This window comes from Chlorocebus sabaeus, chromosome 1, assembly GCF_047675955.1.
Source record: "Chlorocebus sabaeus isolate Y175 chromosome 1, mChlSab1.0.hap1, whole genome shotgun sequence".
Taxonomy (NCBI): Eukaryota; Metazoa; Chordata; class Mammalia; order Primates; family Cercopithecidae; genus Chlorocebus; species Chlorocebus sabaeus.
In genome coordinates this window covers 51,066,062-51,210,240 of record NC_132904.1, presented here as the reverse complement: position 1 = coordinate 51,210,240, position 144,179 = coordinate 51,066,062, and the positions used below count along the sequence as shown (strand labels likewise).

General features: G+C 38.1%; 1 protein-coding gene, 1 non-coding gene and 1 pseudogene across 3 annotated transcripts; 1 reads left to right on the top strand and 2 right to left on the bottom strand.

Moving 5' to 3' along the window:
* Positions 1 to 6,975: 6,975 nt before the first annotated feature.
* Positions 6,976 to 7,372, bottom strand: LOC140712197 (non-histone chromosomal protein HMG-17 pseudogene; annotated as a pseudogene).
* Positions 7,373 to 58,454: 51,082 nt separating this feature from the next.
* On the top strand, positions 58,455 to 121,916 carry FAR1 (fatty acyl-CoA reductase 1). 2 transcript variants are annotated; one of them, XM_008006197.3, is made up of 12 exons: positions 58,455 to 58,587; positions 84,399 to 84,594; positions 89,948 to 90,123; positions 97,690 to 97,869; positions 100,495 to 100,672; positions 101,562 to 101,606; positions 101,722 to 101,840; positions 102,808 to 102,875; positions 104,346 to 104,517; positions 111,561 to 111,690; positions 117,569 to 117,696; positions 119,022 to 121,916. In XM_008006197.3, the coding sequence occupies exons 2-12, from the start codon at positions 84,406 to 84,408 to the stop codon at positions 119,182 to 119,184; spliced, it is 1,548 nt and encodes a 515-aa protein (XP_008004388.1). In that variant the 5' UTR covers positions 58,455 to 58,587; positions 84,399 to 84,405; the 3' UTR covers positions 119,185 to 121,916. The 2 variants fall into 2 exon arrangements, with proteins under 2 accessions (XP_008004388.1, XP_072874230.1); XM_073018129.1 differs by lacking the exon at positions 58,455 to 58,587 and adding an exon at positions 58,813 to 58,832 and having other exon boundaries at positions 119,022 to 120,314.
* LOC119624529 (U6 spliceosomal RNA) lies at positions 97,333 to 97,439 on the bottom strand. Its single transcript, XR_005240695.2, has one exon. It is a non-coding gene; the product is annotated as a U6 spliceosomal RNA (small nuclear RNA).
* Positions 121,917 to 144,179: the final 22,263 nt, after the last annotated feature.

The window sequence follows — 144,179 nt, the reverse complement described above, 5'->3', positions numbered from 1 at the left end:
CCTATGAGTGAATGGTAGAGATAGGATGCAAACCCATTTAGCCTGTTGTCAGCCAGTCTGTGATTTCACAACTGACTATACTGTCTCTTGAGGAAGCTGAGGTGTGTTATGAGCTCAAGATGCAAATCCCTAGCATTCTTCTCACCACTGCAGGTCTCTTGCAAGAATCGCCCTTTTTGTTTGAAATTCTGCTTTAAATTAGTCATCAGAATGAGGAACAGACATATCTGAGGCTAAAAAGAATCATTGTTCCTATTCCAATTGGTTGGCTTGGGTTGAACAAAGAAAATAACATCTACATACAATTGCCTAGAAGACTATTGTCTTCTAGACAATCTTACTCTGTCCCTTGGATTTATCTTTTTGATAAGAATGTAGCACCAGTAATGAACACATAAGAGCACAGTTCTTTGAGCTGCCCTAGAAGTGAACCAAATACCATGTGTAAGCCAACTACAAGCCATCCAGTATTTCTAGGGCATAAAGTGCCAGAGAGCCCTGGTGCTAGATGAGGCCAGAGAGATCCACGGGACCCAGGCCAAGGATGGGCCACAGGACTTGCCAAGAGCGTCATACGGAATAGGGAGCCAAGTTCCCTCCCTCCGTCATGCTTGAGGAATGGGAGTCTCTTAGTGATTGCCCAGTGGCTACTACATAAACAGTCATTTGGATTACCCAACATATAGGGAAAACTTTTTTATGATACTAATAAAACTTAATATCCAGCATTTGACAGGCATTACTATTTTATTTTCAATTACTGCCTTGGGCCAATTCCCAGAATAAGATTGAGTCAAAGAAAATTATTATTGATTGTACTCATTACTTTTAATCTTTTTAACTTCCAAATTGCTTTCACCAAGCCCATCATTGTACATAATATACAGAGACCTGCCAGCATTGTTATGCCATGTATATTTATGCTGTTACCCTACGTTCTCTGAAAATCATGTTCACCCTTCTCCATCTTCAAATCCTCAACATCCCCTTCCCTTTTCTTACTCTCAACTGATCATCATGTAACTGCCCATCACAAATTTACCAAACCTCTAACATTTACATTCATTTACTCCATTGTCCCTTGGATTACAATGAATGGGATTGCCATTCTCTTATCTATGGACAAATCCTTACTTGTGCATCCATCTCTTCTCCTCTGCTCAGAATTCTGTTCTCCTCTCTTTTCTGAATGTCCCATGACTTTAGCGAGCTTACAGGTCTCCCCTGAGCTTAAAGCTTGTCAAACAGGCATTTCAAATGTAGCATATCCAGAGTAAGACTCTGTTTCCTCCATCTCCCAAATCTGCTTCTCCTCCAGACTTCATCTCAGATAATGCCACAGTCATTTATTCAGTTGTTCAGACCCCAGACTTGAAGTTATCCTTGATCCTTTCTTTTTAAAAATTTTTAAATTATTTTTTAAAATTTTTGTGGGTACATAGTAGATATATATATTTATGGGGTACATGAGATGTTTTGATACAGGCATGTAATGTGAAATAAACATGTCATGGAGAATGTGTTATCCATCCCCTCAGGTACTTATCTTTTAAATTATAAATAATCCAATTATATTCTTTAAGTTAGTTAAAAATATGCAATTAAGTTATTATTGAGTATACTCACCCTATTGTGCTATCAAATAGTAGGCATTTTTTTGTACGCATTAACCATTCCCACCTTTCCCTCAACTATCCACGACCCTTCCCGGCCTCTGGTAACCATCCTTCTACTCTTTATCTCCGTGAGTTCAATTGATTTGATTTTTTATTACACAAATAAGTGAGAACATGCTGTTTGTGTTTTTCTGCCTGGCTTATTTCACTTAACATAATGATCTCCAGTTCTATCCATGTTGTTGCAAATGACTGGATCTCACTCTTTTATGGCTGAATAGTACTCCATTGTGTATATGTACCATATTTTCTTCATCCATTCATCTGTTGAGGGACACTTAGGTTGCTTCCAAATCTTAGCTATTATAAACAGTGCTGCAACAAATATAGGAGTGCAGATATCTCTTTGATATACTGATTTCCTTTCCTTTGGGTTATACCCAGCAGTGGGAATCCTGGATCATATGGTAGCTCAATTTTTAGTTTATCTGAGGAAACTCTGAACTGTTCTCCATAGTGGTTGTACTAATTAACATTCTCACCAAAAGTGTATGAGGGCTCCCTTTTCTCCATATCCTTGCCAGCATTTATAATTACCTATCTTTTGGATAAAAACTGTTTTAAACTGGAGTAAGATGATATCTCATTGTAGTTTTGATTTGCACTTCTCTGATGATCAATAATGTTGACCACCTTTTTATATGCCTGTTTGTCATCTGTATGTTTTCTTTTGAGAAATGTCTATTCAAATATTTTGCCCATTTTTGATGAGATTATTAGATCAATTAGATTAGCAGATTATTCCTGTAGAGTTATTTGAGCTCCTTATATATTCTGGCTATTAATCCCTTGTCAGAGGGATAGTTTGCAAATATGTTCTCCCATTCTGTCACTTGTGTCTTCACTTTGTTGATTGTGTCCTTTGCTGTGCAGAAGCTTTTTAACTTGATGTGATCCCGTTTGTTTGTTTGCTTTGGTTACCTATGCTTGTGGGATGTTGCTCAAGAAGTCTTTGCCCAGAACAATGTCCTGGAGATTAGATTTCCCCCAAAGCTTCATAATTTGAGATTTTAGATTTAAACGTTTAATTCATTTTGATTTGACTTTTGTATATGGCAAAAGGTAGGGGTCTGGTTTTATTCTTCTGCATACGGATATTCAGTTCTCCCAGCACCATTTGTTGATGAGACGGTTTTTTCCCCAATGTATGTTCTTGGCACATTTGTTGAAAATGAGTAGGTGTGTGGATTTGTTTCTGGATTCTCTATTCTGTTCCGTCACTCTATGTGTCTGTTTTTATGCCAGTAGCATGCTGTTTTGGTTACTATAGTTCTGTAGTATAATTTGAAGTCAGGTATTGTGATTCCTCTAGTTTTGTTCTTTTGCTTAGGATAGCTTTGGCTATTCTGGGTCTTTTGTTGTTCCATATAAATTGTAGGATTGTTTTTTTCTCTGTTTCTGTGAAGAAGTCATTTTTTAAAAAATTCTTTTATGCTCTCATGTCCTACATCTAATCTATGTGCAATTTCTGCTACCTGTATCATCAGAATATATTCCAAATCCAGGCATTCCTCACCTTCTCCCGCACTGTCTTCTCAGCCCTAGTCACCCTCATTCCACATCTGGCTGTTGCAATAACCACCTACCTAGTCTTTCTGCTTTCACCCTTACCTTCTATATAGTGGCCAAAGTATTTCACAATATAAATCAGATTATATCACTGCCCTTATCTTAGAGCTCAAATGACTTGCCATGTCCCTACATTATCTGCCCTCTGATTGCCTCTCCAGCCCTGCCTCCTCCTTCTCTTTCTCTGCTTACTCCATTCCAGCCACAGCATTCCTGCTGGTCTTCAATACATCAAGCTTGTTCCCATCTCATGGTATTTGTGCCTGTTGGGTTTCCTCTCCCAGAAATGCTTCCAGTTGGCTCACATGACCTGCTATCTCACTTCAGCAGAGTCTTCTTTTATCACCTCCTTAGAATGACCTTCCCTGTCCATCTTATCTGAATAGCCTCTTGCCCCTCTCCGCTCTGCAATCGCTCACTCAGCAATATCTGTGTTTTTGCTTATTCATTTATTTTCTGCACCCTTACCCCCACCTTCCAGACCCTAGAACATAAGTGCAATGAGAAAAGGGATTTAATTTGTTCACTTCTATAGCCAGTGCCAGGAACATAATATTTGTTGAGTTATGGGTAAATAATTTAATAAAAGGAATCAACAAGGTAGTTTGCATTTTTAAGAAATCTAATAGGATGTATTGATAGAAATGCAATCTTGGAGAGTTCAGATTCTGTTCATGAGTGGCATTACCCTTCAGCCCATTTGCAAAAGGGGTGTGGCCAGATGAATTAGGATCGTTATCTTCCCACATATGTCTAGTTGTATCTGCAATTTAACAGAGGCATAAAGATATTGAAAGATGTCTGATGGACCAGAGTAGGCCTGACCAAAGTCTAAATAAAAGATAGGGGGACAATGCCTGTAAAAATATACTCCCCATGAGAATCAAATTTGTATGGATCAGTGGGTCAGCTTTCACATTCAGGCCAGAGGGGAGCACTCCTTACGGAGACTGTTTCTGCTTTCCCACACTGAAGCTATGGGTTGTTAGGTGAAAAATTGTTTTTATGTGTGAATTGAAAGAGCTGTACCACTCAAGAAATGTACCATGTGGAACTCAGACTGTTTCTGTCACGGGAGATTGTGTCAGAGATTGTTATTTGTCCCCAATAGCCCTTCTTTCTGTTTTTTTTTTAAAAGCAAATCCAGCAAACTTTTTCTGTGAAGGGACAGATAGTAATTATTTTTGGCTTTGAGGGTCATGTAATACATACACAATTGGGCAGGCTCTGTTCCAATAACTTCATTTACAAAAATAGGTGCTAGTGGAAGTTGGTCTCTAGCCATAGTATGGCAACCCTTGTTATATATAACAGTAAAATTTTTAGCTGAGTATATGGCTGCCTAGCTAAAGGCTATGTTTTATAGTCTACCTTGTAGCTATCTGTAGCGAAGTGACTGCATTTAGCATGTATTTGAATCAGAGTTTCCTTTTTCTTTCTTTCTTTTCTTTTCTTTTTTTTTTGAGAAAGAGTCTCACTCTGTCGCCCAGGCTAGAGTGCAGTGGTGCAATGCAGCTTCACCTTCCTGGGCTCAAGTGATTCTCCCACCTCGGCCTCCCAAGTAGCTGGGACTACAGTCACATGCCAGTATCCATAACTAATTTTTATACTTTTTTTGTAGAGACAGGGTTTTGCCATGTTGCCCAGTCTGGTCTTGAACTCCTAAGATCAAGTGATCTGCCCACCTTAACTTCCCAAAGTGCTAGAATTATAGGCATGAGCCACTGAGCCTGGCCCAGACAGGATTTCTTAATTTTCAATACTATTGACATTTTAGGCCATATAATTCTTACTTATTTTTATTGATATATATTTATACTGTAAAAAATTGCACTGTTTTAAAGTCTACAATTCAGTGGCTTTTTAGTATGTTCACAAGTTTGTGTTCAAGAATCACTATTATCTATTTCAGTACATTTTTTTTTACCCCAAAAAGAAACCCTGTAACTATTAGCAGCCATTCCTCATTCCTATTCCCACCCACAAGCCCCTGGCAGCCACTTACTTACTTTCTGTCTCTATGGATTTGCCTATTCTGGACATTTCATATAAATGGAATCATAATATATGCCCTTTTGTGTCTGGCTTCTTTTACTTAGTGTAATGTTTTCAATGTTCATCCGTGTTGTAGTGTGTATCAACAGTCCATTCTTTTTCCATGGATGAATAAATAATATGCCATTGTATAAATATATTATATTTTGTTTACCCGTGCATCAGCTGATGAACATTTGAGTTTTTTCCGCTTTTTGGCTGCTATGAAAAATACTTTTGTGAACATCATATACTAGCTGGCCATATGGTAACTCTATGTTTAACCTTTGAAAAATTGCCACACTGTTTTCCAAAGCAGCTGCACCACTTTACATGCTCTCTAGCAATGCATGAGGGTTCCAGTTTCTTTACATCCTCACCAACACTTGTTTACATTTGCTTTTTGATTATAGCCATGCTAGTGGATATGAAATGGTATCTCATTGTAACTTCAATCTGGAAATACTGCAATTTATTTATCCATTCTACTACAATAGCTTTTGGGTGATAGTTGGTTTGAGCCATAATGAATACTGTTCTGTGAACATTCTGTTACATGTCTTCGGATATGCATATTCATTCATTTCCTATATCAAGGACTGAAATTAGTTGCATCATTATGCATTTCCACTAGCAGTGTTTTGAGAGATACCGTTGCTTCACAACTTCCCAGTAATGGCATTTTCACTGTTTTTTAGTTTTCATTGTTCTGGTGAGTGCAAAGTAGTATTGCAGTGTGATTTTACTTTGTATTTCTCTAATAACTGTGCACCTTTTCAAATGTGTATTGGCCACTTGATATCCTCTTAAGTGCCTGATCAACTCTCTTGCCCATTTCTAAAATTGAGTTTTCAATTTTTTCTTCTTGATGTATAGGCATTCTTTATGGATTCCAGATACAAAGCTTTGATTAGGTACAGTAATTTATGCATAGAAAGACACATATAATAATATCTTCTCAAAGCTTTTACTCTCTCTTTTTTTCTCAAGCCAAACTGTATCCAGCTTTATTAAAGATACTTTCTATAAACAATCAGGCAGGATATGGGCAGAAATTGTTAATAGTATACCACAACTTTCAAACTCCCTTCTTCAATGGATTATCAAAGATTAGAAAGCCACTGTGAAACAGAATAAAGTCTTCATCTGATGCTCTGAATGGGGGAAGTTTAGAGTGAGAGTTGACATTTCATATTCAGCATGTTGTTTAACAACTTTTCATGAGCCGACCCTGACTCTCAGGAACTGGAAAAACAATGGCAGAATTTATCTGAAGATCCACAATCTAGAAACAGAACCACTGCTCTTTTGAAGGGCACCATCTCAGTGGCATCACTGGAAAGTCCAGATTGCCTGACACACTGGTAACCAATGACTGGGGGTCAGGTCCCAACAGGCGTCTGGATTTAAGGAAGTTAAGTCTATGTTGAAAGGTGGAAAGGGAGAAGATGACATAAAAAATGAATCTCTTTTTTCATACCACAAAATATTTGTGCCAAGGTGGCCATGTGTCTCAAAGTCATGGAATCCCTCCTCCTGGGAGCCAAAAGGAAGTCTGTCAAATCTGGAATGGAAAGGTGTTTTCCCGACATCAATCCAACTTTGGAGACATTCTATAAGTGACATATGTCCCTTCCCTCAAAAACAAGTGTTCTGTGTGCTAACAGCATAACTTAAAAAAAAAGTAAAACAGAATTTTGCATTTTTGTAAAACATGATAAAAATAATATTTCAAACTGTACAGTCACCAGGAGTGCACAGTTTTAAAAAATGCACATACTTCACTTGGCATCTCCAGTGCCTTCAGCTTTCTGTGCCTGGTCTGTTTTGGTCTCTCCATTTTCTGCACGGTTATTCCCCTCCTTGCCAGCATCACCTTTTTCCTTTTTCCCTTTGAGTACCTTCTCTCCATTCTTTGCAGGGCCCTTTTTAGGCTTGGACCCTGGCTTTGGAGGAGCAGGTTAAGCAGTCAACCTCACAGATCTTCTCTGTGGTTTGTCTTTCACCTTGGCTTTAACTCCTTTAGCATCCCCTTTAGCCTTTCTTCTTGGGCATGGTGTCGGAGATGGTGGTGGGTGGTAGGCGCTGGGCATGGGTTGCAGTGGCCGCAGGATGCAGTGGCTGTGGTTGGTCTGGGAGTCATTCTCACCTCTTCTTCACTCTAAAGCTTTTTCTCCTAATGGTGTCTTTTCATGAACTATATTTCTTAATTTTAACCTAATTCAATTTATCAAATAATTTTGTATATTCTAAAATCATGAGTACATGTGCAGGTTTGTTACATGGGTAAATTGCATGTTACAGGGGTTTGGTATACAGATTATTTCATCACCCAGTTAATGAATGTAGTACCTGAGAGTTAGTTTTTTATTTTCACTCTCCTCCTACCCTCCAACCTCAAGTAGGCCCTGGTGTCTATTGTTTCTTTCTTTGCATCTGTATGTACTCAATGTTTAGCTCCCACTTAGAAGTGAGAACATGCAAAGTTTGATTTTCTGTTCCTGCATTAATTTGCTTAGGATAATGGCCTGCAGCTATATCTATGTTCCTGCAAAGGACATAATTTCATTCTTTTTTTATGACTGTGTAGTATCCCATTGTGTGTATATATATATATCACATTTTATAAACACAATCCACCATTGATGGGCGCCTAGGTTGTTTACATGTTTTGCTATTGTGAATAGCACTGCAATAAACATATGAGTGAAGGTGCCTTTTTGGTAGAACAATTTATTTTCCTTTGGGTATATATCTAGTAATGGGATTGCTGGGACATGTGGTTGTTCTATTTTTAGTTCTTTGAGAAATATCCAAACTACTTTCCACAGTGACTGAACTAATTTACATTCCCAGCAGCAGTGTATAAAAATTCCCTTTTCTCTGTACCCTCACCAACACCTGTGGTTTTTTTTTTTTTTTTTTTGCTTTTTTTTTTTTTTTTTTACTTTTTAGTAATAACCATTCTGACTAATGTGAGATGGTATCTCATTGTGGTTTTGATTTGCATTTCTCTGATGATTAGTGATGTAGAGCATTTTTTATAAGCTTGTTTTATAAGCTTGTTGGCTGTGCATATGTCTTCTTTTGAGAAGTGTCTATTCATGTCCTTTGCCCATTTTTTAATGGGGTTGCTAGTTTTTTGCTTATTAATTTGTTTAAGTTCCTTATAGATTCTAGATATTAGACCTTTGTGAGGTGCATAGTTGGCAAATATTTTATCTGATTCTATGGGTTGTCTATTTACTCTATTGATAGTTTCTTTTGCTGTGCAGAAGCTCTTTATTTAATTAAGTCCCATTTGACAACTTTTGTTTTTGTTGCAATTGCTTTTGGAGTCTTCATCATGAAATCTTTGCCAAGTCTTATGTCCAAAATGATCTTTCCTAGGTTTTCTTCCTGGGCTTTTATAGTTTTAGGTTTTACATTTAAGTCTTTAACCAATCCTCAGTTAATTTTTGTATATGGTGAAAGGAAGGAGTCCAGTTTCAATCTTCTGCATATGCCTAGTCAGTTATCCCAGGACCATTTATTGAATAGACAATCCTTTCTCTATTACTTGTTTTTATTGACTTTGTCAGAGATCAGATGGTTGTAGGTGTGCAGCTTTATTTCTGGGTTTTCTAATTTGTTTAATTGTTCTATGTGTCTATTTTTGTACCAATACCATCTTGTTTTGGTTACTGTAGCCTTGTAGTATAAGTCTGGTCAGGTAGTGTTATGCTTCCAGCTTTGCTCTTTTTGCTCAGGATTGCTTTGGCTATTCAAGCTCTTGTTTTGGTTCTATATGAATTTTAGAATAGTTTTTTCCTAATTCTACGAAAAATGTCTGGCAATTTGATAGAAATAGCACTGAATTTGTACATTGCCTTGAGCAATATGGCCATTTTAACAATATTGATTCTTCGAATTCATGAGCCTGGAATGTTTTTCCGTTTATTTGTGTAGTCTGTGATTTCTTTCTGCAGTGTTTTGTAATTCTCTTTGCAGAGATATTTCACCTCCCTAGTTAACTATATTCCTAGCTATTTTATTTTGGTGTGTGTGGCTATTGTGAATGGGATTGCATTCCTGATTTGGCTCTGACCTTGGAAGTTATTCATGTATAGAAGTTTTATATTAATATTTGTAATTGATTTTGTATTCTGAAATTTTGCTGAAGTTGTTTATCAGCTCTAGGAGCCTTTGGGCAGAGACTATGGAGCTTTCTAGGTACAGGATCATATTGTTTATGAAGAGAGATAGTTTGACTTCTTTTCTTCCTATTTGGATGGCTTTTATCTCTTTCTCTTGCCTGATTGCTCTGGCTAGGATTTCCAGTATTACGTTGAATGGAAGTGGTGAGAATGGACATCCTTATCTTGTTCAAGTTCTCAAGGGGAATGCTTCCAGCTTACACATGTTCAGTATGATGTTGGCTGTGAGTTTGTCATAAATGGCTCTTATTATTTTGTGATATGTTCCTTCAGTGCCTAGTTTGTTAAGGGGCTTTAACATGAAGGGATATTAAATTTTATTGTAAGTCTTTTCTGCATCTATTGAGATGATCATGTAATTTTTGTTTTTAGTTCTGTTTAAACAATGAATCACATTTCTTAATTGGCATAGGCTAAACCAACTTTGCATCCCAGCAGTAAAGCCTACTTGATCATGTGGATTAACTTTTTGGTGTGCTGCTGAAATCGATTTGCTTGCATTTTGTTGAGCAGTTTTATGCCTATGTTCATTGGGGATATTGACCTGAGTTTTCCTTTTTCATTATATCTCTGCCAGGTTTTGATATCACAGTGATGCTGGTCTTATAGAATGAGTTAAGAAGAAGTCTCTCCTCCTCAATTTTTTGCAACAGTTTCAGTAGGATTGGTACCAGCTCTTCTTTGTGTGTCTAGTAGAATTTGACTGTGAATCAATCTGGTCAGGACTTTTTCTGGTTGGTAGATTTTTTTTATTATTTAATCAGTTTTGAACCTTGTTATTGGTTTACTCAGGATTTCAGTTTCTTCCTGATTCAATTTTGGGAGATTATATATTTCCAGGAATTTGTCCACTTTTCTAGTTTGTGTGTATAGAGGTGTTTAAAATAGCCTCTGAGGGTTTTATGGATTTCTATGGGGTTTGTGGTAATGTCCCCTTTGTCATTTCCAATTGGGTTTATTTGGATTCTCTTTTTCTCTTTATTAGTCTAGGTGTGGATCTATCAATCTTATTTATTCCTTCAAACAACCAAATATTTTTTTCATTGGTCTTTTGTATGGTTTTTCATGTCTCAGTTTCATTCAGTTCAGCTCTGATTTTGGTTATTTATTTTCTTGTGCTAGTTTTGGGGTTAGTTTGCTCTTGATTTTCTAGTTCCTCTAGTTGTGATGTTAGGTTGTTAATTTAATATCTTTCCAACTTTTTGATCTGGGTATTTAGGGCTACAAAATTTCCTCTTAACACTATGTTAGCTGTGCCCCAGAGATTCTGGCATGTTGTATCTTTGTTTTCATTACTTTCAAGGAATTTATTCATTTCTGCCTCAATTTCATTGTTTACCCAAAAGTCATTCAGAAGCATGTTGTTTAATTTCCATGTAATTGTATGGTTTTGCAAGATCTTAGTATTGATTTCTATTTTTATTGTGCTGTGTGGTCTGAGAATATGGTTGGTATGATTTGGGGTTTTTTGAATTTGTTGAGAATTGCTTTACAGCTGAGTATGTGGTGGATTTTAGAGTATCTGCCATTGGCAAATGAAAAGAATGTATATTCTGTTATTGTTGGGTGGAGTGTTCTATAGATATCTGTTAGGTCCATTTGATCAAGTGTTGAATTAGGTCCTGAATATTGTTCGTTTGTTTTCTGCCCCAGTGATTTCTCTAATACTGCCAGTGGGGGTGTTAAAGTCTATCATTTTTATTGCGTGTTTATCTAAGTCTCTTCTCAGGTCTCTAAGAACTTGTTTTATGAATCTGGGTGCTCCAGTGTTGAGTGCATATATATTTAGGATAATTAAGTCTTCTCATTGAATTGAACCCCTTATCATTATGTAGTATCCTTCTTTGTTCTTTTTGATCATTGTTGGTTTAAAGTCTATTTTGTCCACTCTACAGACATACCACCCTGAATGCTCCCTATCTTGTCTGATCTTGGAAGCTAAGCAAGATTAGGCCTGTTACTACTTGGATGGGACAAACTCTATTTTGTCTGAAATTAGAACAGTAACTCTTGGCCTTTTTTTGTTTTCCCTTTGCTTGGTAGATTTTTCTCCATCCGTTTACTTTCAGCCTATGGGTGTCATTGCATGTGAAATGGGTCTCTTTAAGATACCACATAGTTGGGTCTTGCTTCTTTATCCAATTTGCCACTCTGGAACTTTTAAGTGGAGCATTTAGCCCATTTGCATTCAAGGTTAATATCAACATCTGTAGTATCATCCTGTCATTGTGTTGTTAGCTGGTTGTTATGTAGACTTGATTGTATAGGTGTTTTATAGCGTCAATGGTCTGTGTACCTAAGTGTGTTTTTGTGGTGGCTGGTAACAGTTTTTCGTTTCCATATTTAGCACTTCCTTAAGAACCTCTTATAAGGCATGTCTGATGGTAATAAATTCCTTTAGCATTTGCTTGTCTGAAATGGATTTTATTTCTCCTTTGCTTGTGAACTTAGTTTGTCTAGATATGAAATTCTCAGTTGGACTTTCTTTTCTTTAAGAATGTTGAATATAGGCCTCCAGTCTCTTCTAGCTTGTAGAATTTCTCCTGAAAGGTCCACTGTTAGTCTGATGGGGTTCCCTTTGTAGGTGACCTGCCCCTTCTCTCTGGTTGCCTTTAATATGCTCTCTTTCACATTGACTTTAGAGAATCTGGTGAGTAGGTCTCTTGGTGATAGTCATCTTGCATAGTATGTCACTGGGGTTCTCTTAATTTCCTGAATTTGAATGTGACCTCACTAGCAAGGTTGGGGAAATTTTTGTGGACAGTATCTCCAAATATGTTTTCCAAGTTGCTTCCTCTCTCTCTCTTTCAGGGACACCAATGAGTTGTAAATTTGGTCTTTTTATCTAATCCCATATCTCCCAGAGGTTTCATCCATTCTTTTTCATTCTTTTTAAATTATTTTTGTCTGACTGAGTTGATTCAAAGAACTAGTCTTTGTGTTCTGTGATTCTTTCCTCAATTTGGTCTTTTCTCCTGTTAATACTTTTAATTATATTATGAAATTCCTGTAATGAGTTTTCTAGCAGTATCAAATCAGTTTGGCAGTTTGGTTCTTTCTTAAAATGACTATTTCATCTTTCATCACTTGTATCATTTTATTGTATTCCTTAGATTCCTTGAATTGGAAAGTTTCAGTTTTCTCCCGAATCTTGATAATCTTCATTTCTATCCAGATTCTGAATTCTAAGTCTGTCATTTCGGCCTGATTAAGAACCATTGCTGGCTGGGCACGGTGGTTCATGCCTGTAATTCCAGCACTTTGGGAGGCCAAGATGGGTGGATCACGAGGTCCGGAGTTCGAGACCAACCTGACCAACATGGTGAAACCTCATCTTTACTAAAAATACAAAAATTAGCCAGGTGTGGTCGTGTGCACCTGTAATCCCAGCTACTCAGGAGGCTGGGGCAGGAGAATCACTTGAACCTGGGAGCCGGAGGTTGCAGTGAGCTGAGAATGTGCCATTGCACTCCAGCCTGGGCAGCAGAGCAAGACTCCATCCCAAACAAACAAACAAAAACAAAAAACCAAAAAAACCCACAAACCATTGCCGGGGAGCTAGGGCAATCATTTGGAGATTTGGAGGTAGGAATACACTCTTGCTTTTTGAGCTGCCAGTTCTCACACTGTTTCTTCTCATCTGTGTGGGCTGATGTTCCTTTAATCTTTGAAGTTGCTGCCTTCAACTGAGGGGCTCAGATCAGACTGGCCCCAACCCATGGACAAGATAGCCCTGTTCTGACCAGGTCTGACAGTCAACAAAAGCCAAATCTTTGAAGTTGCTGAAGTTCCTTTGGGGAGGGGTTTTTACTTTAATATTCTTTGATGCCCTCGAGGGTTTGACTATGGTGTAATTTGGGTTCAGTTGACTGGCTTCATTTCTGAAGGACTTCAGGGTACCCAACCTCATCTCAGCACTCCCAGGCTATGTGCTCTAATCCCAGGGGCCTAGGACCAGGCCCACAGCTTTGTTCTCTGGCCCCCAAAGTTAAGCGCCTGCTGTGCTAGAGAGGTCAAGATGCTTCCAGTCTGCTGGCAGCAACACTCTGATGGTGGGTGCCAGCTAAAGTGCTTCATCAGGACGCTGGCAACAAGGTCTATGTTCATGTGCTGGCAGCAGCTTGGCAGTGGCATAGCAGGCTCTGCATGCACATGTGCCAATGGTGGCTGTGCAGCAGGGTCCATGTGCACCAGTAGAAACAGGGTGGCAACACAGTGAGGTCCACACACACGTCAGCAGCAGCAGGGCAGTGAGGTCCCTACACATAACACATACACACACATGGAAACCAATAGGGGTAGGCTGTGGCCAGGTACATGCAGGCAAAGTGGTAGGGGGAAGCTGCTGGTGGGTTCACATTGGCAGGGACCCGTCTGCTGAAGCTCTCCAATGTTATACAGGGTTTGCTGGTGAAGAAGCTATGATGGCAGCCACCAGGAAGTGCCCTGGTTGGGCCTCCAAGGCTGAGCTGCAAGCAGGCATGGCTAAGGGGGGACCCCAGGAGAGATGTAGACAGGGGGATGCTCAGATCAGACTGGTCCCATCCCATGGACAAGATAGCCCTGTTCTGACCAGGCCTGACAGTCAACAAAGGCCAAAGCCATCTAAATAAGCACAGTGAACTGTGGGGAATGGGTGTCCCTGGCCATCCTCCACTTCAGCTGTTTCCATACCAAACCCTCTGGGCCCCACACAGGCTGGAGTCCCGTCCCTGCCACTTCTCCAAGCAGCTCTCCCTTCCAGCTTAAATGTCCCTGGGGAGTCATGGGGTCTCCTGCAGTTAGGATTCTGGAGGTTTGTGGTAACGGTGGGCCACTCTTTGCCTATTTAACTCACACTGTTTTCAGGAGCCATTAGGGGCCAGGAACAAGTCCTGGTACTTGGCCGCTCCATACAGTGTTCCCAGCTTCCTACCCCTTCAGCCTAGGGTCTGCATCCACTCTCAATGCCTTCCTTCTGAAGATCTGTTCAGAGTGTGCCAGTATTCTTCATGGTCTGGTCTCTCAGTTGGAGATACTCTTCATGGCTCTATCTAGTCAACCATCTTGGCTCAACTTGCCCATAATTTTAAAATAATTAAATGTATGTCTTAGATTTAAGTAAGAGGGATTTTTTTCCTCTTCTCATCTTGCCTCTGGAATCAGAAAATGCAAACTCTTCTTTAATGGTGTTAATTATAAATGTAATGATATTTTAACCTTGAAGAAGAAAGGGGCCTTAAAAAGGGAGAAAACAATCTCATGGTCTTTTGCTTATTAACATACAGTGCAGTGATATATATATATGTGTGTGTATATATATATATATTTCTCACATTTAGTTTCTATGTGAGATATATAACATAGTAGTGTCTTTAAGAAAATATACTAATGTATTATATATTTTAATACATTAAAATAAAGACACTAACGTATGAATAAAGAGCTAACATTTATTGAGGGCTCAATATGTGCTAGATGCTGTTCTAAGAAACATTTATTTCCTTCTTTCACTGCCTAACAGTTTTACATATTGGGCACTTTTCTTAAGCCATTTTACTGAGGCAAGGAGAAATTAAGTAATTTTACTTAATTTCTCCAAGCCTCCATATTTGTTAAGGTGTGGAACTCACCTTTGAATCAAGGCAATCTCACCCAAGAATCCCCATTTTATTTACACTCTGCTACTGCATCACTTGAACACATAATTCTCAAAAACATCTGTTTTGGGTGCATGAGAGAGACTGATACATTTTAGTTATGTCAGTGAACCTGTGAGATAGGCATGGCTGTAGTGATATAAATGATTCAGCTGGTGATCGTAGAGCAGTTTTTCTGCAATGATCTGCAAAACATGGGCATAATCCTTGGTGATTACACTAATAGGCAAAATATAAAGAATAAAGCTGTACTGGCTTAAAATTAGTTTCTCTGGAACAAATCTGTCCCAAGCCTTTTGGCAGCTCTTCTCCTGAGGATTTTATGTTACTGAGTGGATCTCTTTCACCCCTTTCTCTTTTGAATTCTTTTGATCTTGTTACTACTTTTCAGTTTATAATGCTTTTCTCAGCAATCCAGTGAGTTATGCAAGGCAAGTATCCTTATTCTCATTTTACATGTCAGTTAAGTGTTTTGCCTAGGTCACACAACTAGAAAGTGGCGGAGTCAAACTTAGCCTATGTTATTGACTCCAGATCCTGTGCTTTTCTCATTGTGTCATAATTAGCATTCTAAAACACTGCTGCCACCTCTCTTTTGTGCAATTACCCTTTTTTTTTTTTTTTGCTTTTTAATTTGTTCCCCTCACCCCCTACCCATAGTTTATTGTACTAAATAATTATATGCAGCAACAACAGCCCTTCCATACATAGCATCTGTGTCTATATTATTAGAAAACCTTGATGACACAATTCAAGGATTTTTTTTTTTTTTTTTTTGAGATGGAATTTTGCTCTTAATGCCCAGGTTGGTGTGCAATGGTGTGATCTCGGCTCACTGCAACCTCTGCTACCCAGGTTCAAGTGATTGTCCTGCCTCAGCCTCCCTAGTAGCTGGGATTACAGGCGCCTGCCACCATGCCTAGCTAATTTTTATATTTTTAGTAGAGACAGGGTTTTACCACGTTGGCCAGGCCTGTCTCAAACTCCTGACCTCAGGTGATCCACCAGCCTCTGCCTCCCAAAGTGCTGGGATTATAGGCATGAGCCATTGCACCGGGCCCAATTCAAGGATTTTTGCAAGAGTATTCTTCCCTGATAATTTTTCAGGTTTTGGATGTTTGGAAAAACTTTTCTAATGAATTTTCAGTATAACAGAATAATTCATTCAAGTTTTTTTTCTTTTTCTTTTTTTTTTTTTTTTTTTTTTTTTTGAGACAGTCTCACTGTTACCCAGGCTGGAGTACAATGACATGATCTCAGCTCACTGCAACCTCTGCCTCCTGGATTCAAGCCATTCTGACGCCTCAGCCTCCCAAGTAGCTGGGACCACAGGTGCGTGCCACCATAACCAGCTAATTTTTGTATTTTTTGGTAGAGATGGGGTTTCACCATCTTGGCCAGGCTGGTCTCGATCTCCTGACCTCAAGTGATCTGCCTGCTTCAGCCTCCCAAAGTGTTGGGATTATGGGCATGAGCCAGTGGGCCCAGCCATATGTTCACCACTTAAATCTTGGCTTTTGAATCTAATTTTTCTTTATTATTATCATCATCCCTCCATGTAAAATATATTTTAGATAAAGCTAAAATTCTCTTTGATTACCATCAATAATCTGGATCCTTCGCCTTTCACCATGAGTAACTACTGACATTAGTTAAATTTTTGACCTTCTAGACTTCTTTCTCTGCTTTTATATACATTCATCCATATATTTCCATGGGGAATAAATAATTTTGTAAGTTAGTTTAAATGTTATATAAATTAAGAATGTTCTGAAACATGCTTTTTCTCATTCAATATTATATGTTAGAGATATTTCCATATTAACATTATTTATTTTAAGATTATGTAGTATTTATGGTGCGGCTCTACCACAATGTATTTCCCCATACTCCTTAGTCTACTTCTTATTTTTGCATACACAAACAATGCTGCAACGAACATCTTTGCATGTGCATCCTTGTGCACTTACATTGATATTTCTTTTGAGCAAATACGGGGAAGTAGAATTGCTGAATCACAGGGTGTGTATGTTTTAAAGTTTTATTAGTTTACTGCAAAATTGTGGCAATTGGCAGCATATGAGATCATCTTTTTCCCACCCTTGGCTACCCTTGATATTTTTAAACTCTTTCAGTTTTGCAGATCTACTACTATCTCATTGATAATTTGCATGTTCCTGTTTTCCAGTGAGATTCAGTCTCTTTTTGTATCTTTCTAGACTACTTCTATTTCTCTTATGAGTTGTCTTTATATCACCTACCCTTTTTCTAGACGGGCCATCTTTTTCACATTGTTAGTGTCTTGTTACTGAAAAAAAAAAATTTACAGGTTGATGAAGCAATTTATGACTTTTGATTTTTTTTTTTTTTTTTTTTTTTGAGACAGGGTCCTTCTCTCTCTCCCAGGCTGGAATGCAGTGGCACAATCTCGGCTCACTGCAGCCTCGACCTCCTGGGCTCAAGTAATCCTCCTGCCTCAGCCTCCCCAGGAGCTGGGACTACAGGTGAGTCACCATGCCTTGCCAATTTTTGTATTTTTTTAAGAAATGGGGTTTTGCCATATTGCCCAAGCTGTTCTCAAGCTCCTGGGCTCAAACCATCCACCCACCTTGACCTCCCAAAGTGCTAGAATTATAGGCATGCACCACTACACTAAACCAATTTTTAAAAATTGAGGTAAAATTTATATTAACAATTTTACCTTTGGAACCATTTAAAAATATACAATTCAGTGATTGTAATATGTTCACAATGTTGTACAACCATCATCACTAATTCCAGAACATTCTCATCACCCAAATAAGAAAGCTCCTAGCCATTAGGGTTTCATTCCACATTCCACTCCAACCCTCGTCCTCAACCTCTGACAACGAGTAACCAGCTTGTGTCTCTATGGATTTTCCTGTACTGGACATATCACACAAATGGAGTCAAACAATATGTGGCCTTTTGTGTCTGGCTTCTTTCAGTTAGCATAATGTTTTCAAGGCTCATCCATATTGTAGTATGTATCAGTACTTCATTTCTTTTTATTGCTGAATAATATTTTATTATATGGATATACCACATTTTGTTTAATTCATTCATCAGTTATGAGCATTAAATTGTTTCTACCTCTTGGCTATTATGAATAATGCTGCTATGAATATTCCTATACAAATTTTTGTCTGAACAATTTGTTTGCAATTCTCTTGTGTATATGCTTAGAAGTGGAATTGTTGGGTCTTATGGTAGTAAGTTTTGAAGTCTGGAATTATGAATCCTCCAACTTTTAAATTTTTTTCAAGATCGTTTTGGCTATTGTGGGTCCCTTGCTCTTCTACATGAATTTTAGGAGCAGCTTGTCCCTTTCCACAAAACAGGAAGTTGGAATTTTGATAAAGATTGCATTAAATCTGTAGATAAATTTGGGGAAGATTGCCATCTTAATAATAGTAAGTCTTCCACATGAATAGAGCTTCCTCTATTCACTTATTCACAAGGTCTTCTATAAAGACAGTATTACAAACAACAGTTTGTAGTCTTTAGTGTACCAATTTTGCATGCCCTGAGTTAAATTTATTCCTATTTTATTGTTTTTGATGATATTATAAACAGAATTGCTTTCTGACACAGCCTTTCAAGTAGCTGGGACTACAGGCACATGTCACCATGCCCAGCTAATTTTTGTGTTTTTGGTAGAGACGGGGTTTCGCCATGTTGGCCAGGCTGGTCTCAAACTCCTGACCTCAGGTGGTTCACCCACCTCAGCTTCCAAAAGTGCTGGGATAATAGATGTGAGCCCCCTCGCCCAGCCTTACTGTGATTTTTTTTTTTTGGTCTGACTTTGGTATTGGGTGATACCAGACTCATAGAATGAGTTATGAAGTTCTCATTTTCTCTTCTACTTTTTGGAACGGTTTGAGAAGAGCTGGTGATAATTCTTTAAATGTTTGATAAAATTCTTAGTGAGCCATGTGATCCTGGGCTTTTCTTTTTTCAAAGTTTTAACATTGTTGCGGGAAGTCAGGGACCCCGATCGGAGGGACTGGCTGAAGCCACGGTAGAAGAACATAAATTGTGATGATTTCATGGACATTTATTAGTTCCCCAAATTAATACTTTTATAATTTCTTACTCCTGTCTTTACTGCAGTCTCTGAACATAAATTGTGAAGATTTCATGGACACTTATCACTTCCCCAGTCAATACCTTTGCGATTTCCTATGCCTGTCTTTAATCTCTTAATCCTGTCATCTTCTTTGTAAGCTGAGGAGGATATATGTCACCTCAGGACCCTGTGATGATTGTGTTAACTGCACAGATTGTTTGTAGAGCATGTCTGTTTGAACAATATGAAATCTGGGCATCTTGAAAAAAGAACAGGATAACAGCAATGTTCAGGGAATAAGAGAGATAAGACTTCTGGCTGCCAGTGAGCCGGACGGAACAGAGCCATATTTCTCTTCTTTTGAAAGCAAATAGGAGAAATACCGCTGAATTCTTTTTCTCAGCAAGGAACATCCCTGATAAAGAGAAAGCACCCTGAGGGTAGGTCTATACACAGCCCCCTTGAGGCAGCCGCCTTTTACGGTCGAAGTCGAAGGGATGAAATAAGCCCCGGTCTCCTGTAGTGCTCCCAGGCTTATTAGGACAAGGAAATTCCTGCCTAATAAATTTTGGTCAGACAGGTTGTCTGCTCTCAAACCCTGTTTCCTGATAAGATGTTATCAATGACAATGCATGCCCGAGACTTCATTAGCAATTTTAATTTCACCCCATCCTGTGGTCCTGTGATCTCACCCTGCCTCCACTTGCTTTGTGATCTTCTATTACCCTGTGAAGTATGTGATCTCTGTAACCCACACCCTATTCGTGCACTCCCTCCCCTTTTGAAAATCGCTAATAAAAACTTGCTGGTTTTATGGCTCAGGGAGCATCATGGAACCTGCCAATGTGTGATGTCTCCCCTGGACACCCAGCTTTAAAATTTCTCTCTCTTGTACTCTTTCCCTTTATTTCTCAAACCAGCTGAGATGCCTAGGAAATAGAAAAGACCCCATGATAAATATCAGGGGTGGGGTTTTCCCCCAATAAATATAACTGATTCAATCTCTTGACTTGTTATAATTATATTCAGATTTTTTATTTCTTCTTCCATCAGTTTTGGCAGCTTGTATATATCTAGAAATTTATTCATTTCATTGAAGTTATCTAATTTGTTGGTGTATAACTGTTCATACTATTCTCTTATAAATCTTTTTATTTATATAAGATCTGTAGTGAGATGATCTAGGGAGGGAAGATATATAGAGAAGGGAGCTGGGCATTGAGCCCTGGTAGACTTCAACACATGTTGAGGAAGAATCAACAATGGAGCCTCTGAAGGAGCAGATTATGAGGTAGAAGGAAAAAATCAAAAGCATGTAATGTCATGGAAGCCAAGTGAAGAAATATTTCAATGAACAGTAAGCAGTCAACTGTGTCAAACACAGTTGAAAGATTAATAAAATGAAACTGAGGAATAACCATTGGATTTGGAACATGCCACCCAAAATAGGCCCTTTTGGCAAATTCATTACTTTGAGCTGCATATGTTTGTGAAACAGCAGATGCAGGAAGGGCTATTTGACTTCCCTTTTTCTACCTACAAGCAGATCATAAACTTTTCCATGAAAACAATGCCCTCCATGGACCAGGAAGATAACATTTTTATCAGAGAATGGAAGTCAATGCTGTAATGGATCTACACAAATAAACCTACCAAAATAACCTTTATCTTCCTTTAGCTTCTCTATATTTCCTAATTACTTTCTAGAAATTTCTTCACAATTTGCCACTCCTAGAAGTGGTAAATATCCTATTAATAGTAGAAATCCTATTCTGTCTTGCCACTTCTCTGCAAATTTACTGTTCTTTATTTTTAAACAAGTATATAAGCTCTCAGTCCTAACTGCTTCTTCAGGTCTTCATTTTTCCTGTGAAGGCTCCTATTAAATAAAATGCACACATTTTTCTCCTGGTAATCTATTTTATACCAGTTTAATTCTCAGGTCCAGTCACAGAACCTAAGAGGGTAGAAGAAGGGTTTTCCTTCCCTAAGGCATCATGAGTGTGTTGAGGAGAATAACTGAAAGTTTGAGTGTACAGAAACAGTGAGCTAGAGAAAAGATAAAAGGTGAAGAAATTGATTGGTGATAGAGACACAGATTTGGAGAGCAGCAGTTAGGCAAAGAGTAGCTGACCATGGTCACACTGGAGCAATGGTTCTGAATTTCTCCTGCTGAGGACCAAGGGCTGCTTTGGATTCTGCATGACCATCCAGTCTCACCGGACCCAGTCCTACCAGAGTTCCTGCCATTCATGAATGAATCTTTTTGTGGCAAACCACAGAAAATGGCTCTAACTTAGGCAGACGGGGATTTATGTAGAGGAATTAGGAATAGAACCAAATTGACAAGAGCCAGGAGAATCAGGCTCAGGAACTGGTGAGAACCAAGACAGCTCTGGAGACAATAGCCGTCTCATGGCAGGAATGGTTTAGTCAGGGTGCTGCTATGCAGAGCGAGGGGAACCTTTAGTCTCTTTATCCCTGTGCCAGAGATTCACATTCCAGTGAGGACTTATACAGTTGCCTTAGCTTGGGTCACAGACCTGCTCACAAACAATAACAAGTCAAGTCCCAAACAATAACAAGTCAAGTCCCAAACAATAGCTCTACTAATTAAAGTGGACAAGGCAATGGAAAAAAATGGAAATTGGGGTGCTGAGAAGGGGAAAAAGAGAAAAAGATGAATATTGGAAAGCTAAAGCTAGAACTGTCCACTGCCAAGCAACATGGCTTATTGTCCTTTCCTGATTTCCCACAGGCCTTCTCACATAATTGACATTTCTGTCTTTGTTCCTATAAGTATCTTACACCAGCTATCCCATAACTGTTATTTGATGATTCTCAATGTCTTGCAACAAAACAACTGAGTCAGACCACTGAGGAAAACGGTGCTGCTCTGTTTTTCTGTGTATATTTTTGACAGCAATGATTACAGCCTCTCAAAAAAGACTCCAACTTTCTTCTAGTAGTATTTGGTTCTGCTGGATTCTATTAACTTGTCTTTTCTATCAGCTTTCTCTTGGGGCATTTTCCATGTGGGAAAGGAAGGGGTCATAATATTATAGTTATTTCCTTTCTCAATTAATGCTTTAGGCTAGTATGTCTCAGAAGACCAGCGCAAACAAGGGCAATACCAGGACTCTCACACTCCCTCATTCTTTTTTTTTTTAACTGAGATATAATTCACATGCCATAAAATTTACCCTTTTAAGGAATACATTTCAGTAGTTGTTAGTATATTCATAAACTTGTGCAAACATCACCACTGTATAATTCCAGAATGTTTCCATCAGTTACTCCCCATTCTCCCCTCACCCTAACTCTTGGCAACTACTAATCTACTTTTTGTCTCCACGAATTTACTTATTCTGAACATTTCACATAAGTTGAATCATATAATATGCAGCTCTTTGTGCCTGTCTTCTTCTACTTAGCATAATGTTTTTAAGACTTATCCATGTTATAATGTGTGTCAGCACTTTATTTCTTTTAATGGCTAAATAATATTGTGTTGTATCATTATACCACAATATATTTATCCATTCATTGATATTTGGGTTATTCCCACTTTTGGCTACTGTGAACAATGATGCTACGAACATCATGTACAAGTTTTTGTGTAGACATGTTTTCAATTATTTTGGGTATATACCTAGGAGTGGAATTATGGTAATTCTATGTTGAACGTTTTGAGGAATTGCCAAACTGTTTTCCATAGTGGCTGTACCATTTTACATTCTCGAAAGCAATGCACTGGGGGTTCCACTCCACATCATCAACACTTGTCTGTCTAAATTTTATACATACTTGTCTGAATGTTAACCATCCTAGGGGGTGTGAAATTGTATCTCATTGTGTTTTGATTTCCATTTCCCTAATGGCTAATGATGATGAGCATTTTTCTCATGTGCTTATTGGTCATTTGTGTAACTTCTCTGCAGAAATATATATTCAAATTCTTTGCTTATATTTTAATTGGATTGTCTTTTCATGGTTTAGTTGAAAGGATGAAAGTATCTTTTATGTGTTCTGAATACTAGTCTTATCTGACAAATGATTTGCAAATATTTTCTTCTATTCTGTGGTTTGTTAATTTTTTTTTTTCATTTTTGAGACAGTCTCTCTGTGTTGCCCAACCTGGAGGGCAATCATGGCTCACTGCAGCCTTGACCTCCTGGGTTGAAGCAATCTTCTCATCTCAGCCTCCTAAGCAGCTAGAACTACAGTCACATGCCATCACACTTGGCCCTCTATTCTCTGGTTTGTTATCTTACTTTTCTGACATGAAAGTACAAACATTTTTAATTTTAATGTAGTTCAATCTATTTTTTCTTTGGTTACTTGTGCTTTTGGTGGCATATCTAAGAAACCATTGACTGATCCAAGATAACAAAAACACACACCTGTTTTCTTCTGAAAGTTTTATAGTTTTAGTGCTTATATTTAGGTCTTTTCTTCATTTTTAGTTTATGTTGTGTGTGGTGTGAGGTAGGGGATCCAAATTCACTCTTTCACATCTAGATATTCCATTGTCTCAGCATCATTTGTTGAAAAGATTTTTCTTTTTCCCATGAATTAATTGTCTGGCACCCTTGTTTAAAATCAAATGACTATAAATGTAAGCATTTATTTCTGGACTCTCAATTCAATTCTATTAATTCATATTTCTATCCTTATACTAGCACCATGCTGTCTTGATTACTGGGCTTTGTAACTTGTTTTAAAATAAAAATGTTTGTGTCCTTAACCTTGAATCTTTTTCAATATTCTGAGTCTCTTGCTGTTCCACGTGAATTTTAGGATTAGCTCGTTCAACTTCTGCAAAAGCAAAGCAGCTGGGATTTTGATAAGGATTACACTGAATATGTGGATTAATTTGGGGAGTACTACCATCTTAATAATATGTCTTCCAATCCATGAACATAAGATGTCTTTGCATTTACTTAGATCTTCTTTAATTTCTTTCAAAATTGTAAATAAGTTTTGTTAAATTTCTTTCTAAGCGTTTAACTTTTGTTATGCCATTATAAATTGAATTTCCTTAATTTTATTTTCTGGCTGTTTATTGCTGCTGTATAGGAATACAATGCTTGTATATTGATCTAGTATCATGCAAAACCTTGGCAAATTAATTCATTTGTTAATTTTAGTGGGTTTTAATGGATTCCTTAGGATATTCTATGTACAAGATTATGGCATTTGCAAGTAGAAGTAGTTTTACTTCTTCTTTTCTAATACAGATGCTTGTTAAATGTCTGTTTTTTGCCTAATTGCCGTGACTATACTGTCCAGTACAATGTGAAATAGAAGTGGAGTGGCAGAATGAAACATCCTTGTCTTATTCCTGATCTTATGGAGAAAGCTTTAAGTCTTTCATCATTAAGTATGATATTAGCTGTGACTTTTCATATGTGCCCTTTATAAGATTGAGGAAGTTTCCTTCAATTCCTAGTTTGTTGAACGTTTTTATCAGAAATACTGAGATGATTATATAGCTTTTTACACATTTTATTCTATGAATATGGTTGATATTAAATCAACCTTGCATTCTTGGGATAAATCTCACTTGGTCATAATACATTCCTTTGTATATTCAGTTGAATTTGGTTTGCATATGCAAAACTATGCTCTTGTATTTTGCTGAGGATTTTTGTGACTATCTTGATAAGGAATATTGGTCTGTAGTTTCTTTTTCTTTATTTGTGACATCTTTGTCTAGTTTTGGTATCAGAGTAATACTGACCTCATAGAGTGAGTCAAAATGTGTTCCCTCCTTTTATTTTTCAAAGAGTCTGAGAAGACCTGTAGTTTCAACAACTAAAGACCAAGAAAATGATAGATTCTGCTTTGTCTACTCTTCTGGGTTAAAAGAATACAAAAGTATTACAAAGATACTCTTGTGAACAAGGTACTAAACATGTAAAAGACAAAAATCTAATCATGTTGTATCCCAGAAAAAGTTTACCCCCTCCTAAATATTTCTAAAGCTAATGTATTTAAACTATATCATAAATGTATTTTTATAATGATTGTATCTATGAAGATAGAAATATAGCATATTCTTGGATAAGCATTCAATCAACATAACGACATATTAATGAGAACATAAAAAAATCAAAGTCCTACTACCTAGTAATAATCATCAAAGGTATTTGGTAAATACCATTTCCAATGATGCTTTGTATCACAGCTGTTTAATTCTATATTAAATGTATTCGTTATTTACCACCAATCTTTTTTCTTAGTTTGTCTACACTCAAATCACATGGATATATGGATTTTATTGAAAGCAGTTTTGTTCTAGAATTTCTGGGTACTGTAGTTTCTGAGTTCTTGGATGCTTAGGAATGTAAATATTCTTCTTTTATATGCGAACGACTAGGCTATGAAATATTTTCATATCACATTTTAACCTTCCAGATTTTGCTCTGTTATCTTCTGGCATTGACTGAATATTGCTAAGGAGGAGTAGAGGGTAATTTGATTTTCCCCTCTTTTCTGTACGGATGCCTGAAGAACATTCTTTAATCCTCAAAATTTAACTTAATTTGATGTGTCATCTCAGCTCAATCACTTTTTTTTCTGGAACAAGACGGCCCCTTTAATTTCAGATTTTATGGGTTTTTTTGTTTTTGTTTTTGTTTTTTTTTAAAAACACCTTTTTGTTCTGCTGCATGTTTTAGGCTTGCTCTTTCGGGGACAGTTATTAGTCTCATGCTCTATGTTGTATTTTACATTGACTAACTTATCTCCAATTGATTTAACCTTGATTTGCTTTTCCTCCACCATTGTAGTGAGTAAGCAGGCTTGCTTTTGGGTTAGAAATCTCATTTCAGTTATGTCCATTCCACGTCATGTTAATTTATTAACTGACAGTTGTTGTTACTTTGATCCTTGAATTGTTTTCTTAACTCTGCTATTCCCTTTTCCATCTTCTGTTGTTGTTTTATCTGATATTTGAGTTCTTGCTTTATTAAATGGCTATTCTTATTAAATTTTCCTAGTGTAAAGCACTCATTTACATTTTCTCCTGTTTCTTAGTACTGAATATGCACAGTATTTTAAGTTATGTTTGTTTCTTTTTATTTTCTTTCTTTATGTTTACTGTAATCCCATGACAGATTAACACTTTTTTTTCAAAGACAGAATTTTAATATTTTGCCCAGGATCGCCTGTAACTCCTAGGCTCAAGAGATTGTCCACCTCAGCCTCCTGAGTAGCAAGGACTACAGCTATAGGCATTCGCCACCACACCCAGCTTTGTTTCTTTTTAAACACCCCACACCTCTCTACACTTGTACGATTTAGGTATTTTTCAGAGAGTGGCAGAATTCTTAATATGGATCCCTAATCCTATTATGTTTTAACCCTATCTTTTAGGATGCTTTGGGCTGCAAATAACAGAATCTCTATCTAACAGTTTAAACAATAAAGACACTCTCATATACCTAATATCTAAAGGTAGTCAGTTCCAAGGTTGATTCAGTAATCTAACTATGTCATTAAGGATCTGAGGTATTCTTACCTTTTTGATCTGCCATGCCTCAGAATCAGAAGATAGTGGCTACAGCTTTATGAATTCAGTCCATCAGCGTCCAAGGCAGCAAGAAAGAAGAAGAGACTAAAAGGACTTTGTCTTTAAATTTTTTCAGAAAGGAGCATCTTCCTCAGAATTCTTTTCCTTCCTCCCCCAGCCCCTGAACAGATTTTCTCTTTCATCTTGCCAGAACTGGATCATATGCCCTTCCCTATATAAGTGCCTTATGAAAGGTCAGGGGGGAACCAGTGAGGTTCCCCACCTTTTTTTTTTTTTTTTTTTTTTTTTGCCCTTGTGCCTCCTATGATGAAAGGACACAGCAACAAGGCACCTTCTAAGAGGGCATCTTTTAGAGGCAGAGAGCCCTCAGCAGACACCAAATCTACTGACAACTTGATCTGGAACTTCTCAGCCTCCAGAAATGTAAGAAATAAATTTCTATTATTTATAAATTACCCACTCTTAGATATTTTGCTATAGCAAAGCAAATGAACTAAAATAAGCACTAAGAGTTTTCACCATTTTTCGTAGTGAGATAGGAACTAGACATTTCTGTGCGAATTCACTGTGTTTTTGTTACAGTTTGATGTATGCATTAGCCAGAGTTCCCTAGAGATCTCTAAACAGAACCAATAGGAGATTGTGTGTGTGTGTACATGTAGTTGTCCCTTGGTATACACAGTGGGTTGGTTCGAGGACTCCCCTCATTTACCAAAAGCCTCATGAGTTTGGGGGAATTGTTTCTAAATACAATTTTACCGTAAAAAGACACAGAGATAGCCTGAAAGAATTCTCAATGGCCAAAGCTGGAACAATTTGAACAACAGAATATTGATGGTGTTCTGTTATAAACCAAAGAATAAAAAATACATACATGAGCCCATATTGCTATAAATAAATGATAAATATATAGGTAAGTGCAGGAAAAGCAGAAATTTTTCTGTACAGAAGAATTTTAAACTGTTTTTGTAGATATTTGTTTCTCCAGGAGGTAGGGCTTAATGTCCCACACCTTAAGGGTGGACTGAACTGAGTGACTTTCTTCTAAAGAACAGAATATGGGAGAAAAAAATAGTAACTTTGCAGTGAAAAAAAACTGGCAGATATTACATGAACCAAGTAGATAAGGTTAGCATCATCAGTGATAATTCATGTTGATAGCATGTCCTCCCTGATATGATATGATGTAATGAAGAAGGCACTTCACCTTTGTGGTAATTTTCCCCAAAACTCATAACTTTAATATAATCATGAGAAAAACAGAAAAACCCAAACTGAAAGATATTCTACAAAGTATCTGACCAGAACTCCTCAAAACTGTCAAAGCCATGAAAAACAAAGAGAGATTGAGAAAACATCAAAGATTAGAAGGGATTAAAGAAACATATTGACTAAATGCAATGTAGGATTTTGAATTGGATCCTCAAACCGAAAAAGGACATTAGTGAAACAACTGACAAAATCTGAATGAAGTCCATAGTTACTTGCATTGCAGCAATGTTAATTTCTTAGTTTTAACAACTACACCATGATTGTATGAGATGTAGACATTAGGGGAAGCTGGGTTAAGGGTATATGGAAACTTCATAGACTGTCTTTACAACTTTTTAGTAAATCTAAAATTATTTAGAAAGTAATATTAAAATGTTTAAGCAAGTTCAGAAAAGCAAATTCTGGCAGTGTCTAGTATAAGTAAAGTATTATTTTGTAGGTCAGGAATATTTCCTCAGTCCTCTGCATGAGTTGTCTGAAAAATGCCTCAAGTCTAGATCTCTCCTTTGGCTAGAATTCCTTGTTTAACCAGCAAATTTTGGAATTCAGCAAAATGGGACTGTGGTCCTGAGAAAAGGAATGCATCAAAGAGGGTACATGAGCATCCTGTCACTAGGAAGATATATCCTGTATTAGTCAGGGTTCTCTAGAGGGACAGAATAATAGGGTAGATACATATAAAAGGGAGTTTATTAAGTGTTAACTCACATGATCACAGGATCGCACAACAGGTAGTCTGCTAGCTGAGAAGTAAGGAGAGCCAGCCTGAGTCCCAAAACTGAAGAACTTGGAGTCTGATGTTCAAGGGCAGGAAGCATCCAGAATAAGACAAAGATATAGGCTGGGAGGCGAGGCCAGTCTCTCTTTTCACATTTTTCTGCCTGCTTTATATTCTAGCTTCACTGGCAGCTGATTAGATGATGCCCACTCAGATTAAGGGTGGGTCTGCCTTTCCCAGCCCACTGACTCAAATGTTAATCTCCTTTGGCAACATCCTCACAGACATACCCAGGATCAGTACTTTGTATCCTTCAATCCAATCAAGCTGACACTCAGTATTAACCACCACATATCCTCAAATTGTAAATCAATTAACTAGCATTCAGGACAACTGCATCAGCCTCAGAAAATTTAGTTACTGAGTTTCTCTCATCCTAGGATCTAAAGTCTGCTTTCTGGACCACCAAGGCTCAAAATGAGGCCCTACAAACTGTTGGGCTACATTAGTCCGATCTCACATTGCTATAAAGAACTACCTGAGACTGGGTAATTTATAAAGAAAATAGGTTTAATTGGCTCACAGTTTCACAGGCTGTACAGGAATCATGGTTGTGGAGGGTTTGGGAAACTTACAATCATGGTGGAAGGCAAAAAGGAAGGAGGCAGGTCTTTCATGGCTGGAGCAGAAAGAAGAGGGCAAAGGAGGAGGTGCTACACATTTTTAAACAACCAGATCTCATGCGAACTCACTATCATGAGAACAGCAACGGAGTCATCTGCCCTCATGATCCAATCACCTCCCACCAGGCCCCTCCTCCAACACTGGGGATTACAATTTGACATGAGATTTGGACGGGGACACAAATCCAAATCTTATCATGGGCTTCCCCTACACACACCCATAGTCACCTCCCCGCTCTCTTACCCCTTCACTCTTTTGTCCTTGTTGCTGTTCTAGCCCATTTGTCCTGGTAGCCAGCTCTTTCAGGAATAGCCCCAGCAACACCAAAGCTGCTACATACAATCAAGCCTATTTCTTATACTTTGACATTTCTTTTACTTTCTTAAATAATAAGAACACTAATTTCTCCCATTTTCAAAAGTGTCATCCCTCTCTCCCTTGACATTTTTATTAATTAAAAGCTTTGGTCGTATTGTGGAAAATATAGAACAATAATCAAAGGCCCTAGAATCCAGTCTCAACCAGGTTTTTACTGTGTTAAAAGAAAAAAACTTGATTCACTCCCTCTTGTGTAATGAATTTTTCTTTAATCTCTGTGTACTTTCCTTGTGCTTTTAATCATTATGTGTTCGAAGGCCCATGTAACCTGAATTGCCACTTTTCTTTTCAGAGATAAAGAGAAAAGTACACATTTCATTTGTATGTCAAATGTTAGGTCCTTCCTCTTTCTCACTTTTTATGGCTTCTAAGACTTTGCCTTTAACTTCAAGTTCTTCTGACCAACATGACTGTAACCTGGTTGTCAATAATTTTTAGTACTTACGGTAACTGAGGGCTTTTCTTCCCCACCCAAAGATCACCAAATGCTACGCTGTTTTGTCAACTAGAATGTGTCAGTGAGTCAAGCATAAGGCATGCAGGGTATCTTCTTAGGTAAGCCAGAATGAAAACCAAAGTTACTGAATATTTGTTTCCTCTTCATTGTTCAAACTTTATTTCACATAACTTATTTTGATGATTCCTCATTCCACAGTTGACAGGCCTATGCAAACCTACCCCTAAAAATTCAAGGAAGCAGAGAAGCTGAAGAAAAAGGCTGACATATTCAGTTTCTCAGACAGAAACATTTAATAGAGACTTTCAAACAGAAACCATGTCTATGTCTCAGGTAGAGGTGAGGCAAGGTGATGGCTCCATCAGTCCCCAGACCCAGGGCTTATATACCACAGAGAAGGAAAATGTGGGACAACTATAGGGAAAGGCAAGAATGCTATAGGAATAGCATAAGGGCAGGATGTATGGTCAAGGTTGTTCTGATCTGAGAACAGGATCTAAAGTAAGTATGTGTTCTTACACAAGGAACAGTATGTAAAACAGAAATCTTAGAGCTATTCCTGGAACTAGGGTTAATCCAAAATCAAAATGGCAGATTAGTATTTAAGATGGAGTTGCTTTGGCCTCCACACTCCACCTCGCTAAACTGGCTTTTATAATCTCATGCACTTTCCTCTTCTGTGATGGTCCCTGAGCTTTTAGAGAGAGTGGTTAATATGGTACAGCTTTAGTAGCAGTGCACTGGCAATGGAAAACAGATCAGGCCCAGTGGGATTCCAAATAAGGGAGAATAACAGGCTCTATTGAATCATCTCTTGTCTTTGAAATACCATGGCTTCAGTTTTCTTTGAAAAAGTAAAACAATGAGATACAAAACATTAATAATTGGAATAGTAAAAATATGATGCACACAATGATTACGTCAAAAGAGAATTTGTGTGTCAGAACAATAACAAAAAGAACCTACTCCGTTAGAGAGCCACCACAGGAAGAAAATTAAAACCCTATTCTCCTTTAGAGACTTCTTGTAGCCAGGAAATAATTTGGGTATGAAATAATTTGGATATAGTATAATTTCAAGCTGTAAATAGCTTAAGAGAAAAAGGTTTTCTTTTTTTTTTTCCTTTTTTTTTTTTTTTGAGATGGAGAATTGCTGTTGTCACCCAGGCTGGAGTGTAATGGCGTGATTTCTGCTCACTGCAACCTCTGCCTCCTGAGTTCAAGTGATTCTCCTGCCTCAGCCTCCAGAGTAGTTGGGATTACATGCACCTGCCACCATGCTTGGCTAATTTTTGTATTTTTAGTAAAGACGGAGTTTCACCATGTTGGCCAGGCTTGTCTCAAACTCCTGACCTCAGGTGATCTGCCCACCTCAGCCTCCCAATGTGCTGGGATTACAGGTGTAAGCCACCTTGCCTGGCCAAAAAAGGTTTTCTTGACTCTTCTTCAATCAGAGTAGCAGACTTCCAAACAAGATGTTGTTTTTTCACTTTACAGCTGCCATCCACAAACCACGCAGCTCTTTGTCAGTCCAGTAAGAGCTGTTTATCAGTCTCCCTAGAATCCAGCAGCTCCTCACACAGTTGCAGAGTTAGTCCCAGGGGAAAAAGAGGTTCCCTGCTCATGCATATCTCTGCATGCCTTAGGTAGCAAAACGCTATATAAACCATTTCAACTTTATCATGGAACTCTTTTGGGCACTGCTATCTCCATGAAAGTGGTTCCCTGACATCACTCCGTGAGTCCAATAAATGTTCCACTAAGGACCATTGAGTGGAGAATTTGTCCTTACCAGCACTCCAGCTTCTACTCTACACTGTGTGGGCTTGGGCAACCTTACTGGTTCCCATTTAGCATGCCCAATTAATACTGCTCAAAGAACAGAATTACATGCTTCTCTTTTGAAGTACTAGGTAGGGAAAACATTCCCCAGTTAAACATAAGATTCACTTTCATAAAACATTTAGGTAAAAGATACACAACTACTCTACATAAAGCTTTTTTAAACTTTTCAACTTTCATAATGCTGTCAACCTTTACATTTTCTGTTCTGGTCCCAGAAACTTCATATTTCCACCTTCATGACATTTTACCCTCTCTTGCGAAAAAGGATTTGGGTTCCCAGCACAGGGTGGAGCCTTTTGGTCCATATTTGCTTCAAGTAACTCGCCTCAACATTGCCCCAGGCAATTGGTCAGGATTCTCATTGTAACCTTTGCCTTCCGATATTTTTTTTTCGATCTGGAGTAAATATAGAAAACTCATTTGGGGCTCCCTTTGGTTCACTCAACTTTTGATAGTGTTGTATTAAAATCTTTGCTCTAACCTCATCAATTTCTATTTTACTCATTTCATTTCTTAATAACCATCTACAGATTTCCATCCTGTTGGAATGAGTCCCATGACTTCTTTTTCTCATAGTTTCACCCCATCAATGTTTTCTTTCCTTTTTTTTCTTTTTTCTTTTTTTTTTTTCTTTTTTTTTTTTTTGGTGAGACAGAGTCTCGCTCTGTTGCTCAGACTGGAGTGCAGTGACGCGATCTCGGCTAACTACAACCACCGCCTCCCAGGTTCAAGCGAACTCTTGGGCTCAAGTGATCCTCCTGCCTTGGCCTCCCAGAGTGCTGGTATTACAGGTGTGGGCCACTGCATCCAATCCAATGTTTTCTTTATTCACCTTATTGCTTAGTAACTTTTCAAAAATTCTCACCTTCATGAGATGATTCTTTTGACTCTTCCCTCTACTCTTCACCATTTTCTTGTTAGTTAATTGAATGTTTTTATTACCATCTGTAAGACCCATGAGAGAAAGCCGTGATGGCACATTTGATAAGGTTCCTGGAACCAAACCATTATTGGATTTACAGAAGTAATGGCATCACATGGGATGCCCATGTAGAAGGAGTCTCCCAAGCCACAGTATTTATCATGACCTGGGTAATGGGCATTTTGAATGGCCCTGTGGTCATGAAGCCAGTCCCACATGGTTTGCATATGAAACGTATGAGCTGCTTCATCTGGTGATATGGTTTCGATTTGTGTCCCCACCCAAATCTCATATAGAATTGTAATTCCCAGTGTTGGAGGAGGGGCCTGGTGAGGCGATTGGGTCATGCGGGCAGACTTCCCCCCTTGCTGTTTTCATGATAGTGAGTGAGTTCTCACGAGATCTGGTTGTTTAAAAGTGTGTAGCACCTCTCTCTTCACCCTCTTCCTCCTGCTCTGGACATGTAAGATATGCCTGTTTCCCCTGTGCCTTCTGCCATGATTGAATGTTTCCTGAAGCCTCCTTAACAGTGCTTTCTGTACAGCCTGTGGAACCATAAGCCAATTAAACCTCTTTTCTTTATAAATCACCCAGTCTCAAGTAGTTCTTTATAGCAATGCAAGAACAAATTAATACAGCTGGGGTAGTTCACTGGGCATTTATAGGGGGTGTTGGGCAGGCCCCCGTCTCCGGGTAAACATATCGTACAGTGGCTTTTATCTAGTCCACCAGACTGGCTGTTCCTTCAGGTATAACCCACAGCATATCTGGATCATGTATAGTCATCTGCTATACATTGTTCAATACTGAGCTGTGGGTCCTGCATCAACCCAAACATGCTCTTTCACTCTGCAGCATTTAAAACCGAGATACTGCCCCTAAATTAGTTATTCTCACAATCCACTTTAGTAAAGGCTACTCAGGGAGCTGATGATACCTGTCTATAAAATGGAACACTTTATGCACACTGTATCCTCTGGTTTCAATAATTAACTTGGTTTTTCCTTTCCCCCACATTGACTATCTTCTTGCTGACCACAGGTCTTAAAGGTACTTTCTGTTGCCCTGGCATAATTTTGCCCCTCATGGGTAGTTTTGAGGCTGGTGACTTGAGCTCAGACAGACCACATCTGAGCTTGGTCCAGCCTCAAGACCTGATCCAGCACTCTCTTTTACTTTCATTTTAGCTATCATAGATAACAATAACCAAGGGATTGAATATATTGCTTTTTCCTTATTAGTTTGCATTTCCTTATGCATCCAGTGAACATTCCTGCAGGAGTGGAATCCATCTGTGAATTCACTGGTAACTTTTACCTTTAGTAACTGAGTGCAGCACAGCTGCAGCTCTATACCACGAATGGTGACCGCATGGCCACCTGGGAATGAAAAGTTCCTCATCCCCACCCTTTTATCCTTTCTCTCTCTCTCTCTCTTTATATAAACACACACATACACACACGTATATATGTGTATATACATATGTGTATATAAGTATACAAGTGTGTATATATGTATACATGTGTATATATGTATGTATGTGTAATATGTATATGTATGTAATATGTATTTGAATGTATATGTATTCATAAATGAACATATATATTCATAACGTGTTCATTATATATACCATATACTCATATATACATTAACTCAAGACAGGGTCTCACTCTGTCACCCAAGTTGGAGTGCAGTGGCATGATCACAGCTCACTGTACCCTTGACCTACTGGGATCAAGTGATCCTCCCACCTCAGCCTCTTGCCTCAGCAATGTGACTGGCTGAGACTACAGGGCTGGTCTCAGATTCCTGGTTTCAAATGACTCTTCTGCCTTGGCTTCCCAATGTTTTGGGATTATAGATAGTTGCCACCACACCTGGCCTATCCTTTTTTTTCTGTTAGTTTAATTTTATCTATACCATCCTTCTCCTCCTCCTTGTCCTCCTCTTTCTCCTTCTCCTCCTTCTTGGTCTTCCCCTGAGCCCATGCTGGAGTGCAGTGGAGACATCATATCTACCTGCAACCTCAAACTCCTGGGCTCAAGCAATACTCCCATCTCAGGCTCCTGAGTAGCAAGGAATACAGACATGTGTCACCTTGCCTGACTGATTTTGCTTATTTGTTTGTTTTAATAGAGATGGGGACCTGCTTTGTTACCTAGACTAGTCTCAAACTCTGGGCCTCAAGTAATCCTCCTGCCTTGACCTCTCCAAAAGCTGAGATTACAGATGTGAGCCACCACACCCAGCCTTTTCCTGCATTTTGAAACAACCTTTAACTAACATCTAAACTAAACAAAAATCACTTCTTCTTTAGCAAAAACCACATCTTTATGTCATTTTTATAAACTTCCTTACCAAAAACACATCTTTCTTTGCATACTCTCCATATAGATTGTTTCTGTTATATATAGTAGTTTTAATTACACATACTAACTACTGTTTAAACTCTTAGTAACCCTAATTTGCAGTGAAAATTCCAGGATTACTTAATTTAACATAACATGACTTTAAAATTTTAAATTACTGAAGAAAATGTTGAAACAAGTTTTATTTGTCAAAGACCACTAAAGTCATGTGAACTAAAAGGCATTTGAGTCGGTTTTTATTTTACTATAAGTGCGTCCTTTTTCTTTTTTTTTTTTTTTTTTTTTTTTTTAATTATACCTTAAGCTCTAGGGTACATGTGCATAACGTGCAGGTTTGTTACATATGTATACTTGTGCCATGTTGGTGTGCTGCACCCATCAACTCGTCAGCACCCATCAACTCATCATTTACATCAGGTATAACTCCCAGTGCAATCCCTCCCGCCTCCCCCCTCCCTGTGATAGGCCCCGGTGTGTGATGTTCCCCTTCCCGAGTTCAAGTGATCTCATTGTTCAGTTCCCACCTATGAATGAGAACATGTGGTGTTTGGTTTTCTGTTCTTGCGATAGTTTGCTGAGAATGATGGTTTCCAGCTACATCTATGTCCCTACAAAGGACACAAACTCATCCTTTTTTATGTCTGCATAGTATTCCATGGTGTATATGTGCCACATTTTCTTAATCTAGTCTGTCACTGATGGACATTTGGGTTGGTTCCAAGTCTTTGCTATTGTGAATAGTGCCGCAATAAACATACGTGTGCATGTGTCTTTATTGCAGCATGATTTATAATCCTTTGGGTATATACCCAGTAATGGGATGGCTGGGTCATATGGTACATCTAGTTCTAGATCCTTGAGGAATCGCCATACTGTTTTCCATAATGGTTAAACTAGTTTACAATCCCACCAACAGTGTACCAGTGTTCCTGTTTCTCCACATCCTCTGCAGCACCTGTTGTTTCCTGACTTTTTAATGATTGCCATTCTAACTGGTGTGAGATGGGATCTCATTGTGGTTTTGATTTGCATTTCTCTGATGGCCAGTGATGATGAGCATTTTTTCATGTGCCTGTTGGCTGTATGAATGTCCTCTTTTGAGAAATGTCTATTCATATCCTTTGCCCACTTTTTGATGGGGTTGTTTGTTTTTTTCTTGTAAATTTGTTTGAGTTCTTTGTAGGTTCTGGATATTAGCCCTTTGTCTGATAGGTAGATTGCAAAAATTTTCTCCCTTTCTGTAGGTTTCCTGTTCACTCTGATGGTAGTTTCTTTTGCTGTGCAGAAGCTCTTTAGTTTAATTAGATCCCATTTGTCAATTTTGGCTTTTGCTGCCATTGGTTTTGGTGTTGTAGACATGAAGTCCTTGCCCATGCCCTATGTCCTGAATGGTATTACCTAGGTTTTCTTCTAGGGTTTTTATGGTATTAGGTCTAACATTTAAGTCTCTAATCCATCTTGAATTAATTTTCGTTTAAGGAGTAAGGAAAGGATCCAGTTTCAGCTTTCTACTTATGGCTAGCCAATTTTCCCAGCACCATTTATTAAATAGGGAATCCTTTCCCCATTTCTTGTTTTTCTCAGGTTTATCAAAGATCAGATGGCTGTAGATGTGTGGTATTATTTCTGAGGACTCTGTTCTGTTCCATTGGTCTATATCTCTGTTTTGGTACCAGTACCATGCTGTTTTGGTTACTGTAGCCTTGTAGTATAGTTTGAAGTCAGGTAGCGTGATGCCTCCAGCTTTGTTCTTTTGACTTAGGATTGTCTTGGAGATGCGGGCTCTTTTTTGGTTCCATATGAACTTTAAAGCAGTTTTTTCCAATTCTGTGAAGAAACTCATTGGTAGCTTGATGGGGATGGCATTGAATCTATAAATAAGCTTAGGCAGTATGGCCATTTTCATGATATTGATTCTTCCTATCCATGAGCATGGTATGTTCTTCCATTTGTTTGTGTCCTCTTTTATTTCACTGAGCAGTGGTTTGTAGTTCTCCTTGAAGAGGTCCTTCACATCCCTTGTACGTTGGATTCCTAGGTATTTTATTCTCTTTGAAGCAATTGTGAATGGAAGTTCATTCATGATTTGGCTCTCTGTTTGTCTGTTACTGGAGTATAAGAATGCTTGTGATTTTTGCACATTAATTTTGTATCCTGAGACTTTGCTGAAGTTGCTTATCAGCTTAAGGAGATTTTGGGCTGAGACAATGGGGTTTTCTAAATATACAATCATGTCATCTGCAAACAGGGACAATTTGACTTCTTCTTTTCCTAACTGAATACCCTTGATTTCTTTCTCTTGCCTGATTGCCCTAAGCCAAAACTTCCAACACTATGTTGAATAGGAGTGGTGAGAGAGGGCATCCCTGTCTTGTGCCAGTTTTCAAAGGGAATTCTTCCAGTTTTTGCCCATTCAGTATGATATTGGCTGTGGGTTTGTCATAAATAGTTCTTATTATTTTGAGATACATTCCATCAATACCGAATTTATTGAGAGTTTTTAGCATGAAGGGCTGTTGAATTTTGTCAAAGGCCTTTTCTGCATCTATTGAGATAATCATGTGGTTTTTGTCTTTGGTTCTGTTTATATGCTGGATTACATATATTGATTTGCGTATGTTGAACCAGCCTTGCATCCCAGGGATGAAGCCAACTTGATCATGTTGGATAAGCTTTTTGATGTGCTGCTGGATCCGGTTTGCCAGTATTTTATTGAGGATTTTTGCATCAATGTTCATCAGGGATATTGGTCTAAAATTCTCTTTTTTTTTTTGATGTATCTGCCAGGCTTTGGTATCAGGATGATGTTGGCCTCATAAAATGAGTTAGGGAGGATTCCCTCTTTTTCTATTGATTGCAATAGTTTCAGAAGGAATGGTACCAGCTCCTCCTTGTACCTCTGGTAGAATTCAGCTGTGAATCCATCTGGTCCTGGACTTTTTTTGATTGGTAGGCTATTAATTATTGCCTCAATTTCAGAGCCTGCTATTGGTCTATTCAGGAATTCAGCTTCTTCCAGGTTTAGTCTTGGCAGAGTGTAAGTGTCCAGGAAATTATCCATTTCTTCTAGATTTTCTAGTTTATTTGCATAGAGGTGTTTATAGTATTCTCTGATGGTAGTTTGTATTTCTGTGGGGTCAGTGGTGATATCCCCTTTATCATTTTTTATTGTGTCAATTTGATTCTTCTCTCTTTTCTTCTTTATTAGTCTTGCTAGCGGTCTATCAATTTTGTGGCTCTTTTCAAAAAACCAACTCCTGGATTCATTGATTTTTTGGAGGGTTTTTTGTGTCTCTATCTCCTTCAGTTCTCCTCTGATCTTAGTTATTTCTTGCCTTCTGCTAGCTTTTGAATGTGTTTGCTCTTGCTTCTCTAGTTCTTTTAATTGTGATGTTAGAGTGTCAATTTTAGATCTTTCCAGCTTTCTCTTGTGAGCATTTAGTGCTATAAATTTCCCTCTACACACTGCTTTAAATGTGTCCCAGAGATTCTGGTATGTTGTATCTTTATTCTCATTGGTTTCAAAGAACATCTTTATTTCTGCCTTCATTTCGTTGCGTACTCAGTAGTCATTCAGGAGCAGGTTGTTCAGTTTCCATGTAGTTGAGCGGTTTTGATTGAGTTTCTTAGTCCTGAGTTCTAGTTTGATTGCACTGTGGTCTGAGAGACTGTTTGTTATAATTTCTGTTCTTGTACATTTGCTGAGGAGTGCTTTACTTCCAATTATGTGGTCAATTTTGGAAAAAGTGCGATGTGGTGCTGAGAAGAATGTATATTCTGTTGATTTGGGGTGGAGAGTTCTGTAGATGTCTATTAGGTCTGCTTGCTGCAGAGATGAGTTCAATTCCTGGATATCCTTGTTAACTTTCTGTCTCACTGATCTGTCTAATGTTGACAGTGGGGTGTTGAAGTCTCCCATTAGTATTGTGTGGGAGTCTAAGTCTCTTTGTAAGTCTCTAAGGACTTGCTCTATGAATCTGGGTGCTCCTGTATTGGGTGCATATATATTTAAGATAGTTAGCTCTTCCTGTTGAATTGATCCCTTTACCATTATGTAATGGCCTTCTTTGTCTCTTTTGATCTTTGATGGTTTAAAGTCTGTTTTATCAGAGACTAGTATTGCAACCCCTGCTTTTTTTTGTTCTCCATTTGCATTTGCTTGGTAGATCTTCCTCCATCCCTTTATTTTGAGCCTATGTATGTCTCTGCATGTGAGATGGGTTTCCTGAATACAGCAGACTGATGGGTCTTCACTCTTTATCCAATTTGCCAGTCTGTGTCTTTTAATTGGAGCATTTAGTCCATTTACATTTAAGGTTAATATTGTTATGTGTGAACTTGATCCTGCCATTATGATATTAACTGGTTATTTTGCTCATTAGTTGATGCAGTTTCTTCCTAGCCTCGATGGTCTTTACATTTTGGCATATTTTTGCAATGGCTGGTACCGGTTGTTCCTTTCCATGTTTAGTGCTTCCTTCAGGGTCTCTTGTAAGGCAGGCCTGGTGGTGACAAAATCTCTAAGCATTTGCTTATCTGTAAAGGATTTTATTTCTCCTTCACTTACAAAACTTAGTTTGGCTGGATATGAAATTCTGGGTTTAAAATTCTTTTCTTTAAGAATGTTGAATATTGGCCCCCACTCTCTTCTGGCTTGGAGAGTTTCTGCCGAGAGATCTGCTGTTAGTCTGATGGGCTTCCCTTTGTGGGTAACCCGACCTTTCTCTCTGGCTGCCCTTAAGATTTTTTCCTTCATTTCAACTTTGGTGAATCTGGCAATTATGTGTCTTGGAGTTGCTCTTCTCGGGGAATATCTTTGTGGCATTCTCTGTATTTCCTGAATTTGAATGTTGGCCTGCCCTACTAGGTTGGGGAAGTTCTCCTGGATGATATCCTGAAGAGTGTTTTCCAACTTGGTTCCATTTTCCCCCTCACTTTCAGGCGCCCCAATCAGACGTAGATTTGGTCTTTTTACATAATCCCATACTTCTTGCAGGCTTTGTTCATTTCTTTTTCTTCTTTTTTCTTTAGATTTCTCTTCTCGCTTCATTTCATTCATTTGATCCTCAATCGCTGATACTTTTTCTTCCAGTTGATCGAGTCGGTTACTGAAGCTTGTGCATTTGTCACGTATTTCTCGTGTCATGGTTTTCATCTCTGTCTGTTCGTTTATGGCCTTCTCTGCATTAATTATTCTGGTTATCAATTCTTCCACTCTTTTTTCAAGCTTTTTAGTTTCTTTGCGCTGGGTACGTAATTCCTCCTTTAACTCTGAGAAGTTTGATGGACTGAAGCCTTCTTCTCTCATCTCGTCAAAGTCATTCTCCATCCAGCTTTGATCCGTTGCTGGCGATGAGCTGTGTCCCTCAGTTGATAATGCAGAAATCACCTGTCTTCTGTGTCGCTCACGCTGGGAGCTGGAGACTGGAGCTGTTCCTATTCGGCCATCTTGCTCTGCCCCACGCGTGCTTTTTCTTTAAGCCAATCAATTAGAGTTCTTTCATATAAGTTGGTAGTAAATATCAAATACACATGACACATATAAGACATACAGGGACACAGACAGAAGCTGATCTTATAGATTTATAACATTCTTCATTTGCCAGTTTTCAAATAGTTTCTTTACCCCTGTTAGAGACTATCAGTCATTTCCAGAGACATGACTTTTAGGTTAAAAAAAAAAATAGAAAAGTTTCATTTCAGGTTGCTTCCAAGATGCCTGAATAGGAACAGCTCCAGTCTACAGCTCCCAGCGAGACTGATGCACAAGACAGGTGTTTTCTGCATTTCCAACTGAGTTACCTGGTTCATCTCATTGGGACTGGTTGGACAGTGGGTGCAGCCCAGGAGGTTGAGCTGAAGCAGGGCAGGGTATCGTCTCACCTGGGAAGTACAAGGGGTTGGGGGATTTCCCTTTCTTAGCCAAGGGAAGCTGAGAGTGAATGCACCTGGAGGAATGGTACACTTCTGCCCAAATACTGTGGTTTTTCCCATGGTATTTGTGACTGGCAAACCAGGAGATTCCCTCCCGTGCCTGGCTCGGCAAGTCCCACACCCATGGAGGCTTTCTCGATACTAGCGTGGCAGTCTAAGATTGACCTGGGATGGTGGGGCTTGGCTGGGGGAGTGGCATCTGCCATTGCTGAGGCTTGAGTAAGTGGTTCTATGCTCACAGTGTAAACAAAGCAGCAGGAAACCTCAAACTGGGTGGAGCTCACCACAGCTCAGCAAGGCCTACTGCTGCTCTAGATTCTACCTCTGGGGGCAGGGCATATGTAAACGAAAGGCAGCAGACAACTTCTGGAGACTTAAAAGTCCCTGCCTGACAGCTCTGAAGAGAGCAGTGGTTCTCCCAGCACGGAGTTCAAGCTCTGATAACGGACAGGCTGCGTACTTGAGTGGGTCCCTGACTCCCGTGTAGCCTGACTGGGAGACACCTCCCAGTAGAGACCAACAGACACTTCATACAGGTGGGTGCCCCTCTGGGATGAAGCTTCCAGAGGAAGGGTCAGGCAGCAATATTTGCTGTTCTGCATCCTCCACTGGTGATACCCAGGCAAACAGGGTCTGGAGTGGACCTCTAGCAAACTCCAACAGAACTGCACCTGAGAGGCCTGTTAGAAGGAAAACTAACAAACAGAAAGGAATAGCATCAATATCAACAAAAAGGACATCCACACCAAAACCCCATCGGTAGGTCACCAACATCAAAGACCAAAGGTAGATAAAACCGGAAAGATGGGGAGAAACCAGAGCAGAAAGACTGAAAATTCCAAAAACCAGAATTCCTCTTCTCCTCCAGAGGAACACAATGCCTCGCCAGCAAGGGAACAAAACTGGATGGAGAATGAGTTTGACGAGGTAACTTCTATTACCTTGTAATAGAAACCTTCTGAAGAAGGCTTCAGAAGGTCAGTAATCCCAAACTTCTCTGAGCTAAAGGAGTATGTTCTAACCCATTGCAAGGAAGCTAAAAACCTTGAAAAAAGGTTAGGCGAATGGCTACCTAGAATAACCAGTGTAGAGAAGAGCTTAAATGACCTGATGGAGTTGAAAACCAGAGTACAAGAACTTCGTGAAGCATGCACAAGTTTCAATAGCCAATTTGATCAAGCAAAAGAAAGGATACCAGTGATTGAAGATCAAATTAATGAAATAAAGCAAGAAGACAAGATTAGAGAAAAAAGAGTGAAAAGAAACAAAGCCTCCAAGAAATATGGGACTATTTGAAAAGACCAAATCTACATTGCATTGGTGTACTTGAAAGTGATGGAAAGAATGGAACCGAATTAGAAAACACTCTTCAGGATATTATCCAGGAGAACTTCCCCAACCTAGCAAGGCAGGCCAACATTCAAATTCAGGAAATACAGAGAACACCACAAAGATAATCCTCGAGAAGAGCAACCCCAAGACACATGATTGTCAGATTCACTAAGGTTGAAATGAAGGAAAAAATGTTAAGGACAGGCAGAGAGAAAGGTTGCATTACCCACAAAGGGAAGCCCATCAGACTAACAGCGGATCTCTCAGCAGGAACCCTACAAGCCAGAAGAGAGTGCAGACAAATATTCAACATTCTTAAAGAACTTTCAACCTAGAATTTCATATCCAGCCAAATTAAGCTTCATAAGTGAAGAAATAAAATTCTTTACATACAAGCAAATGCCAAGAGTTTTGTTAACACCAGGCCTGTCTTACAAGAGCTCCTGAAGGAAGCAGTAAACATGGAAAGGAACAACCAGTACCAGCCACTGCAAAAACATGCCAAAGTGTAAAGACCATCGATGCTGTGAAGACACTGCATCAATTAACAAGCAAAATAACCAGGTAACATAATGCTGACAGGATCCAATTCACACATAACAATATTAACCTAAAATGTAAATGGGCTACATGCCCCCAATTAAATGACACAGACAGGCAAATTGGATAAAGAGTCAAGACCCATCAGTTTGCAGTTTTCAGGGGACCCATCTCATTTGCAGAGACACACATAGGTTCAAAATAAAGGGATGGAGGAAGATGTACCAAGCAAATGGAAAGCAAAAAAGGAGCAGTGATTATAATCCTGGTCTCCGATAAAACAGACTTTAAACCAACAAAGATCAAAAGAGGCAAAGAAGGCCATTACATAATAGTAAAGGGATCAATTAAACAAGAAGAGCTAACTATCCTAAATATATAGGCATCCAATACAGGAGCACCCAGATTCATAAAGCAAGTTCCTAGAGACAACCAAGGGACTTAGACTCCTGCACAAAAATAATGGGAGAATTTAACACCCCACTGTCAATATTATCAACAAAACAGGAAGATCAACAAGACAAAAAACTTAACAAGGATATCAAGGACTTGAACTCAGCGCTGGACCAAGCAGACCTAATAGACATCTACAGAACTCTCCTCCCCAAATCAACAGAATATACATTCTTCTCAGCACCACATCACACTTACTCTAAAACTGACCACATAATTGGCAGTAAAACACTCCTCAGCAAAGGCAAAAGAAGAAAAATCACAACAGTCTCTCAGACCACAGTGCAATCAAATTAGAACTCAGGTTTAACAAACTCACTCAAAACCACCCAACTACATGGAAACTGAACAACCTGCTCCTGAATGACTACTGCATAACTAATGAAATGAAGGCAGAGATAAAAATGTTATTTGAAACCAATGAGAACAAAGACACAATGCACCAGAATCTCTGGGACACATTTAAAACAGTATATAGAGGGAAATTTATGGCACTAAATGCCCACAAGAGAAAGCAGGAGAGGTCTAAAATCGACATCCTAACATCACAATTAAAAGAACTAGAGAAGCAAAAGTGAACAAATTCAAAAGCTAGCAGAAGACAAGGAATGACTAAGATCAGAGCAGAACTGAAGGAGATAGAGACAGAAAAAAACCCTTCAAAAAATCAATGAATCCAGGAGCTGGTTTTTTGAAAAGACCAACAAAATTGATAGACCGCCAGCAAGACTAACAAAGAAGAAAAGAGAGAAGAATCAAATAGACGCAATAAAAAATGATAAAGGGGATATCACCACCAATCTCACAGAAATACAAACTACCATCAGAGAATACTATAAACACTTCTACGCAAATAAACTAGAAAATCTAGAAGAAATGGATAAATTCCTGGACACATACACCCTTCCAAGACTAAACCAGGAAGAAGTTGAATCTCTGAATAGACCAATAACAGGTTCTGAAATTGAGGCAATAATTAATAGCCTACCAACCAAAAAAAGTCCAGGACCAGACAAATTCACAGTTGAATTCTACCAGAGGTACAAAGAGAAGCTGGTACCTTTCCTTCTGAAACTATTCCAATCAATAGAAAAAGAGGGAATCCTCCCTAACTCTTTTTATGCAGCATCATCCTGATACCAAAGCCTGGCAGAGACAAAACAAAAAAAGAGGATTTTAGGCCAATATCCCTGATGAACATCAGTGCAAAAATCCTCAATAAAATACTGGCAAACCCGATCCAGCAGCACATCAAAAAGTTTATACACCACGATCAAGTTGACTTCATCCCTGGGATGCAAGGCTGGTTCAACATATGCAAATCAATAAATGTAATCCATAACATAAACAGAACCAACAACAAAAACCACATGATTATCTCAATAGATGCAGAAAAGGCCTTTGACAAAATTCAACAGCCTTTTATGCTAAAAACTCTCGATAAACTAGGTATTGATGCAACATATCTCAAAATAGTAAGAGCTATTTATGACAAACCCACAGCCAATATCATACTGAATGGGCAAAAACTGGAAGCATTCCCTTTGAAAACCAGCACAAGACAAGGATGCCCTCTCTCACCACTCCTATTCAATATAGTATTGGAAGTTCTGGCCAAGGCAATCAGGAAAGATAAATAAATAAAGGGTATTCAATTAGGAAAAGAAGAAGTCAAATTGTCTTTGTTTGTAGATGGCACGATTGTATATTTAGCAAATCCCATCATCTCAGCCCCAAATCTCCTTAAGCTGATAAGCAACTTCAGCAAAGTCTCAGGATACAAAAATCAATGTGCAAAAATCACAAGCATTCCTATACACCAAGAACAGACAAACAGAGAGCCAAATCATGAGTGACCTCCCATTCACAATTGCTACAAAGAGAATAAAATACCTAGGAATCCAACGTACAAGGGATGTGAAGGACCTCTTCAAGGAGAACTACAAACCATCGCTCAATGAAATAAAAGAGGACACAAACAAATGGAGGGAAATTCCATGCTCATGGATAGGAAGAATCAATATCGTGAAAATGGCCATACTGCCCAAGGTAATTTATAGATTCAATACCATCCCCATCAAGCTACCACTGACTTTCTTCACATAATTGGAAAAAACTACTTTAAATTTCATGTGGAGTCAAAAAGGAGCCCACATAACCAAGACAATCCTAAGCAAAAAGAACAAAGCTGGAGGCATTACACTACTTGACTTCAAACTATACTACAAGTCTACAGTAACCAAAATGCATGGTACTGGTGCCAAAACAAACACATAAACCAATGAAACATAACAGAGGCCTCAGAAATAACACCATACATCTACAACCATCTAATCTTTGACAAACCTGGCAAAAACAAGAAATGGGGAAAGGGTTCCCTATTTAATAAATGGTGCTGGGAAAACTGGCTAGCCATATGTAGAAAGCTGAAACTAGATCACTTCCTTATACAAAAATTAACTCAAGATGGATTAAAGACTTAAATTTAAGACCTAAAACCATAAAAACTCTAGAAGAAAACCTAAGCAATACCATTCAGGACATAGGCATGGGCAAAGACTTCATGAGTGAAACACCAAAAGCAATGGCAACAAAAGCCAAAATAGACAAATGAGATCAAATTGAACTAAAGAGCTTCTGCACAGCAAAAGAGACTATCATCAGAGTGAACAGGCAACATATAGAATGGGGGAAAATTTTTGTAATTTACCCATCTGACAAAGGGCTAATATCCAGAATCTAGAAAGAACTTAAACAAATTTGTAAGAGAAAAACAGACAACCCCATCAAAAAGTGGACAAAGCATATGAACAGACACTTCTCAAAGACGACATTTATGCAGACAACAGACATATGAAAAAATGCTCATGATCACTGGTTATCAGAGAAATGCAAATCAAAACCACAGTGAGATACCATCTCAACAACAGATACTGAAGAGGATTTGGAGAAATAGGAATGCTTTCACACTGTCGGTGGGAGTGTAAATTAGTTCAACCATTGTGGAAGACAGTGTGGTGATTCCTCAAGGATCTAAAACTAGAAATACCATTTGACCCAGTAATCTCATTACTGGGTATATACCCAAAGGATTAGAAATCATGCTACTATAAAGACACATGCACATGCATGTTTATTGTGGCACTATTCACAGTAGAAAGATGTGGAACCAACCCAAATGTCTATCAATAATAGACTGGATAAAGAAAATGTGGCACATATGCACCATGGAATACTATGCAGCCATAAAAATGGATGAGTTCATGTCCTTTGCAGGGACATGGATGAAGCTGGAAAACATCATTTTCAGCAAAATATCACAAGGGCAGAAAACCAAACACCATATATTCTCATTCATAAGTGGGAACTGAACAATGAGAGCACATGGACACAGGGAGAGGAACATCACAAACTGGGGTCTGTTGGGTAGTAGTGGGCTGGGGGAGGGATAGTATTAGGAGAAATACGTAATGTAAATGATGAGTTGATGTGTGCAGCAAACCAACATGGCACATGTATACCTACGTAATAAACATGCACATTGTGCACATGTACCCTAGAACTTAAAGTATTAAAAAAAAAAAAAAAAGGAAAAGTTTCATTTCAAAGGCACAGAACTTAGACCTAAACATCATTATCTGAAGATAAGATTGACAGAAAGTATCTTCTTTTTAACTTAGCTTCTTAATTAGATTACCAGCTTCAGGGTGAAGCCCTTTGTATTAACCTGTTTTCATGCTGCTAATAAAGATACACCCAGGACTGGGTAATTTATACAGGAAAAGGGTTTAATGGACTTACAGTTCCATGTGGCTGGGGAGGTGTCACATCATAGGGGAAGGCAAGGAGTATGGTGGGAGGCAAAGAGAGATTTGTGCAGGGAAACCCATTTTTAAAACCATCAGATCTCGAGACTTATTCACTATCACGAGAACAGAACAGGAAAGACCCACGCTCATGATTCAGTTATCTCTCACTGGATCCTTCCCACAACACATGGGAATTATGGGAGCTACAAGACGAGATTTGGGTGGGGACACAGAGTCAAACTATATGACCCTTCAATGAACAGAGGAAAGAAAGCATGCAGTTTTTAGGGCCTAATGTTTACTGAAAGGCAGAAGACTTAGATCCCACGAAATCAAGGATTCCATTTTATGCTGAATCCTGGGTCCTTAAAAAGAAAAACCATGACCTGGTTAATGCAATGCTACCACAGTGCACCTCCTGCAAGACCATTTCCCTGAGGCTGGTGGGCAACCCCATGCCAATCAGCCAATTCAGTGATCAGCCCATCCCCCATGGAGTTTTATCTCTCAGTATCAAGAGTTTCTGTATCCTCTAGATACATAAACCAAAGAAAAACAGGTAGTTCCTTGTGGAAATAACCATTTAGTGTAAGCAACTGTCATCAGTCACCTCTAACACTGTAGCTCTTGCCCATGACTTCCAGCCATTATACACACTGATGTCAAGTCCTCTCATAGTACAAAGTAACCTCTTATGTCCCCGTACACCTAAAATATACAAAAGATTAAACAATACAAAAGAGAGCAGTTTTAAACTTGAGTGGAATCTATCCATTTACAACTTTTAGGGTTCCATGAGGAAAAACATAGATTCCTTCCCAAAAAAGGAGTCTTTGTCACCTTTCCCTGTTTTTCCCAGAGATCTCAGGTGACATGGTTTGGACCTGTGTCCCTGCCCAAATGTCATGTTGAAATTTAATTCCCAGTGCTGGAGGTGGGGCCTGGTGGGAGGTGACTGGATCATGGGGGTGGTTTCTCATGAATGGTTTACTACCATCCACCTAGTGCTGTTCTCGTGATAGAGTTCTCACAAGATCTGATTATTTAAAAATGTGTGGCACTTCCCTCTATCTCTCTCCTTCTACTCCAACCATGGGAAGTGCTGGCTCCTCCTTCACCTTCTGCCATGATTGTAAGTTTCCTGAGACCTCCCTAGAAGCAGAAGCCGCTGTACAGTCTTCCTGTACAGCCTGCAAAATCATGAACCAATTCAACCTTTTTTCCTATAAATTACCCAGTCTCAAGTATTACACTGTAGAAGTGCAAGAATGAACTAATACAGAAAATTGGTACTGAGGAGTGATGCAGTGCTACAAAGAAATGTGGAAGTAGTTTTGGAAATGTGGAAGTAGTTTTGGAACCAAGTAATAGGCAGAGGTTGGAAGAGTTTGGAGGGCTCAGAAGAAGACAGAAAGATGAGGAAAAGTTAGGAGCTTCCTAGGGACTTGTTGAATGGTTGTGACCACAATGCAGATTGTGATATGGACAGTGAAGTCCAGGCTGATGAGGTCTCAGATGGAGATAAGGAACTTATTGGGAACTGGAGTATAGGTCACTTTTGTTACCTCTTGGCAAAGAAGCTGTCTGCACTATTTCCTGTGGCCCTGTGGATCGGCGAAAGAACTTTAGAGTGATAACATGGGGTATCTGATGGAAGAAATTTCTAAGCAGCCAAGTGTTCAAGATGTGGCCTGGCTGCTTCTAACAACCTATGCTCATATATGTGAACAAAGAAATTATGTAAAACTCAAACTTATATTTAAAAGGGAAGCAGAGTATAAAAGTTTGGAAAACTTGCAGCCTGACTATGTGTTAGAAAAGAAAAGCCCATTTTCTGGGGAGGAATTCAAATAGCTGCAGAAATTTGCATAAGTAAAAGGAAGGCAAGTACTGATAGTCAAGACAATGGGGAAAATGCTTCGAAGGCACTTCAGAGACCCTCTGTGGCAGCCCTTCCCATCACAGGCCCAGAGCCCTAGGAAAACAATAGTTTTGTGAACCATACCCAGGGCCCTGCAGCACTGTGCAGCCTCAAGACACTGATCCCTGCATACCAGTCACTCCAGCTCCAGCCGTGCCTGAAAGGAACCCAGGTATAGCTTGGGACACCACTTCAGAGGGTGCAAGCCATAAACCTTGGTGGCCTCTACATGGTGTTAAGGCTATGGGTGTGCAGAATGCAAGATTTGAGGTTTGAGAGCCTCTGCCTAGATTTCAGAGAATGAATGGAACAGCCTGGATGTCCAGGCAGAAACCTGCTGCAGGGGCAGAGCCCTCACGGAGAATTTCTATAAGGGCAGTGTGGAAGGGAAATGTGGGGTTGGAGCCCCCATACAGAATCACCACTGTGGCACTGCCTAGTGGATTTGTGGGAGAGGGCCACTTTCCTCCAGACCCTAGAATGGTAGAGCCACCAACAGCTTACAACATGCACTTGGAAAGCCATAAGCACTCAATATCAGCCCATGAGAGCAGCCATGGGGGCAGAGTTGCCTGAGGCCTTGGGAGCCCACCCCTTGCACCAGGTGCATCCTGATTGTAAGACATGAAGCCAAAGAAGATTATTTTGGAGCTTTAAGATTTAATGGCTGCCCTGCTGTGTTTCAGTCTTGCTTGGTGGCTGTAGCACCTTTCTTTTGGCTGATGTCTCTTTTGGAACAGGAGTACTTACCCAATGCCTATACCCTCATTGTATCTTAGAAGTAAATAACTTGTTTTGTATTTTACAGGATCATAGGCATAAGGAATTTGCCTTGTCTCAGATGACACTTTGGACTTCTGAGTTAATGCTGAAATGAGTTAAGATTTGGGGGGACTGTTGGGAAGGCATGATTTTATGTTGCAATGTGAGAAGGACATGAGATTTGGGAGGGATGAGGAGCAGAATGATATAATTTGGATCTGTGTCCCCACCCAATTTCATGTTGAATTGTAATCCCCAATGCTGGAGGTGGGGCCTGGTGGGAGGTGATTGGATCATGGGGGTAGTTTCTCATGAATGGTTTAGCACCTTCCCCCTAGTGCTGTTCTCGAGATAGCGTTCACATGAGATCTGGTTGTTTAAAAATGTGCGGCACTTTCGTGCCCCACTTACGCTCCAGCCATTGCAAAATGCTGGCTCCTGCTTTGTCTCCTGCCATGATTATAAATTTCCTGAGGCCTCACTAGAGGCAGAAGCGGATATGCTTCTAGTACAGCCTGCAGAACCTGAGCCAATTCAACCTATTTTCTTATAAATTACCCAGTCCCAGGTATTTTTTTATGGCAGTGTTAGAATGGACTAACATACCAAGCTATTTCAAATTCCCTTTTTCAGGTCCCTCATGTGATATCAAGGGCGTCAAGAGAAAGGAGGGACAGACAGATAGAAAAACAGAATTCAGTCAACTGAGAAGTTTTACAGAGAGAACAGAGGTCTTAAAACAGTATACATGTACTTTTGACTATAGAGCTCTTTAAAAAACACTTTTTAAAAGTGTTTCCTCAAGCCATCTTACTTTGCTTCTGCTGTTAGCTGGGCTTCCACTGTCAAATGGACAACCCACAGAAGCAGCCAACTGACTGCATCAGCTACTCACTACTCTTCCTTACAGCAGTGTGATGTGTGACAGATGGCTCACAGTTAATGATCGCTCTAAATCCATCAGCATTTTCAGGGTGTTTCTGGATTTGCCTGGTGGCCTACCAATGTCTAACAGGTAAGCCACACCACTCCACGTTGAAGTGGCTGGCTACCTTGGGATTTCCCCCATGGATGCTTTATTTCCTTTGCCCATTTCTTGGTCTCTCAGCTCCTGCCTGGCTTGCCACATATCTGTGGTGGGCAGGTCTACGCAAATCTACCCACAGAGGTCCAAGGGAGCTGAGAGGTTGAAGAAAGAGGCTGAAAAACTAAGTTTCTCAAAAACAAAACAAAAAAACATTTAATAGGGACTTATAAGCAGAAGCCATGTCTGTGTTTTGGGCAGCGCAAGACAAGAAGATGGACCCCTATAACATTACCTCCTAGACCGAGGGCTTATATACCATAGGGAGGGAATGTGTAGGGCAACTGTAGGAAAAGCCAAAAATGTTATGTGAATATGCCTAGGGCCTGATTTATGGTCAAGGTTGTTTAGACCTAAGGACAGGATTTAAGGTAAGTACATGCTCTTACACAAGGAACAGTACATAAAATGGAAATCTTTTTTTTTTTTTTTTGAGACAGAGTCTCTCTCTGTTGCCCAGGCTGGAGTGCAATGGCATGATGTCAGCTCACTGTAACCTCTGTCTCCTGGGTTCTAGCCATTCTTCTGCCACAGCTTCCCAAGTAATTGGGATTACAGGCACGTGGCACCATGCCCGGCTAATTTTTTTTTTTTTTTTTGTATTTTTCGTAGAGATGGGGTTTCACCATATTGGCCAGGCTGCTCTTGAACTGCTGACCTCAAGTGATCCACCCACCTCAGCCTCCCAAAGTGCTAGGATTACAGGCACCATGGCTCATGCCTGATCTCTAGTAAATGTTTTAAACTGAATCAAACAACGTTATGACATTGTCACTGGCAGCCCATTAAGCACCAATACCCTACTACCTGGCACCCGTATGGGCCTTCAGCATATCTGTTGAATGAACAGAAGGAAATTGTCACTCCAGCCTATGACCTAGTGGGAACACTTTCGGCCATCTGTCTTAATTCCTCTCTTTCCTTTACTTCTCCTACATGAGTTACCAGTTTTTGTCAATTCTACTTCTGAGATACTTTTTGTGGCCCTATCCTCTGCATTCCCACTACCATTGCCCAAAATTATAGTCATTTAAACTTCCTACCTTTGTTTCCTATTCTCCCACCCCAAGTCTTTTCTTCTCTTTAGTTCAACTTCCATGTGGCCACTGGAGTTACCTTTCTAAAGCTCAAAAAACATCAATCCTTTTTATTAAAAATATCAATAGTGCGTGGCTTTCATGACTTTTCATATCTTGCTTTAATCTATTTTCCCAACTTCATTTCTTACTACTTTTCAGCGAGCACCCTGCCCTCTATGCCAAACTTGAGAAACAGCAAGCTATTTTTAACGTTTCAACTTGCTAGTCACTCTTTCATGTTAATGTAACATTCTACATGCTCATCTTCTGCCTGGGAAATACGTATCAATATCCTTACTCACCCATTGGGATTCAAGTCATATATTACCTCCTCTGTGATGCCTTCCTAGAATCTCCTGCACAGTTTTTCCTCTGTGTGCCCACAATACTTTCTATTGACTTTTCCTATAGCAGTTACATTTTATTGTGTTTATCATTTTTTGCCTTTTTTTTTTTTTTTTGAGACTGAATCTTGCTCTATCGCCCAGGCTGGAGTGTACCAGCACGATCTTGGCTCACTGCAACCTCCGTCTCCCAGATTCAGGTGACTTTTGTGCCTCAGCCTCCTGAGTAGCTGGGATTACAGGTGTCTGCCACCATACCCGGCTAATTTTTGTATTTTTAGTAGAGACAAGGTTTCACTATGTTGGCCAGGCTGGTCTTGAACTCTTGACCTCAAGTGATCCACCCACCTTGGTCTCCCAAAGTGCCGGGATTACAGGAGTGAGCTACCACCCTCGGCCTTTTTTGCCATATTGACCAATGCTGTCCAACAGGAAGATAATACAAGTCACAAATAATTTATTTTTATTGTTTTTTAGAAAGAGTCTTGCTCTGTTCCCCAGGTTGTAATGCAGTGGTATGATCATAGCTCACTGTAACCTCAAACTCCTGGGCTCAAGTGATCCTCCTGACTCAGCCTTCCAAGTAGCTAGGATTATAGGCATATGCTACCATTCCTGGCTAATGGCCACATATAATTTTAACTTTTCTAGTAGCCACATAAAAAATGTAAAAAACCAGATGAAAATAATTTTAATTATATATATATATATATATATATATATATATATATATATATATATATAACTGGCTGCTCTAAGAAATACCATAATAGAATGATTGAATGGCTTTGTTTATGGAGAAACTGTAATCTGTGCACTGTTCTCTACTTTGGATAACTGGAGATTAGCAAATGAGTCAAATGTTTTATTTCCTTAGAGTCATACCTTTGTAGACACTGACAAGTTTTTTTACACATAGGTGTGGTTGGCTGTGTGAAGTTCTCCCAGTCTAGGACCTTTCTTTGCAAATCTATCCAGGAGGAGGCCTTACCTTAGAAGCCCAAGGGTGTGCTGATAGAGACTTTAGAGACTTTAGGTGCTATTCTCAAGAAGCACCACGCAAAGAACACGGCAAGTCAGAGTCTGGGGCTTACACCTTGGACATGCTATGACCTTAGATAAAAGATGTCAAATTAGTCATTCTCATTTCTGGGCATCTGTGGCAGCTCTGTTCTGACTCATGTGCAAAGGGAATAAATCCCTAAGAAAGAAAGAAAAAGAAAAGAAGACAGGAAAAAGAAGAATAATTTCCAGAGTTCTGTACAGTTACTATTGCTCCCAAATGAGCTCCAAACCATGGCAATGCTACCCACAAAAGACAGGCAGAACAATGACCATCTAATGAGATGTGGAAATAAATTGGCCAACAAGCTACTTTCTTTTCACAATGATGCTTGGGAAATTGACAACAGATGGTATCTAAAACGTGTTACAAATACTGTGCCTCTTCTTTCCAAGACCTGGGAGCTCAGTAATACCACGGCACTTTTAACAATAAACGTCTAGAGGAGATAGTTGAGAACCAGAAAGTCAACAGTCAAGACACAAAGAATAATTTAGAAGATCGAGGGACATAGCAGCTCCATTTTTGTTCCACTTAGATTAAACTTGTAGAATATCTGAGGGTCAGAGCACTCCCTTTTAGATGAAAACCAAACTTATTTCACACATCTCTGAAACACCCAGAACAGATACTGAGGAAATGAAGCCACAGGAACCTGTGTGTACTTGCCTAGACAGGCAATCGATGTACTGGCGGAAATGTTAAAACCTTAATAGACCTTAATAGGATTTTTTGTTTTTGTTTTTACTAACAGGCTTTAAGTGGACCTATTCTGGAAGTCATCTTTGGGTGCAGGGCAAGGCAGATATCATAAAATGAACTATAGAGAATACTGCTCTCATTAAAATTTAGTTCACTTGGGAAAAGTTGCCTGTAACTCTGTCTATGCTGAGAGTGAATATCTCTGGTGCATTCTAGACAGCTATGATGGGTTTTCTACAGCAACTACAAAGAAAGTTGTATTCTCATTAGTTTTATCAAAACAAATATTTTTAATGTACTATAGTTACTTTTAAATAGTTTATATTTTCTATTGTCATGCAATCTGTAAAGTAAAGCATGGTGAAAAGAAGGATTAATTTGGTGAATTCCGTGAGGGGTGTGTATATAAGATTCTGGGCCAGGCGTGGTGGCTCATGCCTGTAATCCCAGCACTTTGGGAGGCCAAGGCGGATGAATCACGAGGTCAGAAGTTCGAGACCAGCTTGGCCAACAAGGCAAAACCCTGTTTCTACCAAAAATACAAAAATTAGCCGGGCGTGGTGGCAGGTGCCTCTAATTCCAGCTACTTGGGAGGCTGAAGCAGGAGAATCGCTTGAACCCAGGAAGGTAGAGGTTACAGTGAGCCGAGATTGCATCACTGCATTCCAACCTGAGAGACAGAACAAGAACAAGACTCTGTCTCAAAAAAAAAAAAAAAAAAAAAAGGCTGAAGGCTGGGCACGGTGGCTCACATCTGTAATCCCAGCACTTTGGGAGGCCAAGGCGGGCAGATCACAAGGTCAAGAGAGTGGTGGTGAGCGCCTGTAGTCCCAGCTACTTGGCAGGCTGAGACAGGAGAATGGCATGAACCCAAGAGGCGGAGCTTGCAGTGAGCCGAGATCGCACCACTGCACTCCAGCCTGGTGACACAGCGAGACTCCGTCTCAAAAAAAAGATTGTGTACTACTCATTGTGAGGAATACAAAGATGTATAATAACAAGACATAATGACTTGGTCTGGTTTTGGAAGAGGCAAATGTAGCATGAGTAGAAAGATAATGGGGCTTGCCATCAAATCGATCTAGATTTTAATCCCACTTCTGCCACCTAACAGCTATATGTCTTTAGACAAGTTACTTGTCTCACTGAGCCTCAAGCTTGTCTTCTATAGAATTTAGATGAATAGATGAATACTTGCATAGGGTTGCTGTGAGGATAACGTGAAGACTTCATCATAACTATACGGAATAAGACATTCCCACAAAAAAAATATGTGTTAGAAAATGATACATGCCAGAAGAAAAGTGTTTCCTCAGAGCAGTATTTGCATAAAAATGCTTGAACTTGTTTTTTGTTTCTAAAAAGTTATGAAATTCTGAGAGTCATAATAGCCACATTATGGCCAATATGCTAACCACGTTAAGGGTAGCATATTGGTTTTGGTCTTTATTCCTATATATTTTCTCAATGATATATAGTATCTCAATGATATATAGTGTCTCCTTTTAGACTAGAAACTATAATAGTACATTTTTGGCTTGGTGTAATTTACCTTCATTTACAAGATATTGTTTTTATAGCATGGATCAAAAGCATAAAGAGTTGTTTCATGTTTGGATAAAATTATAATGCAGTTGATACCAATCAATATTTGGCAGCCCAATTTTCAGGGATCTTGTTGAATAAAGATGGGAAAGGCAGATGAATGAATGATTGATGTCATTACATTTTTCTAGTTTAAACTCTGGTGCAAAATCTTTCACTGCCTTTTATTTAATTACTCACTTTTTGTAGATTTGTTAATTCTCTGAATTCATTTAAGAATGATGGTATATTATGGAAGATTCAAGTCATACAACATGCCCTACCCATGAAATTGTACCATCTTGGAGAGTGATCTATTGTTTTTTAAAATGTTCCTCCAGAAAGCACTCTGTCATTTGTGTGGGTCTACTGGAGGTACACATTTCATACACATTGACTTGAATCAAATGAGATCCCTTTATGCTCTCAAGTGTACAGCTATTTTTGAGAATTATTTATTAAGTGATTACTATTTACATCATGTTTTCCTCAGAACTAAGTATTACTTTGCTTTTGTACTTATATCAATTGTTAAAATTAAGACGTATGCACAAACAACGAAAAATTTATGAAGTATTTTCTGGAAATAGTGCCTATTTTCTATAGTGATATTACCCTATCAGTATACTGATAAACCTCATCAGTGGTTAACTTAGCTACACGTGTTCTAAGATGCTCCCGAATCCCCCATGCTGAGTTACATCTTCTTTCTAGGTATTCCCTAATCCTGTATTACACTGGCATTGTTTACGTCTGTCTCTCCATTAAACCCTATGTTCTGTGGAATACTGTCCTATTCAAGTTTATATGCTTAGTGTAGTGACAAGCACTTTAAATAAAGGCATTTACCTGATTTAAACAATTTTTAATGACTAAATTCATAAATATGAATACTGTAATCTTTGTTTTGTTGCTTGTGTTCTTTTACAGGTTAGAATTTGGTCCGAAGTTCTTACGTTTGTTTTGGGAGACTATTTTGACCCACTTCTAAGAAGTGTTTCACCTGATCCTGGCTATTTATGAATTTGGCTATTGGACTGGATGGGTTCCAGGCATACAGTGTCTTGCCTAAAGTAGGAGAATGTGACATCCCTGAGGGTAAGAAAGTGTGTTAGCTTTGTGTTCTGTGCCCTCCTCCAGAAATGACAGTACTTGGTGCAAGACTGTGAGCTCATCGAGGCAGAAGCCATGGCATTCAAATTAGTTTCCTGAGCCAGAACTTAACATCTGCCACAAAGTAGGCAGCTCAGTGAGCTTTTGTAGTTTCCAACTGGATGCAGCACTATGACTGCTTTTAGCTACTAACAGGGCCAGGCACTGAAACAAGCTGTAAATCCCCACCGAAAAATCACTCTGAGCCATCCTGGCCCATCCCTAAATACCAACCTGTGCATGCTATTCACCTTGCCAAGAGTGTTCACTCATTTTTGCTTCTCACAAATCCTTTTTTTTCTTCCTATGGCTTGCCTGTTTTGAATGATAGCTAAATCCTAATGCCAACTGTTTATACAATGGAGTCCCACGGAGCCCAAAGGTTGTGGTAATATTATTACAGAATTCTTATGATCCTTTTATTATTTTTTAAAATGAACTGTATGAGTCTGGTAATACTATTAAGTGTCCGGCTCGATGAATTTTTCCATGTGTACGCAGCCCGAAACGACCACCAGGATCAACACGCAATGTTTCCAGCTTTCTATAGGTTCCCTCGTGCCCCCACCCCTCAGAAGTAAACGTTATTCTAACTCCTGTCGCTACCGGTAAGTTTTGTAGGGTATTATTTTGGAGGGAGTGGAAGATGGAATGAATGGGCCCACAGTGCCTTGGGGCTGGGCGAGATCCGTGGAGGCTCCAGGGGTCCACAGAGCTCTCCGCTCTCACCGACCCGGGCCACACCTGCCAAGCTGGTAGTTCTCCGAACGGATCCCTCACGCCCAGCATTGGCCGCAGGGCCCCCAGGCCCCACCATAATAGCGCTAAGCACGCCACAATGGCAGCCCCGCTGTCTCCCGCGCGGGCCTCGCCGCTTGCTCCCAACCTTGGGGGGTTGGCGCCCCTCCCGCGCGACGGACAGCCGGGCGTGGCCCTGGGCGCGACCCGACTGGACGCCAGCAGCCGGCGGGGGCGCTCCAGGACTCGGGATGTGGGGCGCGGGCCCATTGGCTGAGCATTCCCCCGCGAGGCGGCCGGCCGTAGGGCCCACCTCCCGGCCCTCTCTCCGCACCCCCATTGGCCGTTCGCGTTCCGCTGGCGTCCGCTCCTGCCCCGCTCCCGCCCGGAGGGAAACCGGGTTGGGGGGTGGGAAGCTAAAGCAGGGAGGAGGATGAGTGGTCCTCCTGCTAAGGGTGTGCGCGAGAGCCAATCAGAAGCGGATGTGGAAAAGAGGCGCCGCGCCAGCCACTCACATCGCGAGGTGCGGTCGGGGCCGGCTGACGCGAGTGAGGGCCTCAGCCAATGGACGTGCCACTGCCCGTCCGCTCTTCAGCAGCCGGTCGGGGGCGGTGGAAAAGCGAGTGAAGAGAGCGCGACGGCGGCGGCGGCGCAGCTATCGCTGGACAGCCAGTGGGAGAGCGAGGTCTGAGCCTCTGCGTCTAGGTGAGAGGCGGGTGCGCCAACGGGAGCGGCCGGGCTGCGGGCTCCTCCTCGCCTGGCTCGGGCAGCGGCTGCGGGAGCCGGGGCTGCAGGCCGGGCCGAGGTAGGGGCGACGACCAGCCGTCCCGCCCCCGCCCCCGCCCGGGTACGCCCAGAAGTGAGGGCGCCTGCCTCTGCGCGGGTGGTCTCTGCGCCGTTTGGCCCCGCCACCGCCCTTCACGGGGCAGGGACCGCGAGGGGGACGTACGGTGGGGCCTGGTTTGTAGCAGCTGAGCCCGGGGGGCCGCCTGGGGTGGGAGGCCTCGTAGAGGTGGCGAAGGTGGGGCGGGGTAGTTAACCGAGCAGCGGGCTCGCGTGCTTGCTGGAGGGTGGCGGCAAAGGGAGGCCTGTGATTGCAGGATTTCGGGTCTGGGGAGGAGGAAAGCGGTGGGAAATAAGATGATGCTCTGAAAAGGGTGCTCAGGGAGAAGGCACGGGGCCGGGGAGTCTGGTTGGCCTCTTAGAAGTAAGCATTGATAGGGCTTGGGGGGAGATCAGCTGGGAGTGAAGGGAGGACGGGCTTGGGGTTTGAAGGTGAAGGTTTCTGGAGAACTGGGGACACGTGGATCTGGAGTAAGAGGCACCTACTGAAACCGGAAGGTGGCCGCGAGAAGGTTTTATGTGAGGTGTGGACGGGAGGCTGTTGGACTAGAAGGCATTAGTTGGTCTGTTAGGACTAAGTATACTAGCAGCAAACGCGGTAGATTTATGTGTGGTAGGTGAAGGTTGTGAATCTTTTATGAGTAGTTGAGCAAGAACAGTTGTCTGATTCTGCAGTGTGGGAGAGTAGAGGTCTCAGGTAGTGTCTTGGTTAGGTTTGAAGGTTAATTTACTGCTAGTCGAGGGCCAAACCCTGAAAAGTTTTTAATTCTCACTACCGGGGCTGATCCTCCTCCTGCACTCCACCCCTCCTGCCATCCCTGTGACAGTCCATCTCTTTGTTTTGCCTCAGCAGCACAAAAACTCCCTCCCTCCGAAGTAATGGCATACATATTGTTTGCTTTTGACTGGATGGCAGTCAGGAATCCCTTAATTCTTTATATTTAAAAAAAAGTGCTGGTTTAAAGACAACATCAGAAGATACTCTCAGAAAAACTGCCCTGCAGGGGAGTTTCTCAACCATGTTGGGCATGTGTAATATAACATAAAAATGATGCAAGATCTCTCACAGTAACACAAGTGAGAATTAACGTGTAAGTACAATCCTGATGTCTTTTTTTCAAATTAATTAAAAAAGTAAACAGAGACAGGGTTTGCTGTCTCCCAGGCTGGAGTGCATTAGCGAGATCATAGCTCGTTCCAGCCTCAAACTTCTGGGCCCAAGAGATCTTCCCAGCGTGGCCTCTCAAAGTTTTGGGATTACGGGGGTGAGCCACCCTGCCCAGGCCCTGTTATTCCATACGTTTTCCATAAAATTATAAATTTATTTATTTTTTTTATAAATTTTTTTGTGTGTGTGAGACAAAGTCTCGTTTTGTCGCCCAGGCTGAAGTGCAGTGACGCGATCTTGGCTCACTGCAACCTCGGCCTCCCAGGTTTAAGTGATCAGCTCCTGCCTCAGCCTCTCGAGTAGTTGGGACTGCAGGCACATGCCACCGCACCGGCTAATTTTTGTATTTTTGGTAGAGGCGGGGTTTCACTGTATTGGCCAGGCTGGTCTTGAACTCCTGACTTCAAGTCATCTATCCGCCTTGGCCTTCCAAAGTGCTGGGATTACAGGCGTAAGCCACCGTGCCGGCCAAAATTATTCCATAAATTTATCCATAAAAATTCCATATAAATTTTCTGGAGTTCGATTATGTATTAGGCTTGTTGGGAAATTTATCACCCTTGTGAAGAATTTTGTAGTTAAGTAAATTCAGTTTTTGTTTTTGTTTTTTTCTCACTCAGGAAAGACATAGTATGTATACATCTCTGCTATTCTATATGAAGCTTTTGGAATTTTTATTTATGGGGTGTGGATAGAGGCTGGAGGCAGAGACTGAGGTCAGAGAAGAGGTAGTAGAAAAGAAGGTGGCCCACTACCATATTTCCAGTGTATTTAAATGGGAGATAGAGTTTCTGTTTGAGGATGGGACGAAAGGTTTGTGAAGAGTTATAGAGTCAAGGACAGAAGCCAAAGAGAGCATTTGTTGTGTAACATGTTTCCTTGTTAACCAGATCAGCAAAGCATTTTAACTAATGGACCATTATTTATGATCTAGAAACAATTTTGTGAAAGTGATTTCTTAGTGATGCTATTTCGTGTGATCACATTTGCCCTTAGTATAACAATACCTAAGTGCTGAGGCGACTTGGAGTAGAATAGTAATCTGAGTGGTGTGGAGTAAATCAGGGAAGGTTTCTTGAAAGAGGTGAGTTTTGAGCCATCACTAGAAGTTGTGAACCAGAAGTTGGGATGTGGGTTATTAGAAGACATGAGGATGACATTCCGGGAGTTGGTACTTGGTATAAGCAACTATGGACAAGAGTGACAAATTAAAAATGGTAATTGAAGATTTGAATGAAGGTTTAGGGGTTTGGAAATCAAGTAAGTCTATGTTGCAGCTTAGCTGATAAATAATTTTTTTATGTTGGTTAGGAGAGAAAATTAACAGTTAATGGATTGGAGATAGGTAAATACAGGAAAGAGCATAAAATTATTATTTGATAGTTATAGGAGAATGAAGTGAAAGTAAGGTTATTGAGAGATAGGTTTAACGGTCAAACATATATCATAATCGAAAACATTTTTGAGTCCTGTTCTAGAGTGTATTGATAATAGCAAAATTTATTGGGTGCTACTTTGTGGCCGACACTGTTTTGAACCTTCCAAATATGTATTATATCATCTTCTGATTATCTGTATTTTATAGATGAGGGAGATAAAGCTCAGAGAGATATAACTTGACCAAGGTCACACAGCTAGGAAGGGACAGGTCAGGATTGGCAGAATCAGTCAGTAAACATTAATTGAGCATCTGCTTGATGCCAGGCACTGTACTAAGTGCTGGGTATTCAACGTTGACAAGAAAATTCAAGTCAGACCTTACCTATTTTCTAGAGATTATCAGTTTATGTAAGAAGAGCCAGTGAAGAAAGAAAAAGATTAGTTGGAGAGATTTCTATAGATACTGGGGAATACACTAGAGAAACCTGGGATAGAGTTTTAAAGAGGAGGTGGTTAGCAACAAAATATATAGCTGAGAGATTCAGAACAATTGAGAAGAAACCATTGAGTTAAGTAAGAAAAAAAGTAATGTGAATTTAGTCACAAGAAAGCTGGAATAAAGATGTTAATGTTTGGGCTGGTAGTTAATTGTGTTTAGTGGCAGGTACTCTGTACAAACTTAAATGTTTTCACAGTTATGGTCAGATTCATAGGAAAGATAATGGTATGGCCCTTTGTAATGTTTTAATCTTTGACTGGAAAGATCATGGATGCTTTAAAATGCTTGCACTTTTTAGTATTTTTTTCAAATTTTAAAAAATGAGTGAGGCTGAGGCAGGTAGACCGCTTGAGCTAAAGAGGTCAAGAGCAGCCTGGGCAACATGGCAAAACTCCTTCTCTACCAAAAAAAAAAAAAAAAAAAAATTAGTTGGGCAAGGTGGTGTGCGCACCTGTAATCCCAACTATTGGGGGCTGAGGTGGGAGCCTGGGAGGTTGAGGCTGCAGTGAGCCTTGATCATGCCACTGTATTCCAGCCTAAGTGACAAAGTGAGATCCTGTCTTTAAAAAAAAAAAAAGAAAGAAAGAAAAAAAAGAGTGAGCATTATTTTTATAATTAGTGGGGGCAAGCATTCAACTGAAATGAGTGAATACTCAGGAAAATGTGGGTTGGCTAGTCTGAACTTGGGGTAGGAGAGAAGATAGTCTTATTTCAGTCCCTACTCCGTAAGAGCCACCTTGGTAGGTGTGTTCCCATCTTGGAAATGACTGGATTGTCACTGATGGAAACTGAAACTGTATGTACTGAAAGATGGTATTTGCTTAATCTGAAGGATCCAGTTACTAACACACCCGAATGGTGGAGATACAGTCTTGGCTTTCCTGAACATTTGTTTTCTTAAGAGTTTAATACATGAATTTAAAGTTTAAAAAAACCCAACAAACCACTGATAGAATTGTGTCATTTTAACTGTTTCTTTTGGCTTTATATCCTTCTTCTTCCTACACATTAGTTCTATAGTTCCTCTCATCAGTGGGTTTGTAATAGGCTTAGAGTTTCAGTTCAGTAAGACAAAATGAAAGTACTGGATTTAGATAGAGCTGATCAACTTAAACACTTATAACTTCACCATTTTTTTTGGTTCCCAATTGAAGGGTGGAGACAGACTTCAAGAAAATAAGCTTTTCTTATTCAAAGAATGATGCCCAAACTAGTAGGGTTTGCCCTAGGATCAGTACAGACTTGTGATAGTCTCCTAAACAGAAAGGAAAGAGTTGCGTACATTAATCTAGCTTTTAGTTTAATTTCACTTAGCCCATAGGGATTCTGAGAAGAAACGATATTAATGTGATTCCTATTTCATCTAGGCACTGTACCATAATCCTTCAATAAATTATCATATTTGATTCTCATATAATTCTCTAAAATGTAAATACCGTATTACAGATGAGGAGAATGAGACTCAGAGAAGTTAGTAACTTTCCAAAGTTGGAGAGTTAAAGTGACAGAGCTAGGATTCAAACCTTTCTTTGTCTAACTCCAAAACTCATGCTTGTGAAACTAATAGCAAGGAGGACTGATTTATATCTTCAATTGAAAAAAAAGACTCTTGCTCTCAGTGTTTGTGCTCTGTGACACTGCCTGTAAATAAATGACAGTGATTTTTTGGTGTCTCATAGGATATCTTATATTTTCTTGCTTTAGAGATGGATGTTTTCCATCTCTAAATTCATATTTTAGAGTTTTTTGAAGATGTCTTGTCTGTATTTACTTCAAAATATTTGTGAAATGGATACTATGTCTTAAATATATCTCAAAATTGATGAAGCCTGGCATATACATATAGTTTTCACACATAAGTGTCTTACCAATTTGTTGTGCACTTTTTCTTCCTAGGCTTCCCCATCTTATCCTATTATTAAAAAAAAAATGATTTAATAAATAATTGAAATGTATACTACCAATAAAATAACTAATTCTCTTTTGTTAGTTGACATTATAGTGTAAAGCGTTATGATGTAGAAAATTCAAATTGGGCCAGGTGCAGTGGCTCACGCCTGTAATTCCAGCACTTTGGGAGACCGAGGTGGTCGGATCATAAGGTCAGGAGTTCGAGACCAGCCTGGCCAATAAGGTGAAAACCCCATCTCTAGTAAAAATACAAAAATTAGCCAGGCGTGGTGGCACCCACCTGTAGTCCCAGCTACTCGGGAGGCTAAGGCAGAATTGCCTGAACCTGGGAGGCAGAGGTTGCAGTGAACCAAGATCGCGCCACTGCACTCCAGCCTGGATGACAGAACGAGACTCTGTCTCAAAAACAAAGAAAGAAAAAGAAAGAAAGAAAATTCAAATTAAACTGTGAATCGGTAGATCTGAGCTTTAATTTTTGTTTTGTTAGCTACTTGAAGTAACTTTAGGCAAGTCACTTCCCCTCTATGGGCTTTAGTTTCTTCATCTGTAAAATGGAGGGGAGAAGAAATTTTAAACCCGTCTGCCTTGAATGGGTTGTATGCCTTCTTTCTAATTAAAAACATAGATGCCCTAGATGTCTTTCTTAAAAACCATATTACTGCATTTTACAGTATTTTCTCTTCATCTTCCTTCTTTCCCTTCTTAATTTATTAGAGAGGATAAATTATTTTTGGTATCCTACATTTACCAGGACAGCATATCTTAGGAAGTAGGGACCCAGAAAATAATGAATGAATATATGTTTTATTTGAGCTAATGAAAAATTATTTAAATAAAGTACCGTCAAAAAGATGTTGAAGTTTCATTGAAAAGTAGTTCTACCTAAAGAATGAAATGTCTTTTAGTAAAGTTCAATTTGTCTGCTCTCTATTGGATAGATGTACAAAGAAGAAAACCCTTGAACTTGTGTTTAAGAAGCCCTCTAGTAAGAGAAGCAAACTTCTGTAAACTTTGTATTATGGAAAATTGACAGCGATAATACACACATCACCAACTTTAAGAGTTACCAACTTGTGGTCAGTCTTGCTTCATCCATACCTCCACCCACTTCCCTCTTTATTTTGAAGCAAATCCCTAGACTTTTTTTTTTTTTTTTTAACCAGTTATTACCATGCAGTGAGATAAGTATAATAATAGACATGTTAATCCAAGTGAGGTGCAAATTTGTTCATATAAATGTATTTTGAGACGAGCGTTATACTGTTCTGGGCACGAGAAATTAGATATAGTAAGCTACTGTAGGGCAGGGATAATATAATTGAAGAGACTATGTACATATGTGAAACAGAATGTAGCAACACTGAATCATGTGCCAAAATTGGTGGTGGAGACTCTTAAGTGGGAACTGACATTATTTTAGAATGAAAGTAGAACTTAAACAAGTGGCAATAGAGAGAAAGAACATTTAGGGGTAAGGTGAGGGTAATCACATGGATAAAGCATGCAGTTAGAAAATCTAACTTTGGCTTCATAGAATAAGTTATGTCTAACTCTGTATCTCTCTCTCTTTATCTTGTAGACCACTACAACATGTAATTGGCATAGTGTAGATGTTACATCAGAACTTGAACTAAGCCAATTGCTGTAGTAGAAATTAGGACACACTCCTTTGTGAATATATCCCTGTTTGTGGTTAATTTTTTGGCACATTCTGTTAAAAAGCCTTCTAAATATCTTAATACCACATGTATTAATGGATCCATTCTTGTTAGAATGTTTGTGGGTTTGTGCCATCAGCTTTGGTGTACAGTTGTTTGTGTGTGTGTGTGTGTGTGTGTGTTTAATTTAAATGTTAACTATTTGACAATTTTAAGATTATTTTGAAATATCTAGTTTAGATCATTCTTGTCTTACATGAAATTTTTTCCAGAAAAGTTGGCATGACAATTCATGAGAAATCCTTGAATTTAGGGAATTGTTATCATTATAGCTTATTATTTTGAAGTATTCTGAGAATAAAATCTTAAAGTATATTCCCTAATGCAGAAATTGCCTGTCAAAGGTCATGAACTTCTCTGAGCATCTCCTCAAAGTGTTGTGCTGTCTCATCAGAAAAATGTACATTCAGATATCCTTGGAGTCTGTGGATTCTGGCTTAATAATTTATTCTTTAATATGTAGGCAGAAAGCATACTGCTAAAATTCAACTCAGTTATCTTTCTGTGTGTTCTGCTTGCCTTTTACAAACAAGTGTTTTTAATTATTAGGAGTGATAAAATGATAAAGCTTATTATTGCAAATGCCTAATTAAAAAATTAGACTAATTCTTAATTGAATTCTTGGGGAAAAACAAGCTGTAGCCAGTTTAATAAATAGGAATTATTTCACTGAAGATTTTGGAATAAGCGTGTGGTACTTTATTTAATGGCTCCTGTCCATCCTGTATTAGCAGGAAGTAGAATATATGACATATGAATGAATAAATGCATAAATACCTTCCCCCCTCCCCCCCGAAGTAAAAACTTTGACTTACTGTGTCCTTAGGCAGTTAAGATCTGTGGAGGAAAAGATCTGCTAAAGTATTTTGAGGTTCACATCTGTGTTGGAACAACCGGAAGTAATGCAGGAGCTTAGAAACCGTACTTTATTTAATGGCTTCTGTCCATCCTGTATTAACAGGAAGTAGAATATATGACGTACAAATGAATAAATGCATGAATACTTTTTTTTTTTTTTTTCCTAGAAGTAAAAACTTTGACTTACTGTGTCCTTAGGCAGTTAAGATCTGTGGAGGGAAGGATCTGCTAAAGTATTTTGAGGTTCACATCTGTGTTGAAACAACCGGAAGTAATGCAGGAGCTTAGAAACTGTTTTTGGCTGACAAAAGATTGATTCTCACTGAAGCCCTGAGATACAAGTGCTCATCGTTCACTTAGTTTGAGGAGTGGCCCTAAATGAGTTTCTTAGAAATATATGGCTTTAAAAACTTGTGGATTATAATTAAAATGTAACTATGATAATGATTGTTAGCATAAGCAGAATTCTCAGGAGATAGGAACAGGTGAATTAGCTGGTAATGGGACATTTGACCCCGCAGAGCTGTGCACAGACTGTTTCAAGTTCAGTGAATATTAGGTGAATTGCTTTAAAGTGATACCCTTGTGACCTGTTGGAGTTAATAATTTTTCAAGTACCTAATCTACTAGTAGGAAACAACTTATTCCAATACATAGTAGTAGAAATACAGACTGTGTGAGCCAGAAGAGATTTTAGCAATCAGTGATCTGGCCTCTCCTTCAGTGAATTTAAAGAGTGACCAGAGAGGTTGACTTGCCTAAGGTCTGTTGGTTATGGCAATCCCAACAGCGTTGTTTCTCATTACCTGATTTTTGGTAAGTCTGTTGTGCTTATTTATTTTGGCTGTCTTTTCATTCTGGATCTCAGTATTTGGAGAAGGAAGTATATTAACACTAGGATTTTTAGCATGGTAACTAAGTTATTGATAAATTGGCTAAGAATTTCCTGAACTGTTGTACCATAATGTTTTTACTTTGCCATCATATATTCCTTCCATCTTTAACATAATCATAGTTACAAGATTTATTGGGGTAGGTGTTTTAGGAGCTTAATTCCATTCCATAGTTGGAAACAGATATTAAGAATCCACAATTCTTAAAACATTTTCATCATGCTTTTTTATACCTTTCTAGGGTGATCTTTGCCCAACAGCATTTAGTTGCAAGGTGTGTCTATGAACTTGGCACAGTTTTAAAAATAAACTAGGAAAAGATTTTTGAGAAGAGAGTTCGTTGTGGGATTTAGTCATTTAAATTCATTCCTAAAAGCTGTTTTTTCTCCACTCAAAACTAGACACTGGAAGGATCATTGACATCCAGGTTCAAAAAAGTTACTACTTACATGACTGATTCCGATTCTGAGTTCTTTTGCCACATTTGGTTCATGTGGAAAGGTTGGCTGGGGCTAAGACTTGCCCCGTACATTAGCGACGTCATAGCCAGAGTGAGGACGCTTAGAACAGTGCCTGTCAAGCTTTTTTAATCCTAGCCTTTTAGCTGAGTCATTCTTTAGCTCAATAATTTCTACTTTCTAATGGAATAATTAGAAATAATAATGTTTTATTCTAATGGAATAATAACAATTGTCAAGGTATAAGCATTTTTTGGGAATAGTGATATGGATGGTTCTTAATTGAGTCACAAAAAATATACTTGTCATAAAGTCTAGACTAATTAGAAAACTGCAGGCCTCAAATCCTGGTGATGGAACTGTATCAGTATATTCTCTACAGTTATAATAAAATAACTAAAATCTAAATTGATAATGATGAGCCAAACCTAATGGTAATTTTTAATTAAAAGGTAAGAATAATGACAATTGAAAATGAAGACCAACTAAAGACAACACAGTTTCATTGATGGCAAGTGCCCCTCTTGAAAGTTACAGACTTCTACATTTTGAGTGTGCATACGTGGCAGGAGCTTCCAGCATTGCCAGTTGCAGCAACTGGACATACTAGTGGAATACAAATTGAAGTTTTTGGTACATTCTAGTAAAGTCTTCATTTTTGCAGCTCTTAATAACTAGCTTAGTAGTTTATTCATAAGAAGCTTTATGGAATAAAGGAAGGTCATGTTTTCTTTTTTCTTTTTCTTTTTTTGTTTTGAGACTGAGTCTTGCTCTGTCGCCCAGGCTGGAGTGCAGTGGCGCAATCTCGGCTCACTGCGAGCTCCGCTTCCCGAGTTCATGCCATTCTCCTGCCTCAGCCTCCCTAATAGCTAGGACTACAGGTGCCTGCCACCATGCCCGGCTAATTTTTTGTAGTTTTAGTAGAGATGGGGTTTTACTGTGTTAGCCAGGGTGGTCTCGATCTCCTGACCTTGTGATCCACCCGCTTTGGCCTCCCAAAGTACTGGGGTTACAGGCATGAGTCACTGCACCCGACCAGGAAGGTCATGCTTTCTAAATCATTTATAGTCCATCAGGAGGCTTGACCCTTTCTTGGAAAATCCTTACTTTTGAAGGCTGGTTTAGTAATCCTTGAGCTTCTCATGAGCATTGTTTTCCTAGCCGTGTTGGGAAATTTATGAAGGGCAGGGCTTAGATAGAATTTAGTGAGTTTTTGTTTTGTTTGTTTATTTTTAACCTCAGGACATTTGTAGTCTTTGATATGCTAATACACATCTTTAATCTCCTTGGGATAAGGCATACACTTCCCATTTACCTTTACAAATGCTGCCTTAAAGAACTGAGTCCTGTTTTTTGGTTCAGCCTTGAGAACAGATTCAGAAGGCAGCAATAAGAAAGTGACACAAGAAACAGAGAGAGAAAATACAGCATATATATGAAGCATACATAATTTACCTGTGTTAATTTTGGGTGAAGCTGTGTGTAGTGTATATGTAGTGTTCAGGGTAAACATGGTACATTTTCCTATAACATCAGTTTTACTCAGTAATTTGAAATATTTTATATAAATCTTTAGGTATATTGTGAAGTCAAATTTTATAAATTTTTAAGCAAAAAAGATATTGCAGTTCTGTTATAAAAGCTTGAAAAGCTCTGTCTTTGGTAGTACACTTAAAATATTAGTATATCTTTGTATATTGGAATACTATGTTTCACTTCTCTGAGTCTGAAAGTATTAGGATTACAATTTCATGTCTTAATATGAAAACATTTTTTTTAAGGTAAAAAGTGATCAAGCACAATAGTTTACCTAAAAAAAGAGTCATATATGACTTACGGGAATTACTTTATTAAAAAAACTGTTTTCTTCCCCTAAAAGAAAATTGAATACATGTTTTTGCAAGCAGTAGACTGTTTTTTTTTCCCCCCTCCAATTTCACTAACTTTACTAATTGTTAGAACTATTCACTTCTTTGTTATTTTGGGTGCTTCCTCCTGTTTGTTATTCAGTGTTATCAAGCTGTGTGTTAACAAGAACACAGCCCACCTTCTGTAGGCTTTATAGTAGAGAAGTTACCCTACTGGTTCTAGCCTTAAGGACAGAAACAGAAACAAAGGAAAATGTATATTATTGAAAAATTTGTTTTCTGATCAGCAGATAATTTTAATGCTACAAAACTGACATTTCCTCTCTGATAGAGTAGAATTTGACTTTTTTAAGGTGTCTTTATGTTTGATTTTTACATCACTCAGAGGAATTCTGAATCTTATTTCTCAATGTGTAACATTTCCCAGGATAGTAAGATCCTAGAAGCATTTTAACTCTTGTCAAAGTGCCATGCTTAGGGAACAGCATCACTATATGAAACAGTTGTATAGTGGCCTAAGAACTCATGAACGTCTTTAGATTCTTTAGTACCAAGAAGTGCCTTAGGGGGAAGTATTGGGGAAAATAGGATATAGACAGTTAAATATTGGTAAATCAGTGCTTGTGTAGGCAAACAGAGTGGCCATTATATCTACTTCAATGGGTACTTACCACAGGGTTGGACACTAGCATCTTTTGTTGAAAAAAGAAACGTTAACCAGGATGCTACAGCTGATCTTTATTTGTGGAAAATGCTCAATAAGCCTTAATTTTTGAAAAAGGAGAAAGGAACCCACTGTTATTATGAGCTTGACTACACTAAATAGTTTGTACAGTTTGGGTTTGCATTTTGGCTCTTTTTTTGTTGCTTATAGATTTCTTTCAGGTGAGGTTTTCTTTTTTGAGATAGGTTCTCGCCCTGTTGCACAGGCTGAACTCAAACCCTTCACCTTATGCGATTCTTCTGCCTCAGCCTCCCAAGTAGCTGGGCACACAGTTGTGTGCCACTGTGCCTGGCTCAGATGATGTTTTCTTTGATGTTGAGTCTGTCTTAGTCCATTTGTAGTGATATAAAGGAATACCTGAGGCTGGATAATTTATAAAGAAAAGAGGTTTATTTGGCTCACAGTTCTCCAGGCTGTACAAGAAGCATGGCATCAGAATCTGTTTCTGGTGAGGGCCTCAGGAGGCTTCCACTCCTGGTGTAAGGTGAAGGAGAGCAGGCATCACACAGTGAGAGAGGAAGCAACAGAGAAAGAGGAGGAGCTGCCAGGCTTTTTTCAGTAGCCAGTTCTTGTGGCTGAGAACTGAGCCAGTTCTCACTTAAGAGTAAGAATGCTTAGTGGCACCAAGCCATTCATGAGGAATCTGTCCCCATGACCCAAACACCTCCCACCAGGCCCCACCTCCAACATTGGGAATCAGATTTCAACATGAGACTTGGTGGGACCAAACAAACCATATCTAAACCATAGCAGTCCTAATCAAAACATTAAGTGATGATTACAGTTACCAAAATATAGAAGAAAAAACACTGGATCATTGGTTTTCAATATGTTTCAGATGGGAATCAGAAAATCTTAATGGATAGACTTAGCTTGAGGCTTCTTCATAGTCTAACTTCTGTAAAACAAGTTGTCTTTCTTTTGACTAGAGTTGTGTCAACTCCAGATGGTAATGCTGCAGAACTTTGCTCCTTAGTTCAGCTAAAACCGGGTTCAGGAGTTCATAGTTAATTGAACGTGGGAAAGTTAATTGAACATGGGAATGTGAAATTATTGTTCAGTAGATGAGGTTATTGGGTAGACAGAATATTTCAAAGTGTGAGGTCCATGAGTCCATATTTTTAAAATGGGTTTTGAGTGGCTAAAAAAATATGCAGTAAGAAACAACTCTTTGTTGTACCATAGACCTGTGAAATAGGTCCAACATGGGTTGGTGGTTGACAGTCTCAAGAGTAACAGGCAGTTACTTTACTTGATGCTCTTTGTGACAGACTGTATTTTCTAAGGATAGTTGCAACAGTATTTCCCATTGCACATGTGTGAGCTTGTACAGACCCTAACTGTTCTCTCATTCTGAGATGCAATTTAAGTCCCTTGAATTTGTTCAGTCTTGTGAATCACTTGTAGCCAATAGAATGTGGCAAAAAATTACACTGTATGACTTCCAAGGCGAGGTCAGAAAAGGTGAGAGAGCTTTTGCCTAGCTCACAAGAGTACTGGTCTTTAAGCCATTAGCAGCTTTGTAAGTATCTGACTAGTCTGAGGTCCCCATGCTATAAGGAAGCCCAGACTATCTCATGGGGAAAATCAAAGAGGCTAAAGTCCGGAGCTAGAACCACTCAGCCAGAATTGCTTAGCTGAGCCCTTTCCAAATTGCTAACTCATAAAAATTGTGAAAGAAAATAAAAAATGGTGGTTGTTTGAAAACACTGTTTTAGAGTGATTTTGTTACCTAGTGATAGGTAGCCAGACTACTACTGTCCATTCAATACTACTTAAATTCTCTGCTTTTTTTTTTTATTGTTGTATGAAGTTTTTGAACAAAGTAGTGGGCAAGAGTTTCTCTGAGTTTGTGACAGGATTATATTCTGTGCTCTTGTTCACTTGTAGTTTTGGACTTTCCTTTTAGAAATACAGATTTTAAAAAGTATATACCTAGAAAAAGGCTATAGGTAATGTCATCCTTTTGCATTCAGCCTCTGGCATATCTATATTTCTGAAGCCTGGCATTAATTTGTTTTGTTTATGAAGATATTATTGTATCAAACAAGCATTTATTGCCCGTTTTACAGTGTTGTGCCAGTAACTATAGTAGTAGTAAAATCATAGACAACGAATATTTAGACTGTACTGCTTTCCCATTGATGTCTTTCTCATTTATACTTCATTTTTCTGAATGTTTGTGGAATATTGGAAATCATTGTTTAAAACAGAGGTTGGCAAACTATGGCCTGCAAACTGTCTTCCTGTTTTTTTAAAGTATTATTGGAACACAGCCACACCCATTCATTTATTTATCATCCATGGCTGCTTTTGTGGTACAGTGGCAGAGCCAAGAAGTTGTTGCTGAGATTGTATGGCTCACAAAGTAGAATACTTGTTAGTTGGCCCTTTACAGAAACCTTTGCCAGCTCCTGGTTTAGACTATTTCTTAGTTGATTATCCTTTTTACTTTTTTAGTTTTTTACTTTTGAGGCAGGGTCTTACTCTGTCACCCAGGCTGGAGTGCAGTGGCGCAATTAAGGCTAACTGTAGTCTCAACCTCCTGGGCTCAAGTGATCCTTCCACCTCAGCCTCCCAGGCAGCTAAAATCACAGGTGTGCACCACTACTACTGGCTTATTTTTGTATTTTTTTTCAAGATGGGGTTTTGCCTTGTTGCCAAGGCTGGTCTCAAACTCATGGGCTCAAGCAATCTGCCCACCTTGGCCTCCCACAGTGGTGGGATTGTAGGCATGAGCCACTGCACCTGGCCAGTTCCCCCTTTTAAAGGACATTTGAAGTTATTTTTTCTTTTACTTTTAAAGTCATGCAATCTAATGAATATTAAAAGATTATTTAACTTAACTTTCTATCTGCTGCTAGAATTTCTTTCAGTACTCCTACCATGTGGTCTTCCAGCTGAAAGGGATAAGATAATGAGATAAGCAGAATTAGTTAAATAATTAATGACAGCCGGAGCGGTGGCTCACGCCTGTAATCCCAGCACTTTGCAGCACTTTGGGAGGCTGGGGCAGGTGGATTTTTTGAGGTCAGGAGTTAGAGACCAGCCTGGCTAAGATGGTGAAACCCCGTCTCTACTAAAAATACAAAAATTAGCCAGGCGTGGTGGTGGGTGCCTGTAATCCCAGCTATTTGGGAGGTTGAGGCAGGAGAATTGCTTGAACCTGGGAGGCGGAGGTTGCAGTGAGCCGAGATCATGCCACTGCACTCCAGCCTGGACGACAGAACAAGACTCTGTCCCCCCCCCAAAAAAAAAAAAAAGAGTTAATGACAAAGCAGCCTTGGATATGGCTGTGTTAAACACAGGAATTGCACCTGATTGGGAGTAAAAAAAAAAAAACAGGTGAAATATTAATATTTTGTTCTTTGTCCATTTGCTCACCCCACTGTCTCTCCTTTGGTAAGTTTTTTGTTTTTTTAAACAATTTTTCATAGAGATGGGCTCTAGCGATGTTGCCTAGGCTGGTCTCGAAATTAAACAATTTTTCATAGAGATGGGGTCTAGCGATGTTGCCCAGGCTGGTCTCAAACTCCTGGCCTCAAGCAGTCCTCCTGCCTGGGCTCCCAAAGTGCTGGGATTACAGGCGCGAACAGCTGTGCCCAGCTGCATTGGTAGGTTTTGATTTAGAAGGCCAATTTTAATAGAAAAAAAAACAGCTAAATGGGCCAGACTTCCAGGTATAGCTATAGGTGGTAAAATTTTTAGGTAACTGGATTTAATGGTTAGATATTCAATTTGAGACTTTCCATTGCAGTACTTAGTTTCCCTAAATAAATGTGTAGCAGCTAAAACATGGAACTAAGAGGCCTTACAAACATACCTGTTGTTAGTTACTGGGTTTGTACAATAAATGATGATACAGAAAGATGCATACGAGCAGAGCCAGTCTAGACTTGACTGCAGTACTATATTGGGTATTGTACTATATTTGTATATTCTATGTAGTTTATTGCTTTGTGAACATAGTGAACATTGTGAATGAGGTGAATCTCGCAGGAGATAGAAGAAGGTACATCCAATCCCAAGATCAACATTATCTCAAGAGGGAGAATAATTTTTCACACTCCATTCAAGAAATCCATCCTGTTAGCGTCCTGTGAATTATTTGTTTCATACATAAGTAACCATGTAATGTTTTTAGTACATTTTCCATCTAATAAAGAAGTGAAATGAATTTAAGTAATAAAGATTAGTAAAAGAAGGAAAATATAGGTTGAGCATCACATTAAAAATTTTTAGACTATTTCTGAAATCTTACAGATCAGACTGACAGCTGAAGGACCACACTGAGAATCATTATCATAGAAGTAAAGGGAAGATGCATGAGGAAATGTAATTGTGTGCCCAGTGTTTTGTGTTTAACTTCACAAAAATGCTATGAGGTGGAATTGGGTGGACTGGGTGTTTTATCTGTATTTTAAAGATAAAGAAACTGCAGACCCAAACAGGTAAGCAAGCTCAATGGCAAGGTAAACAGGTAAGTTTAGATTCTAACCAAAACCTGCTAGACTCGGTGCCCCAAGGATTTCTGCTGTGTCTTGGCACCGGGTTATCTGAAAGGCTTATTTCTATGAAGGGCCTACGTTATCTAGGAAGGAGCAGTTTATAAGCTGGGCCTCATTTCATTCAGTATTGAAAATGTTTTCACTAAATATTTAGTTTCCTAATAGCTCACTAGTCTGTGTACTTTATTGCTTTGTGAACATGGTGACCATTTAAGTTTAAGGCATTTAAGTTCCAATGCATATTTTCAAACTGAAGTGATCCATAGGATTACCTTGGTATAGGTATTTGTAGAAACATGTTTGAATTTATTATTAGTCTTAAGCGAGACCCCAAAACTTCTTATCTTCTACCTTACCTTATTACCTCTATTGCCCTGGGGGTTTTTTGTTTCTAATATTTCAATGAAAGATTCTCTCTAGGTAAGATTCTCTCTGTGGGTCAGGTAGGGTGGGGTTGGAAATAAATCTTTGATATGTGCATCTTACCTGAAAATGTTGTCTTTTTATTCAAATTGATAGTGTCAATTAAATCCACCTAGAACATGGTCTTCTGAGTAGTGTTCTAAGGTTGACAGTAGACCACTTATCTTTTCTCTCTCTTATTGGCTGCCTCTGGAAATGGCCCTCAGGGAAATCCTGGTAAAGTCTAATTGCCTTTTGATTTTAACTACCTGATTTTTTATTTTTTTTTGAAATGCAAGGTCTCACATATTTGTTATTGAACCCAGCCAACTGGTACCTTCATAGCACATACAGAGAGAAAAAAATATATTCCCAATAAGACATGTCCAACTGTCCAGATAGTGGTGACATTTTCAGCTTGATATGGTAACATGGTCATGACCTTGACACAGCATAAGTATGTGTGCCATCTCATGTGCAATTCTTTATAGACCCAGTCTGGTTCTTCTCCAGTGTCTCCTTTTGGAGTTGTACCTGATTTTATTACCAGTTTTCATCTAAATCCACTGGGAATGGGACCATTTTTTGCTTTTGTTTCTTGGCCAGGAAACGCTTAATCTGGAAACTCTTGTGAGAAGACATGGTGAGAAGCGGAGTCGAGCACACACAATGATGGTGGAGAAAGGAAGAGAGAGCCTGAATTTTTTTACAGTAAAATTTCTGTACTGAGTTGCTTGTTTGGCCTATCAACTTTTAGTTAAAGCAATGATGTGGAATTTTTAAGGATTCTCAGCAAAGTTTGTCTTATTTCATATGTTAAAGTTTTCTGTGGAGCAGATTCTTGTCTATGGTATTCAGTTAGTAAAAGCTGAGGCCTTGTAGTGGAGACTGCTGTTGTTTCCTCCTGTGTGAGTCATACAACTTTAGAACTGGGTAGAACCTTCCGGATCATCTGTTCTAACCCCTTCACTTTCTCTGAACTTCTAGTGCTGTGCACTCAATTCTCATTCATGATGTGATGCCTCACCTCGCTGAAGGACAAGTAGAAACTTTATGTGCCTTCTCTAAAAGTGGGATTTAGTTAGAAGATTTGGTTCCAATTTCACCCTACCCATATACATGAGCTGAGGGACCTTAGGCAAGAAAAGTTACTAAGGAGACTTTTGGAAAATAGTATCTGAAGGCTTGAGAGAGAGACAGTTTGTGCTAAATAAATTTTTCTTTCCCTTTCTTCTCTTCACTATGTATTTTTCTCATCACTGGTGAGTCTTCTTTCAAACTTCATTCTTATTCTACCTGGCTGGTCCATGGAATTTCCTCTCATTTCCTTTCCCCATCCCCCACTTCTTATATATTTGTTCATATTTGTCTTACTGCTTAGCAAGTATCTGAAATAATCAGCTAACATTATGGTAAAAGTTTTAATTAATTTGAGCTGTTTTAAATTCTAATACAGAAAAAGGAATTCTCATTTCTTGGCGCCAAAAAGCAGCCTTTTTAAAAAAAAATGGTAATTTTTTCTGCTTTTTAAAAAATGACAAGTGCAGTAGTGAGAAGGGAAAGAGTAGAACAAAGAGTTCTGTCTATAACTGTGAACAATCAATTGTGATAACTCACAATCTTCGGACCAGGTTTATACTTTTCTGATTATTAGAATACTCCAATCTCTCATTTTAATTGCTTTATCTATTTAAAAAACTCTTTTAAAAAGTTGAAAATAAGAGGATCTTGTCTTTAATTACCCAAAATTTCTAAAACTAATGAAACAACATGATTAACCTTCCGTTAATATTAGGGCATTTATTAAGAGAATACAATCATGTTACAAAAGTGCAGGTTTATATTGAGTGGGGTGTTACCTTAGAAGTTCTCTGTGATTCTCCGTTTGTGATCATTTCAGGCTCTTTTGGTCCATGGGACCCGCGTGTTCTTTTGCCTATAAGGAAACAGGTTCAGAGTAGTAGCTTTATCTTAGGATCTCATAGCTGCTAAATGGCAGAGTTTGGACTTGAACTCCTAGCAAGTAAATATATCTTAAGTAGCTTTGTAATGTGTTTCTCTTAATGCACTTACAAATGCAAATATGTGATTTTTTTTTTTTTTACAGCCACTAGGAAAACCCACTTTGTAAGTAAGCCTAAGTGAATTCCTTGAAAATAATGGTGATACACGGTACTCAGCATTTTGCTGATCTTCAGAAAGATTTCTGCTTCTTTAACTTGAGTCAGAAGATAAGGTGTGTTTTGAACAAAATAGCTAGCTACAACTGCTAGGTGATATTTCCTAAAGCAGCCCAAGAACAGTGAAAATAAATGTGAATCACCTTCCACAGTCCTGTCATCACCTTCACCAAATGTGTGTGAATGCTAATGTTGCAGCTTTTCTCATATTGCAGTGGTGCAGCTACTTCTCAACAGATGATAGGCACTTGTAGATATCTTGCTGTGTAGTAGGAATCTGAACAGCATGCTCTGGAAGGATTGTCAGCATTCCTTTCATGGCTTTTGCTTTTCTAGTTGCTTCTGGCCACTCTGGCAGAACTGTGGAAGATAGGACAAGTCCGAACTTCCCTTAAAAGAACTCTCATTTTTATTGGCTTTGCCAGTAAGTTTGTAGGGTAAAGTGTATTGTTTGGATGGGGAAGCCAAGAGTACATTTCTTTTCAAATTAATGCGGCTTTCCTTTGAGCCAGAGGCAGAGTTTAAAATATTTAGTGCTTGTAAAGTTTTTGGTGGCATTGTGCTAAGTTGTGGGAATTGGTTTTTTTTTTTTTCTTCCCTAGGAGGAAAACTGTAAGTCATTATAGTAGTATAAAATCATTTGTTAATAGCTTTGAAAGAAGCTACTTCATTCTACAACTCTCTTAGCAAGCAATCTTTTTTCTGTTAGGCTTGAGGAGAATTAAGTTTGGTAAAAATTTTCTGCTATTTGGTGGTGAGAGATGAGCTGTTTAGGCTTTGGTAGGGCAGATGTCTTGATAACTGAAGGAAGTACATCATTTTGGTTTTTTTTTAGGGTTGAACTAATCACATATTCAGGCTCTAAATTCTCAATTGTTAGAGGGAAAACTGCTTAATATCTTTCCCTGTCTTAGATGCATATGTACACCTATGGAAAACTTTCTGGTGCCTGGTACCTAGTAGGTCCTTAAAAAATATTTGTTGAATAAATTTTTACGTAAGAAAAACAAAAAGCTCAAACAATTAGCTGTCCTAGGTATGTTCTCAGTATACTATTTAATATATATTGAGTATGTAATTGTCATTAATACCTACTTGTTAGGAAGTATGTTGATGCAGAATTATTCTTCATATCTCCCATATGAGATTATTGACATCAAACCATTTTATTTATTTATTTTTAAAGAGATGGGGTCTTCTGTGTTGCCCAGGCTGACCTTGAACTCCTGGCTTAAGTGATCCCTCTGCCTCAGCCTTCAGAATAGCTGGGACTGTTCATCTGAACTTCAATCCTCTATAGTTTTAATTAGGCTTTTTGTCATTGAATTCTTGAAATAGTCTCAAACCTGAAGTAGATTATAATGAAGGTAACCATATAGTTTATTATGCAAACTGAGACACTTCTGAGAAATTAATTAATGAAAATTAAGCAGGAGCAGCATGTATAAGCCAGGCTTGTTCCAGGCAAACTAGGACATGTGGTCACCCTGTTTGTTTTTATTTTTCAAAGTAAATGTTTTATCGAAATATAATAAATTCAGAAAGTCCATATTTTCTAAGTGGACAGCTTGATGAATTTTTAAAAAATGAGCCTCCCAGATCAAGAAATAGAACATCACCAGTATCCCAGAAGTCTCTTTCATGTTACCTTCTAGTCACTCCATCTTCTTCCCTGCAAGACCTTTGGCCATAGATAAGTTTTGCCTAGTTTGAACTTTATACAAATGGCATATAGTAGTACACACTTTTTTACCTGGCCTTACTGGCTCAATGCTCCCTTTGTGAGATCCCTTCACATTGTGTTTTAGTGATCGTACCTTCATTTTTATTGTTCTTAAATATTTCATCATGTGCATATACCACACTGTGTATGTTATACTGTTGATGAACACTTTGGTTTTATTTTGGGCCAACGCAAATGGTGCTGTTATAACCATACTTGCTTGTTCTTTTGATGAACATATGTACTCATTTCTATTGGGTGTATAATTAAGAGTGGAATTGCTAGATCATATGATATGTGAATGTTCAGCTTTAGCAGGTAGTATCACCTTTCCTAAGTATTATATCAACCAGTACTTCCTCCAGCAGTAAGATGAGAGTTCCAGTTATTCTGCACCCTTATTCTGAGGGTCAGTGAAGTGGGATCACATAGGGGTTTTAACTCAGTAACTAATAAAGTTGAGCCCCTTTTCATGTGCTAATTGGTCATTTCGATCCTTTTTTTTTTTTTTTTTTTTGAGACAGAGTCTTGCTCTGTCGGCCAGGCAGGAGTGCAGTGGCACGATCTTGGCTCACTGCAACCTCTGTCTCCCGGGCTCAAGCAATTCTCCTGCCTCAGCCTCCCAAGTAGCTGGGATTAAAGGCGTGTGCCACCACGCCCAGCTAATTTTTGTATTTTTAGTAGAGACAGAGTTTCACCATGTTGGTCTCTGAACTCCTGACCCGTGACCTCCCAAAGTGCTGGGATTACGGGTGTGAGCCACCGCTCCTGGCCCGATCCTCTTTTGTAATGCCCATTTGTATACTCTTCCTTGTTTGTTCAAACCTTGCCCATTTTTCTATTGGTTTATCTCTTATTGATTTGGAATTTACATATTTATGTATTCTGGATATTAATGTTTTCATTATATATAGATTACAAATATCTTTTACTCTGGTTTGCGTTTTCTCTTTATTGTTAATGTCTTGGGATAAATGTAATTTTAGTTTTGTCCAGTTTAGCAATATTTTCCTTTTTATATTCTATTTAAGAAATGACTACATGAAAGTCATGGAAATGGTCCTCCTCTGTAATCTTGTAGAAACATAATTGTTTTACCTTTCACATTTAGATCTCCAGCTTATCTGAATTTCTGTGTATAGTGTGAGATAGAGGTCAAAATTTCATTCTTTCTATATGGATAATTGACTCTGCACCATTCTCTTCTTGTCCCAATACTACATTTCTGTAACTCTATAATACATCTCAATATGTGGTAATGTAAGTTCTCCATCTTTGTTCTTTATGTTTGTCTTGGCTAATCTTGGCTCTTTGTATTTCCATAAACATTTTAAAATCTCAGTTTCTATATTAAAAAAACAGCATAGATTTTGATTGGGATTATATTGACTCTAAGGATGGTAAATTGACATCTTCCGTCTTCCAATCTAGGAATATAGTATATGTCTCCACTTATTTAGGTATTGTTTAATTTCTGTCAGTATTTAGTAGGTTTTAGAATAGAGGTCTTATATATCTTTTCTATCCCTTTCCAATTCTTGATGGTTTTTTTAAAAATAATTTATTGAGATGAGATTCATATAATATAAAATAACCATTTGTCTCCATCTGTTTTGTGCTGCTATAACAAAATATCTTAGACTGGGTAATCTATAAAGAACAGAAATTTATTTCTCACCATTCTGGTGGCTGGGAAGTTCAAGATCAAAATGAACCAATTGTTTTGGTTATCTGGTGAGAGCTGCTGCCTGCTTCTAAGATGGCACGTTGTTGTTGAACCCTACAGGGGGAAGGAACGTTGTGTCCTCACCTGGCAGAAGGCAAAAGAAAAGCAAGAGAGCAAAGTAGCCCAATGTTGAGTGAAGCCACTTTTATGAGGCCCTTAATCCCATTGATGAGGAAGGAGCCCTCCTGCCCTTATCAACTCTTAACCCTCCTCTTAATAGTATCACATTGGCAAAAACTGATTTTTGGAGAGGACACATTCAAATCATAGCACCATTAAAGTGAGCAATTCTGTCGCATTTAGTACATTCAGTGTTGTGCAACTGCCACCTCTATCTAATTCCAAAATATTTCATCATTTGAAAGTAAAACTCCTTTAGCAGTTTCTCTATACTCTCTATTCCCATATGCCACAGGCACAGGCAACTACCAATTTGCATTCTGTCTCTGTAGATTTATCTGTTTTGGATATTTCATATGAAAGGAGTCACACAATATGTGACCTTTGGTGTCCGACTTCTTTCACTTGATATGTTTTTGAGGTTCATCCATACTGTAGTAAGTATCAGAACTTTGTTCTTTTTTATGGCTCAGTAGTATTCTGTTGTATGTATATACCAGAACTTGTTTATTCATTTGCTGATTGACATGTGAGTTATTTGTGCCATTTGGCTATTGTGAGCAGTGCTGCTATAGATTGAATGTCCCTAATCAAAAAATATGAAATTCACAATGCTCCAAAATTCAAAACTTTTGGCGGGGTGCAGTGGCTCATGCCGGTAATCCTAGCACTTTGGGAAGCCAAAGTGGGTGGATCACTTGAGGTCAGGAGTTCAAGACCAGCCTGGCCAACATGGAGAAACCCCATCTCTACTAAAAATACAAAAATTATCTGGGCATGGTGACGGGCACCTGTAGTCACAGCTACTCGGAGGCTGAGGCGGGAGACTCACTTGAACCCAGGAAGTGGAGGTTGCAGTGAGCCGAGATCACGTCACTGTACTCTAGCCTGGGCGACAAAGTGAGACTCTTTATCCAAAAGAAAAACTTTTAAGCACCAACATGATGCTCAAAGGAAATGCTTCCAGATTTCAGATGTTCAGATGTTCAGATACTGGGGATGTTCAACCAGTAAGCATAATGCAAATATTCCAAATTTGAAAAAAATCTGAACTATGAAATACTTCTGGTCCAAAGCATTTCGGATAGGGGATAATTAACCTTACAAACGTGTGTCAACTTGTTTGAGTACTGGTTTCAGTTTTTTGGTGTGTTTACCTAGGAGTGGAATTGCAGGATCATACTATAATTCCGTTTAACTTTTTAAGGAACTGCCAAATGTTTTTCCACAGGAGCTGAGCCATTTTACAGTCCCACCAACAGTGTATGATTGTTCTAATTTTTGTACGTCTTCACCAACACTTACTTTTTTCTGTAATTTTGGTGTTTTGTAGTGTTTTAAGTGGTGTAATTTTGAGTTTAAAATTTTTCACTATTTGTTGTTGGTATATAGAAATACATTTTTTCTCCATATAAACCTTTAATCTGGTGACCTTCTTAAATTCACTTGGGGGCTATTAATTTTAATAGTCTATTTATTTATTGGATTTTGTACTTACACCTGAATTTCCAATTTCTAAGTGCTTTCATATTATTTGTTTCCTTTTTTAGTAATTATGGATGCAGCAGTCTTGTGAACAACTTGGAGAATATAGGAATTTAAGTTTTCTTAACATTTTTCCTTACCTTAGTTTCCTTTGTAGTTCTATTGCTTTTCATTTTGGTCTTTCTTTATTTTGTAGGTTTTTTTTTTTAAAATATCTGGTGATCTGTGGTTATCTATTCGTATTTATAATGGAATAGGGTGGTTGGTTTTGGTAGCTGATACTGGCTTCCTTTAGTTTTTTGAGGTCTATTTCCTCAAAAGAGCTTTTCCACAGATGGTATGGTTGAGAGCTCTCCATGAGTTTCCCTTTAGGTGGGGGTATCCAAGCTTTTGGCTTCCCTGGGCCGCATTGGAAGAAGAAGAATTGTCTTGGGCCACACATAAACTACACTGACACTCATGACAGCTGATGAGCTAAAACAAACAGAAAATCACAAAAAAAACTAATGATGTTTTAAGAAAGTTTATGAATTTATGTTGGGCTGCATTCAAAGCCATCCTGGGCCACGGGTTGGACAAGCTTGCATTAAGGCCAGAAGCAGAGGCTGAGGACCTAAAATGTATTCTGAGTGCTGTAAATGCTTTTTTCTTTTGGTAGTTTTTGTTAGCTCTCTCCTGATCCACTGCCTTCCCCACCTTCAATTGTGGAGGTTTGAAGCAACCATCAGGATCAGTTCCACTTCTGTTTTGTCCCTGGTACCCATGCTGGATGCTGTTCTCAATCAGATATAGATACTAAGCCCGGGAGCCAAAGTTTATGCAGAAAGTAAGACTGTCATGAGTAGCTCTGCTGTTCTATGAACAGTCTTTTAATTACCTTGATTTCCTTATGCTTTAGTCCAGCTTCTGGATCCTGACCTTGGTGTTTTCTCCCAGGTTCCATTTAGGGGACTGGTAAAAAGAGCTCTTGCCTCGTTATAGTCCTTTCCTGTGCTTGTTTTGCTTGGGTTGCTGTTTCTTTTGGTATGGCTATTCTACCAATTCAGTCTTATCTATTTCTTCTAGAAATTCTTCTGTTTCTTTTCTTTCTTCCTTTTTGTTTGGCTTGGTTTAATGGAGCTATTTTTTCCAGGTTGTTAATGGGAATATATATATTTTTTAATTATGAAAAATTTGGACATAAATCACATGTATCTACTCCCCAGCTTAAATAAAACATAAATACAATTCAAACTCCTTATTCTGTCTCTGGTTGTATTGTACTCCCTCTCATGCATCTATTAATATTTTTCCATCTGTATGCATTTCTAAACAATACAGAGCATTGTTTTGAATGTGTTAGAGCTTTTTGTAGTGATATAATGCATGAATTCTTCACCTTGTTTTTATTTTTCCTTTCATTATGGTTTGTTTTCTTAATATATCTTTTCTGCTGTTTCAGTGGAATTTGGGTAGGGAAGATAAGTCAGCTCATGTATTTCTTACTCTAACTTTTTAAAAAGGGAGATTTAAGCACTTTTTGGATATACTGTCACTAAGAGACACGTAGTAGAAAGGGCTTGGTGTTACCTCTTCTTGTTTCAGTTGGTGTTGATAGGCGAATATGACACCTCCAGTGTTACACAAGCTAGGTAATTGAGTCTTGCTGCTGACCTGTATTTGGTGTTATAAATCCCTTTGGGGTCAGAGAAACACCATTCATTTGTGTTTAGGGTGTAACTGAGATTGAATGAAGATTTGGGTTCTTACTGCTGGAAGGAATTTTTACACATCCTTTAGTACAAATTGTACCAAAGAAACTCAGGTCCAGAGAAGGTGAGTGACTTATCTGAGGTGATACAAGGGTAAAACACAGGGTTAAAATAAGCTATAGTTCTCATTCTTCTTTCCACTTTACTATATTGAACTAGAGGTTAGAGTCCTCTCTTGTTAATGTTCTATTTTGACTCTTGCCTGCTTTTAAAAATACTTATTTGAATACCAAGAGATTTTTAGTATGTAAGAATGATGGTGAATCCTTAAACTAATGCTTATTTGCCATGTTTTTCTTAGGATCAAAATGGTTTCAATCCCAGAATACTATGAAGGCAAGAATGTCCTCCTCACGGGAGCTACCGGTTTTCTAGGGAAGGTGCTTCTGGAAAAGTTGCTGAGGTCTTGTCCTAAGGTGAATTCAGTATATGTTTTGGTGAGGCAGAAAGCTGGACAGACACCACAAGAGCGAGTGGAAGAAGTCCTTAGTGGCAAGGTAAGTATGGAAAATGAGCACTCGGAACGGAGAAAAAAGTGTGTGCTTGTGTGTGTAATTATTGTAACCGTCAGTAGCTTAGTATATTTCTTCCGTATTCTGAAAAAATTGGTAAAAAAATTTAGTAAGTTCCTACAGGATGGCAAGAAACTGGATATGACTTGTGAATCACAAGGAGAAAAAGTTTTCCTCTGTGACTGGCAAAATTGTATAACAAGCTCTAAATTACCTTTATGGTAGGTATTTAAAGTATGTTTTTAGAACATTTGTGGGAGGTTGTTTGTAACTAGTAAATTTAATTAGTCTTTTGATAATAATAGTAATTAGGTGGTGAGACTGCCTACTATTCTGTGAGACACTGTGCTTTGATAAAATTTATAAACACCACTTACTCCCTCACAACAGTATTAGGAGGTAGAGAAGTCACATATTCCCATTTGATAGATGACAGAGGGGCCATATAGAATATAAGAATATGTCAAACATTTTGAGCCTTGGGAAAAATATTATAAGAGAGAACGGAAATGAGCTGGAGTAAAATTATTTCACTATCCTAAGTTGGTGAATTCTCTCAAAGTGAATGAATTTATCTGGCATTTACTAATAAATAATAAGTTGAATTGGAAAGCTATAAGCTCAATTTTGGTACACATAAGGAATCTGACTGCAGGCATAGCTCAAAAAGGAATTTCAAGTAGAACATTTCTTTTATAATTAGAATAACACTCATTTGAATATCTACATTCTTATAGGCCTCTTAAAAAATCCTGAAACTGTAGCAACCCTCTTCATAGCAACCAACTAGAGTTTTGACTTTGAATGAACTTCATATACCTTTATGATAGTTCTTCGGAATTAATTGTCATATCCCATTAGCATTTGTTTGACACCATGCAACAGATATTCCTCATTATGTTGGTTTTATTTTTTAATGATGGGATGTAAGATTCTTTCTTAGAAGTTTAAAATTTATTATTATACTTTGAAATTATTCAAATTAGTCGACATTAGTCTCCCTTAATCATTTTTTCTCTCTGATTCTTTGCTGAACCCTTCTGGAATCCTTTGCTTCACTTAAAACCTACAAGGAAGGAGTCATCAATGGGGCTATAAAACCACAAGACTTGTTCTAAGTAAAATGTCTACATGTGTGTTTTGTTGCTGTCTCTGCCCTTTGCCCTTTGTTTACTCATCTTGGCATTTTTATTATGAACCTCTTGTAATTGGTATGTTTTAATTTTTCTCCTAATATTCCTCTCCCCGCTGTGAGGGGTTATTTGTTCTGACTCACTTTTTATTTTTTAGATGATATTTATTGTGCCTGTTTAGTCCTGGGGGTTTGACTTGTTGCAGGGGGTTGAATTCAGGGATAAGTAAGATACGTTCCTGGCCTTTTAGACAGTTTTTAAGAGGGAAGAGGGAAGGAAGAAGAAGTGATAGTTGTGTCAGGAGGAGATAGGAACAGATACTTAAGTTGATGTGCTGGCCAGAATTGAGGGTCTGAGTAAAACATGAAGAAGACTTGGGCATCTTCTTCAGGGTCTTTAGAGCAGTGCTTCTAAAATTTCTTCCGCACCAAGCCTAAGAAAAGGAATATTTTCTACTTAGAGCCTGAGGTTTCATTGAACTTCAGTGGTTTAGCCTGAACATACAGCTGTTATTTTCAATATAAAAAAAGTTTTTTCCCAAAATATTTGACTAAACTTGATACTTTATGAAATTATGTAATTTTATCTTATGCCTTCAGTTACCTCCTGGCATATCCTACCACTTAATCCTAAAGCCATGTATTCTTCATTATGTATAGCATTGCTGGTGGAGTCCATAAAAATGAGCCCTTTTTATGTCAGATAGCAGTGCATGTGCACTTAAAGTTAGTAGGAAATTTTAGGTATGGTCTACCTGATTTGAAATAGGAATAAAGAACATAATTCCAAGAGCACATACCACCATATGGGACATTGACTTATAGTAGGGTTTCTCAGCTTCAGTACCATTGACATTTTGGGCTGGCTAGTTCTTTGTTCTGGAGGCCTATTCTATGCATTATAGGGTTATCAGCAGCATTCCTGGCCTCACTCCCTCTTGTGACAACCAAAATGTTTTTAGACATCACCAAATGTCTGTTGGGGACCAAAATCACCCCTGGTTGAGAACCACTGACTTACGGGAATGTCTCAGGTAACAGAAACTCCATTGGGTGATGAAGATTGAATTAAAATAATTGATCATAGCTGCTCACAGTGGCTCATGCCTATAATCCCAGCACTTTGAGAGGCCAAGGCTGGTGGATCACTGGAGGCCAGGAGTTCGAGACCAGCCTGGCCAATATGGAGAAACCCTATCTCTACTGAAAAATGCAAAAATTAGCTGGGCAAGGTGGTACATGCCTGTGGTCCCAGCTACTCAGGAGGCTAAGGTGGGAGGATCGCTGGAACCTGGGAGGCGGAGGTTGCAGTGATCCGAGATTGTGCCACTGCACTCCAGCATGGGTAATGAGTGAGACCCTGTCTCAAAAAAATAAAAACTAAAATGAAGTAGTGATCATGAAGTAAATTCAGGAAAGAGAATCAAGGATATTAAAAAGGCATTCGTAAACTTAGTAAAGTAGGAACTAATTGGGTACTAGTGGGTTGAAAGCACCAGAAAAGATAGTATTGAGTAAAGAGATGTTGGCTAAAGAAGGGAAGAATATCACATTTAAGATCTAGCAAATTTAAGAGCAACATGATCATGTCCTCGTGGTAGTGGTATAGATAGCTGATATTAAAGGGAATTAAAGGTCATCAGCAATCAGGAGAATGAAGAAATATGACTTCAGGGTGTTAAAAAGTACTTTTTTAGTCGTTCCTTAGGTTACTTTTCCTCTGCTTGCCCTATAAGGATTGATATTCTTCAAGTTTCAGGCTTAGGCCTTGATATCTTACTAGGTCCAGTGAGATGGTTACTCAGCCTCCCTCTGTTTTATGTGAGATGAATGGATGTCCTTTAAATTAGATTTGGATTTAGTTTCATATAGTTAGGATCTTGGGTAGTTATTATTGCTGCTACCTGGATAAACTCTTTCCTATTCCCCGGGCTTCAGTTACGACTTGTATGTGGTTAATAAAATCTATATTGATAGTCTAGCTCTCTCCCTGAACTTAGACCCACAAAGCCAGTCACCTCTACTAGACCTGTCTTCTGGGGTATCATGTAGTCATTTTACACTTGACAGTTACAAGACTGAATTTGTATCTCCAAAACAGTACTTCTTTCTCTCCCTGTGTTCCTCAGTCTACTGAATTTATTCACTTAACAGATGTTTAAAGTATTTATCTTGCCAGGCAAGATCTGCTCTCTTGGACTTGTATGCTGAGCAAAATAGATATGAACCCTATCCTAATGAAGTTTGCATTCCTTATCTCTCAAATCCAGTCTTTGGCCAAAATCCTGAATGTTCCATCCTGAATCTTTCATTGCCATTATTTTGATTCAGACCAGTAAATATCTTGATATGGGTAACCACAAGAGTGTCCTAAAACTCATTACTGCCAAAGGATTTTTTAAAAATTATGAACATGCTTGTATCACCTCTCTGCTTAAAATCTATCAATAGCGGCCAGACGTGGTGGCTCACGCCTGTAATCCCAGCACTTTGGGAGACCGAGGCGGGGGGCATCATGAGGTCAGGAGATCAATACCATCCTGGCTAACATGGTGAAACCCAGTCTCTACTAAAAATAAAGAAAAATTAGCTGGGTGTGGTGGCAAGTGCCTGTAGTCCTAGCTCCTCAGGAGGCTGAGGCAGGAGAATGGTGTCAACCTGGAAGGTGGAGCTTGCAGTGAGCCAAGATCGCACCACTGCACTCAAGCCTGGGCAACAGAGCGAGACTCCCATCTCAAAAAAAAAAAATCTATCAATAGCTCACCATTACTCCCAAATAAAATTCATCTTTTTAACGTGGCTTAAAAGACACAGTTATCTGGCCTTTCTTATCTCCATACAACTCTGGCCGCTTTTTCCTGCATACTCTATGTTCTAGGCTGACTGAATTATTTTTAATTTCCCAAGCATGTTAATGCCTTCTGATTTCTAAGGGGTTATACATACTACTTCCTCTGCCTAGAAACACTATTATTCTACTTTGCAATTTCAGGGCCTTCCTCCCTCACTTTTGTCCCTAACTCACACACATACCCCACACACACACACACACATTCTGTTAAGTGTCATTTTCTCTGAGAAGCCAGCTTGTGTGTGTTCCTTCAAAGCTGGGTTAGTTGTTTCTCCTATGCAGGCCCATAACACTTACCTGTTATTACTTAGAACACTATATTTTAATTGTACATTTACTTGGACCAAAGGCCATTTCGTTGTGTCTTTAGAATCTAGAAGGTTCCTGCCTGGCTCGTATGAAATAGTAAGTTTTTATTAATATAAGAATACATTAATATTCAAGTCATGTGCTAGCAGTGGAAGTAGCAGTAGAAGCTATCAGTAGGAGCGGGAAGACTGTTATATACTAAAGTCATCCAGGAAGGTAAAAGTGAGCACTGATATGTTATTTGTCTTTCTCCTTAAGTTAAGACTCCCATTAAACTTCAAGTATGAACTTCAAATGTGTTAGTGCAGTGACCTGGAGGTAGCATCAGTGTTCCTCTGTCAAATCTGGGATAAAAAGTTTAACTTGACTCACAATCGAATATGCCTTTAAACTGTAATCATTTTGTGATCTGATTGTCTAGCAAAATTTATTCCTTTGGGTACACTTAAAGAATGTTGAATTTGCAGCTTAAATACTGTATATGTAATACTTCCGAGGTTTGTTCAGTTTCTAGTTTGCATTTGCTTACCAACTTTTTCCTTTAACATGTTGACTTTGTTTTCCTTTTTAAAAATTTGTTCTAAAATTTTAGGTAGAATGTAAATCATGTTTTTCTCTAATCTACCAAAAGGGAATAAAATAAAAATGAAGTGAAGTGAAAAATTAAGATCTAGATTTTAGAAATCTGAATGATCATTTTAAACATTGTCCTGATGTCTGTTGCTGAAGTCTATTCTGAGGGGTGATACAATCTAATCAGCCAAGGCATGGACAGTTCAAATTCAACTCTGAACTACCAGCTTTATGTACTTAGCAAACTCCTTAACTTCTCTGAGTCTCAGATTCCTTATCTGCAAAATGGGGATGATAGTGTAGGACTCATAGGGTGTTTTCTATACAGAATAATAGCCATTAAGAATAGCAACTTTAGGAATTGCATAGTTTAAGTTTCTAAAAAAACAGTTATCCTTGGTGGGAAAAAATGGTGATAAGGAGTGTTAGAAAGTGGAAAAATACTGCCCTAAAATATTTTTCCCCTTTGATAGCTCTTTGACAGATTGAGAGATGAAAATCCAGATTTTAGAGAGAAAATTATAGCAATCAACAGCGAACTCACCCAACCTAAACTGGCTCTTAGTGAAGAAGATAAAGAGGTGATCGTAGATTCTACAAATATTATATTCCACTGTGCAGCTACAGTAAGGTTTAATGAAAATTTAAGGTAAGTACAGGTAATTATATAATATTTGGACTTCAGTATAGTTATTTAAAAATCTCATTTTAATTCTACTTTTTAGTCAAGTTGTTTTGAATGTGATTTGACACTATTTGCCATATGTTAACTGTGGCTTTCAGTGTCCTACCAAGTGTTAAAAGAATTTTCTTCTTCTTCTTCTCAGTTTAAAAACCTTGGATATCTAATACATGTTTATTGGAAGAAGTTGCCATGAATTTAAACATGCAACAGGGAAGAGGCAAAAAATGGAGTAGAAGAAAACTTAGTCTTAACAACTAATAGTGTTTATCTTCTCTTTCTTCAGAAGCCTAAACCCCAGCAGCTTTATTCTTCTAATTCACATCCTATCCTTGTGAAAATAAACAAAATTAGACTCAGGTTTTACAGGATAAGGTAAAATTGCTTATAAATTTAAATCACACACTTACAAATTAAAATAATAAAGTTTTTTTATTTTCAAACTTTTGTGGTAGTGCTAGGGGCAAGGTATGTTGGACATAAATTTAATTTAAAAAATAATTTAGACATCTTTCACGATGCCTGTTGCAAGAAAAAGACTCTAAATGTCCACTATTCCTAAAAAATGTAATGAGTATGCATTTCAAATAATGGTTCTGAATTCAGAGCATTCTTTTTGACAGTGTGGCTAAAATCACAGTTTTTATAATGTCAATCTAATTGTATAGTCTCATGCCAATTAAAATGGTATAGACTTGGTATAGGTTTCAAAGCTACTTGAAATGTAAAACGTTCTCTTTAAAATGTTTTAAAGATAAATAACTAAAAGGAGGATATTGAATGCTCTAACAAAGAAATGGTAAGTGTTTGAGATGATAGATGTGCCACTCACCCTGATCTAATTACTATACATTGTATGCATCAAAACACCGCTATGTATCTTATAAATATGTACAGTTATGTCAATTTTAAAAATAAAATACATTTTTAGAAGTTTAAAAATTGAGTTCTGAGGCTGAGGTGGGAGGATCGCTTGAAGCCAGCCTTGGCAACATAATGAGACCCTGTCTCTACAAACAAAGTAATTAGGAATAAAAAAATATTAAAAATTAAGTTCTAATTACAAAAGGTTTGATATTATTCCCCATATTGTCTTTATCTAATACGGAAGTATAAACATCAGTCAACATTATATAAGGTGACAGTTCAGTGCCAAAGCCTTACAGTATGTTTTGCCTGTATTCCAGGTGAGGGCACTGTAATAGTCCCTTAGATCTCTGCAGTAGTCCTTTGTGGGTTTTCAAGGTATTTTCTCATTAATTATTTTATTCCATGGTCACCTTACCTACTATAATATTATAGGCAAATTCATTGTACGCTTGAGGAAGCTGAGGCAGCATTGTAATGGAAGGGCTATGAGCTTTGGAATTACATACATTAGCTCTAATCTTGACCATATCATTTATTTACTGGTGAGTTTGTGTAAGTTATTAACCTCCTTAAGCCTCAGCTTCCTGATTTATAAAATTGAAGTAACATTTCTCAAAAGATTATTTTTTTTTCCTTCAGGAAATTTAAGTGATGTCTGTTTGCCTGTCCATGACAGGAAATCTGAATGTGTAGCAGTTACTTTATTTATTTTTTAGCTCTTTCTGTGCAGCCGACAGGTAAAATATTGTGCCGCCATTATGTGTTAATGATTCAAAGGTGACAAAAGAATGTTATTAGGACTATAATATGATCTTATTTTCATAAAATATATGTGTAGATGTATTTATGTACATGTCTTTCTATATTTGCTGATAATACATTTATCTTTGAATGTTGCAGTTACAGGTAGGTTTTTAGTCTTACCTGCATATTATTTTTTCTACTATGAACATGTATTAATCTTCAAATAAAGCTGTATACAAATGACTTTTAAAAATTATTTTTAAAAGTAACACCTATAAGAAACTTTAAAGGGACTGATACCCTCATAAACTAACAAAACTCCTTATTTTTTACATTTAAAATTTTCGTTGTGTGTATATATTTTTGTATATAGGTCTAACTATTTGTTTTTAACTAGCATTTCCAAGATTGAGAATGTGATCTCTAATTTTTAGTGCTTTATCTTTTCCTAAAATTCATTAGTGTGAAGTGGTCAGCATAATAGAGTTTTTGCCCCCATAGTTCTGGCTTTTATTATTTCCTTCATAGACAAAAGAAAGAGTTTACACAGCTTTATGAAGCTTAGCATGTTTTCATGAAAAGCATATATAGATATTGGCTAATGGTGGTATAGTCCTCATTGACTTAACGGGCAAAGTTATATGCTTTGAAAGGTGAACAGGAAACATTGATTAGGGTAAAACTCATAAAGGGAAGCTTTACAAGTAGGATCAAAGTACAGCACTTTCAGGGAACTTTCTTTCTGTCCCCCTAGGGTAGGCAAGGCTACCATTAATGAAAAGGACACCTTCTCATTATTATTTTCTTATTTTACTAGAGATGCCATAGCAGAAGGCATCTTACATATTACATTGTTCTTCTCTTCCTTTGTCAAGGCATATATGTTCATTGATCTAGCCCTTGTCATTACATTGAAATTATTTCTGGGAAGCAATTTTAATGTATGTTGACATCCAAGTGGTGATAGGACGTTAGGTTTGGGTCAGACACTCTTTAATACTCCCAGTAGGCATATAACAACTTCGTATGAAAGAATTACTGTTTGTTTTTGTTTTTGTTTTTGTTTGAGATAGGGTCTCACCTTTATTGCCCAGGCTGAGAGTGCAATGACAAGATCACGGCTCACTGCAGCCTCGACCTCCTGGGCTCAAGTGATCCTCCCACCTCAGCCTCCCTAGTAACTGGTACTACAGGAATATGCCAACATGCCTGGCTAATTTTTGTATTTTTTGTAGAGACAGGGTTTCACTAACAGTTACTCTTCATAACTACTTGTTAAGTTAACCCACAAATAAAAAATGGCGTGAAGCTTTTACTGTTGGGAGGAAGTTTTCAGATGTTACTACAACGTTAAGCCCAATACCTTGGGAGAGAAACCAACATAAATTGCACACAGATCTTATTTGCAAAGTGCATGTGATCTAGAGGAGATAGGATATGCAAAATAACCATAATATAGGATAGAAAATAAGGATTTATTAAGGAACATATGTGAAATGCTATTAGAGTTGAGAGAAGGTAGATAGAGCTCACTTATTTTCAGATGTGGTGGTTCCTAAATCTTGAGACAGGTGAAAAATAGATATCAGGCTTAGGATTCATAAGGAAATACTGACAAAAAGTGTGGGGAGGGTCGGGCCTGGTGGCTCATGCCTGTAATCCTAGCACTTTGGGAGGCTGAGGCAGGTGGATCACCTGAGGTCAGGAGTTCAAGACCAGCCTGGCCAACATGGTGAAACCTTGTCTCTACTAATAATACAAAAATGAGCCGGGCATGGTGGTGCACACCTGTAATCTCAGCTACTTGGGAGGCTGAGGCAGAACAATCACTTGAACCTGGGATGTGGAGGTTGCAGTGAGCCGAGATGACACCATTGCCAGCCTGGGCCACAAGAGCGAAACTCCATCTCAAAAAAAAAAAAAGCGAGGGGAGAAGTGAAGGTAATAAAAGGAGTGACTTAAGTAGTTCATCATGGGATCTGGTATAAGGGAAGGTACTAGTAAAGGAAGTGCAAGTAAGACAGGGTCAATAGAGTTGACAGTAATGGAGAGGCAAGAAACTGGAGAATGTGAGGACAAAAACCAGGCTGAAGGGAGAGATAGATGGACAGATGGTGTGGTTTGGGGAAAATTCATAGTACAAAATTTTAGAAATAAAAGAATTCTGGGTGATAAGACCCAAGGTATGAATATGGAAGATTTTCAGAAAGGAATGGAAGTTAAGATTGATGCTTAGAAAAGATCAAGAAACTATTGAGTTTGTTGGTCATTGATTATCAAACTTTAGAAAGTATTAAGAATCTTAAGAATTACTGGAAAGTGTGTTAAAAATGCATATTCCTAGACTTGCCAAAGTTTGACTTTTTAATTTTGGAATCATACTCCAGAGTTCTTGTTTTTAGCAAGAGTCTTAGGTGTGATTTAGTTACTGTTGGACCTTGTTTTGTCCCTTTAGGACCATTGCTGTTAGAATCAGCTTTGGAGACATGTTTTAAATTACAGATGACTGAGCCCCTTACTCTAAGATTGACTCATTGTTCCCTAAATGTCTGTGTCTGTATTTTCATTAAGATTTTTAAAAAATGGTGGCAGTAGTGATGAGATCTCATCTAGGCAGCATTTTCTCAGCGGCAGGAGGGTGGAAAAGAGATTTGTGTCAAAATGGCCTGGAGAACTTATTTAAAATAGTTTTCCAGACCTCATTTCATGTGTTAAAAGTATCTGATGATGAGGTCCAGGAGTCTGCATTTTTAATACACTGCCAGGTAGGTATATGTTATGCCAAGTATGAGAACCCTGATTTAAGGTCGTTAGAAATATTATCAACATAGATTTCTTTGAAGAACCTAAGATGCCTGTAGAAGAAAGACAAACAAGAAAATGTATTGGCATTTCAGGTCATTGAGCTTTTTTTCTTCTTAAATTTTTCTTTGAAGTGATTTCCATGTCTTCATTTAGTGAAGGATTCTAATTACAAAGACTTTCTCATTTTGTACCCCTCTCCCAAAAGCCTGTCTTATTGAAGATACATTTATGACTCCGTATGACCAAAACAACGAAACTATTATTTTTGTTTAGTACTAAATGACTTCTGATATAACATGTCAGAGTCTCATTCTGAAGGTCAGTGGAGTAGAAATTGGATTGAGGTAAAACAGAGTTAGGTTAACTAGCCTGGCAGAGAGATACTAGACATTACTCATGTGGGCGCAGAATGGCTTCAGGTTTGGGCTCTCAGGTACAGATGCAAAGGGAAAAAGGCAAGGCACAGAAGTGTTCCTCTCAAGTTATCCCTTATTTTCGGTGACCTAGAAACTCTGTCACCATCCTCAGGGACATGTAACAGAATATCCTTTGTGTACTTTTCCCAAAACATTGCTCTTCCTGCCCCTATTGTTTTGCAAATGCAAAAGAAAATAGTGCATTCCCTTATAGTCTAGTGGATAGTATCTTCTATGTGAAATGTCTTTCTTGTTGGATTTTCACTTAAACAGATTTTCTCCCTCAATTGAGACAAGGAAGAAAAAAAAAAAAAAGGTGCATCCATGATTTTAAGAGCTCAACCCAATTATTTCATTAAAAAAAATTATTTCTAGTATTTTTTCATGGGGTCTCGGATACTATTAAATTAAAAGAAAAAATATGGCACAGGACTTTTTTTCTCTCCTGGAGCTATTCCTTGTTCCTGGTGACCCAGAACTTGTTGTCCTGTCCTCAGGAACCTGTAACAGAATATTCTCTGTATTCCTCTCCCAAACAGTACTCTCCCTATCCCCATTGTTTTGCAAATGTGATAGACATCAAAGCACTGCTTTACAGTGAAGTAAGTGGACTGGATTCTATCTATGACATATCCTGGCCTTTTAAAACAATAGTTGGATTTTTTTCTTAAATACTGAAAATAAAAGAATTTTGGAAAGTACTGAAAACTATTTTTGTTTTTTAAAAAAATTTCCTTTGTGTTTGAACATTATTTTTCTTTGTTATAAATATAGACTTTCTAGTTTTACTTTTAAAACTTAATATAGAAACAATTTCTGTATTTCTAAGTTTTTCTGTAGTTATAATTTTAGTGATTTGATGATGTTCCATCATGTTGACATACCACAGTTTATGTATTATTCACTTAGAATAAACTTTAAGGAATTTTAGTTTCTTTTTATTTGAAAAATGAAGATTAGAACAAGTTTTTCCTCTGAGTTAATTTCAACAGGTTAACTAGATTAATAAATATACCTTTTCTGTAATTCCTGGTACTTGAACATGTCCTAGTTTCCTTCAAATCATTTGTGTCAGTTTGTAGTATCAACAACAGTGTATTACTTTGCCATTTTTCTCACTGGTATTGAGTATTTAAGTCTTTTGTTTGTTTTTATTTTTTTAGTTGACCAAAGTTTTTGTGTACAACATGTTTTGAAATATGTATACATTGTAATGGTCAAATGAGCTAATTAGCATATTCATTATCTCATACTTTGTGTGGTGAGAATGCCTAAAATCCACTCTCTTCGTAATTTTTAAAAATAACAATACATTGATATTAACTATAGTCTTTATGTTGTACAATAGATCTCTTGGTCAGTTTTTAAAAAGCTGTAAACAGAAGTTTAATACAAAGCAAATCTATCCACCATCTCATTACCTTAAGAAATATTTGTTGACTGCCTGTTTGGTGACTATGTTAGAAATACTGCTAAATGCTTGCAAGCTATTTGTTTAATTTTATACCAATCTTAGTAGGTAGGTTTCATTACTGTTCCCATTTCCAGGTAAGAAAACTGAGGCCTGAGTGCTTCAGTAACTTTATGTCCTGATAGGTAGGCCAAGTCAGGATTTGAACACAGTCCTGATTCCAGAGCCTTGTTTTTAATCCTGCTTCACATCATATTGTATGTATTTTTTTGGTATTATTCATACAAATTTTTCATGTTTTTATAGACTTCACATAATTATTTTAGTGACTTATATTCTTTCATTGTGATAAAATACCTACTTTATTGAGTCATTCCATATTCCATAGTGAATATTTGGGCTCTCTAGGTTTTTATTATTACATGATGCTTCATTGATAACTTTTCTGCTTATATGCTTTTGCTTTTGTGGAATTATTTACTTCAAGTAAATTCCAAGAAGGGAATATATAGATTATTTTGGGGTTTTGCGTATGCTTTGTAACAAATGTACCAGTTTTATTATAATGTCCCTTTGAATTTTATAAGGTAGCCTTAGAAAAGTGTTTGGATTGATTGCTACAAAGAGGGAAATAGACATATTCTTTCTTGATTATATGTTAATATAATTTAATGTTTCTGAGTTTTCTCTGGCTGTATCACCCTTATTAGTGACTGTACCTTAACATTTTAAAATTACTTAGTCATTCTGTTTTTTTCTCCCTGTGGCACATCCATATTATGCAAGATTATACTTTTTAAAAGTAAGTCCAGCATGACTTCAAAATGTGTGCATAGAAGCTAAAGACTGAAATTATCTGTTTGTTCCTGGACAATTACATAATTTTTAAATTTCTACTTTAATTATTATTATTTTTTTTAATTTTTTTTTTTAAATATGGAACGCTTCACGAATTTGCATGTCATCCTTGCGCAGGGGCCATGCTAATCTTCTCTGTATCGTTTCAATTTTAGTATATGTGCTGCCGAAGCGAGCACTCTACTTTAATTATTAAGAGCTGCAATGCAGTTTTATTTTATAATCAAAAATTTTTTTTAACACAGCTGATAGAGTGAACATATTTAATATGGAAATAAAATGCACACAATCACAGCTAAAGGCTAAGTTGTAGAGAAACAAAAATTTCTGTCTCTGTTTCTCTACCTTTCTAATGAAAATAAGATTTTTTTAACAGGTAAAATAACATAGTTTCCTAATTTTCTATTGTTACTTTTTCTTTTTAAACAGAGATGCTGTTCAGTTAAATGTGATTGCAACGCGACAGCTTATTCTCCTTGCACAACAAATGAAGAATCTGGAAGTGTTCATGCATGTATCAACAGCATATGCCTACTGTAATCGAAAGCATATTGATGAAGTCGTCTATCCACCACCTGTGGATCCCAAGAAGCTGATTGATTCTTTAGAGTATGTTTGTTTGAAATTTATATACATTTACTTTGATCCCAAAAGAGGCCAAGGCGGGCGGATCATGAGGTCAGGAGTTCGAGAGCAGCCTGGCTAACATAGCGAAACCCCATCTCACTGAAAATACAAAAAAATTAGCCAGGCGTGGTGGCGGGCGCCTGTAGTCCCAGCTACTTAGGAGGCTGAGGCAGGAGAGTTGCTTGAATCCGGGAAGCAGAGGTTGCAGTGAGTTGAGATCGCGCCTCTGCACTCCAGCCTGGGCAACACAGCGAGACTCTGTCTCAAAAAAAAAAAAAAAGAAAAATAACCTTTGGATTCAAGCTCTTCTCCCTCTACTCATCACCACACCCCATATACACATGCACAAACACACACATACATTTATCTCTTTTCTTAAGAAATTTTTTGCATATCCCCTATATTCTTTTTATTGTGTAGATTAATATCTAAATAAATGTTAGTGAAGTCAATGTGTAGTTTTCACTTTTGACCAAGTATAATGGTAACATTTGGAGGAAGGCTCCTGAACATCTTATTAGTGATATTAGGTGCTGCCTTTTTCAGGGAATCAATCTTAGCAACCAAGAAGTACCTGTGGAGACCCATGACTGCCTGTTTAATAGCAGGCCTCTAATTTATTAAAGGATTGCACTCACCACCCCCCGCCCATGGAGTATATCTATAGAGGGGCCTTTAATTATTAGAGAATCAGAGGAATCATAGTCTTTTAACTCATACCCTTTGTCTTACTGTTTATCATCTTTCTGAGGATTGAGATCTTGTCAGCAATTATTACATGAAAATTTTTTGTGAGTATTGATAGATAGGGATTAAATGAGGTAGTGTATACCATGACGTTGTTCTCATTTGCTGCAGCTTAGGCCTTCTCATCAAACAGACAAGGTTCAGCCAAGAAAAGAGAGATCTTTTTTACTTCTATAGACTGCAATTATATAAACATTCCAGTATCCACCGTATTTTCGCATTTGTTAATCCTTATATAATATCTTTGAATTTTTTCGTTCTTTCTTTTTCCCTGTCTCTTTTAGTCTCCTTTCTTTCCAGAGATTCTACCCACTTTAACTACTTAGTTAACATCTGCTGCTTTCTCTTAAAATAAGCACAGTCTTTTCTTTAAGGCTTTCCTGCTAATATGAGGAAACAGATTGTAAAAAAAAAATAAGTATGAGAAATTACCAAGACATTTTCATTGTAATTCCCTAATTTCTATTTTCTCACTCGTTTTCTTAGATGGTCCCAAATATCTACTTCATTTTCTTCATAGGTCAATAGACAGAAGTGTTTAATATCTGTGGGAAAAGTTGAGTGTGGAAGTTAATGAAGCATTTTACTTTTTCTCTTACTAACAATATATACAAACATCTGAGAAACTGAAAAAGAACTTGTAAGCTAATGCTGTATCTCCTTTCCTTGCTGCAAAGAAATCTAGGTAACATAATTTTAAGATAACTCATGGGTTTGTTCTGTAAACTCGTTCTAGTAATAAGGCTTACTGGCTAAAGTTTCTCCTGAGTTTAGGCAGGTTTTTTTTTCCCCCATGTGTCAACTATCCCTTTCATTTTTCAAATCTCATCTCCATGGTGGAATTTTTCCTAAGTTGGGTAGCAATTTCCCTTCTATTTAATTAATGTTCTTTTCCTTTCATATACAAAAAGTACTTCCATATACAGAAGAAAATTTTAACTTGATCTCCATTTTATGCCTTTTTGTCAATTAGTATGGGTATCATTAGAGTATGACAATATACTGAGTCTACTTGCATACATAACATTATCGACAAGAAGGAAAAACAAGTACATAATGTATTAGAACTGAAAACAAGTACATAACATATTAGAACTGAAAACAAGTACATAATGTATTAGAATTAGAAGTTTAGGAAAAACCATGGACACCACCTAGTATACCACCCTCCTTTTACAGATGAACAGAGTAGACCATTTCTTCAAAGAGAATTGGAGGGATTTTTTGACTTCATAGTAGGTTGCTAATTGAATTTTTATAGCATGGTTCAATTTATTTTTATTGTTCATCATACTAGGCCTTTTATGCCTTTTATGTTCATTATAAATGTATGTTAATTGTAACTGTATATAATTTAACATGTTACTTCATTAGGTGGTTATATACAGATCTATATTTCCTAATCTGCAACCTTCTAAAAGGTTTCAGATATATTTTGGAATTTATTTGGACTTTAGAGAGGGAATATAACTTATGTACTATGTAATAAGATAAAACTTTAGCTTGATCTGGGTTAGTATCCCTCATCAAATACATATAAAATATATGAACGTTTAAACTAAGTTGTATCAAAAAGAAGACCATAAGTCAGTGTAGATCAGATTTTGCTATCCACCGTATGATTTATGAAAGAACTCTTAGTTTTCAGATCTTTTTGGATATAGAAATTGCTGATAAGGGATTGTGGACCTGTAGTTGATGTTTAAGAAAAATAAGACTGAGTTCCATTTTTCAGTAAAAATTGTCAAATGATTTGAGTCAGAACAACAGGTATGTTTGAATGTGCAAAGTTCAATTAAGTAGCTTTTCATTTTATAGTAAAATATCTGGAAATATATTTGTATGCAATTTCTTTACCAGGTGGATGGATGATGGCCTAGTAAATGATATCACGCCAAAATTGATAGGAGACAGACCTAATACATACATATACACAAAAGCATTGGCAGAATATGTTGTACAACAAGAAGGAGCAAAACTAAATGTGGCAATTGTAAGGCCATCGATTGTTGGTGCCAGTTGGAAAGAACCTTTTCCAGTAAGTTGTTAGAAACCTTTGTAAATAATTGGAGTTGAGAATTTTAAGTTGTATAAAAAGAGCTGGCAGTTCTTTAAGAACAGGTATTATTTACTAAAGGTGAATTACCATGGCAAAGCTGTTTTGTGTTCATAGAGTTAATTTTATTGGTACTTTCATTTCTATAATGTGATGCTGGGTGTATAGAAATGTAGATCAACATTTAAAAAATCCTAATTGAAAATTAAATCAGAAGCTGTGACATTTTCTTAAGTCAGAGGAGATTTGGTTTGTTTCTTAGTACCAAAAAGAAGCAGATCTTCCAAGAGGTAGACCCCTTCCTCTGTAGATCACAAAGCTAAAAAAGGTACAGGGTGTTAAGGTATTTGTGAATTCCTGGAATGAGAGAAAGCAGAAATATAAACCAGTTGGGTAAATTGATTTAGGCAAAACCTAGGTCTGTGTAATGGTAGTAAGTGACAGCATCTCTTGTTGCTTTGACAATTATTCTATTTTTCTGTTTTATTCATAATTTTGAGGAGGATTTACCATTTTCCCTAGTCTCAGGATACTGAATTAGTAAATAGCATAAAATCAAACTTGAACAAGCTTAATTTTGCCAAAGTGTTTAACAATATAAACCCTCTTTTATAAATTTCTCTTTGCAGAGAGTTAATGGAAGAGTAGTAGGTAACCCTTTGAAAATGATTTTACTCAATCATTTTTGATCCCAGAGGAAGACTGCTTCTGTTTGGGACTGGTAGAAATAGTCTGGCCTGAATCTAGTTTGTTTTTTAGTTTTTAGAAGACAGCTACCAAGTATATATTTGGGGTTGTAGAGTTCAAATAATAAGTCTCTAGCTTCATAATGTTTCTAAGCTTCTCCCCCTTTTAAAATTTTTGGTATTAGGGATGGATTGATAACTTTAATGGACCAAGTGGTCTCTTTATTGCGGTAAGTAAACCTTTTGATTTATTTAATATTCTATACATTTTTCTGCTTTTTGTATATCTTTAAATATACACTATGGCTTATATATCTTAAGGTGTTGTTTTTAATTTCAACAAAGGCAGGGAAAGGAATTCTTCGAACAATACGTGCCTCCAACAATGCCCTTGCAGATCTTGTTCCTGTAGATGTAGTTGTCAACATGAGTCTTGCGGCAGCCTGGTATTCCGGAGTTAATAGGTATATGAGGTGACAATGTCGCTTATTAAATATGTAGTAACTGAAAAGGGAAGACATACCTACTGAGTAATGTTAATTAATCCCTCCATCCAGATATTGCCATACCAATATTTAGGCAGTAGCACTGCCAACTCCAAAAGTTGGTATTATCACAGACAATAGCAAGTACTCCCATCAGTAGTAATGAAAAATTAATGTTAATGCTCATGTATTACTTACAGGATAGACAAGTTCACTAGAGGTTAAAAATGAAGGAAAAAAAAAAAAAAACTCCTTAAGGATGATTTTTTAATCCAAACTAAAACTTGGTATATATAAAAAGCTGAAATTCACAGAACATGGTTTACATATATTAAACATGGTGTTAAACATGGTATTACATATATTAAACATGATTGATTAAACCAGAGCAGCTTTAATCAACCCATGAGCATCTTTCCTTTAAAAGGTAATAGTAGCATTCACAGGTAACACTTAAACTTTAAACTTCCCAATAACTTCTTTTTTCTAGGTAGTAAACTACCCTTATTTTTGATAATTAGTATTTTCTGTCCTAAAAAAAAGAAAGATAGGATTATGTGAATATGTTGTTCTTGGCATAAGGAAACTTAGTCCATAATTTTTTTTTCAACTAGATCCTCTGAAAAAGACAAGAAGAGCTGAGGTCGTTTGATGTTTTCCTCATGTTTAAAAACAGATATTCCTAATAATATAAGGAGGAAAAATGTGAAAGAAAAAATGTCTATTTTTTTAAAATAAGTAATTCTTTTTGGTAGGGGAAGAAGAAAGGGTAATTGTAAATAGTCATTAACGTAAAAACTAATCTTTTAAGGATAATTAAAAAAATAATAATTAGCATAGAAAAGATGCCCATCATCCTCATGTCTTCTCGAATACTATGTAGGACTTAGATTGGATATGTTTGGCCTCTTATTATGATTAATTGGTTTCATCTTTGTCTTTGCAGACCAAGAAACATCATGGTGTATAATTGTACAACAGGCAGCACTAATCCCTTCCACTGGGGTGAAGTTGGTATGATTTTACCTGTGTTTTTGAATGTTAGAATAAATCTTAAAGAACCAAACTCCCTGAAGTTTTAATGTTAGAATACTTATGAGACATTAAGGCCACTGAGTTACCAATTTGTTCTTAATTGTCATCTTAGAAGTAATATCTACCAGTACTACCTTGTGGTCCTTATAATGTTTCACAAATTTAAAAGTATCCTGCTGTCTATTCTTACCCACCCACCCTACCCTTGTCTAAGCCTTGCTGTTTTTCTGCTGCCTTCTGCAGTAGCCCTCATAGATACCTATAGCATGGGAACAGTGCTTTTTTTCTCCCTTGTGAGCACCCTTGGTCTTGATATTGCCTATCCATAGACAGTATCACTTCTTACAAGAGGTGGTATATCAAGTGGTACTCAGACTAATTAATAAAGGAGTTAGGAAGTAGGATACAGTTTGCCAGAATATTTTCTATTAACCTTTATTAATCTATTTAAATTCACAGATTCACAGCAGATATACGTGTTCCTAGTTCTATAGGAATAGTATAACTTAAATAGAAATGGTTAAAACCCATTGAAATTGAATCATTTTTAAATTGTTGGTTGATGAGTTCGAATTTAAGGTAAAATTTTTTTTGGCATTGATTTAGTGATAGATCCTATTTAACCTCTAATTGAATAATTACCCCTGCAGAACAATTTTGATTTCAGTGTAAATTTTGTATGACATTTGTCCTAGAATTTTTCTATGGCATTTTTATTTCAGTGTAAAATTGACCATTAGAGCATATAAGAAAAAGATAAAATCTAAGGTGATTTTAACTTTAATTATTTTCAGTATTCTTTTAAGAATAAACATTTTTAATGAGTTAGGTTTTTTGGTAATCTTTTATTGTGTCATAAAGTTTAGTAAAAGCTGAAATTGAGCATTATATTTTAGTGACTATCTCAGTATACATTTCCAGTAAAGTATTTAATATAGATGATACTAGGTTTGATTGTGTTGACATTACATAGCCTATGTAAATTACAACGGAAATTAATTTTGGGTTGTTTTAAGCCTGTTGATGTATGTTAATTTAAGCATCTTAAGCAAAGGATGATTATTTTCCTTTTCTTTTTTAAGTAAGTACAGTAATAAGAGTCTGGAAAGAGGAACAGAAAGAAAGAAGCTATCGAGAGAGGTGAAATATAGAAAGTGACACTGTAAACTGACATAGGTAAAACATTAAAAGGATTTTAAGAGTGAATTTTAGAAAAAATTCATTCATCTAATTAAAATTCATGAATAGCAGCAGTTATAAAATCACTTGAGTTTAGCAGTCTAATAACCATATTCTCTTAGCTACTAGAGAGTAGAAAAGTTTGTTTTTTAAATGAACGAACTCTGACATCTTTGGTAAAATATTTTGCATTGTAAAAACGTGATTTTTTTTTTCAAAACTTCATTACATGGTTATTATCAAAGCTGTTACACAACTTTTCTTCTTCAGAGTACCATGTAATTTCCACTTTCAAGAGGAATCCTCTCGAACAGGCCTTCAGACGGCCCAATGTAAATCTAACCTCCAATCATCTTTTATATCATTACTGGATTGCTGTAAGCCATAAGGCCCCAGCATTCCTGTATGATATCTACCTCAGGATGACTGGAAGAAGCCCAAGGTAATGGTGACTAGCTCTGTCTTATCTGTTCCTCTGACTGTTAAACAACCCATGCTTACACTAAAATGCATATTAACTCTGTATTTGTTTATGCTTATGATAAGGCTTAATAGCCTTTTGTGAATGAGAAGACTCTTGAATTTAAGACTTTGTCAGAAAAGCAAAGGTAGTGTTGTAAGTCACTCTAATTTGTTTAAAGTTTGGATAAGTTACCATCATGTATTGAATTCTAGGTCTTTAGGTTTCTTTCTAAATAACAATATTTAAAATGCTTTGACGCTTATTTTTCCTACAGGATATTATGTAAGTCATTCCTTCAAGATGAATCCTTTAAACCAAGTATTCAGGTGCCCCAGTTTTAAGTTTAATTCCAACAGCCTATCGCACCATTATCGGAAGGGTGTCAGCCATAGAGTATCTGCATTATTGCTCGATTGCACTCATGTTGACAGGTCAGAAATCGCGGTAAGAAGAATAGCAGTAAATACACTATGTATTCGTAAGGTGGTGGAAGCTTGCTGGAGAGATGGAAAATCACTAGCATGAGTTTTACCTTTAGATTTACTCACCTGATTAATCACAATCAGAATGCTAGGACATTTCTTAGAATTTGGAGGTCTTTGGGGACACTATGGACCACATCGTATTGGGTCATTGATCCTCCAAAATTCCATAATATAGGAAATGTCCTACATCATGGTTATCATTGTTATTATAAGCTGAAATTGAGCCCTTCTCTCCCTCTTAAAAACCTAGGGATGAGTTATTATAGGGGATTAAGGGCAAAAGTTTTGCTTTGAATGGATGGTGCAGTTTTATGTGAAAAATATAGGATGCTTCTAGGAAATTACTTGAAATATCTCAACTGCCCATTCAGCTTATAATATGGTTATTTCAGTTTTTGACTAATTTTCCAGGTTTGGAATGGCATAGTTATGAAAAAAAAAGTTAATAACAAATGGAAAACTTTCTGTTTTCTTATAGTTGCTATAGCCTTACTTTCTTTCTTTTTTGTTTTTGTTGAAATCCCACAAACTTAAAGATCTCCTACTATCTTTACCACACAATTACAGTGGGATATACTATAAAAATACTTATTTTTTTAAACTACGATGGCATTACAGTAGAGTCTTTGATTGGAGAGTTCAGGATTTGAGTATTTTTGTATAAAGAAGATGCTGATCCCAGAACTTCTATCAACTACTCAAAAAATAAAAGTGAGGTATTTGCCAGTTACAGTGTATCAGGATCTGAGTTCCTTGTAGGTATTGTCTGTGGATTCGCTTTTCCATGATGTTTCTAACCCTATATGTTAGCTAATTGAAATATGTGAGAGGTGTTGAACAACTTTAGAACAGATAAAGAAATATTTTCAGACTTTTCTAGAATGATCTGCAAAATGCAGTACTTGCCATTGGAAGCATTCTTTCATGGCTAAAAAGCAGGTGTAAATTCATGAATGATGGCAGTGCATGCTTTGTTTGTATTAAGATTGTTATAATTTAGGGCAGAAAAGTAAAAACTGGGTCAAAAAATAAAACAGGTTAAATATATCACATTGCCTTACACAAAGAAAGGGGGCTTAGTAAACTTTTAAAAAAATAAGTGAGCAGCTAGTTTACTAAATAATTCAGAGGAGATATTGCTGCACAACAAATCATCTCAAAGTTAGAGGCTAAAAACAGCAACAGTCATTTTATTACTTCTTTCAATTATTTATGTCAGGATCAGGAATTTGAGAAAGAATCCGCTGGGCAGTTTTGGCTTGGAGTCTTTCGTGTGTTTGTGATCAGATGAAAGAGGCAGGTGGGCAGAGAGGCAATGGAATAGCAAGGGGACCAGTGTTACTCTTTGTCATGTCATAAGGATCTCTCCATGTAGTTCTTTGCAAGGATTAATGATAGCCTTAGGGGAATTAGACTTCTTACATGGCAGCTGATGGCTTCAAGGGGAAGTCTTTTAGCAAGTAAGGTGGAGGCTGTGTTGCCTTTTGAGCTACCCGTAGAAGTCATGCAGCATCACTTTTGCCTCATTCTTCTAGTCACGAGTGAGTCACAAATCTTCTTAAATTTTTTTTCATATGTTCATAATTTTATTTTGGTGCCTGACATAGCACATTTTTTTAATACTTTAAGTTCTAGGGTACATGTGCATAACGTGCAGGTTTGTTACATATGTATACTTGTGCCATTTTGGTGTGCTGCACCCATTAACTTGTCATTTACATTAGGTATTTCTCCTAATGTTATCCCTCCCCCCTTCCCCCACCCCACAACAGGCCAAGGTGTGTGATATTCCCTGCCCTGTGTCCAAGTAAGGGGATTTAGAAAGTAGTCAAGATGAAGGATATTGTTGCCATCATTTTTGGAAAGTACAGTCTGCTATAGTCAACCTTCTGGCCAAAACAGTTCATATTTCTTCTACATGGAAAGGACAGTTGCTTCTTCCCCCCTCATCCTGCCTTCCCCTTCACGCGTCCCCACTCCCCGACTGCCCTAGACCCCTGTGACATCAGCTGGAAGCCAGGGTTCTGTCTTCTAAATCTGGTCAATTGAGATTGATAAGATGAGGCTCTTTAGGAGTGATTTTGTCAGTATAGCTCCTCAAGTATAGTTCCTCAAGAATTGATCTGTGAACTAAAGCAACGAGGATACACCCATTATAAATGATGGTAAGCATAGGAAATGGCTTTAGACAGTTTTATTCAAAAAGAGAGAAATTGGGAGACACCCAGCAAACACTGGTCTATAACATTTCTGAATTCCAGTCAGATATATGTTGATGATTTCTTGATTAGGAGCTCAGTCTTATTCTCTGGGAGTTCTCTGAGGTTCTTGCCTCTGCCCTCTGAGTCATCATCCTTCTTTATGCATAAAAACTGGCCTGTGGGCTCTGTGTGCAGCCGAGTAGCCTTCTTATCCTGCTTCCTGCCCATGAAAGGTTAGGGGATCAGGGCAGGAACTGGCAAGCTTTCCTTGTAAATTAGGGCCATATAGTAAATATTTTAGGTTTAGCAGGACATGTGGTTTTTGTTGAAGCTACTTATCTTTGCTGTTAAAAATGAAAGCAGCTGTAGACAATAGGTAAAGGAATGAACATGACTGTGTCCCAGTAAAACTTCATTTACAAAAACAGTTGGTGGACTGGATTTGGTATATAGGCCCTGGTTTGCTGACCGTTAATATAGCAGTTTCTTCATTGTTTTGTTTTTTTTGTCTATCCCTTTACATGTAATCTGACATGATTGCTTAAAAATTGTGTGGGTGTCCGGTGTATCTGTTTTCAAGGAATCCAATCCATTAGACTAAAGCCATACCCATAAATCTCTTTGACACAAGCCCTTCTCTATCTTGGGTCCTCTAAAAGTGGGACAACACTTTTAGATCTTAGATCCTTGCCTCTTAGATCCTGCCTTTTGAACAGTAAGAGTTTCTGTTACACATTTCTTTAAGATTTGGAGAGTGCCTTTTGTCTGTCTGAAAGTTCTAAAAGGTACTACCTAGGTCTTTCTAAAGTCTTAGCAAAGGATTCATCTTCCCCTACCCTGCTATGCTCAGAAACCATTTCTTAAAGAATTCCTGGCTGACATTTTACATTTCCTCCAAATTTCCACTCAAATAATTCATTTTTTAAAAATCATCTTTGTCCTCTTTTGCCCTCTTTCAGCAAATTTCGGCTAGATCATTGAGTTTATTAGGTACACTTTCTATATTCCATATAACCAGAAGTGACAGTTTGTTGTCCTTACTTCAAGCCCTCACCAACAGCTTTCTTAAAACCCTTTAAGGCTTCCATTAATAATGTTTTCCTGGTCCTTTCACATTTCACTACTGATCACCTAACAGGCCTTACAGATTTTGTTTACCACTTGACCCTGAAGCTAATACCACATGCTTTAGGTTTTTATTATAGCAGACCCTCTTAGTATTGAGATCTGTGTTGAGATTTGTTAATCTGTTTTACATAACAAGTCACCTCAAACTTAGTGTCTTAAAGCAATCATTTTATTTGTGTGTCACAATTTCTGTGGGTCAGGAATTCTAGAAGGGTTAGCTTGATGGTAATGGCTCAGAATCTTTCAAATGATTGTAGTCAGACAGGGACTGGAGTAGCTTTGCTGTGGAGGGAGTGGTAAAGGGGGGAAGGGGACAGTAGCTGGGGTGGCTGGGCATCTCTCTCTCTCCAGTAGTGTCAGACCCTCTCCATGTGGCCTCTCCCTATGGACTAGTTTGAGCTTCCTCGCAGCATGGCAGCCTCAGGGAGAGTTGGACAGCATACAAGGTGACTGAAGGCTTCAAGGGTGAGTATTCAGTGAGCAAGACAGAAAGCTCTACACCTTTTCTGACCTAGCCTCGGAAGTCGCATCGTGTCACCTCCACCTCATTCTGTTGGTTCTAAGTTATTTTCAACTCTCATTGAGAAGACAGTCAAGGTGACATTGTATTGTAGGTGGGCATGTAGGATGGGAGATCATATCGTAGGCACCTTTGGAAATTAATCTTTCCTAAATAGGAAATATTAAGTAAACAATCTTCTTACCTGAGGTTTGTGCTGTGTGAGGCTTTCTAAGTATCAAAGCAGGACAGATCCTTGACTTCTGGGAGCTTATAGTCTGAAGGCAACAAGGAATATAAAGGTTTTTTTACTTAGACAATTTTATAAATGTTAAGTACAAAGTCTTATAATTTATATTATTTCATTTGTTCAGAAATTTATTGAGCACAGTAATAGACTTTATACCTTATATGGGGGCCTTACTATAATGCCTAGTTCTACATTAAACTGATGTCAGTCATGTCATTCATTTCATCCAGTTTACTCGTTTACGTAATTCTGAATGTGAGCTGGGTAAGCATCTGACCTGACATTTTTTAAAAAATGGCTCCATGATCTTACGTTTTGGTTAACTAGCATAACTTTATCTAGCTTAACTTCTCTAAACCAGATATCTATTTTTAATCTGTATACTTCTCAACTGGAGACATTTGTCAATGTTCGCAGGTATTTTTAGTTACCACAACTGGGGGAGGGCTGCTGTCAGCACCTAGAGGCCAGGGATGGTGACAAGCATCTTAGAGCATGCAAGATAGCCCTCCACAAGAAAGAATGATGAGACCCACAATATTTATAGTGCCAAGGTTGAGAAACCCTGGACTAGAGAATCATTAAGATCTTGCCCTAGTCTAAAGGATTGTGATTATTATTTTTAAGCTGCCGTAATAAAGAATAAATACATATTCAGAACATACCTGGCAATGTAGTCATAAACATCTGTTCTATGGTATGTTTAACCAAGGAGTGATGATGCAGAGTTTTACATTTCTTCTTATTCCTCAACTGTTTTCAATCCAGTATTTTTGTTGCATAATAAATATTCTATAAATTTCACACACAAATATATGGCCTTCCAAATATCTTCCCCCTCCCCAATTTTTATTGCAATTATTTTTTGAATGGCTGAATTACTGATTGATGTTAGGGTTGATTGTGTCACTTGAATGAATCTGAAGATAAGATTAGGTGGGAGAATTATTAGTGAAAAAAAGTTAAGAAGAAAAAACTTTTAATAAGATATATATAGGAAAACCATGTTAACTGTGTGTGTGAGAGAGATTTAAGTATGCTAAACTGGCATGAGAGTATGGGTTGATTTAGTGACAAATTTGTTGTATCTTTTTGTTTTTTAGAAAAAAATAATCACCTAACCTTTTCTAAGAGCAGCTTGTGTTTTTCCCCCTCAGATGCTTTTTATCTACAGAACTATCCCTGTTCAGAAACTACCTTTGATGCTTGATAATTCATTTTGTGTTTAATTGAGATTTTATTTTGAAATTACTTTATTGATGAAATATAGTTTTTCTTTACCTAGTTTATATTGCTTCATTTTCTTCCAGTATTCTGGATTCATAGTTTATTTCTAAATGTATTGAATGTGTTATCAGAATTGCTTAGCTAATGATACTTTCTTGTTTTTTTTCTCCTCATTTCTAATGTAATTTTCCTCCATGCCCCTCCTATTTCTAAAGCCCCTAATTTTGAGACTGTCTAAACTATTTGATACATATAATGCTAATTGTTATTATAATATAAATGAAATCTTTAAAAAGTACTTCTCCACAAATTATTTTTCTAATTCACAGAAGTTGGGATTTTTTTGGTATTTGTTTTGTTTCAAAAAGTTCTTTCTTCCCTTTCCCTACTTATCATAAATATTATTGTATAGATGTTACTGCTTAAGTTAGTGTTATGATATCAATGACTTACAGTGAGCCATGATATATAAAATGACAGATTTGAAGATTAAAGCTCCTTGTACTTTCAAAAACAATCACACTCTTTCTTTAAAGACACACTTTTAAAAGGGTGTCACACTCCTTTATTTCTATAAGGATGCGTATTGGTGGGGTATATGGAGGTGAGTGGGTATCTGTTTCAGATAGTTTTCAGCATGAGTCATTGATTTCACAGCACATTCAGATGATCAAGAGTGGTGCCAATCATTGTTAAAGAAAAGTTGTTTTGTTTTTTTAAATGAATAGAGTTGACTATGTGGCAAACGAACATTTCTGTATTCTTTGCTTCAGCAGTGCTGAAGAGTTGGAATTATAAATATAACACAGTATGTTATGAATTCACAGGAAATCTTAGAAAATGCAGCTGTGAATTAAAATGTAGTTTAAGGAATAGAAAGCAACGAAATATTAATTGAATCCATTCGTTTGCTTAGTATTTTGTGTAGAAAATTTAAGAGTATTGTATATCCTTTGAGAATTAATTTTATATATCAGCAGAACGCTGTTTAGGTAGTATTAAATGCATTTGCTGCTGCTTTCAAAAAGCATTTAGTTTCCTTTTGGATTTATAAGTTGTTCGTTCAAGATGCAGAAATATTCTTATTCCCTGCTGATTTGGTACACTTAATGATTAAATGTTATAATTTTAATATTAATGTCTATATTGGGGGAAACTTGCACCCTGAGTGGTGATAGGATTTTTCCTAATCTATACAAAATATAAATCTGTCAATTTTTCTTACAATACAGGATGATGAAAACAATAACTCGTCTTCACAAAGCTATGGTGTTTCTTGAATATTTCACAAGTAATTCTTGGGTTTGGAATACTGACAATGTCAATATGTTAATGAATCAACTAAACCCTGAAGATAAAAAGGCAAGCAAGTATTTTCTGTTTTATATTAGAAAATAAGTAGCATACTAATTACAGAACCATTAGCAACCTGAGAAATATTTTCCACAGCTATTATGCAACAAGAAAGCCATTATTTATAGTCTCTCATAAAGCTTTAGTCATAATTGTTAGTGGTGAAATAAAATTGCTGTATCTTAACATTTCTAATACAAATATTTTAGAGTGGCAAAGGTGTTTTCAAAGCATGATTGAAATGTTGATTCTTTTTTTCCCTTAATGTTGCTTTCAGAGAGAATTTTATCTTTATGTGTTTTTCTTTCAAACACTTTGTTTTCTTTGAGTTTTGAGAAAACGCTTCTCGAAGAAATTGTTTTTTATAAACTCTTTTACTTTTTGTTATTCCACATTTTGCCCTTTGTTAGTTTGGAACTTAAATTCTTTGTGTATGTTCTTTCTGAGCTTACTCTAGATGTTTTAACATGTATATCTAACATAGACTAAATTAAGCAATATATATAGCTTCCTCAATATTATTTAGAACCTTAAAATGTTTTAGTTGTGATTACCACTCACACTCACTTAAAATGGTTGTATTAATACATTACTTCAGTGCTCTAAATTTATTTTTTTTATTATTATTATTTTTTTTTGAGATGGAGTTTCACTCTGTGCCCAGGCTGGAGTGCAATGGCACAATCTCGGCTCACTGCAACCTCTGCCTCCCGGGTTCAAGTGATTCTCCCACCTCAGCCTCCCTAGTAGCTGGGATTACAGGCACACACCACCACACCCAGCTAATTTTTGTATTTTTAGTAGAGACAGGGTTTCACCATGTTAGCCAGGCTGCTCTTGAACTCCTGACCTCAGGTGATCTACCCTCCTCAGCCTCCCCAAGTGTTGGAATTATAGGCGTGAGCTACCACACCCAGCCCAGTTCTCTGTTTAAACCCCATGATGAGATATTATTTTGTTCATTTAGTTTTTATTTAGATTTCTCTCTCTCTCTTTCTCTCTCTCTCTCTATGTGTGTGTGTGTGTAATATGTATACCAATGTCTGTGCTCTCAGATTTTCTCCTTATGATCTTTTTTCTGCCTGAAATATATTCAGCATACCAAGAATATGTTTTAGTAGGGAGTCTGTTTTATAGTGAATTATCAGTTTTTGATTGTCTGATATGTGTGTTGTTTCACCCTTGGTTTTGGAACATGATTTCAGCACATTAAAGAACTTTTTTACTGGGCGTAGTAGCTCATGCGTGTAATCACAATACTTTGGAGGCTGAGGTGGAAGGATGGCTTGAGGCCAGGAGTTCGAGACCAGCCTGGGCAACATAGCGAGACCCATCTCCACAAAAATAAAAAAATGAGACAGGCATGGTGACTTGTGCCTGTAGTCCCAGCTACACAGGAGTCTGAGGTGGGAGAATCAGTTGAGCCTAGGAGGTCAAGGCTGCAGTGAGATGTGATCACGTCATTGCACTCTAGCTTGAACAATAGAGTGAGAGTCTCAAAAAAAAAAAAAAAAAAAAAAAAAAAAACCTGTTTATTTATATTCTGTCTTATGTTGTTGCTATTGAAAAGTCAGTAGTTGACTCTTCCTTTATAGGTGATCTTTTATTCTTGTCTCCTCTTCCATTTTCTCTTTATGTTTGCCGCTTGGCAGTATCACTATGAAAGTGGGTGTAATTTTGAAAAATTTACCTTGATTGGATTGGGCTTTCTGAATCTGAGGTTTGGTGTCTTTCAGCAATTCAGAGAAATACTTAGCCAGTGTTTCTTCAAATATTGTCTCTTCACTATTCTTATATCTTCTTCCAAAATTCCTAGTGTATGTTAGATTATTCTGTCCTCCAAATCTTTTAACCTTAATTTCCTATTTTGTATCTCTGTGTTTCTGGGCTAAACTCTAGATAATTTAAGATTCTGTGGCAGTCTGCCAGCTGTGTCTAAACTATCCAATTGAATGTAGAGTTTTAGTTGTCTTATTTGCAGTTTTAGAAACTATAATTTATTTTTCAAATCTTATAAATGTTTCTTAAACAGTCTCTAGAATTTTTTCTTGAAACATATTAAATATGATTGTTTTGTATTCTGCTTCTGATAATTTAAACTTCCAGATGATTTGCAGCATCTGATTCTGCCATCTATTGATTGAGTTGGGTGTCACCATGACACCTAATTTTTTTTAAAAAAATTTGACTATAAATTTATATTCTTTGAGGATTTCTGTGAGAATTTTTTTGAGGCCAGGATTGGAATTACAGTTTTCTGATAAGGATTTGCCTTTGCTTCTACCAGTAGCCTAGTTAATTAGCTAACTGGCATTTATAAGCCAGGGCCCCTTTAAAGTATCTGATTAGGTTTTTAGCACAACTCAGATTAATGTAGGCCTTATATAGACAGTAGGGGCCAGGCGTGGTGGCTCACACCTGTAATCCCAGCACTTTGGGAGGCCAGTGGATAACTTGAGCTCAGGAGTTCAAGACCAGCCTGGGCAACAAAGTGAGACCCTCTCTCTACAAAAAATACAAAAATTAGCCAGGTGTGGTGGCGCATGCCTGTAGTCCCAGCTACTTGGGAGGCTGAGGTGGGAGGATGGCTTGAGCCTAGGAGGCAGAGGTTGCAGTGAGCCAAGATTGTGCCACTGGACTACAGCCTGGGTGACAGAGTGAGACCCTGTCTCCAAGAAAGAAAAAAGACTGTAGATTTGGTTCATTACAGTTTCTCAAGAGTTTCTTTTTTCATACAGTACTAACTTCCTTTCTCTTCCCATTTATTTTTTTAATTTTAATAATGTTTTATTTAACTCAATATATAATCAAAAATATTGTTTGAACATATCAAAAATCTAAAAGTTATTTAAAGGATATTTTACTTTCTGTTTTTTCATACTGAGCCTTCAAAACCCAGAGTGCATTTTATACTCCATAGCATGTCTCAATTTGGACTAGCCATATTAAAAGTGCCCAAGAGGCGCAGGTGGGTACAGAAACAGAAGTCTGTACAACGTGCAGAACCATGAGCCAGTTAAACCTTTTTATCTTTACAAATTACCCATTCTCAGGTAGTTCTTTGTAGGGATGTGAGAATGGACTAATGCACCTAATCACTACCTCCTTTGTCTTCTTCCCAAAGGGAACAGCTCTTGAATTCTAGCACTAAATATTAGTTTTACCTATTTTTGACTTCACATAAATGGTATTATACAGTATTTTTTCATTCTTCTGTTGATAGACATTTGAGTTATTTCCAGTTTCTGGCTATTAGGAATAATTATCATACGAGCATTCTTTATGTTTATATGTACATATTTGTGTAGGGTATATACCTAGAAATAGGATAGCATAGGGCATTCATACGTTCAGTTTAGCAGGTAATGGCAGTTTTCCAAAGTGGTTGTATAAGTTTACATTCCAAAGGACAGTGTTAATACTTTATTAATACTTTATTAATCCTATCAGAAAATAGATTAGAGAGATGAATAGTTTACAGAAAATGATTCACAAGTTTGAAAAGATACTCAGCTTTACTCAGTGTAAATGCAGACTAAAGTTAGACTGGGATATTATTTACTATTTATCAAATTTGCAAAAATTAAAACTTGGACAATGTACTCTGGTGAGTCCCTGGACAAATCAGCATCCTTATACATTGCTGGTAGAACTATATGGTGTATGTTTCTCCATTCTTTTATTTTCAGTCATTTTGTGTCTTATCGTTTGGATATGTCTTTTGTAAGCAGCATATAGTTAGTTGTAAGCAGCATATAGTTCTTAGTTTTTGTTTTCAGTCTGACAAGTTTTGGCCTTTAATTGGAGAACTTAACTCCTATGTAATTCCTATCATTTTAGATTTAGCCTGACTTGTGCTTTATATTTGTCATGCTGGTTTTAAGTTCTTTTTTCTTTTTTCTTTTCTTTTTTTTTGCTGCCCTTTAGATTATATTTTGAATAATTTTATTTTTTCCCATCTTATGTGTGTTGCATAGAATTATGTTCCTTTTTGGTTTTGTGGGTTACTCTAGAGATTATAGTATCCTTTAATTTAGCAAGGTTTAATATAAATTGATACTTTTACCCTTCTCTGATAGTGAAGGATCAGCATGTATCTGTTATTGTTGTTATTAGGTTGGTGCAAAAGTAATTTCGGTTTTGGCCATAATGCATGTTTTAATTCTATAGATATATATATTAAGCCACACAAGGCGGTATATTGTGGTTTATGCAGTAAATATTCATACAGATTTACCAGCGTTAATTTTCCTTTTATTGCTCTTTATTTCTTCCTCCATCCCCAGACTTAAATCTAGAATCATTCTCCTTCTGCCTAAAGAATATCCTTGAGTTTACTTTCTCTAGCATGGACTTTCTGCTGATGTCAGATTGTCTCAGGTTTTATTCTCTAGAAATATCTTTATTTCACCTTTATTTTTGAAGGATATTTACACGGCATAGAGTTTTACCTTAGCACCTATTTTCATTGAGTACTTGGAAAACATCTCTCAGTCTTTTGGCTTTCATTGCTTCTATTGAGAAGTCAACTTACAGTCTAATAGTTATTCTTTTGGAAGTAATCTATAGGACCTTTTTCTGATTCTTTTTTTTTTTGAGACGGAGTCTCGCTCTGCCGCCCAGGCTGGAGTGCAGTGGCCGGACCTCAGCTCACTGCAAGCTCCGCCTCCCGGGTTTACGCCATTCTCCTGCCTCAGCCTCCCGAGTAGCTGGGACTACAGGCGCCCACCACCTCGCCCGGCTAGGTTTTTGTATTTTTTAGTAGAGACGGGGTTTCACTGTGTTAGCCAGGATGGTCTTGATCTCCTGACCTCGTGATCCGCCCATCTCGGCCTCCCAAAGTGCTGGGATTACAGGCTTGAGCCACCGCGCCCAGCCCCCTTTTTCTGATTCTTATATGCCTAGATGTGTATTGGGGCAGGGATGGGGGAGTGAGAGTTGTATTTGTGTTTTAAATTCGTGACTTGGTTTCTTATCATTTTTGGAAAATTTCCAGGCATTGTCTTCTCAGATACTGCTTCTCTTCCATTTTTTTAAAAAACTGTTCTTATGGGATTCCCAGTAACATACACATATACCTTCTCAAAATGTCTCCTAAGTTAAGTCTTCATTTTAATGCAGAGTTATTGCATTTTTATATTTTACTAATTTTTTATAGTAGCTTTTCCCTTCCTAGAATTGGCTATTTTTAAATAAGTGATGGTATATACTAAATAATATCTTTGTAACTCCAAAAAATTATCTGATTATATGCTAAAGAGCACTGAGCAGTGCATAGCCCTCTTACTTTGCCGTAACATTTCTGAAGGCTTTCTTTTCTGGATTTACCTATCATTTTCATCAAGTAGTCGAATTACTGTTATCCAAACTCCTTTGCCAGCTTTCATAACATATCTTGATGTCAGATGTTGTTTTCATAACGTCTGTTGATGTCAGAAATATTCTCCAGGAAAATTGGTCTGTTCAGTAGGCTTGATGTACAGGAAAAGAGAAGAGACTGCAGATAGAAAGAACTGGAAATGTATCAGTACATGCATAAAGTAGTGAGGAATACATAGATCTATTTGGATAATAGAATTTTGTCTTTTTTTTCTTTGTTTAGCAAAATGGTACAGGCTTTTTTCTTCTTACATTTAACCTACTTCTCTTTAAATGCTGACATTAGTTTCCAGATTATCTTCTCAAATGTTTCCATGTTTAATGGATGGTATGAACTAGGAATAAGAACTTTTCTGTGACTAGCAGTAAGATTTCAGAAGTTAATTCTGTATTTAAGAATTTTGTAATTATGTCACTTGGAACTGGCCTTCAGAAAAAGTATGAACTTCTGACTGGTTGTGAGAAAAATTAGTCAAGAAAATAATCAGTAATTTTTTTGTTAACGTAGACCTTCAATATTGATGTACGGCAGTTACATTGGGCAGAATATATAGAGAACTACTGCTTGGGAACTAAGAAGTACGTATTGAATGAAGAAATGTCTGGCCTCCCTGCAGCCAGAAAACATCTGAACAAGTGAGTTTGATGCATGGATTTGATTGCTTCTTGTCTTCCTTATTAAATATTTCACAATTTTTTTGGTAAACTGGTATATTGAATAAAAGATATTGCTAATCTATTATATTAAGGAAAATTACTTACCTTTGGACTGGAACTGTGGTAGTATTACTTTAGCCTAAGATTGTTGAAACTTACTGTCTTCAGTTTATATCTTTCTTAGTATGAAGTTCAGGTGGAATTGAGTTTTGGAAATTACTATTATCTTTCTTTATATTGCTACTTAAAAAGTAAAGATATTAGAAGAAAGAAAATGTAGATAATCTATTTTAAAGGTTTGTTTTTTTATTTTAATCCTCAATAATCTTTGGAGGAAGAGAAGAGAATACATTATTCAACATAGAATATTTTTTCTTACATAAAATAGAGCTGTATCTTTATCTCTTTATACAAGTAACACATACTGTTTTTTTTTTAATACTCAGAAAATAGAAGAGGAAAAATCACTGGTAATCTATTGTTCAAAGATGCAGATAATTTTTAATGGTAATCTCTTATATTTGTAGTGCTTTTTAATATGATTTTTATGACACTTTTTAAGACTTTCACATTTTTATCCCTCTCATGCCTCATAACTCTGTGAGACTTTGCAGGGCAGCCAGTTCAATAGATGAGGAAATTGAGGCTTAGGAAAGTTGTATTTGCCTAGGCCATATTGTATTGAGTGGCAAAGCAAACTAGAATATTGATCTTTGACTCCTTATTCGAAGCTTTTTTCTCTACATCGTTTTTCTTGCATTGCAGTCCTATCTTGCACTGCCTGCTGAAGTGAGTATAATTTATGTAGCATTATTACATATCTAAAGGTTTGTATTTCTTTGAAACACCATCAGAGACATCAAAATTTGTTGAAACATGAGCTGAGTAATATGTTGTTACTCTTTGAGAAAAGGGAAGATCCTCCTTTATCGAGTTAATGCCATGTTTTATACTTGGATGAGGGCTTGTCCGGTTGGCCTGTGATCTTATGACTGTCAGCTGTAACTGAAGGAGTAAGTTACTTGTCTGACAACTTGTAAGCAACTAAAGATGTCAAAAAAAAAACTTTGCTCTATTTTGTCCGTACTGTGATGTATGTAATGAATGAACCTTTTTAGATTAGATGGGAAGCTCTAGAAATTCAAGGAACGTATCTGTTTTATTTACAGTATGCTTAATGTCTAGCATAAGTTTCAAATTAATACGGATTTGAGCTTTGATTTAGAAACTCAGTATTAATTAGCTGCCATCTAACAATACTTTATTCTAGAAAATAGAAACATATCTCTTGATTTGCTTTCCAGGTTGCGGAATATACGTTATGGTTTTAATACTATCCTTGTGATCCTCATCTGGCGCATTTTTATTGCAAGATCACAAATGGCAAGAAACATCTGGTACTTTGTGGTTAGTCTGTGTTACAAGTTTCTGTCATACTTCCGAGCATCCAGCACTATGAGATACTGAAGACCAAGAATTCAGCATTAGAACATCTATACATGTGGTGATCTAAATGCACAAAATGTAAAATGTACTTAAGTCATCTCACCTTTTGTCAAGACATTAAACCATCTTAGATCAGAGTGCTAAGTAAATTATGATACATTTTATGTAACATTTTAATGTTTATGCTCATAAAACTTAGTGAACGCACTGTGTTATGCCAGCTCAAATCTACAATAGCCACCAAAACCATGACTTAATATTTTGAGCCCTAGAAGAAAGGGATGGGCTGAGGGCAAGAGTGGGGAAATAGGAACACTGACCAGTATAACTGTGCAATTCTGGAACATATTAATTAAAATATGCCTTAACATATAGTGAATTTCTAATTCTAATGTTCAGTGCAATGGAAGACATTTATTTGGACAGTAATACTAGCTAAGTTGGTAGATATTTGATTCTTCATTGTTTGATTTTTTTCATTAGTTGAAGTGGGTTTTAGTTTTGTTAAAATTATAACCAACCTATTTTCACATCATTCTGTAAGTTAAATGATATCAAACATGAAAGACATGTCTTCATTTTTCTTTTTCTGATTAAATGTCTGATGCATATCGTTTTTCAATTAGCAATCAGTTGCTTTTAAAATCAGAAGGCTATATTATTCTGATGACCCTATTGCATCTAAACGGGTTTGAGAATCCATATCAACAACATATGCTACGTGTTTTTTGACAGAAAGTGAAAACAAATTCAGTAAAACTGTTAGTATCAAAAAGAATAGGAATACAGTTTTCTTGTCCACATTATGATCAAATAAAAATCCTATGAGATTGCGTGTATGTTTTGAAGCAGGAGGATTTCTTGAGACTTTGTTGGAAGTGGGAGTTGGGAGGGATTCACCATACTTGTGTTCTCCTCCTTTATAAATTTTATTCTTAGGACTTTTAAAAGGCTTGTGCTATCTTTCCAATGAAAACTGAAAGTGCATTATTATGGAAGAATGTATTTGCAGGTAGTAATAACGTTAAGAAAATGTCCTCGTGTGTAAACACATACTAATTTTGACCTTGAAAGTTGAATTCCTTCACGAAAAATAAAATAATGCTTCAGATAATGTGTATGAAATTAAATAAAGGACTTTATTTACATACCACATAAGGTAGCAAACTGTTGAATGAGTTTGAAGGTATCATTTATTTTTTATGCATGTGGTTTTAGCTTTAGAAAGAAATGCAATATAGAAACAAGTAATAGCAAGAAAATTGATGTATATTTTAATGATACATTAAAATTCCCTTTTAATCATAATAGTTAACTCTACTTACTGTTTTAACATACATTTGATTTAACAAATTGTTTAGCATAACACTTCTAATTAAGTTGATCAAGTTGTACTATATTAAATAATCAACAGTGTATTTGGAGTATGTTTAAAGACAACAGTTGACAATACAAAAAGTTACATGGAGCTTTACATCTTAACTTTCTTTGTCAATTTAAATGCAATGTATAAGAAGTTTATTTTGCTATTATGAAAAACTAAATGTAAAGGAAATCACCTACTTTCATGCAGGTGTATAATCTTGCAAAGGAAAAATGCTTCCATGTTGAAGCCAGATTTTGTGTAGTAAAACTTTTAAATATTATTTTAAAAGAAATATGTATATAAATATCTCTATATTCTTTGGAATGATACTAAAGTCTCTGGTCTAGGACCATACCTTATATAAAGGTATAAGAGACCATGACATTGTCTGAAAATGGAATAAATAATGATGCCTTTTATTTAAAGTGGTCCACATAATATACATTGAGTACTCCATCTCTCCAAATGTATTTCCATAATGTGTCGAAAACATGCTGACGTTTGTATGATTTTTATACTTTTGCCGAATAGACTTAGAATCAGATGAATTGTCTTTGTGTCTTGCAAAAGAGTTGGGGACAACTTGGGCAGGCCTGTGAAGTGCATAGGGAGTGTATGTCTTCTGAACTGTTTTATTGTTTTTGTAATCTAGCTTAAAGAAATGTTAACTGGGAGGGTGCTGAGGCCGCTGCATTGATTTTGTGTGTTTAGAATTCTGTGGTCAAAAGAAAACTAATGAATAAATTGGTTTGCCATTCTAGAATTTAAAGTTCTAAGATTAGTATAAAGAGTATATAGATTGTTAATCCCCACCAACTAGACTTTGAACTTAAGTCAGACTTAAAGATTTGAGAAGTCATTTGTGTCATTTACTAGATGTGATTTTTAGTTCTGTTTGATTATGTTTCCTACACAAACTTGTTATTTAACAGGATAGCCTACTAAATTAAATGTTTCTTATTTCATTTAACTCATTTGATTAAACTGTATTATAAAACATTTGGGGTTTCCCCCCCATTCAGTTTTAATCCTGGAATACGCATTTGTAAATTGTGATGTCATTGAGACTGTATTTAAATTTGACTTGACAACATTAACATGTCCTAAGATTCAGTGCAGAGAAGCATGGGCAGTACATTCTTTGACTTAAGGATGGCATAAAATAATCATTTTGAACCTGTGTAATAAAGCTTGAAAGCAGGGAAAAGAATTTCCTTTTCCCCCTTTTTTTGTGTTGTCTGTAGGAATTAACTTGGGATTTTTTGTTTTGTGGGGTTTTTTTTTAATGTAAATTGATAATCTTTTATAAGAAGGAAATAGAAGCATTATTGTGTGCCTTTGTTTGTAAACCAAAAAGTAATAAATGAATCCCTATATTTCCATTATAGTATTTATTGTATTTTTAATGTTCTGCAAATTATCCATGAAACAATATGGTTAGGATTACAGGAAGCAGTCCTTACTTACACTTCTTGTCTGTTTTAGGTGTACTTGTTAATTCTTATGTCCTAATTTTATTTAATTCTGAGTTGCTCACACGGCATTTTAAGGGAAGCATACAGGCAGGATGAACACTTTGTGTTAAAGTGTTATTTTTATGTATTACCTGGAAGGAGGCAGGTTTTTTTCTATTTTCTAAAAAGAGTAACCAAGAGACCTCCAGGGTGTCATTAGGTTCCAGCTGCTCTCCTCCACACTGAATGATATCCTGTTAATTTATAGGTACATTTGTAGTCATGTATATGTCTATTAAGTATAAGAGATAATTCATTAGTAATAGAAATTAATTGAACTCTTTTGGATGGGGAGAGCATCAGGCTGGGGTCAGGTAAGTGTAAATGGCCTTCTGAGCATGCTCTTCTAGGCTGACTCCCAGCCCTGACTTGAAACCATTAGTGGTGACTTGCTCTGTTTTGAGAAAAACTTTCCAACCTTTTGCATGAGAAACTAGAAACAGGAATGTATGCCACGTAACTGGATTACAGAAATGAGTTAATTTAATAGTCTCTGTGATAAAAAAAAAAAATGAAATATTTTCTTATTGAATTAATATTTTTGTTTTGAAGCGTTTTCTAGTGATAGAATGTATTTGTCTTTTTTCCTGGTGGTACCCTCTTAGCTTATATCTTTGCTATCCTTAAGATCCTAAACAAATCATCTTTGTCAGTTAAGTATAGTTGTGCAAAAATTGTTAAATAATTCCTTTGTCTTTATTAAAGAAAAATTTGAGTAACAGTAAGTTTGATGTGCTCCTTTGCAAGTTGATGTCTCTAAAGTTCATTTATTTAGAAAAACATGAAATGGTAAGTATAAGTTTAATGTCTTTACCGTGGGCCTGAACTCAGAGAAATAAGGACATAATTGTTTTTTGGCCAGAGATCACAGATGATAGCTATAATACCTATAATTTTATACAAGGGACAAGAGAGACAATCAAGATTTTTCTGAATTCATTTATTTAAAACAAAGTTAACATTCCTAGTTATTGTCTTCAAAATACTTTTCTCTTCTAGACATTTAATTTTCATTTTTAAAGTTCCATGAAGTTGAATTAGGTGTCTTCCAAAGATGCTTTGGAGGCAGAATTCCTTTTTTTTCTGCTGTTGTACAGTAAACCTAATTATTTCTCTCTCATATAAATCTAGAGAGCGTCCCTTCACTTGTCTTGAGCAAGGTGTAACTGGAAAGTGTTAAGTTGAGCCATATAAAAATGCTAATATATCTTTGACCTATAAGAAATTTCATATGGCTCAGTCTAGTATTATAGCTGCCTTTTGTTCTTTTGTTTTCTAACAAACAGCTGAACCTAAACAGATGGGTGTAGTTTTATTAGTCATCCAGATTGTTTATCAGTATTTAGTTGTTTGACATTTAATACCTAACTTTCTGCTTTATGTCACATCTTTAACAGGTTCTTGTCATTTCCCCTAACTTCTCCCAAGTTGGTTGTTGGTTTCTTGAGAGCGAAACCAGCATTGCATGTTGTATGTTACAAAAACAACACTAATGACATTTGTTAAGTTCTTACAATGTGCCAAGCACTACTCTAAGCATTTTACATGTAATAATCCACTTACGCCCTCTGTGTTTGTAAGTGTGATAACTAAGGTATATGATGTTAATAAAGTACCCCAGGTTACACCGCGAGTAGCAGAGCCGAGACTTGAACTCAAGACTAGTTCCAAAGCCTACGATCCAGTCCGTTATACTGTACTGCCTTTCACCATAGGAATACAGATATTTCTGGACTATTCAGAGGTTCCCTGACTTGTACTAAATGTCTTTGTTGACTTCATTTCAAAAACTCAACATTCATTCAACACATTTTGAGTGCCTGGTATGATTTAGGCACTGTGTCTTATATTGCAGTTATCTGTATCACATAAATTAAGCTGCTCAGTGGCCCAGACCTGAATATGGCACACTGCCTTCCCTTAGAATTTTATGATTTGGTATAGATAAATAAGCAGATAATTTTAATATGTAATGACAGATAAGAACAAAATACTAAAAGCACAGAGAAGCGATTTCTTGCTTATTTCAAGAAAGCCCATGCAAACAGGACTTTTGAATTGTGGTTTTATGTCGTATTGGTGGAATGCTGGGGTAGGAAAGCATCCAGGTTTCAGGAAGAGCATTTGCAAAGGCTGGGAGGTGTAAGGAACCGAGAGGAAATGTTTTGGTGCTAAAGGAGAGGATGGCTAAAGAAAGATGAGGCTGTAGAGATTGTTGGGCCATCTGAGGGTCTTCATACACTCAGAATGCACTATAGTCTGTTCAGTGGCTGTTAGAAAAACACTAAGAAGGTTTTGCTAGCTAAAGCACATCTGTTACTGGAAAAGGGGTCCCGATCCAGACCCCAAGAGAGGGTTCTTGGATCTCATGCAAGAAAGAATTCTCAATCCATAAAGTGAAAGAAAGTTTATTAAGTAAGTAGAGGAATGAAGAATGGCTACTCCATAGGTAGAGCAGCCCCGAGGGCTGGTGGTTGTCCATTTTTATGGTTATTTTTTTTTTTATTTTTTATTTTTTTATTATTATACTTTGAGTTCTAGGGTACATGTGCATAACGTGCAGGTTTGTTACATATGTATACTTGTGCCATGTTGGTGTGCTGTACCCATCAACTCGTCAGCACTCATCAACTCGTCATTTACATCACATATAACTCCCAATGCAATCCCTCCCCCCTCCCCCCTCCCCATGATAGGCCCCAGTGTGTGATGTTCCCCTTCCCGAGTCCAAGTGATCTCATTGTTCAGTTCCCACCTATGAGTGAGAACATGCGGTGTTTGGTTTTCTGTTCTTGTGATAGTTTGCTAAGAATGATGGTTTCCAGCTGCATCCATGTCCCTACAAAGGACACAAACTCATCCTTTTTTATGGCTGCATAGTATTCCATGGTGTATATGTGCCACATTTTCTTAATCCAGTCTTTCACTGATGGACATTTGGGTTGATTCCAAGTCTTTGCTATTGTGAATAGTGCCGCAATAAACATACGTGTGCATGTGTCTTTATAGCAGCATGATTTATAATCCTTTGGGTATATACCCAGTAATGGGATGGCTGGGTCATATGGTACATCTAGTTCTAGATCCTTGAGGAATCACCATACTGTTTACCATAATGGTTGAACTAGTTTACACTCCCACCAACAGTGTAAAAGTGTTCCTATTTCTCCACATCCTCTGCAGCACCTGTTGTTTCCTGACTTTTTAATGATCGCCATTCTCACTGGTGTGAGATGGTATCTCATTGTGGTTTTGATTTGCATTTCTCTGATGGCCAGTGATGATGAGCATTTTTTCATGTGTCTGTTGGCTGTATGAATGTCTTCTTCTGAGAAATGTCTGTTCATATCCTTTGCCCACTTTTTGATGGGGTTCTTTGTTTTTTTCTTGTACATTTGCTTGAGTTCTTTGTAGGTTCTGGATATTAGCCCTTTGTCAGATGAATAGATTGCAAAAATTTTCTCCCATTCTGTAGGTTTCTTGTTCACTCTGATGGTAGTTTCTTTTGCTGTGCAGAAGCTCTTTAGTTTAATGAGATCCCATTTGTCAATTTTGGCTTTTGCTGCCGTTGCTTTTGGTGTTTTAGACATGAAGTCTTTGCCCATGCCTATGTCCTGAATGGTACTACCTAGGTTTTCTTCTAGGATTTTTATGGTATTAGGTCTAACATTTAAGTCTCTAATCCATCTTGAATTAATTTTCGTTTAAGGAGTAAGGAAAGGATCCAGTTTCAACTTTCTACTTATGGCTAGCCAATTTTCCCAGCACCATTTATTAAATAGGGAATCCTTTCCCCATTTCTTGTTTCTCTCAGGTTTGTCAAAGATCAGATGGCTGTAGATGTGTGGTATTATTTCTGAGGACTCTGTTCTGTTCCATTGGTCTATATCTCTGTTTTGGTACCTGTACCATGCTGTTTTGGTTACTGTAGCCTTGTAGTATAGTTTGAAGTCAGGTAGCGTGATGCCTCCAGCTTTGTTCTTTTGACTTAGGATTGTCTTGGAGATGCGGGCTCTTTTTTGGTTCCATATGAACTTTAAAGCAGTTTTTTCCAATTCTGTGAAGAAACTCATTGGTAGCTTGATGGGGATGGCATTGAATCTATAAATAACCTTGGGCAGTATGGCCATTTTCACGATATTGATTCTTCCTATCCATGAGCATGGTATGTTCTTCCATTTGTTTGTGTCCTCTTTTATTTCACTGAGCAGTGGTTTGTAGTTCTCCTTGAAGAGGTCCTTTACATCCCTTGTACGTTGGATTCCTAGGTATTTTATTCTCTTTGAAGCAATTGTGAATGGAAGTTCATTCATGATTTGGCTCTCTGTTTGTCTGTTACTGGTATATAAGAATGCTTGTGATTTTGCACATTAATTTTGTATCCTGAGACTTTGCTGAAGTTGCTTATCAGCTTAAGGAGATTTTGGGCTGAGATAATGGGATTTTCTAAATATACAATCATGTCATCTGCAAACAGGGACAATTTGACTTCTTCCTTTCCTAACTGAATACCCTTGATTTCTTTCTCTTGCCTGATTGCCCTAGCCAGAACTTCCAACACTATGTTGAATAGGAGTGGTGAGAGAGGGCATCCCTGTCTTGTGCCAGTTTTCAAAGGGAATTTTTCCAGTTTTTACCCGTTCAGTATGATATTGGCTGTGGGTTTGTCATAAATAGCTCTTATTATTTTGAGGTACGTTCCATCAATACCGAATTTATTGAGCGTTTTTAGCATGAAGGGCTGTTGAATTTTGTCAAAAGCCTTTTCTGCATCTATTGAGGTAATCATGTGGTTCTTGTCTTTGCTTCTGTTTATATGCTGGATTATGTTTATTGATTTGCGAATGTTGAACCAGCCTTGCATCCCAGGGATGAAGCCCACTTGATCATGGTGGATAAACATTTTGATGTGTTGCTGAATCCGGTTTGCCAGTATTTTATTGAGGATTTTTGCATCGATGTTCATCAGGGATATTGGTCTAAAATTCTCTTTTTTTGTTGTGTCTCTGCCAGGCTTTGGTACAGGATGATGTTGGCCTCATAAAATGAGTTAGGGAGGATTCCCTCTTTTTCTATTGATTGGAATAGTTTCAGAAGGAATGGTACCAACTCCTCCTTGTACCTCTGGTAGAATTCAGCTGTGAATCCATCTGGTCCTGGACTTTTTTTGGTTGGTAGGCTATTAATTATTGCCTCAATTTCAGAGCCTGCTATTGGTCTATTCAGGGATTCAACTTCTTCCTGGTTTAGTCTCGGAAGAGTGTAAGTGTCCAGGAAATTATCCATTTCTTCTAGATTTTCCAGTTTATTTGCATAGAGGTGTTTGTAGTATTCTCTGATGGTAGTTTGTATTTCTGTGGGGTCGGTGGTGATATCCCCTTTATCATTTTTTATTGTGTCAATTTGATTCTTCTCTCTTTTCTTCTTTATTAGTCTTGCTAGTGGTCTGTCAATTTTGTTGATCTTTTCAAAAAACCAACTCCTGGATTCATTGATTTTTTGGAGGGTTTTTTGTGTTTCTATCTCCTTCAGTTCTGCTCTGATCTTAGTTATTTCTTGCCTTCTGCTAGCTTTCAGATGTGTTTGCTCTTGCTTCTCTAGTTCTTTTAATTGTGATGTTAGAGTGTCAATTTAGATCTTTCCTGCTTTCTCTTGTGGGCATTTAGTGCTATAAATTTCCCTCTACACACTGCTTTAAATGTGTCCCAGAGATTCTGGTATGTTGTATATTTGTTCTCATTGGTTTCAAAGAACATCTTTATTTCTGCCTTCATTTCGTTATGTACCCAGTAGTCATTCAGGAGCAGGTTGTTCAGTTTCCATGTAGTTGAGCGGTTTTGATTGAGTTTCCTAGTCCTGAGTTCTAGTTTGATTGCACTGTGGTCTGAGAGACAGTTCGTTATAATTTCTGTTCTTGTACATTTGCTGAGGAGTACTTTTCTTCCAATTATGTGGTCAATTTTGGAGTAAGTGCGATGTGGTGCTGAGAAGAATGTATATTCTGTTGATTTGGGGTGGAGAGTTCTATAGATGTCTATTAGGTCTGCTTGCTGCAGAGATGAGTTCAATTCCTGGATATCCTTGTTAACTTTCTGTCTCGTTGATCCGTCTAATGTTGACAGTGGAGTATTAAAGTCTCCCATTATTATTGTATGGGAGTCTAAGTCTCTTTGTAAGTCTCTAAGGACTTGCTTTATGAATCTGGGTGCTCCTGTATTGGGTGCATATATATTTAGGATAATTAGCTCTTCCTGTTGAATTGATCCCTTTACCATTATGTAATGGCCTTCTTTGTCTCTTTTGATCTTTGATGGTTTAAAGTCTGTTTTATCAGAGACTAGTATTGCAACCCCTGCTTTTTTTTGTTCTCCATTTGCTTGGTAGATCTTCCTCCATCCCTTTATTTTGAGCCTATGTATGTCTCTGCATGTGAGATGGGTCTCCTGAATACAGCAGACTGATGGGTCTTGACTCTTTATCCAGTTTGCCAGTCTGTGTCTTTTAATTGGAGCATTTAGTCCATTTACATTTAAGGTTAATATTGTGATGTGTGAACTTGATCCTGCCATTATGATATTAACTGGTTATTTTGCTCGTTAGTTGATGCAGTTTCTTCCTAGCCTTGATGGTCTTTACATTTTGGCATGTTTTTGCAATGGCTGGTACCAGTTGTTCCTTTCCATGTTTAGTGCTTCCTTCAGGGTCTCTTGTAAGGCAGGCCTAGTGGTGACAAAATCTCTAAGCATTTGCTTATCTGTAAAGGATTTTATTTCTCCTTCACTTATGAAACTTAGTTTGGCTGGATATGAAATTCTGGGTTTAAAATTCTTTTCTTTAAGAATGTTGAATATTAGCCCCCACTCTCTTCTGGCTTGGAGAGTTTCTGCCGAGGGATCTGCTGTTAGTCTGATGGGCTTCCCTTTGTGGGTAACCGGACATTTCTCTCTGGCTGCCCTTAAGATTTTTTCCTTCATTTCAACTTTGGTGAATCTGGCAATTATGTGTCTTGGAGTTGCTCTTCTCGAGGAGTATCTTTGTGGCATTCTCTGTATTTCCTGGATTTGAATGTTGGCCTGCCCTACTAGGTTGGGGAAGTTCTCCTGGATGATATCCTGAAGAGTGTTTTCCAACTTGGTTCCATTTTCCCCCTCACTTTCAGGCGCCCCAATCAGACGTAGATTTGGTCTTTTTACATAATCCCATACTTCTTGCAGGCTTTGTTCATTTCTTTTTCTTCTTTTTTCTTTTGGTTTCTCTTCTCCCTTCATTTCCTTCATTTGATCCTCAATCGCTGATACTCTTTCTTCCAGTTGATCAAGTCGGTTACTGAAGCTTGTGCATTTGTCACGTATTTCTAGTGTCATGGTTTTCATCTCTTTCATTTCGTTTATGACCTTCTCTGCATTAATTACTCTAGCCATCAATTCTTCCACTTTTTTTTCAAGATTTTTAGTTTCTTTGCGCTGGGTACGTAATTCCTCCTTTAGCTCTGAGAAGTTTGATGGACTGAAGCCTTCTTCTCTCATCTTGTCAAAGTCATTCTCCGTCCAGCTTTGATCCGTTGCTGACGATGAGCTGCGCTCCTTTGCCGGGGGAGATGTGCTCTTATTTTTTGAATTTCCAGCTTTTCTGCCCTGCTTTTCCCCCATCTTTGTGGTTTTATCTGCCTCTGGTCTTTGATGATAGTGACGTACTGATGGGGTTTTGGTGTAGGTGTCCTTCCTGTTTGATAGTTTTCCTTCTAACAGTCAGGACCCTCAGCTGTAGGTCTGTTGGAGATTGCTTGAGGTCCAATCCAGACCCTGTTTGCCTGGGTATCAGCAGCAGAGGCTGCAGAAGATAGAATATTGCTGAACAGCGAGTGTTCCTGTCTGATTCTTGCTTTGGAAGCTTCCTCTCAGGGGGGTACTCCACCCTGTGAGGTGTGGGGTGTCAGACTGCCCCTAGTGGGAGATGTCTCCCAGTTAGGCTACTCAGGGGTCAGGGACCCACTTGGGCAGGCAGTCTGTCCCTTCTCAGATCTCAACCTCCGTGTTGGGAGATCCACTGCTCTCTTCAAAGCTGTCAGACAGAGTTGTTTGCGTCTGCAGAGGTTTCTGCTGCGTTTGTTATTGTTTACTGTGCCCTGTCCCCAGAGGTGGAGTCTACAGAGACAGGCAGGTTTCCTTGAGCTGCTGTGAGCTCCACCCAGTTCCAGCTTCCCAGCGGCTTTGTTTACCTACTTAAGCCTCAGCAATGGCAGGCGCCCCTCCCCCAGCCTGGCTGCAGCCTTGCCAGTAGATCACAGACTGCTGTGCTAGCAATGAGGGAGGCTCCGTGGGCGTGGGACCCTCCCGGCCAGGTGTGGGATATAATCTCCTGGTGTGCCCGTTTCCTTAAAGCACAGTATTGGGGTGGGAGTTACCCGATTTTCCAGGTGTTGTGTGTCTCAGTTCCCCTGGCTAGGAAAAGGGATTCCCTTCCCCCTTGCGCTTCCCAGGTAAGGCGATGCCTCGCCCTGCTTCAGCTCTCGCTGGTCGGGCTGCAGCAGATGACCAGCACCTATTGTCCGGCACTCCCTAGTGAGATGAACCCAGTACCTCAGTTGAGAATGCAGAAATCACCGGTCTTCTGTGTCGCTGGCGCTGGGAGTTGGAGACTGGAGCTGTTCCTATTCGGCCATCTTGCCGGTAAGAAGCGCTCTCCGGTTATTTCTTGATTATATGCTAAACAAGGAATGGATTATCCATGCCTCCCTTTTTTAGACCGTTTATGGTAACTTCCTGATGTTGCCATGGCATTTGTAAACTGTCGTGGCGCTGGTGGGAGTGTAGCAGTGAGGATGACCAGAGGTCACTCACATCGCCATCTTGATTTTGGTGGGTTTTAGCTTCTTTACTGCAACCAGTTTTATTAGCAGGGTCTTTATGGCCTGTATCTTGTTCCGACCTCCTATCTCATCCTGTGACTTAGAATGCCTAATTTGGGAATGCAGCCCAGCAGGTCTCAGCCTTAATTTTACCTAGCCCCTCTTCAAGACGGAGTTGCTCTGTTCAGATGCCTCTGACATACCCAATTTCTATTAAATATGAGTAGATTTTGTACTTTAAGTGAACAGACTTTTAAATATATTTTCTAAATGAAAATTTAAGAGAGAAAAGTACTGGTGTGGTGTCGCTCGTTTTTTGAGAATACAGACCATACCAGTGTTTAAACAACCAGTCTCTGTTTTTCAGTTTTCTATGATTCTCAAAGTGCAATCCGAGACAAGAGGAGTCAGCATGGGCATCACATGGGAACTCACTGGAAATGCAAATTTCAGACCCCACCCCAGACTTATTGAGTCAGAAACTCTGGGGTGGGGCTCAGCAATCTATTTTAACAAGTCCTCCGGGTATTTCTGATGCACACTAAGATTGGAGAAACACTGGTCTAAGTCAGTCTTCATGCCATACCAACATGATCTAAGTAGAGTGCTTTTCTGGGATTTTGGGACAGGGTCAAGTAAGCACCATTTAAAAATCAATGATTAATGCCAGGTGCGGTGGCTCAAGCCTGTAATCCCAGCACTTTGGGAGGCCAAGGTGGGCGGATCATGAGATCAGGAGTTTGAGACCAGCCTGGCCAACATGTTGAAACCCCATCTCTACTAAAAATACAGAAAGCCAGGTGTGGTGCACACCTGTAATCCCAGCTACTTAGGAGGCTGAGGCAGACTTGCTTGAATCTGGCAGGCAGAGGCTGCAGTGAGCTAAGATGGCACAACTGCACTTTAGCCTGGGTGACAGCAAGACTCCATCTAAAAAAAAAAAAAAAAAATGTGTAAAACATGATACAAAACGTGTGTACTTAGAAAAAGGTCAACTGGTAAGAGTAAGGCCAAAATATTAAAGAAGTTAGCGCTATGTGGTGGTTATGGGCCCCTTGTTCTTTTATATTAGTTTTCTGCAGTGACCCTGAATGAGTTTTTAACCAAAGCAAAGTTTTTATTTTAAAGTAATATAAGGATGAGGATGATTGGATCTAGAAAAATAAAAGTGTAAAAAATATCTTATCTCCAATAAAGGGTGAGGGTTCATTCATTCTGAATTTTTAGCTTGAGACAATTTTTCTTGTGAGTAGGGAACAACAATTTATTAGGCTGCTATGGCCCATCAAATTGCCCAGGTTTTTTTGTTGTTGTTGTGTGTTTGGTGGACTTGGTAAATACTTCCAGCCTTACCAGTTTCTAACTTGATCTTTCTCTGATGACCTTGCCAACTCCCGAGTATACATCTTGTCCGTGTAATAAGTAATCACTCCTTCAGCTAACTTGGTTTTCCTTTGTGATTCCCATTATAATGCTATGTTGGCATTCTCATTTATAAATCAAGTAACTGAATTTATAGAGAATCAGCTCCCACAGAGACTGCTCAACTCATAGTAGACTGAGAAGGTATTTCTGGTCCTTAAAGCTGAGTTCTAGAGCCTGTGCCATGGGAACGTCTAACTACCATAGCATGGCACCAACAGTTGAAAGTATTGCTCATTTTCAAATGTCTTATTAGAAGAAATCTGAAATAATCAAGATTCTTTTGCCTTAACCTCTATGAAAACAGGGCCTAACCTACCCCATTACATTAAAAATGCCTATTTACATTGTTTTCTCTATTTGATGTATGAGCATTCTTACAGGGCAGGGCCTATTTTTTAAGGTACCTGGCACATAGAAGTTACTCAATGAATATTTCATCTTAACTTTAGAATGAAGTTTGTCCTTCCTTCCATCAGTCACAGGATTCTTAAGCTTCCTGCTTATATATAAGGTTTTGCAATCAAGAAGACTTTGCCAAGAAGGGTATAATAGTTAACACCACTAACTTTTTTGTTGTTGGTCACCTAGAGATGTTAGCGCAACATGTAATGCAAATATCCCATGTTAGAAACTCCACAGTTGACAGACTTTACTGTCTTTTAATCAATAAGCATTGATTAGCTGTTTGTGGTCCACTAATGTAAAATCATGCAAAGTGCTCTTTTCTAAATTGTTAACAGATCAAAATCAAAGTACTAACGGATGCCTTTATACCTCCAGGGTTTTTCTTTGAAGACATTTTTCCAAATATATCTAATTGTCTAGATTGAGGGGCAACTTGATTTCTGGTTTATGGGTAGGTTTGATGACTCTGCTGAGCTCAGTAGTGCTGAAGTGGTTAGGAGGGTGAGCTGTACATGTGACACCTGACAGAGCACAGTAGATGGAATACTGCCATGCCTATATCATCTGCCTTCTGCAGTATGCCAGAATGCATCTTACAGACTTGCATTATAGTTTTTATTTTCCCCCATCTGGTACAAGAGACAGTTCTCAGGGCACTGTAAGAACTGCCTACCTTGCTCTGAGATCCACCAGACTTCAAGCCTTAGTTCCCTCAGTGTTCAATATTGTTCTCATACCACATTATAAACACCCTTCTGCCTCTCATGTATTGTCAGATATACTTTACCTACAAGCACATTGTGTATATCCATACTCTGTTAGTTTTACTAGACCACTAGATTCTGAGTCATCACAGAGGAAATGGATAGTTCTTAAATAAATGTCAGTACTTGGGTCCTGGAGTACCCAGAAATCCTCCTTGGCACTAGGTAGACATATTAGTATCAAAAACACACACAAAACTATCCTGTAGGAGGAAAATGGAAGAGCCCCTTAGAGCAGAAAGGAAACATTTTTTTCACTTAGTGGAGAAAAATGCAAGGGGAAAACGTTGACTCTGAGGCATTCTAAAACTCTAGTTCACAGGCTTTTTTACAAAGCCTGAGTATATTGTATAAACCTAGCTTCATCTCTTTGAAAGCCACTTATGCTTGTTTGCCTACCCTGGTCTCATTTGCTATTCTTCTTTTTGTCACATAGTTGCTTGATAGATCCTGTCTGCTTCTGCCTTCCCCATCTCCCATTTGAAAGCTCCCTTGCCAGCTGTAATGAGCCTTCCAGGGTCAGTTGGCATTCTTCTTCCAGGGGACTGGGCTCCTGTAGGGTCCACATACAAGAAGGATGACACTTTTGGAAATAACCAAGCAGTTAAAGATCAGTGTTGAAAGGGATTCTTAAAGAGCATTGAATATTGCTAACTTACTAAACTGACTTCAATTTTACCATTGACCCTTGAGGGGTCAGTGGTGTGTATATATATTTTTTATATGTTTAATATATATATTATATATGTTTATATATAAAAATATATATAATGTTAATATATATATCCTAATCTTTTTATGTCACATAACTCAGCAAATAAAAGATGCTGTCAGAGAAAGAATATTGGTTTGTGGGGGGAGACCTTTTTTGAAACATAATAGTTTTTAAAAAGCAGAAAAGGTTTGTCAAACATTATGCTTATTTAATTCTTCTTTATTTCAGATGATTTCCCTGAGCCCACTCTCTTCACATTATTGCTAGGGTTCTTGAAGAATCAGATCATAAGTTTATAAAGCCCCAAACTGAAAATGCCATCTCCTTGGATGATGCCAATCACTTTTCTATCCACAAAAAAACCACAAGCTCAGAGTTCATTCTAGCTAACCCCCAAACCCGGATCTCATATCTAGCCAGGTCAAAATTACTGGCTAATTTTTTAAACATAAAGGTTCCATGGACTGACCCCTGGAGTTTTTTTTTTTTTAAACAGAGTCTCATTCCATCGCTCAGGCTGGAGGGCAATGGCGCGATCTCGGCTCACTGCAACCTCTGCCTCCTGGGTTCAAGCAATTCTCCTGCCTCTGCCTCCCAAGTAGCTGAGACTACAGGCCAGCGCCACTGCACCTAGCTAATTATATTTTTTCTAGAGACAGGGTTTCACCACGTTGACCATGTTGGTCTCGAACACCTGACCTCAACTGATCCACCCACCTTGGCCTCCCAAAGTGCTGGGATTACAGGTGTGAGCCACCATGACTGGCCTGATTCCTAGAGTTTCTGATTAGAGAAAAGCCCAGGGATCTGAATTTTAAAATTATCTCCCAGTGACTCTGATGATCCAGATTTGATTGTCCCTGCCCTAAGCCAGTGGTATGCAGCAGGATCATCTGAAGAGCTCCATATACATAGAGGTGTCTAGGCCCTACCTAGGAGCCATGTATCCCAGACAACTGGGATGGGGACAAGACATTTATAGTAATCCTTGTGGGTGATTTGACATACTTAGGGTATTTACGAGTCACCCAAACCTTTTCAAGAAATGTTTTGGCACTCTTAGGAAAAAATTCCAGCATTTTTTCCAAATAAAACAAAAGTAGATGACAACAATGTTTACAATTTCAGTTATTTAGCATTGTTCAGCAAATTCCACTGCCATTTTAATATAAACATTCTGCTGTTTTTGTAAATAAATGTACCACATCTGCATCTCTAACATACTATTCCATGTTAACTCCAGAGCAGAAGTACCTAGTCACTTCTCAAATTAAAAAAAATAATATAATACCAGCCTGGGCTATATAGTGAGACCCTGTCTCTACCAAAAAATAAAGAATTAGCCTGGCATAGTGGTATGTGCCTGTTGTCCCAGTTACTAGAGGCGGGGGTGGGTAGGGTTGGGGACTGAACACAGGAAATCGAGGTGTGATCGCACCACTGCACTCTGGCCTGGACGACAGAGAGAAACCCTGTCTAAAAAAACAAAAAACTATGATGACAAAACTCTTCCGTAAGGATAGAGAAGCAGAACTGTATTGTGGAAAGAGAGAGACTGACTAGGTATAAATTAACTGCCACTTACCAGCTGTGTGGTCATGAATGAGTCATTTTGCCTCTCAGCTTCAGTTTCCACATCTGTAAAATACCTACCTGGGAAGGTGGTTGTAAGGATTTAAATGGTACAGTGAATATAAAGTGTGTAGTACATAGTAAGTATCTAGTAACTCTTCCCTCAGAATCACCAAAAAAAGTCCCAAACTATAAAAGGAATTATATTAATGCAACCTAATTTATATTCTCCACTTTTACTCTATGGTTTACCAATTTCTAACATTTTATTTCTATCACATTTTCTTTTTTTAAACTATTTTTAAGGATTACAGATTCTGAAAATTTTGAGTAAAAATATAAAACATTAATTCCCTTTTCTCTTTGTGGTGTTAATAATAATATCTCTTTCCTTGAGCACCTCCTCCACTGTGGCTTTTCTGCAGCCAGCAGTTCTTGGCCATGGAGATAGAGAAGATCCTTCCCATCTTTCCCACCCAATGACACAATTCCTACTTACTTCTCCCAAAGGCAGAAGAATTCCTCAGTTTGCAGCTTCCAAATTATCATCCCATGGTTTTTTGCTGTTGTCATTGTCAGCCAGACCTCGAGACAACTCACCCTCTTTCCCACCTCCAGTCTGTAGGCAGCCAATTTTCAAGCAAACAAGGGTTTGTCTTCCCTTGTGGGGTTGACAAGTTTATACCATGTAACTTGGGCCCTATTTGTTTCCCAAGAACATTTTGGGAGTTTCCCTCCTTTTGCGTGTATTTAAAAGAGATAAACCTGAAACACAAAATAATTTGATTTTGCTAATTGTGAAACTTGGCTCCCAAGAACATTTCATATTCCACTAGCCTTGTAGTCCTCCATGCTGAAAAATTATAGGCACAGGATGAGCAGTGGCTTATAATTCATAAAAACTTTAAACTGTCCAGAAACAAGCTCCCAGTTAACTGAAACAGGAAGGAAATCATCCACTTAGCCACATATGCATTTAAAATCTTGCAATCAAACTAGGTTCCTTCCTCAGAACCAAACATCTATGCCAGAATAGTTTCACTTACAACTAGAAATTGCAAAACACGTGTGTTTAGAAATTGTTAAATCACAGGTTCTTAGCTCTAGTTTTGGGTCTTTTTTTTCTTTGAGACAGAGTCTTGATTTGTTGCCCAGGCTGGAGTGCAATGGCATGATCTTGGCTCACTGCAACCTTGGCCTCCTGGGTTCAAACAATTCTCATGCCTCAGTTTCTTGAGTAGCTGGGACTGTAGGTGTCTGCCACCACACCCAGCTAACTTTTGTATTTTTGGTAGAGATGGGGTTTCGCCATGTTGCTCAGTCTGGTCTTGAACTCCTGACCTGAAGTGATCCACCTTCCTTGGTCTCCCAAAGTGCTGGGATTACAGGCATGAGCCACCACGCCTGGCGTGGTCATGATTTGGGTCTTGTTGCTCCAGGCATTCCATCAGCTTTCTCAGCCATTCTCATTTTCAAAGGAGTGTGTACGATGTTTCCACAGTCGGTTGCCAGGGTTTTCTTCTAGGCTTATTCTTTTTTTCCATTACAGTTTAAATGAATACATTCACAAAATAAATCTGGTTATCTTTTATCTTTTTTCCTTGGCTAGAACTTCCTAGTTGTTTCAACTGAGGTAAGTTTCTAATTCTGATTCAATCCCCACCCTAACCTCCTTCCCCTAAGAGGAGGGTTCCTATGCTCAGTGTTACCCCTTCACTCCTGCAGAGCCCTCTTCTCTCTTTTCCACACTGCTCTTTGCCACAGCAAGCTGACCTTTGTGGATGACACATTTGGATTCCCTTGCCCTCCGACTTCTGGTGGGGTTCAGCCAATGAGGGGTACTGGCAGGAGTAGAGGACCAGAGAGATGACCGAGGGGTTATTCCTCAGTCACTCCCTATGGGCTCTGGCTTGGCAGTGGTTGCCTTCCTCTACCAAATGCCAGTGCTTCCATAAGGTGGCCCTGCTCTTAAGGCTATATATTTCTCAGTTTCAATAACTGCCACCTCCCTTTGCCATGACATTCTCCTCACTGTGTTTCACCATCTCTTGTTGGGTGTCATGACCCTGCTTACACGTTTGTAAATAGTCCTTTCCTTAAAATCTGTTACTTTTCTGAGGATGCTGCTTCCTGCTGGACTCGGGTACAGCTCCTCATTTACATTTTGGTAGTGCTGTGACACCAAATATGATGGAATAAAGCCTGTTGACCAGTCTTGACAAAAATTGTCACTGCCTTTTTCTATTTTTCAAATTGGTGAGTACTTTCCCTGTCAGTGCCTGATGTACCAGGGGGACACATAATTACATGGGAATCATGAATCATGTGTGCTGTTTCACATGTCACTATATGGCAGAGTGCTGAGACCACAGATTTGGTCAGTCCACCAACGTCCAGAAACCAAATTCTTTACCTTCACAAACTTCCTTTCTACCCAGTCTGAAAGTCATAGCACTTCAGTAGAGTGCCCTTCATCCATTCCCTGAGATCCACTCCACTCTGGAAGAGGAAGAGACTGCTCAAGGTTCCCCAACGTGGAATCATCTTTTTTTTTTTTTTTTTTTTTTTTTTGAGATGGAGTCTCGCTCTGTCTCCCAGGCTAGATAGAGTGCAGTGGCGCGATCTCGGCTTATTGCACCTCTGCCTCCTGGGTTCAAGCAATTCTCCTGACTCAGTCTCCCAAGTAGCTGGTACTACAGGCACCCGCCACCACGCCCAGCTAATTTTTGTATTTTTAGTAGAGATGGGGTTTCACCATGTTGGTCAGGCCGGTCTTGAACTACTGACCTCAAATAATCTGCCTGCCTTGGCCTCCCAAAATGCTGGGATTACAGGTGTGAGCCACCGTGCCCAGCAGGGAATCACTCTTATATCTTCTCTCTCCTTATACTAAATATTGCATAAGTCACCCCATGTTTTCCACCCTAGTCCCTTAACTTTCTTACATCTTCACCACTACTACTGTAATCCAGAAGACCAACACTTCTCTTACATGGATTATAACATCTTTGTAACTGGTCTTCGTGTCTCTAGCCTGGTTGCTTTCCAAAGAATGAGCCTGGTTGCTTTCCAAAGAATGCTCTTTTCAGCAGCCAGGATAATCTTTCTAAATCACAAATCTGATCATCCCTTTTGTATACTGGCCCCAGGATCAAGTCCATACTTCATAACACAATTTCTAAGCTCATTACAGTCTGGACAATAGCTTCTCATGTCTCACATTTTTCCTACTTCTCACACCCCAAGCACTTTTTGTTCCACCAAAATTCTAGTCTCTTTCTTGCCTTCATCATTATGTCCTTCTACCTGCAAAGTTCTGTCTACTTTCACCTGTCTTTCAAGTTTCAATGTGGGCATCATGTCTGTATCAGGAATGCTTTCAACTGCAAATATCTAGAAGCCCAGGCTGCAGTTAATTGTTTTTTATGTAAGAAGTCTGGAAAGCAGCAGTGGCTAGCATTGACTCACTATATTTTTATTTTTATCACTATTACTTTTAATAGAAATTATTATTTTTTTATAACAGTAAGATTAGTCTTTTAAATTATTGTTCCCATGGTTCTGATAAAACTCTATTCCACATTCTCATTCTCCTGGTCCAAACCAGATATCACAAAGAACCAGATTTTATCTGATGTTTTTGCAAATCAGCTAGCTGATATCTGTGTTAAGAAAAATGTTAAGGCCCAAGAGGGGCTCAGCAGAAGAGAATGCCATGCATGACCATTTAGTCATGTCTATCATGGGTGCAGAAAACAAAAACATGACAATGTGTACTGTGTATCTGCCATCTTTTGTCAAACTTATGTACCTGTAAGCGGCCTGGTGTTAATACAGTTTTCCAGTTACCTTGTCAGGATGGAAAAGGACAGTTCTAGAACAGGAAAAACATGATGATGATTTGCCTTTAATCTGTGGGGCTGGTGAATTATTCCACTTTAAATGATTAAAACCTCACATTTCTAGGATTAAACTCAGTCATGGTATACTAGCTTTTGTATAGACCACTAAATTTATTTTGCTAATATTTTAACTTATGATAGTATACTTTGAATTAATGTTACACCACCTAACATATTCTACACCACCTAACATATTCTAACCACCTAACAATATTCTTTTGCTTTACAATAGAATATTGTAACATATAAAATGTATGTAACACCTAACATATAGAAGCCTTACAATAGAATATTGTAACATATAGAATGTAACACCTATAACATATAGAAGCCTTACAATAGAATATTTCCATTTATCTCCTCCCCATTCTGTGCTCTGCTGTGGTCAAACTTATTATTATTTTTTTTAACTTTTCCAAATGGTATACAACACTGCAATACATAGTTAATATTTTTTATTTAAATAATCAGCTGTTTTTCTTGTAATAACTTAAAAAATCATAAAAACATTTCTGAAGTTTTGTATTCCAAAACTCCATGGTCGATTTATATTTCCAATTGCTGACATTTCCCTTCAGCCTGAAAACATTAACATTTCTTGTAGTATATAGCTCTGTGGTGATGAATTTCATCAGCTTTTTTTCTTTATCTGGAGATGTCTTTTTTAATCTATATTTTTATTTATCCCTGGAAAAAATTATAGGTTGATAATTTTTTCCTTATTACTTTAAATATTAATACATCATTCTATTTTCTTTTTATCTCTGTTGCTTCCCATAAAAAAATCAGTGATCATTCTTAGGATTGGTCTCCTGTATGTACTTTTTCTCTGGCTGCTTTATTTTGCTTTTGGCAATTTAACTATAATGGATGTGTTGAGGTTTTTTTTTCTTTTAATGTTTATACTGCTTAGGTTTTATTGAGCCTCTTTGGGGTCTAGGGGTTTATAGTTTTTATTAAATTTAGAAAAATTTGGCCATTAAAAAAATTTTTTTCTGTGCCAGTCTTACTCTCTTTTAGGCTGAGACTTCGTGTATACATATATTACACTGTTTAGTGTTACCTCATAGGTTACTCAGTCTATGTTTAATTTTTCATTTCTTCTTCTTTGTGCTTTGGTTTGGATAGTTTCTATTGACCTGTCTTCAAGTTTACTGATTTTTTTTTGTAGTGTCTTATTTACTATTAAGCCCATCCAGTAAAATCTCACTTCAAATATTATATATTTTAGTTTTAGAATTTTCATGTAATTATCTTTTTATACTTTCCATTTCTCTATTCCAATAGATTCCCTATGTCATCTATTCCTTTGAATTTTGAATATATTTATAATAGCTGTTTTAAAGTCCTTGACTGCTGATTTTAACATATATGTTGGGGCCGGGTTTGGTGGCTTATACCTGTCTATAATCCTAGCACTTTGGGAGGCCAAGGCAGGAAGATCACTTTAGGCCAGGAGTTCAAGATCAGCCTGGGCAACATAGTGAGAACCCAACTCTACAAAAAATTTTTAAAAATTAGCCAAGTGTGCTGGTATGTACCTGTAGTCCTAGCTATCTGAAAGACTGAAGTGGGAGTATCGTTTGAGCCTAGGAGTTTGAGGTTGCAGTGAACTATGATTGTGCCCGGGTGACAGAGTGAGACCCTGTTTCTAAAACAAAACAAAACATGAATGTCTTCTCTGGGTCTGTTTCTTTGGACTTTTTTGTTTGTTGTTGTTGCTGTTGCTGTTCCTAATTATGGGTCCCATTTTCCTGCTCCTTCTCATGTCTAGTAATTATTATTGCTTGATGAACATTGTGGTTCTTGAACTCCTGGCCTCAAGTGATCCTCCTGCCTTAGCCTCCCCTTATTCTAAGACTGGAGCAGACCTACTCCAAAGGTATGGTCATTCCAAGCTTTCAAGTGAATGCCTGGGGTACTCAGTGAAGTCTCTTTATTCTGGCTAGATGGAAGACCAGTATCTCTAGCAGTGTGCAAGCTTCAGAATTATCATTTAGCTGATAGGGACCCCATTAGCTGTTTCTTGACAGGCCTATGGTCTATTGCTCTGTGCATCTCCTGCTTAGCACTTGGCCAAAGACTCAAGGGGTCCCATATGCAGATTTCAGGACCTCCTTCCGTGTGTAACTCCCTCCATCGGGCACCCTGACCCTCAATTTCCAACCATTTCAGCAGCTCCAGCCTCTGCTCTCTGTTTCCTCCATGCAGGTGGACCATTGCTCTCCATTAGTCTCCACTTTTCTCCTTACGTACATAATCAGGTCCATTTAGATTTCATTTTAAGGGATCTGGGGAGTCATTCAGTTCCCAGCCTGGCCTCACTGGCTGGGCCCAGAGAACTTCCTGTTGGCTTCCTGCCAGACAGAGAATGGTCCAAAGGAACCAGGAAACCACCCTGCCATGTGAGACTTTGCTTTGCTGTTTGTCCCCTGCCGACATCTTCCTGTCTAGCCTGACTCACACTTCCCCTGGATTATAAGCAGCCTGGTCCAAGCTGACCGTTGTGTCACTAGGTAGAGAACACTTTTCCTTCCTCATCTTTTGACCCTCAATCCAATCTTGGTAGTGTTTCTGGCTGTCTGAGTAAGGAAGTGCCTAATGTCTAGAAAGAAACCTGAAGCTTTCTTTGATTCACTAGGCAAGGGCAACAAGCTCCCTGTTGCCGATGTACCCTTTTCTAAGTTCACCTGCACCCTTAGGACTTTTAAACCAGAGAGCCCCACCAGAGGTCAGTATTAGTGAAAAGGGGAGACTGGAGGGAGTTTTAGCCTCTTTGTAATCTCCACTAACATCCCCAAGCCTTCCCTTGTTATTCTTTGATAGGGATAATTTTTCTATCATAAAAAGCTTGCATATAAGCATTTTAGAAAATATTGCTATTTATATTGATCTGTAAGTTAAATAATGTGGAGTTTGGGTTCTTCAGAATGAACTCTGGGTTGGGTTGAAATTTGGGCTCAAGATCTGTATAAGAGATCAATAGCTGTGAAAAGAAGGGGGTGAAAGCTGGATTGGGCAAAGAAAGAAATCAAACTGTGTTGCAGGCCTGATAAAGTCTCAGCCCCACAGCGGGGAGTGCAGGAGTCAGTACTGCCTGTTAAAGTGTGGTACATCAAGCTGCAATAGCTAAGCCTTGATACCCCACCTCTCTCAGGCACCAGATAAAGACTGATGACTTCGGGCTTGGCAACTCTGTAGGTGAGGTAGACCTGTAGGGAGCTGACATTGAAGGCTGTCTGCTGGCTACATCCCCTGCAGTTGTGCAGCAAGTCCTTCTTCAAAGAGGAGTGTGGTGGTACATCTCTATTTCTACCACACAAAAATACGGTGCTTGCAATGGAAATGCAAATTTAAGACAGATCTCGCTGACCTTTCCAACCTGCTTACTACTCCTAAGAGCCTCCTATTTAGAAATTCTGGAGCCAACTTAACTCATCTTTTGAAACACCAGGAGGCAGTAAGGACTAGACTTATCACGGACTCTCACTGAGAGGCAGTCAGGGAAGGGGTCACATGGCAGGCTCCAGCAGTGGTCAGTGCATGCATCTGCAGATCTACCCATCTGTCTATCTTTCCACATGTCCACAAATGGACCCTGTGTCAGGCAGGCTCTTGGTCAGGGACTGATGAGATAACTGTGGCTCCAACACCTTCTCTGTCTTCAAGGAACTCATAGTGAGGTTGACATCACTCAGAGCACAGCAACCCTCAGGTGACTGCACCCTCAGCAAGAGGGCTTCAGCTAGTCAGATATTCACATTGCCTCCGGGCCCAGAAACCAGTGTCAGGCATTGAGAAGTCACCCCATGGGAGAAAGTACTAGTCATGAGGCCACGGGCAAGGCTGGGCAGGCAATAACTGCCAAAGTAAGAGTCCAGGCCTGGTCTCAGGAGGCATGGGTGGGGCACAGAAGAGCTAGGCCTCGGGCTCCATGGGAATCTTGCTGGTCCCAAAGCCTGAGGTGTCTGGGCACAGGATGCAGCTGAGCTTTCAGGAACTAGGGAACCTGCAGTAAATCGAGAAATGAGGGGTGATGATGATGTAGGGAAGATGTATGAGAGGGATGAGGTCAGGGGCACCAGCAGTGGGTGTCTGTGACAGGTGGGAGGGCCACAGACTCAGAAAGCTTAAGCTTTCACAAGACACTTTTCTTTTGGAGAAAAGTGAAAGGAAAAAGGAGATCAGCATGAACTTTTAGGTTGTTTTCTGCTGGGGCGAATTCTCTTGCACACAGGCAGTAGGGAAAGAAAACCAAAACCAAAGCACAGCCTGTCTGAGCAACCCTGGTGGGCCGCTTTGCCCACTCCCCACGGTGGCCATTTTGTGCCTTCTCCACTCTCCACAAGTTCATAATCAGTCTAGATTCTTTCTCTCAAATAACAGAGAACATCAGTCATGAAACCCCTCTAACTTACAGACTCTGAGTACTGCCACCCTCCTCGGTCTCAGCCACATCCCTTCTCCTTCAAAGCCAGGCCCCGACCTGTGCTCATGTGCCCTTT

Coding starts and splice junctions, on each gene's coding strand:
- FAR1 (XM_008006197.3), top strand. CDS start 84,406: ATGGTTTCAATCCCAGAATACTATGAAGGCAAGAATGTCCTCCTCACG. Junction 101,841..102,807: donor TGGTATTCCGGAGTTAATAG/GTATATGAGGTG, acceptor TTGTCTTTGCAG/ACCAAGAAACATCATGGTGT. Junction 102,876..104,345: donor CTTCCACTGGGGTGAAGTTG/GTATGATTTTAC, acceptor TTTCTTCTTCAG/AGTACCATGTAATTTCCACT.